At 31.9% G+C, this 144,179-nt stretch overlaps 1 protein-coding gene across 1 annotated transcript; it reads left to right on the plus strand.

Annotated features, from left to right (window-relative positions):
* Nucleotides 1–19,282: 19,282 nt before the first annotated feature.
* TECRL (trans-2,3-enoyl-CoA reductase like) lies at nucleotides 19,283–114,165 on the plus strand. Its single transcript, XM_004268353.2, has 12 exons — nucleotides 19,283–19,625; nucleotides 45,643–45,694; nucleotides 66,952–66,996; nucleotides 71,589–71,692; nucleotides 79,203–79,318; nucleotides 83,599–83,704; nucleotides 84,989–85,061; nucleotides 90,858–90,901; nucleotides 101,329–101,386; nucleotides 109,473–109,558; nucleotides 110,109–110,154; nucleotides 111,033–114,165. Exons 1-12 carry the CDS (start codon nucleotides 19,392–19,394, stop codon nucleotides 111,158–111,160), a joined length of 1,092 nt encoding a protein of 363 aa, XP_004268401.1. The 5' UTR covers nucleotides 19,283–19,391; the 3' UTR covers nucleotides 111,161–114,165.
* The last annotated feature ends 30,014 nt before the right edge of the window (nucleotides 114,166–144,179 follow it).

Below are 144,179 nucleotides of genomic sequence, written 5' to 3' on the forward strand. Positions count from 1 at the left end.
ACAAGAAAAGAAAACTATAGGCCAATATTTCTGATGAATATAGATGGAAAAGTCCTCAATCTGGTCTGAGATTCTGGCACCTCTAAAGTCTTTGTGTTTTTCCAAATCCCTACCTCTGTTCTTAGTGGCCCCCAGGAGATTAGAATATGTCAAGTCCAGTCAGTGACCCAAAGGTGGGGAAATTTCCACATTCCCATTCCCATTTCCAGAGGACTTCTAATAGCCTGCCCTGTCAGCTCCCAGATAGGGGCTGATTGGAAGCCTTTCAGGCAGCAGCTGTGAAAGCTGGGATGTTCTATAGGCAGTCTAGCTCTTCTCAGGCAGAAACTGGGAACTGGTTATTTTGCCTACTAGCTCTTTGCTGAGCCAGAGGGAATAACCACTGGGGTGGTTGTGCATCCATATAAAACTGCCCTTTGTCTTTGTGTTCTTGAGGACATGAAATTGCAGAACTCCATCAGCTCCTAGAACTAGGTGATTTAGGAGCCAGTCTCTTGAGTGGCAGCCTTAGAAATTGGGGCACAAGATGGTGGACACTTTCTTCTAGGGAGAAACTGGAGACTGTTTTATTGTTGGAGCAAGCTGGGAGGAGAAGACAGGGCAAGTAAAGCCCTTTCAAGCTCCCAGAGGATCCCAGTCAGCTCCCAGATGCAAGCTGATTAGAAGTTTGACCCTCAGCTGGGAAAGTATGCAGTGAAACCCCATTCAGGGAAAAACTGGGAACCTTGAGTTTTCACCTGCTCCTTCTGAGCTGGTCAGGGTTGGGTTGGGGGTGAAACAAAGCTGCCTCTTTGTTTCACATGGTCCGGGAGACTTGTAAATGCTGAGACTCATCAGCTCTCAGAGGTGGGTAATTTGGGAGCCAGTTTCTCAAATAGCAGCCTTAAAAGTTGGAGTGCTAAATGTGCATCTCTGGGAGAAGCTGAGAGTTGAGGGTTCCATCCTGAATAGAAAACTCTGTACCAGGGGCTGTGTTGTATGGTGTGGGTGTTTCTCAGATTTTCCTACTCTTTTCAGTGTGGGTATTTTCTCAGTCACTGAATGTATAGGAGTCACTCAATTAATTTTCGTATTTCTCTCAGAGGGAATTGACCCCTGTGTAGTAGTTTATTCAGTGTGTCTGTAAGAGGAGAGAAAATCAGAAGTCTCTTATTTCATCATTCTTGCTGACATCTTCTCATCATTTCTTTTTAAAAATGAGTTACAAGTCCTAACCAGCAGAATAAGAAAAAAAGACAATGTAAAGATTCAAAATATTGTTATTTGCAGACAATTCAGAGAAAGAATATAAATCATACAAAGTTATTAAAGGTAATAAAATATTAGTTTCTCCAAATTGTAATCACAGTCAAAATCTACACAATTTTCCAAGGAATGTGTTAACATATACCTAAAATTAATATAAAAGAGAAAGAATCCAAACATATACAAGATATACCTGCTGAACAACCAAATGGGAGGATTTGTCCTAGTTCATATTATGACTCCTTATAGTAATAAAAATACTATAATAATGGTACAGGAATGGGCAATTTCACCAGTTGCACCAAATAGAGACCCTGGAATCAGATTTATACGGAAACTTCATATAGAGAGAGATCTGGTGTTGCAAATTAGCAAGGCAATAGTGGCCCATTAAATCAATGGTGCTGTGTCCATTTGTTATTCATGTGGGAAAAAATATGAACCCTTCATTATAACATAAATTTTCAATTCTAATGAATTATGTAGTTATATTTGGAAGGAAAATTTTGAAAACCTTTAGAAGAAAATATAGAGGAAAAGCTTTACCATTTTAGTAAATAGAAAGTTTTCTTAAAGATCCAAAAGCAGTTAGGCAAAGAAAAAACCAACAAATTATACTACCTTGAAATTAAGAATTTGTGTTTATTAAATACACTACAGAGAGGGAGAAATGACAATTCAAAAATTTGTATATTAACAATATACATAAGCAATAAAATTTAAATACAGAACTGTAAAAAGCCTATACAAATTATTTGAATGAGCAAACAATTCAATATATAAATAAATATATAAACAAAAATCTTGAGTTGACTGTATTGAACAAGGAAAGGCATATCATCCAAAAATCTATGATGACATGCTTGACCATATGAGTAATCTACAAAATGGAAATTAAAATTGCAGTCAAAAAACATTTTACACATATTGTGTTGGAAAAAATGAGGCTGGTGATAATATCAAGTGCAGAAAAGCTTGTAGGGCAATGGAAATTTTATGCACTCTACTGAAAGTTTATGCAACAACTTTGGAAAACAATTTTTATTTCCCAATACAATTGAACATGTATGCACATGTACTTCTGGGTGTACAGCACAGCTAATGTGTGTACCAAAGTCATGTTCTTACATTTTTGCTGCAGAATTGTTTGCAAAATAAAAAATTGCAAACAAAAACCCTGACAAACATATAATAAAAAATTATGTACAATCATAATTAAATAAATTTTACTATATGCCAAAACATGGAATGATATGATCTGACCATGTCATGTCTAATGATTGGTGACTATATTCTTCTATTGGAATCCCCTCTCACTGCATGCATGAATATATCTAAGTTTCAAAGAGTATATTTGGGAGAAAATGCAAATCACAGAAGAATGAGCACTGCTTATATAGATATCAAAAATTGGTTCTCAAAACCCCAAACAATACTATGTTTTTTTAGGAATAAATAAGCCAAAATTAAGGAAAGGGTTAACTGAAAGAGAAAGCAAGACGATTTTGTGGAGGGGCATAAAAAGAACTTTAAATATTATTTTTTAATTCTATGCCATGATACTTCAGTTTTGTTTTTTTAATAGACTTTAAAGTTATATTATGTGGAGCATTTTATACTCACAATACATTTCAGAAATAAAATGACTGAAACTCAAATGTACAATCACATGTTTATGTATATTTTCTTTTATATAGACACAATACCCACTACACCTATATAAACATGCACAAACACAAAGATTGGAGCCTATTAGGGTTAAGGTTTTAATATATGTCTCCATCATACAAGGAAACCTCCATTTTGCTTATAAATATTTTCGTTTATCTTCATATTTTCTCCTGAACAAACTTTTGGGTTGAAATACTTTGTATCAGACAGTCATTTAAATTTTCCTCAGAAGACTTGGAGTCAAGCCCAGATGTGCCCTTTTTATAACTTTGTCAAATTGCTTAACCACCAGTTAAGGTTTTGCTGTACCCAGTTCTATTTAATGAAAATTTAAAAACCTTTAAAAGCACACACACAAAAAAAACCCTATCACACATGATTGTTTTGAGGAGCAGCTAAGATTATTAGAAAGTGTATGAGTGGCATTACACAAAATGTGATAATTTATTTGCTGTTTGTTTTCCAAAATCAACCTGTATGCTTTTCTGAAGTACAAATTGAAGTAGTATTAATGTAATTTGAATCAAGAATATAGTTGGTTCTTCTCTGTTCTTCTATAATAAAAGCAAACATTATCTCATAGCAAATGACTTATTTGCTAAACTAATGATGACACAATTCAAATAACTCAGTGTGCCAGGAGCTATTCCACACAATGGAGTTTTCAACATCCAACATGACCTGCCACAAACAGTATAAGATTATGACTAATGATAGTGCCAGAGAACTATTAAAAATGTCAATTTATTTGTTTCATGTTGGCATTGGATCTTCAATTAAAGTATGTAATTATTAAGTAGAAAATCAAACAAAATTATTTTTCCATTTTTCAAAAATATGCATTCAGTGAAACGAATGTACAATCAAATATGATGATTCAACTGTATTTTAAAATGAGCTTAGTTTTTTCTTAATCAGATTTGAACTAGAAGAGTAAGATCCTATAACTTTGAAGTGTCTTTCCTGAAACCTCTTCAGACATAGAATTTACAAATTTATTACAAACAGTATAAATGTATATTAATTGCTTTAGTAATCTAAAGAGCATATCTTAAAAATTAGCCAGACTTTATAACAAGTTGAAATGAAAAGTGGTATAGAGTGAATATGTGAGTCTGAGCAGCATGCATGTGTGATAAATATGTTGTTTTACTGATGTAAAACTTTAACACTTTATGTAATGTAACACTAGTATGAACCATAAATCCATTACAGGCTGAGCACATAAGGGAAAGTAACATTTAAGAGAAAACCCCAAATCTGAATCTACTGAAGCAGCCATCAGTACACATTAGTTTTTACCCTAAAAATATATTGTCGCTCTGCAAAAGGTAAGCAGTCATTTTTTTAGTGCTGTGGGAAAAGTTTCATATCCCCATGTGTTCCTTATTATGCCAGGTAGTGTATTTATTTTCCATTCTCTATTGATTCTAAATTTTCATGTCAATATTCTATTCAATATTATTCTTTATCAGAGTAACTGGATTAATAGATCATTTAGTTTTGCCAAACTAGTAAGCATTGATGTGGAGAATATGAAATACTGAATGACACAGGTTGATTTTTATGAGAAAAATGTATATTTAGAAATTTGACAAAGAATACTTTGTATAATTATGATGTGGATTAGGGGGAAATGAGAGGCTGTGAGATAGCACATTAAATAAAATATGCATAACTTTGTTTAAAGAACAATTTCATGATTACTAAAAACATTTTTTAAAGAATTGTGACGTATAAGTACTTTTAAAAAATTTAAACTGTTGCTGAACACATTAGCTAGCCAGTGTTTGTGTCTGTTCTCAAAACTGGGATGGTCTACATCCACTCTTTTTCTCACTTACTACATGGAAAATTCAAGATATCTATTTAGATTGGCAACTAAGAAATATTACTTATTCTATAGTATACTTGCATAATGTAGTCTACCTGAAGAAACAAGAAAAGAAATCCTAGAAATTCTTTTAAGAAAAGCTTCTGGTCTAAACATTTTTCTAAATGCAGAGGAAATACATGTATATTTACATATACATACATTATTGTGTATCTTGTACATTTTGGTTTTGATAGCTACAAAACTACTAAATCTTAAGACTACTTTCAGCTACAATGATCTGCAGTACATTTAGACTGTCTGCTTTGCTTCATGTTTAACTTATTCAAGATACATTTAATAAATATTTTTCTTATACCTACTATATGCCTGACAATTATTCTTGGTGTTGAATATACAATGGTAAACAAACAGATTACTTCTTACTCTGTGGAGCTTATATTCTAGTGGAAATAGGAGGAGAATATTTAAGATACATTCTTAATGTGTCAAATGCTGATATGTGCTCAGAAGAAATGATGGAGGATAAGGACCCAGACTTGTGGCCAATAGAGACAGAATGGTTAAGAACATTCTCTTTAAAATGATGATATTTAAGCAGAGACCTGGAAAAAAATTTTAAGTGGTCTTGCAAATTATCTGAGTAATTGGACTCCAAGGAGAGTGAAAACAAGTTGCAAATCTCAGGGGAGAGATGCTTGATGTTTTCCAGAAACAGCTGAACCAGAGTGATGGAGCAGAGTGAGCAAAGAGAACAGTGGGAAAAGACAAGAGATTGGGGCTCCAGCAGTACAAGACTCTGCAGTGTACATTATCTTTGCGTTTACTTTTTAGGGAGATGATAAGATAGATTTGGTTTACTCAGGGCTTGGCTTTTGAGAAACAAGATTAGAAGAAGGAATAGGAGTTTGGAGGCTATTGCCATATTCAAAATGAGAGATGATGATGTCTTGAGCGATATGATGTCTTCACAGCATTTTCTGTGAAGGTTGTGAAAATGCTCAGATTCCAGCTATTTTTAAACAATAAACTCAACAGCATTTGCTGTTGGACTGGCTATGGGTTGTGAGAAAGGAGAGAGAGAAGGTTGATACATGAATGCTGGTCAGAAAAACTAGAATTGCCATTTACTGAAATGTAAATGACTGCAGGGAGAATGTTTGTTGGAGAAAATCAGGATTTTCAAATTTTGTTTTGTTTTTAGACATGCCATACTTGAGATGTCTCTTAGATTATTTATCCACATGAGATATAAGTAAGTAATTGGACATGGGAGTGTGGTGTTTATGGTACAGACCAGAGCTGGAGCTGTGATTTTTTTCCCCATGCATAGGCTGCATTTAAAAGTATATGACTTCCTGAGAATCCATTGCTCACTATTCCACTTTCTTCATGCCTTTGCTCAAATACCACCTACCCAACTTTTCTTAGCACTGATTTATTTTTCTCCTTAATATTTACCACCTTCTACTACACTATATAATTTGCTGTATATTACAGGTCTCTCTACCCAACAGAATGTGCACTCCAGGAGGCAGGCTGTTTGTTTATTTTGTTCATTGATATATCTCTACCTGTTGAAGCAGGCCATCAAAACGATGTGACCACCAATTGACCCGTGAGCTGGACCTGGGCAATTGGAGGCTCCCCACCCCCTCTTTGTCCTTTGAATATGCTTTCAGCTTGCCTTCCCTGCTCCCAGAAGCTGCTCCAAGCATGCAGCCTTGAAATAGAAATGTGAAGCTATCCGTACTGGTATGTGACTGTGACTGAACCCAATTAGGCTCTAAATAAACTTTTAAGGTTCTGGTGGGCAGGTGAAGAAATCTACTTGTCTTTTGGCTGCCCAAGACAAACCTCATAAGTAAATTCCCTTGCTTTTTAAAAGTTACCCCTGCCAATCTGGAGTGGCTACCTTTTTCTTAGGTTTCTCCCTACCCTCTGTGTAAGGGGACCAGTTTCAGACAATACCCAGAAAGAGACGAGGAGTTTTTGAAGTAACACTATCACACAGCATAGTGTCTGGAACGTAGCAGGTGCTAAATGAATATTTGTTGATTAAAGAAAAAGCCATAAAACAGAATAGTATTATTTAGAGAGTGATTGTTATGTGGAGAAAGCAAGAGTTTTGGGACTAACATAAGGGAAGAGCAGCAGCATTTAGGGGTTCAGGAGGAATTCTAGAAAGAAATCCTTGGGAGACTATGCAAGTGATAAAGAAAGAATGAGGGGAGATGGAGTCTCAGAGGTCAAAGGCTGAAAATGTTTTAGAGATTGTGACTTAGTCGGTTAAACACTGCAGACTGGTTTGAAAACTGAAGACAGAATTGAAAATTTGATTTGTAAGAAGAGGAAAGGAAATGGGACAAGGATTTCAGATAAAATTTGTAAGGGTTTCTATATAGAAAGGAACATAGAAATAAAGGGGAACTAGATGGAAGAAGACATGGGGTAAAGAGAAGTTGTTTATTTTTTAATATCAGTGATATTATGACATTTATAAGCTAATATTAATGATACTGTAAGAAGAATTAAAACTGGTGATACAGAAAACAAAGGACTAATTGCTGGAACAATGTTCTTAACCAGCAAAAGGAAATGGGAATTTGTGTACAATTGGAGGCTCTGTCCTTAGGCGGGAGAAGGTCAGTCTTGCAATATGAGTGCAAAGAAGTAGGAATATATGGGCACAGAGGCAGGTTTATTGACAGATGTGGAACTTGTCTTACTACTGCTTATATTTTCTTATTGGTATGTGAAGAAAATTCAACAGCTGAGAGAGAGAAGGGTGGGGTAAAAGTGCTAGAAGAATAAGAAAAATGAGAAAGTTCCAGACACTCAGATATGTCCAGTTAAATACAGATGGGTCAGGAGTGGGTGGCAAAATGTACGGATTAGCCCTTTCCAAACAAAGTCTCTTACTATACATATTGGGCAGAAGAGAAATGATTTTATAACACATAATCTTCTGTTAACTTTTATTATTAAGAACTCATTTTATACATAGTTTTATATATATGAACATTATCACATTTACATATATACACATATGCACTTTCCTTTTTCATTAGCATTTAACCTTCAAAAATTTTAGTTTAATTTTCAGTAATGTATTCAGTTTAACTGCTTTTAAGGTCGACAGGCATAATAATAAGATTTATTAACAAGAAAGTTAATAGACATAATACTGGTTTGTTACATAAACTTGAATAGATGTAAAATAATGTTAACAGACACATACTTGTTTATAGAAAGATTTTAAATTGTGTTATATCAATCAGAAGTGAAATAATAAGCACATTAATATTCATCACTTAGCTGATGACCTATGTGATATTTAGAACCAACTTTAGAGTGTTTATAAAATCATCCTGCAGATTTACTATTTACAGACAGAAGAAAAGAGTCAAGAGAAATAACTAAATTAGAAGAAAAACAATTTATGGCATTTTTCACAGTTCCTGGTATAAGGTATTGGTGCAATGTAAATTTCATAGTAATTTTATGGTAATCACTCATTTCTATACTTTATTCTAAAGTGCCCATTATGTGCAGACTCCACTAAAATATAAATGATGTAATGTCATAACAGTGAAACTCATTGCTCTGAAGACAAGCCAGGAAACAAAGCTACTAATACACTTACTAGGAGGTTAAAAATTGCAAGATGCCATGGATACCTGGAGGAAAACTCCAGATCCCTACTATTTTTTTCCATTTAATCTCATTGCAAATGAGAAATACATTTTAAATTAAAAGCTGGTAGCCTTATATATTTATTCTTCATCTCTTTTGAGTCATATAGTTTGAGCCTTTTTCATTTATACCAGAAGTACTTCTTATTTTTAAGTAGTTACAAGGTTAAAGAGTAACAATAATAATATAAAGAACTCCTTAACGAAGATTTACCATTTTTTGACTTGTATAAATACATTTTATTTTCCTAAAACTATTTGAGATTTAGTTCCAAACATCAAGGCGCTTTCTTCCTAAATAATTCAGCATTTATTTCCCAAGTACACTTTCTTACATAATTATGTTAAAAATTATTCAACTTAGAACATTAACTATTTTTACAAAGATATTATTTAATATACAGTTCAATGTGTCTTCATTTATCTCAGATTCATCCTTTATAGCATTACACTAATTTCTACCTTATCCTGCATCCAATTGAGAAGTAAATACTAATTATTTTTCATGTTTCTTTAGTTTTTCTTCATCTGAAACAGCTATTTAGTAATTATTTTACATTGTAATTTTGAGGAATTTAGTTCAGATGTCTTATTTATTTTTATCTGATATTTCTTTATGATTAAAGTGAACAATTATTTATGGAAAGAGTACTACAGAATTAATATAGCCTTCTCAGTATATCATATCAGGAGATACAAGATATCAGTTTATGGTATTTTGTTGATGTTAATATAGATCACTTATGGTGATGGCTCCCAGATTTCTTGAATGAAACATTACCACTTTCCCTCTTTAATCTGTGATTATTTGATAGACACGTTGAAACTATGTAAATATCATGTTTTATTGTCCATTGAAGATTCTTGCCAGAAAAATTTTAATATGATGATAGCAAAATGGTGTTTTTGTGGTTCTCTTATTCCTTATTACTTGATATTCTACTGTAAAGAATTGTCATTCTTCACTATTTATGTAATTGCATAGACCAATAAGAAAGGAGATATAATAAAAATCCTGAATTTTATATCTTTCTGATATATGGTATTTCTTAATTCATCTATAGTCAGTACATTCTACCAGGAGACAGAAATGGCAGAGTTTGACTCTTCTGTTTTCTTTTCTTTTCTTTTTTTTTTTTTTTTTACTGAGGTACAGTTGCTTTACAATATTGTGTTAGTTTCACTGTACAGCAAAGAATCAGCTATACATATGCATATATCCCCTCTTTTATGGTTTTCCTTCCTATTTAGGTCACCACAGAGCATTGAGTAGAGTTCTCTGTGCTATAGTTAGTTCTCGTTAGTTATCTATTTTATACATAGTAGTGTATATATGTCAATCCCAATCTCCCAATCCATCCCACCTCCTCCTTCCCCCCTTGATATCCATACATTGTTCTCTACAGAGTATGACTATTCTTGACTGGATGTTTCTTTGCTAATATAATCAAAGGAATATTCTGGTCCCACATACAATCTAACCCAATATTGATATTCACTGTACTTATTAACATAAAACTATATCTTACCCATTATTTTATACCATCTTAAGCATAATTTTTATATTGCCATTCATTTGTACATTCATTAAATTTTTTTGAGCACCTTCTATACTACACACTAGGTATTGTGCTGTATCCTTTCAAAAACAGGTTAAGATAAATACTGATATTTAAAGAAAATACAATTCCTTTAGAGAAACTGCATAATATACCAAATCAAAAGACAAAATAACATGGCTCTGAGTATGCTGCAGTTTAATTTCATTATGTAGTAAACAGAAGGATCCTGTGATGGCCTATTTTAGTCCTTAAGAAAATTGTGCAACTCTAGGTATCACTATGGCCCAAGTAAATTCCAGAATGGCTAGGATGTAGGAATGGCAGGAAAACTGACTCATGCGTCAAGTTGAGAGTGAATTGAAGTCAGAGAAGCATAAGCCTATATATATGTCAAGGGACATTATGTTTGTTATTTCGTTAAGAGCAAGCTCCCCAAAGAGCAGCACCAATTGTTCTAAGATATCACACACAAACACACACACACACACACATGCATTTGTAAGCACAGATATACTCACACATAGATGATATTGTGTGTTTGCCATTGCAAAATGTGTGTTGATCATTTTGCAGCCACATTTATATTTTGATAGTGTATACATGTAGCTTATTGAATGACTTTAACTATGCAATGACAAATAATAGATCCCTACATACGTATTTAGCTCTGTATGTGTATGTATGTGGTCATAAAATGTGATGCTGGAAAGTGATTAAGAACTTGGACTGGTTTGTGACTATGCCACTTTTTTTTTTTTTCCTTTGCAGTACGCGGGCCTCTCACTGTTGTGGCCTCTCCCGTTGCCAACGGGGCACAGGCTCAGCGGCCATGGCTCACGGGCCCAGCCGCTCTGAGGCATGTAGCATCCTCCCGGACCGGGGCATGAACCCGTGTCCCCTGCATCGGCAGGCGGACTCTCAACCACTGCGCCACCAGGGAAGCCCTATGCCACTTTTTGACTATTCACTTTGGTGAAGTTACTTAAATTCTCCGTGACTCTTTCTGCATCTATAATAAAAACTATATAATACAGTTGCTATGTGGATAAGCACTGAGTATATTGCCTGAACCATAATATGCCTCACATGGTCACTGACTATTATTCTGTGAATACCAAATACTTCACTACAAGCATAACTTCTGCTGTTTTCTAAATAGATTATGCAAATCTTGTGGCATAAAATGTATAAAAATGAAAACAACATTACAACTCCAGAGAATCACCAGACAAGATAATGTTTCAAATAGTGCTAGTCAACCTCTCTCCCTCAACTTGAAAATGCATCTCAAACATCTCAGGTCATGCTACTTAAATTATTTGAAATGTGCATGAAAAACCTAAATAAAAATAATATTACTGACTTTTAAATTATGAGGATGAAGAGTTAATACCCTCACTCTGTTTGTACTGTCTCATTCTTATCTTTCTGATTTTTTAAGTTTTCTTGAATATCTATGAAACCAAAAAATGTGCTGGCCTCAATCCCCCAAGCCCAATGAAGAAAGAAGCTGTACATAATACAGCTGAGTTCTTATTTCTCAAATGGAAAACTTTTTGTTTGACCATGATTTCCTCACAACTTACCAAAGTAGAGATAAAACTGCCTAGAAAGTGTATGTGTTTGTTTCTAAATATATATAGACCCTGAGTATTTGGATTTTTTTTTTTCAAGTTTTTCTTTCAACATTGAGAAAGAAACTCTATAGTCCATACAGTTCATGGCAACAAATCCCTTACAGAGGAGGAATAGGCATGGCCTCAGCTCCCAAAATAAAGGACAGCACTTGCCAACACACATCAGAGAACAACTGCAATCGCATGGCAGACTCTGGGAAGGGCAAGCCTGAATGTCTGGAAACTCTCCAGGGATGAATCAGAGAACACAGGAGAGGGCATAGCCAACTGCCTTAATGAAAACATTGTGTGCAATCAAGGATAAATGAAGAAGGCAGAGCTGAGTTAAAGACTGAGATTAAATGGTTTGTGGTGAGTTTGTAATTTATGTAAATGGCCCAAAGAAAACATTTTGGTAAATACTGAACTCAAAATTAAAAAAATAAATAGAGACAAGTTAAATAGAAATACATGGTCTGCTTGAAACTGAATACGAAGTAAGTTCCTCCTCCTTTTTACTTTTACTTTTCTACAGATATTTTAATTTTACAAGAAACTTGAACCTTGTACACACAAGATGAGACTATGCTTTCCTCAATTTAAAACAATGATTAAATCTCCGTTCAATTGATTCACTTTTCAGGAAACCATTTAGTTCACCATAGTCTTAGTGAAATACAGAGACTTCCATTCCAGTCTAATTTATTAATTACTAATAATGTATAGGATTTCACGGTTCATTTTCACAAACATTATTTTAACGGTACAATAACTTTGTGAGGGCAAGACTACTATGCAGATCTTATTTCTATTTGTATTTTTTATTACAGCTGATTTTAAACAGGAAACAAACTTTTAAATATTACTTGGATATTATAGTTCGAAGTATCATTAGATATCATTCTGAGCGTGCGTTCATTTTATGAATGATACAACCAGTATTAAGAGAGATTTCCCAGTTTATCCAGTATCACACAGCAGACATTGGCAGAGTTAGACCAAGAATCTACAGCTCTGAATTTAACTCCAGAGTTCTTTCCCCTACGTTTCAGTCTTTTTAGATAGAACAACTATTATTTATCTATAATCTGAATTAATTTATTCACCATTATTTCTTATTGATGACTGTTTTAGATCAACTATCCTAATGTTGGTCAAAAATGTAAAACTGAAACTTTGTCATGGTAAGAACACCTGTTTCTCTCTTAATCCTTTCCTTTATTACAAGTAATTTATTTCATATAACCAAAATAAATACTCAATTATTATATAAAATGTTTCAATGATTATCTATTAGTTCAAATGTTAACATCAGTGGTTTTAACCACTTAGAAGTTTCAGGACTTTAAGAAGCTTGTGTAATAAATCAGGATATAAAATATTCTTTTGGGAAAACTCATATCCTCTGGAGACTCAGAAAATAATTTATTTTCATATTAGTGAAATCCTTTCTATCTGCCTTTAGCCTGCCTATTCAGAGCCCATTTCATAGTTCATTGGTGTCATTAAAATTGAGAAAATTAGAGAAAAAAATAAGACTATATAAACTTTATAGAGGAAGAGGTTGATAAATATACTTGCAGATATTTTAAGGAGTCAATTGAACTAGGTTAGAAATCTGTCCACCCATCAGTGTGGTAATTATGAGTAAATTTCACTTTCCAGTGACTGTAACCATTTAGATTTAGAAAAGTAGAGAAGAGGAATAATCTGAATGCTTGAGTAGGGTGATGGGAAAGAAAAGCATAGATCTGATTTTGGGAGGTATAAATCTGATTTTGCAAACCAACACTGAAAATGTATGTTGTATGTGTATATTGAACACCCTCCATTTTTCAGAAACTTCTCTATTTACTTTATATGCATTGTCTGACTATATATCATAAGAGTCTTGCAAAATGCATAATGTTATCAAAATGTGACTGCTAATGGAAAGCTTGACATCACATAGCTATTTAAATATTACAAGGAACTTCTTGAACCCATACTATTTCTACTAAATATGTTATTTGCTAGACACATATTACTTGCTTATATATTTGCCTAGGTCCAAGTACAGTATGATTTGATGTTTATTTTAATATTCTGCTCCCACCTTAACTTCCTAAAATCGAATTCTTTGTACCTTATATATAAAATTTTCTTATGAACATTGACCAAAAAATATCCATGACAAGTGGTTGGTCTTTGGCTTCCTATTTCTTTCTTTTTCACCCAACTAACTCCAGGTTTAGTGTCTTTGAGGATTTACTCAGGAGACAGTACAGATTAAAGACATAGGTCTTATCATGAAGTTCTTTCTATTATCAAAGGAGTCCAGTGACTACCTTATTGTGATGTCATTGATTAGTATCTCAACTTAAAGAGGAAAATTTATTCACATGATGATTTATTCATTCAACAAACAATGTTGAGGACTTAGTATATGCCAGGAATTATACTATGCCTTGAAGGTAGAGTGATGGACAAAATTAGATCTGATCTTTGCCTCATGAATTTTATGCTGTGGTGGTTAAATATCACAAATATGTTTGGATAATTACAATCTCCATTACTTGACTAAAGTATCAACAAAAAATGTAAATACAGAGAAATGAACTACTCTCTAGAAAAATGGCTGAGAACAATTTATCCAATGATGGGCATAATGTCCTTTCTTTTTACATCTTTGTCATTGATTCATAGCAAAAGTGTATCAATTCTGTAAATTCCCAATATTATAATTTTATAAGAATATTCATTGTTAACATGGAGATGTTCAAATTTAAGAGACTATGAATTAGAAAATACACAATGCAATTTTGGAAATACATGGCATATCTATCATAAAAACTGAACTAAGAAACAGAAGACCCTCAATATTGAAGAAGAACAAAGTCGGAGGGCCAACATTACCAGACATTAAGACTTATTATGAAGTTACCATAATAAGGATGATGTGGTGTTGGCAAAAGAGTAGACAGATAGATCAGTGGAACAGAATAGACAGCCTAGAAATAGACCCACACAAGTATAATCAAGCAATTATAGGCAGGTCAATGGAGAAAGGATAGTCTTTCCAACAAATGGTACTGGGACAGCTCGAAACCCACATGCAAAAAGAAAATGAATCTATTCACAGACCTTTTATCTTTCACATACATTAACTCAAAATGGATCATAGACATAAATGTAAAATGCAAAACAATACAATTTATAGAAAACAACACACCAAAAGCCCAGTCCATGAATGAGAAAAAGTGGTAAGTTGGATTCATTAAAATTTAAAACCCTTGCTCTGCAAAAGATACTCTTAAGAGAATTAGAAAACAAGACAAACAGGTAGAAGGGATGTGGAAAACACATATATGATAAAGGACTTATATCCAAAATACAAAAGAACTCTCAAAAATCAACAGCAGGGGAAAAAAAAGCAATTACAATATGGACAAGAGATCTGGACAGACACCTCACCAAAGATGTACAGATGGCAAATAAGCATAAGAAAAGATGCTCTACATCATTTTTCATTAGAGAATTGCATATTTAAACAATGAGATACCACAACACACTTATTAGAATGGCCAAATTCCAGCAACAGTGATAATACCAAACATTGTGGAGGATGTGGCGCAACAGGAACTCTCATTCACTGCTGGTAGGAATGCAAAATGGTACAACCATTTTGGAAGGCAGTCTGACAGTTTCATACAAAGCTAAACATAGGCCTACCATTCAATTAAGCAATCACACTCTCAGTTCTTTACCCAAATAAATTGAAATTATACTCATACATAAACCTGAACACAAATGTTCATGGCAACAACGAAGATGTCCTTCAATAGATGAATGAATAAGTAAACTGTGGTACATTCATATAATGGGGTATTATTCAGTGATTTTTAAAAAAGCTCTAATTTTAAATGCATATTGTTAAGTGAAAGAAGCCAGTCTGAAAACATTACATACTGTATGATTCCAACTAATGATATTCTGGAAAAGGCAAAACTACAAAGACAGTAAAAATATCAGTGTTTGCCATGAATTCAGAAGGAGTGCAGAGAGGGATGAAAAGGTAGAGCACAGGACATTCTCAGGTCAGTGAAACTATTCTGTATGATGCTATCATGGTGGATACATGAATTTATCCATTTGTCAAAAGTCATAGAACTTTAGTTTAGTTTAGTCCTAAAACACCAAGACTAAACTCTAAAATGAAGTATGGACTTTAATTCATAAATATCTATCAATATTGTTTCATCAATTGTAACAAATGTTTTCACATTAATGCAAGATATTAATAATAGGATGTATAGTGTATTGGGAAGGAAGAGAATAAATATATGGAAACTCCGCACTTTTAATTGCCCAATTTTTGTTTGAACTAAAACTGCTCTAAAAATGTCTATTAATTATTTTAAATGATCTCATAAGAAGTACCACTTCAAATGGAAAATAAATTGAAATGATATGCTTTCTGTCAAAAAAATGAAAAATATGAGGATAAAGAAAAATGATATTGTAAGCCCCCCTCTTCACATTTTACTGTAAGTAAATGCAATTGGAATAAAGATTCCTGTTTTATGCTACATTGTTTTATAATAATTTTCTATTATAAATATATTTAAACTACAATCTAGTTTAAAGTGGTATGCCAGGTCTAGTATTAAACAAATAGTAATTCATGGTATTAATTTCATTATGATGTATTTAGCAATAATCTTAAAAGAACACCTTAGCATATATAAAACATTTTATTTTTAAAGCTACTTCAAAATACAAAATGAAACAATAAATAGCATAATATCTGAAATGTTTTTTATTCTCTTCCAAAATTTTTAACTTAGGTGACCAGCAGACAAAAATCTACAATTTTCTCCTTTTAAATAATGCCATTTTTTTTGCATGTGTCAGTATATGTTTACTTCATATTTTTTACTTTAGAATAATTTTACAAAAACATTGAAAAGAAAGTTTTTTGTGTAGTTTTTACTCAGTTTCCCCTATCTTAACATCTTGCATAACCTTGGTCAAAACTCAGAAATTAATATTGGTATAATACTATTAAACTTCAGATGTTATTCTTATTTTACTGGATTTTCTATTCATTTATTTTCTCTTCCAGAAAACAATCAGGATACCACATTGCATTTTTATTCATGTCTTTACATAGTCTCTTTTGATCTGCCACAGTATCTCAATTTTTCCTCATTTTTTATATTCTTGACAGTTTGAGAGAATATTAGGTATTTTTGTAGAACATCCCTCAATTTGTGTTTGTCTGATATTTTCTCATGGTTAGACTGAGGTAATAAACTTTTGGAAGAATACCCCAGAGGTGAAGTGCCCTCACCTCATGATATCAGTTGGTACATGATATCAGCATGACTCTTCATGGTGATATTAGACTTGGCCTCTAGGTTAAAATGCTGTTTGCCTGCCAGGTTTTTCCACCATAAAGCTTCTATTTTCCACTTCCATTCATTGTGTTACTTAAATGAAACCCACATTCAAGGGGAGATTTTTATATATAATTTGCAATTCTTGTATATGAAAATTTCACCCCTTGTCCCAATTTATCTATTATTTATTCAATCACTTATTTATAACAGTATGGACTCACAGATATTTACACTGTTCTTTGAGTTAGAATATATTATCATCAGTATTTATGTTCTTACTTGAATTATTCCAGTGTTGGCAATGGGAGCTCTTGCAGTTTGGCACCTGTGTCCTTCAACTATTCTCTTCTTTTTTTTTTTAAATAGAAACTATCTCTGAAGATTATATTATATGGGTTGCACAGTTATGTTACCTTGCTATAATGTGCTAGTAGTTTACCTCAGCATGCAATTAATTTACATCATTCTGCCTACACCGTTAAGATACATTTATTGATCGATTATTTATTAGTTGATTATTTGTTTAATACATATGTATTAGGCACCTGCTGTGTGCCAGACACTGTTCTGAGCACTGTGGATAGATTAGAGGATGAGATCAGAGATATTAAAAAACGCTGATGGGGCTTCCCTGGTGGCTCAGTGGTGAGAGTCCGCCTGCCGATGCAGGGGACACGGGTTCGTGCTCCGGTCCGGGAAGATCCCACATGCTGCGGAGCGGCTGGGCCCGTGAGCCATGGCCACTGAGCCTGCGCGTCCGGAGCCTGTGCTCCGCAATGGGAGAGACCACAACAGTGAGAAGTCCGCGTACCGCAAAAAAAAAAAAAAATGCTGATGATGCAGAGCCTTGTAGACGTTTACAGAGAAATTTGGCTTTTTCATTACATAAAATAGGAATCCCCAAACAGTGCGTTAAGCAGATAATTGCATTACCTGTTTTAATATAAGGACTGATCACTAGCTGCTGCCTTATAAAGAGACTATAAATTGAACAATATTGACAAAGGGAGATCAGTTTGGAAAAGCAATACAGGTGAGATTGATGCTTTGAAGTTAGCTATGGAGATGGTGACAAGATTGTGTTCTGGATTTCTGATGGATTAGATCTTAGGTGTGGGAGAAAGGGAAATGTTAAGGGTAATCCCAAGTTTAAAGTCCTGAACAACTGGGGTGATAAAATTGACAGTGTGTGTGTGTGTGTGTGTGTGTGTGCACGTGCATGCAAATATATATACACATACATCCCTGTCTTCTATTTTTAATAATAAATATTGAGTGTGCTGGTGGTCTAGAGTAGGAAAATGATAACTGAACAATGTGTAAGTGAATCTCCAGCACATAATGTGTAGTCCAAATTTTTAAAACTACATTATTTTATTTAATTATAAAAGTAAAGATTAGTTTAATGTAGATATTTAGATTTCCCCATCTACTGTTGTAGCCATTTCCCTTTTCATGTTTTCATTGAAAATAACATCCCAGAATATTTTCCTGTAATATTCCTTTGAATCAGTGACACTGCAGTTTGGATTTTTGTCAGTTGTTCCTTCATCAGATTTACAGGTCTCAGAGTACCAGGAATCTTTCACAAACCCTTCTTTCTAATTTGTTTATCACTTTTCAGTGTTCATTCTGAGATTATGTGAATTTGTCATAACCTAGTTTTGTGATAAATGTGATGTTTAGTACTGATTTTGTATATAAACTTAATGATCTCCTTATGATGTAATGTGCATAAAAATGTTAAAATAAGGTTTACTTCCTTTTCCTTAAATTATAAAGTTCCTCTCTATATATTCCAATCTCATAGATGATTTGCCATTTTTCTACTCCCTGTATGGAATGAAGAACTTGTCTGCTTTCTATCAGATGTATATGTGTGCATTCAAAACATGGCACAAATCTTTAACCTAGGCAGCATTTACCAAAAAATGTTGTTATGTAATAATGTACTAGGTATTTTAAAATCTAACTATAAGATAGCAATAAGCTAATTTTAAATACATCTACATGTGAATGTGTGAATAATAACATATGTGTTTAAAGATTAGTGTATCCAGAATTCAGAGATAAAACTCTTGTCTATTCTTATCTTACTTTGGAATTTCAGATACTACTGGCCATATTAAGAAGCAGAGATAAAAGGAGAAAGCTAGAAATAATTCCAATGCTGGTCAAGTAATCTACATTGCAGCAATTCACAATAGTGTGTTATATATAGAAAGAGATCAGTCATTGTTTTCAAGCCTGCTAAATAAAACTGAACTCTTGGAATTGCATGCCACTTGACCTTTCCAGGTTTCACCAGCAGTATTTAACTTGTTTGAAGGGAACACACTTGCAAGTGTCTCCTGTTGACAAGACAGATTCTCCTGGTAGTTCACACAATGTTCAAAAGGCACAAGTTCCTTGCTTCAGAACGCAAGAGAGAATTAACTTCCCCAGGAGCTACACGGTCCATACTGAAGAATGACCTGAGAAATTTTCACTCTTTGTCGCAATTTATACTCTCAGCAGGCCCTCTAAGATCAACTCCAGCAGTTAAACATTCAAAAACTACTCACTTTGAGATTGAAATACTTGATGCTCAAACCAGAAAGCAGATATGTATTGTGGACAAGGTGAGTTTCATTTATTTATTTAAAATTCTCTTTTTTGCCCCAAAGATTACTGATCACTTGCTTAATGCTGATAAGGCAATACCAAAATGTATCTCTGGATTTTAATATTAATTTTAAGATGAGTGGGATGGATACTTTATAATATACTTTAAAGTATACTTTATATACTTTGTTTCAGTAGAAAATATTCATTGAATTTTCATACTCAATTTAAATGGTAGCTAATAATTATTAGGTTTTGGTTTTCCTCCTAACATTGGCCATTGGCAGCAGGTAAAATTTTAGTGCTCACCTTCTCAGCCTACATGACAAAATGTCTTTCTAATCATGCACTTCCTTGCATACTCAAATTTTCAGTCTTAATAGTGTTTGTAGAAAACAGCAAGCAAAAGGCCCCAAAGTTATTAAAAGTAATATTTAGCATATGTGATAAAATCTAGTCATTTGAAAATTATTTATAATTGATTTAACTGTCTTGAAATATAACCATTTCACTTTTTATGAAAAGTTAACTCATTTCAAAACTACAATGTTTAAGTTCCTAAAAAAATTCTTGCTTAATATGCTGTTCCTCTATATTCATATCACATATCAATGTTTCACTAAGGAAAGATAAGATATATACTTCCTAGGTTACAAAATTAAAAAAACAAATATATGTGTGTATTGTAGATATACATGTGTATGTACAATATTCCAGTCATTTTCAGTTTTCCTAAAGTTTGAAAAAACATTAGTATTTCAATTTATTATGAGAAAGATTGACATTTTTAATAAGACATATCTTTATTTTGCTTTACAGACAGGTTGAATAAGTTTTTTTCTGTTGTTCTAAAATTAAAGTTCAATCACTGATTCCATTTATCTATGCTCTAGCTGTGTTTCTAGATAAGAGGAAAAGAGAAGAAATTGTTTACTTGCTTTTAATTGCCAAGAAGATAATAATACTTTCTTATTTAGTAATTATAACACTATGACCAGCCTATTACTCGTGTAATATTAACTTTTATTTACATATGGAAATGAAAAATACAGACCTTTTACAAGTTCATGTAGGTCATATGTGGCAAATATGAAATTCAAAACCATTTCTTTGCAACTCGAAATCATATTCTTTTCTATAGTACCACTGGGGCCATGTATAAATGATAAATATGAATTATGTATAATAGACCTTTAAATTATAAACTTCAGGCATGTTACCATTTAAGTATCTCAGTAAAATGTATTTTTATATCATACAGGAATAAGACTTTTTTTTAATTGAAGTATAGCTGATTTACAATGTTTTGTTAGTTTCAGGTGTACAGCAATGTGAATCAGTTATACATATACATATATCCACTCTTTTTTATTTAGATTATTTTCCCATATAGGCCATTACAGAGTATTGAATAGAGTTCCCTGTGCTACAAAGCAGGTTCTTATTAGTTATCTATTTTATAAATAGTAGTGTGTATATGTCAATCCCAATCTCCCAATTTATCCCCCCCCCATCCCCTGGTAACCATAAGTTTTTTTTCTACATCCATAGAATTTTAAAAATAAAATTATCATCCAGAGGTTGTTGATGTTTGCAGTTTCTCACTACTGAAAATTTAAAACTTAGAAGGAAAATACAATGAAATGAAGGGGAATAAAACAATAAGTGGAATAGATATTATACTGGTCAAGGATTTCCAAAGACCAAAATTCTAAAATGAGGCTGGTTGTGTCTTTTCTGATATGTGTCTAAATGTTGACACAAAATCTCTTTAAAGTAATGAGAAAATGTTGGGCTACTAATTATTTTCCTAGTACATTTAACATTTCTGTTTTTGAGATTTTATTTGAAGCTAAGACATGGAGCTTTACATTTTTAGGTATTAATTAAACTGCACAAAATTTAAGCATGCAGAAAGCCATCATTCTTTCGAGGTAAGGATTTGGTTACACTTGAACTGTAAGAGTCCTGGTAATTGCATCTCCAGTGGCAAACCTTTAGGGAAACTCAGTAGACTAGCTAGAGATTAATTTTGGATTCCTCACAGACTTTATTGCACAATCAACACCATCTGATGTGCAACTTACTGCATCCAAATCTCTGACTTGTCAGCAGCACAAATTTTGTTTTGTCTTGTTTTAGCTTTGTAATTTAAAACTGTCTCATAAATAATGTCTCATAATAGTGTCTCATAATAATGGCAAGACATTTAAAAGAAAAAATAATCTGGATTAGTTTACTTTTTTTTTTGCTTAATGATTGTAAACATGAGAAACATTTTGTTTGTTGTCCAATATATTGTTTTTTTCTTGGACAAATTAACAGCTATATTAAGAGTAAGGTCATGTTAATTGCCTCTCATTAGACTTGGTTCTACCCAGTATACAAAAGAAGTGTTGCTTATAAATTAGTCCCTGTCTTTCAGTAACTATAATGTTATAAAGTAGTCAAGGTTGAAGGTCATATATTTTGGAACTAAGTATACCTGGACTGAATCCCTGCTACATCAGTCATATTTATCAAAGGCTTGGGAAAGTCACTGAATTGCTGATTCCCAGGACTCTTATTTAGAACATAGGTTAATAAAATCTATTTTGTAAGCCTATAGTGAAGAGTAAGATATGTAACACATTTAGCATAGTGTCTTGAACGTAATAGGGAAACTAATTTTTTTAATTTAATAATCACTTGGAAAGAGAAAATTAATCTGCATACAAATCCAAGAAAAAATAAGTGATGAAACTCGTGATACTGGCACAGTCTGTAAATTTGACTTCTTGACAATTGCCTATTGACATGATCTGGTATAATGCTTATGTTAGATATGAATTTTCAAATATGAGTAGGATGTATGTATTTTAGTAATATATGCTGATCTCAGAAATTTTGTTTGCATCTAGATATTATAACTTTAACTTCAGAATGGACAAAGTATTTACTCAAGATATTCATAAGACAAAAACATTAAATGAATTCCTTGGATTAAAGAAAACATATTGAATCATGTTCTTTTACTTACACACACACACAAACACACACCCCAAAGAACCACAAATCCTTCTACTGCCTTCATTATCTTCTCCAGCTTCTATCCCATTTCTCTCCTTACTTTCATTGTGTTCATGTTGTCTGTACACATTTTCCTCTTCTCATTCTATACTGAACCCACTGTATTCAGGCATTTGCCTCTATCACTTCTCAGAATATGAACTTGCTGAGGTCACCAGTGAGGCAGTAATAAATACCTTGCTAAATCCAAAGGTCGGTTCTCATGCTTCACTTACTTAGTATATGGTCAACATCTGCCACTGCTAAGCACATCCTTCTCCTGAAAACATGTTTGCTCTTTGAGTTCCAGAATAACACACACATTTTTTAAAAACCCACATCATTGGCTTCTCCCTTTTCTCCTGCTGCTTCTTCATTATCCGACTTATTAGGTGTGGACTGTCAACAACTCAGTCATCAGGACTTTTCCACATCTTTAGTCATTTACTTTATGGAGTCCTATAGCTTTAAATATCATCTGCATATTGATGACTCATAAACATAAAACTACAGCTTATTCTTTTCCCCTGAAATACAAATCCATTTATCTATGTATGTATCTATCTGTGTATTTATCTATGTATCTGTGTATTCATCCATCTATCTATCCATCTACTTGGATGTTTACTAGGCATTTCAAACTTGGTGTATCTAAAACTGAGCGCTTGGTCTTCCCAAAAAAATTTTCCACAGAGTTTTCCAAATCAACAAGTAGCAACTACATCTTTCAAATAGCTCAAACCAAACACTTAGAGGCATCATGACTCATCTCTTAATCTCACAGCCCACATACAATCCATCTTCTTTGATACTTTCAAATATATCCAGACTGACAAATTTTCACCACCTCTAATGCCCGCACTTCTAAATCTTTCCTCTGCTCTGTCCTTAGCACATTCAATATATTCTCTACATAGCAACCAGAACTAGCCTGTTAAAATCATGTCAGCTAATATCATTCCCTACTCAGAACTAGTCAGTGTCTTCCTTTAGGTCTTTACTTACCTCTCACTTTTTCCTTGGGGACCTTTACCTGTGTAAAATTGCAAAATCTGCCAGTATCCTCTATTATTCTTCCCTGTTCTACTTCTTTGCTAACACTTATCACTATTTAACATACTGCTTATTTTCCTTTTTTTTCATTTTGGTTATTATTTGGTCTACCCCTATTATTCCAGTTTCACAAAATCAGGGCTTTGGGTATTTTCACTCCTGTATCTCCAACATTTAAAACAGTGCTTGGCCCAAAGAAAGGGTTTAACCAATATTTACTGAATAAATCGATGCCTGTTCAAGGGATATATGGATTTGATAATGCACTCATGTTTAGCAGCGACAGTTTTTGGATGGAGGAGTATGATATTTGAAAGTACTTTTTACTATTTTCTAAATCTAATTATCAATCAAATAAATGTAAATATATTCACAGAAAAGGACATTTAATTAAATCATTCCACTGAATGCCCAAATTCCTCTCGGCTTGCTCCCAACAAAAATGTATAGAATTCAACTTTGTACTGTGTATAATTTACTAACAAATAGTCATGTTCTGATTACAAAGGCTAACAAGCCCTTCATAAAGAAGGAAATGCAGATGGGAATATTTAACTGATGTAGTTATTTCCCATGAATAATTAAAATAATATAACTATAAAGAATGATGAAAATGGAGAGCATTTTTTTAAAAAATATTGTTAAGTATCACCTTAATTATTTTTTGGAACATCAAAAATGTATATGAAAAATACATTTTAAAAATTTAACAGTGTAAAATGGAATAATTTCCAGTTGCTAACTATTCCTGTCTCACTTCTATTTTTTAAAATGTCAGAAGCTTATCTAGTGACAAGTGGATGATTCAAGAGCAAGGAAAGAACTCTAAAATGTTAGGGTTGATAAACATTTCCAATATCATCACATTCTTTTTTCTTTAATCTTTTCTTCAAGGAACTTGACCTCAAGAGCCCTCTATCACCTATATACGCTAAGTAAAAATTCTCAAAAGTTTTTTAAAGGCTTCTTATGAATAAAATAAAGTACTCAAAAATTCTCCTATCCTTTTAATGATAAAAATACCAATGTTCACCAGAAAACTGTAGAGAGAATAATAGGGTAGTAAGATTTCATAAAAACTGTACTTTTAATACTTCGGTTAGAAAATTTGAGAATTCTTAATGTCTGAGTTTGCCACTTTTAATACTTCACCTTGTACATGCGATTTAGCATATTTATGCCTTAATTTGCTCATCTGTAAAATGAGAATAGCACCTGCCTTAAAATGGCCTAATGGCAGTTTTCAGAATTTCATGTGTAAGCAAGTAACAATATCTTCTTTCTCTTCCATTACTCCTTTCTCCTTCTCTTCTGTTTTTTATTCCTCTTTTCCTCCTCTGTTTTGTTGCTCTCTTCTTCCCATGCCTGTCCCCATTTTTCTCCTCTCCACCCCCATCCCCTTCATCCTATTTCTTATGATGCAGAATGATATAATTGAAAATTTATGACCTTTGGATTTACATAGACTACAATTTTAATATAACTCTGGCCTGTTTTTTCTTTTTCCTTGGATATGGTCTAATACCTCTGCCCCTTATTATCTTTTTCTACAAAAGGATTTAGATATTATTATTCTTCCCCTTTGTAGATGAAGAAAAGGTGGCACAGAGACTCGAAAAGAAGAACTTAGTGTGTGTTAGAACCAAGCTTTGAACCTGGCTAATACACATTCTGTGCCTTGCTCTTAACTATTATACAGTATAATGTGAAAGATTAATGACCTCCATTAGCCAAGATTCTCATGTTCTATTTAATTTCATGATTAGGGCATCTGACTTCCAATACAATGTGTTTCAGGACAGAGGTAGGAAGGATCTTAAGCATTCTATTTTATATATATAAATATAAAATAGCATTATTTAATATTCAAACCTAGAAATTAAAAATATTTTAAATTCCTTTTAATAATAAAGATAAAATATGCTCAAATTTTTGCATCATTAATAATTAAGAAATTAAAATAAATAGTTCCTCCCAAAAGAGGTAAGTAATGTAATCATTTTATATGAACCCAGAGGATCCCCAATGTCAACCTCTCTTTTATATATACTTGAGAATTCCGTAATACAGCATGTCGTTCTAACTTCAAAAAAATCAGTGTTTAATATTATCTGCTCTGACTTATATTTCTCTCAGAAAATGTAGACCTATTATATATATTTGGTCACAATATATAGTCCAAATATATAATGTGATGAGAGACAATGTAGTAAAAATGTGTATGCTCTGAAGTCAGACATATTTGTGTCTGCACTTGAGCTTTGCAAATCATTAATGTCTTATCACCTTAACATATTACTTAACTACTCTGAGTCTTGGTTTTCCAAGTAGGGTAAATTACAAATCAAAGTAGGGTAAATATCTATTTTCCAGGAGTATCTAAGGATTTTATATTTGTATGCAAAATGTAACACCTTGTCTGCCACATGGTTATTTTTCTGCTAATGAACATTGTATTTTAGATAGTGGCAATATATTTTAAAATATTATTATTCCATTAAAGTGGGAAAATAACTGAATTGATACTTTTCTATTATGACTATAAAAATTTAGGCATTTAAAAATGATAGCTATTATTATCCCTTTCTGAAATGATTAGGAAGCATTAGAATTAGAAAACATAGTCACAGGGACCCATCTTTGTAGTATCAGTTTCTAGAATTCTGTATCCTACTCTCATACTCCAAATAATATGCATTGGTTACTTATACTATGTTATACCATGAAAGATACCAATGGATATACAAACATTGCATGTCAATTTAATAGTAGAGAAAAAAATAAATATACTCTAGAAAACTATTCATGAGGGGAATTTACAAAACTAATATATAGTATTACATATAATCAACTAAATTATGTCTATATTTTTCCACTTTGCAATTATATCACCATCTAAGAAAACTGTTTTTATTTACAGTTAAGCTAAGAAGATGTACTTGCATTTTACTTTCTGCTGTAAAAGCTGTGTAAAGCTATGTTATTTGCATGGCTACATGATATGAGCTCAAAGGTTTTGAGGCAATCATTGTTTGAAGTAATATTACCCTTAAAATGATTTCAATTGACTATTATCAAGTACCTACAAGAACGTCTTGCAGGGGCATAATCCTAGAACAGTACCTGCCTTCCATTTCTCTCCTCCCCTCCTTCCTACTTTCGTTTTTCCCTGTTTTTCTTCATATACATTGAAGAATACCAGCCTTCTAGTTGTTAGGCCCTTTAATAGACACTAGGAACATCAGCATAGAAACCAATCCAAACCACACAAAATCTGTTCCCTCCTCTTCCAATGTTCACCATATTGTAATGGATAATTACATGTAAATAGTCCAACACAAGATGATATAACCTAAGCTAAAGTAGAGGTAAGAACAAAGTGCTGAGCACAGATGGATGATTTTTTTTCTTCTATTGAAGAAAGCGGCTTTAGAAATCTCTTCCTGTTATAAGGAGTCCCAGCACACTGAACGATCATCCTGGGGATGGCTCTAACAGTAAAGGGCAATCTCCTAAAGTAGAAATTATCTCCTCTAAATGCCTTACATCCTCGGCCTTTCAGGCTTTAACTGAAAGCATATTGCTATAAGCACACCTCTGGAGAATTTAGGAAGGAAGGCAAAGATGAACTCCCTACCTAAGAACTTCAAATGTGTACACTTTTCAGGCTCTATACCATTAGTATACTATATTTTATTAGTGAATTTTTAAACTGACAGTCATTAAATAATTTTCAATCCCTGTTGATCCACTGGGATTCAACTAAGTAAACTGAGCCCACCAGTCTGTCACCACATAAAGCCTATGAAGCCTATGAATGTCACACACATTTATTTTCCTATGAGAGGTTAGTTCTCTTTTAGACAGATTTATTTTGAACTGCCTACTACATCTAGCTAACATATATTTCAGAATTGATCTTACTCTTAAACCAAGGAATGCTGTACTTCTGCCTTCTTATAAACTCATCATTCTAACATCATATTGTAAAAAGACTGAATTATTACCTCTCCTTTTTTTCTTATTGTAGTTTGTTTTCTCATTACACATTTTTACTGCCTCCCAAATAACCATGTAATATTACTTCATGTTGGGTGTCTCTGAATTGTAATTATTGGTTATTTGATTTTTTTTAAAAAAATCAAAATGTGAGGTAGTTAGTAATATCCTTTTAGAAGACATGTGATGAATTACTGCCTAACTGAGCCCTTTACTTGTCAATACTGATCTGTGTGCCATTAAATATATATTTATTATCTGCTTCTCAAAACTTTATTTAATAAAATCCTGTAATAGTCTGAATTTAATTTAATCGCAACTTTAACATAGAATCCTGAGGCAATCATTCAGATATAGGCTACTACTTTTTTATAGATAGAAAAGTTTCAAAAAGCTCTCACTCTAAAATCCCTGAGAAACTACTTCTATCTAAAGAGCTATTTTATGTAGAATTCTTTTAACTCTTGACATGATAAGAACACAAACAGCAAGAATAGCCACAAACCCTGAGGTGTTGATTGCTAAAATAAAACTGGCTTTATTTCAAACTGGGAAGAAAGAAATCAAATAGGTTTTTTGTAATTATAAATAAATAGATCCATAAATTTACTTGTTTGCTTTTACTTTTCACTTGGCATTTCTGGCATCATATAGACATAATGTCTTCCTAGGCCTTTGTTGATAATAGAATTCAATAACTTAATGCTCCATGTCAGTTTAAGTACGTAAGTACAATTTGGCTAAAATACCTAATTTTCTAGTTAACTGATATTGAGGCTGTTCTGTATTATAATAGAAAAAAAATCTGGACTCAAAGGTTAGCTTTACTTCTGTATAGAAACACACCCATTTCCTCTTTGCCTGATTATGGCTCTTCTATTTACACATACTACTTATCACTAAAATGATGCATAATGTGTATGTGATGGGATGTGCAATTTTTCCATATCTGCTTATTGCCTCAAAGTTATTCATTTGGGAGGTTGAAGAGGCCAACAATCAGCAAGTGTTTGCAACATGATCAAAGTGTCCTCATCAATAGAGAATTCACCTATGAATATAATTCTTTTTTTTTTTTTGAATATAATTCTTTAATGAACTGATGGAGAAAGTCTCACCTGAGCCAGTTTATCAAGCTGCTGACTTTCTAGAATCTCTCCCTGTTTTTACTACATGCAATCAATCAGTAAATCACTTCATTCTATACACAATATATCTCCTTACTGAACTGTACCCATCCAAGTTTAAATTACCATCATCTCTAACATATGGACTGATCTACACTCTACATGATTCTTCACTGAACACCCACAGTATATGTAGCAAAACAGAGTAACTATACTATATATACTAAAAATATACTATTTCTATCAGATGTAGTTATAGCCCACAGAGTTTCCACAATATTGCCAGGTGAAATAGAATTTGGCATTTGTTATTGCAGGTGAAATAGTTTTGTTATTGCATTATCACTTTGTCACCTAGAGTCTGTTCAATTTATAGAAGCCAGAAAACATATGTCCAGAGGTAGAATTCCTTACCTGTAACATACTTTTTATTCTTATGTTGTGGTGTATTTAATGAAAACATTTTACATTTAAAACTGTCAATTGGAACTACGAATTCTGTGCTTGCCTTTTCTACATTTAAGTCTGTGAGATGAGTGTACTCTAGAAGCCTATGCCCTGCATAACTACTGAAGACTAATTTTTCTAGTTTCAAAAGAAACTGATAAAAGTGTCAAAAAAATGTTAACTGTACAACAATGAGGAGAACAATAATGTTATCGTGCCTAATAGCTACCACTTCTGGACCATGAGGAACAGAGACTAAACTGCCTGACATATGCAGTGGGGAAGGAATTTTGATTATTATTTGCTATCATGATTTTATGGACACTATATATAAGATCACACTGGTGATAGAGGTAACTTTGTAATTCATGTAACAAAATAGTTGATCTTATATTTATTTAATAGCTGATGAGCTGACTATATTTTATTTCTGTCATGTGCCTAGGAAACTAATGTCTTTCTTGGTCAATGATGGAAAGCCTATGTCTTATGTAAAGCAGGGAAAATGAATTATATTTCATATTCTGTCTCCCCAACCTGAAAAAAACTAAATTTTCTGGCCTCCCTCTCTTCTCTCCTCCCTCCCTCTCTTCTCTCTCTCTCTCTCTCTCTAGCATGTATAAAATAATGTTTGAAATATATATGTAACATTATATCTATATACCTATATCTATCTATCATGAGAGTGAAATAACATGCATTGTGTATTCTTGCTTAAGACACACAGAGAAACGATGGAAATAGTGCCTGGTTTTATGGCCTTCTAGAATATTCTAGATAATAAAATTTTAATCATTTTGGACACTGACTTTAGAAGCATTAAAAGCATTTTTGGTTTCTCAACATCCATGGGTAGGAAGTGGGCTCTTGGAGAGCAGATACCTTGTCTTTTAGTTCATAGGTCTCTGAGTTGCATAAGTACATGATACCTCACATCATTCAGACATCTTGGACATTGAGATTGATACCATAATTGAAAAGAATTTTTCATTGCTTCTGTGAGGACATGGTGTTGTATTTTGAGTAAATGATAGGGGTGAGTAAAGGATACTCATGAGTAAAGGATAGGGGACCAACTATTTGATCAGAATGTAAATATTAAACTCTGGTAAATATTGGTGCTGTTTATTAAGATTTTTTCTTGTTTTCACACAGAAACATGGTAGAATTAAACTTGCCTACCTCTTCAAAGTAACGGATTTTGTTCTATGAAATGAGAGTGAAAGACATGTATTTATTTCCTGAGGGAAGCTTTAAAAACCTAATCTAATTTCACTACCATTTTCCCCCCTAACTTTTGCCTTGGAAACAAGCAATTTCCATATGTTGTCTGCTATGTCAATATAGATCCTAGACTAAGGAAAATGCAGAGTAGTTGCATCAGTCAACCTGTGATATACATGTAATGCATGTGAAAACATAGCATATGTTGTTTCAAACCAATGAGTTTTGCAACACAACCTAAACTATTCTGACAGGTGCATTCAATGAAACTTGAATTAAAGATGAGAGTCATGATTCTGTCATTTCAATATTAGTGATCCTTTCATCATTAGAAATATATAACAAAGAGAAAGAGAGAGAGGAAAAACAGTTATACATATATATATGTATATATATATACATATATATATGTGTAATGTTTCCTTTTCTATTTAAAACTGTAGGATTACAGTAAGGCAGGATTACTCAAACTAAAAAGCTTCTTCATGGTAAAGAAAACCATCAATAAAATGTAAAGACAACCTATGAAATGGGAGAAAATTTGCAAACCATATATCCAACAAGGGATTATTATCCAAAATATATAAGGAACTCATATACCTCAATAGCAAAAGAATAAATAACCCAACTTTAAAATAAACAAAGGATCTAAATAGACTTTTTTCCCAAAGACATACAGGTGGCCAACAGGTACATGAAAAGATTTTCAAAATCACTAGTCATCAGGAAAATGAAAATCAAAACCACAATATCACCTCAAACCTGTTACAATGGCTATCATCAAAACAACAAGAGATAATATGTGTTGGCCAGGATGTGAAGAAAAGGGAACCTTTGTGCACTAGTTGGTGGGAATGCAAATTGGCACAGACACTATGGAAAACAGTATGGATATTCCTCAAGAAATGGAAAATAGAACTACCATATAATCCAATAATCGAACTTTTGTGTATATATCCAATGGAAGTGAAATCATTATCTCAGAGATATCTGTACTTCCATGATTATAGCAGTATTATTTACAGAAGCCAAGTATTAGTTACAAAGCAGTATTATTTACAAAGTATTATTTCCAGTATTATGGAAACAACCTAAGTGTCCATCTACAGATGAATGGATAAAGAAAATATGTAAATATATTGTGTGTATATATATATATATATTCATTGTATATATATTCAATGAAATAATATTCAGCCTTTAAAAAGAAGGAGATTCTGTTATTTGCAACAGTATGAATGAAACTAAAGGGCATTATGCTAAAAGAAATGTCAGACAGAGAAAAATAAATACTGCATGGTATCACTTATATGTGGATTTTGTTTTTAAGTTAAACTCATAGAATCAGAGAGTAGAAAAGTGACTGCTGTTGGCTGGGGGTTGGAGGAAATAAAGAGAGTTTGTTAAAAGGGTATGAAATTTCAGTTATAAGATGAATAAGGCCAGAGGATCTATTGTATAACATGATGACTATAGCTGACACCACTGTATTGTATAATTGAAATTTGCTGAGAGTACAACTTAAATGTTCTCATCAAAACCAAAAAAGTAAATATGTATGGTGATGGATGTGTTAATTAACTCACTGGGGTAATGTATACGTATATCAAGTCATCGTGTTGTACATTTTAAGTATCTTATCATTTAATTTTTAATTTTACCTCAATAAACCGGAAACAAATTTTAAATAAAATATTTTAATAAACACATACAGAAAACTGTAAAACAGGTTAATAAAATATCTTATTATACAAAGAAGATAATTCAATAAATTGACTATATTAGATACTCCACCTATTCACTGGATATTAATTTCTTCAGTGAATGTTTAATGAGTATTTAGTGTATTTCTAGTAGGAGATATTGAATAAAATAGGCAGCAGAAGGGGGATGATTCTAAATATAGGAGGTTGGATCAATAGAACTCTGAAATTTCTCAGATAATGAAGTTGAAAATTCATCATTTATAAAAAAGATTCTAGTTTGAAAAACTCTTTGAATATTAGTGTCATTAATAGAATAGAAACAGTTCTTGGCTTAACCCACATAGCATTCAGTTCTGGATGTTTAAATTTGTGATCACTGTCAGATATCCATGTAAATGTATTAAATATCTAGTTGTATATATAAGTTTGCAGCTATGAAAACAAGTTAGTGCTGGAGATATACACCTGAGGGTATGAAAATACATGGCATTCAAAGTCATGAGAATGCATTAGATCAGCTTTACAGATAAAGCATGTCTTATTTTTACCCAGGATGTAATGTAAAATGATGTAATGAAGGTATTGAAGCTTCATGGCTCACTTAATCATCAAACATTTTTTAGATTTTCAGGCATATTAAATAATAAATGTTTCATTGTTCTAAGATGAAATATAGTCAGAATTTGTTTAATTGTTGATGAATTTGTCCATGAACATGCAATACACAGTGAAATTTGAAAAGTAATGCAATCACTTTCAGTGGCTGGCACTCTGTAGTAGCATTTATGAAGGCAGTGAGCCAGTGATGCAGAAATAATTGTAGCATCTATCTCTGTGGTTTGATGTCAAACAATTAATAATATAAACTTTCTAAAGTTGGTTTTCCTCCCTAATTATTTTTTTCTTGAAACTCATTTCACATTCTCCACATTTTAAAAACTGTAACATAAATCTTGAAGTAGCTAAAAAGAAGTTTATGACCATCACTTCAAAATTTGAAGTGATCTCTGATGTTTTGGAAGTCATTTAAAATCTATCAAGGTTATAAGATATGGAGTCCTTCCACACAATAGGTTTAATCTAGTTATCTAAAAAAAGTCCCACAAATTTTTGAACAAGTAAAATTTATTTTATAAAACAAGTAAGAGTGACTTTCAGTCTAGATTAAGCAATGACTCCAAATAATCAATGATGGACAATAACAAAGGTTTAATTCTCACTCGTGGCATGCCAGTGTGGATGAGCTGTGGCTGTGCTCTGAGCTCTCTGTTCTGTAACCAGGTTGATGAAGCAGCTCTTGTCATTGTCATTATCATGTCAGTTTCCAAGTAGAGTGAACAGAGAGGAGGCATCTTAGTTTCGACTACTATAAAAAGTGACATAGACGGGGTGGCTTTTAAACAACAGAAGTTTACTTCTCAGTTCTGGAGGCTCGAAGTCCAAGATCAGGGTGCCAGCATGGTCAGGTTCTGGTTAGGATCCCCTTTTGGGTTGCAGATTGCCATTCTCTTATTTTATTTAGAAGACTAAACACTCTCTGGAGTTTCTTTCATAAGGGCACTAACTCCATCATGAAAGCTCCACCCTCATGACATAATTACCTCCCAAGGACCCCCAGCTCCTAATAACATAACATTGTGGGTTAGGATTTCAGCATTTGGATTTGGGGACACACAAACATTCAGTCCATGGCAGTTGGTGAGCTACACTCTGGCTTGTAAAGCTTCTGCTTGGACATTAAACATTTGTTTTTCTCTCATATTTCACTGGTCAATCTGTGTCAGGGCTGAGTTCAACATGGTAGAGATACCAATTATTCCCTCTAGAAGGCCTGCCCTCGGAAGGACAACAAGTATTTTGAGCAATTATAAATCTACCAGAGTATGCAGACTCTTTGCAATGAAGTTATTTATTCCAAAATTCATATTCCAAACTTCATTCACTTTAATCATATATGGAGCCCCAATTTCTCATTGAAATTCTACTCACAGATTTACTTAGTTGAAACAATACTGGATGCCTGGTTTATAAGCAAAAAAGAGAAGTGACACTGTAGCAAGAGAATGAAGGGAAAAGTTAAGAAATGAGAGCCAGCTTCCAGAACATGTACTTGTCATGGTAGAATTCAGTAGCTCCCAGATGGTCACGTGAAAGCTCATAATGCCTTTTAGGACCTAAGGCTTGAAATTGACATTGCCTCATCTGTCCACATTCCATTGTACAAAGCAAGCCAAAGAGCCAAGTCCAACACAACCAGCATCACTTTCTAGAGAAGTGGAAATGATGAATAGAACAAATATTTGCTAAAATAACTAATATGCCACAGATATTCAGTTTCTAAGAACCATTAAAATTATCCTTCTTTTGGTAGGGCAATAAATATATTTTAGGAAGAAAATTATTTAAAGTGGATGGATTTAAATATTTGATGCATAAAGAGGTAGGTAAAATCCTACATTTCTAGAAAACTGGCCACCCATAATAACTCTTTTCCCAAGAGATACTATGAATCTTAAACTGTGGATTTCCTTGAATCACCAGGGGGAAAAAAACCTCACGTTTTAAGATCTTATGCAGTATAAGATTTTGGTTATATTTTTTGTTACTGTTTTTTGTTTTGTGTTGTTTTGGTTTTTGCTGAAATTCAGTTTAACTGCATTGTGCATCTTTCAAAAGCAAATACTAGGTATCTTGAATATTAAGGTTAAATATTTATGGAGTCATGAATAGTTTCAGATTTATTATAAAACTAAACATATGACATATTTCACAGTGGTACCATGTTAGTTTCATTTTTGCATATAGAATTTGACATTTGAGTGTATTTTTTAAAGTTAATTGACATATCTCTTTAACATCGTCAGTAGAAAAAAGCCAAAAATTAATTACACAACAGAGTTAACATCGCAGGTGATTTACAAACCTGTACAATTTTAAAAAGTAAACATCACCCTTCTGAATTTGTTTGTAATCTGTACAATGAAATGGTTGAGCGATAAATTTCTTTTCCTTGTCCTCCTTACATGATTAATGTTTTTAATAGTTCTTTACCACTTGAGAGAAAATACTCAAGAACTTAGCAACTTAAAATAAAGGCCATTTATTTATCTCATTATTCTGTTATTTGGTTTAGCTTATAGTTGTTCAGCAGATCTGCTGATGTCTGCTGGGCTCAAGCCCGCTGCCAGGTAGCAGGGTGATTGATCTGGGAGTGAGCTCTAGGAAAGGGTGCAACAGGGCCATGTGTCTGTCATCACTGGAGAAGCTAACTCGGGCTTCTTTATGTGAGGATGTTGGCAGAAAGAATAGAAATACATGACCTGTCGTGTCTTAGATTCATGACTTGCACAGCCTCACTTTCAACACATGCTTTTGGTTAAATCAAATAATAAGGCTAGCTTAAATATAATGTCCAGGGAAATAAACTCTAGTTCTTGATGGGAGGATCTGCAAAATATTGTGGCCAATTTTACAATCACCACAATAGTATAGAATAACATATACTTTTATTACTAATAAATATTATATACATATGTACATATATACAAAACAGATTATAGATACTACTAATACTGAGCCCATTATTATTATCACTTTCATTGCTATTTTCACTATATTTGAGCCTTTATTCAAAATATATTTCATGCCACTTATAATTGAAGTATTCATAAATATCACCTTTTCCATTTACAACTAAAAGCAAAGCAACTTTGGTAAATGTTCTTGTCATTGTCACTGCAAATCAATAAATAGAAACCAATTATGTTTTAAGCAATAATTTTTCAATGGACTATAAATGCTTACTTCTTCCAAGACTTTTTATTCTGATTATCATTAGGCAATTATATCACTTAAATATGGCCCTGAAACATTTTACAAACTGCAATTAAGAAAATTCAAACTGGACACTGAGTCCACCATCTCCCCAGATTGCCGGAATTCTGATTAAAAACAACTTTCCTTTCTACCAAAAAAAAAAAAAAAAAAAAAAAAAAAAAATAGAAAATTCAAACTAGATTTAAAATATATCACATGGACTTTTTATTTCCCCTTTATCTGCATTTATATTTTGATGAACAGTATTATTGATGTAGAATTTTTTTACTTATGGAAAAATCATCTTTTTCAAAGAAATGAATATAAATTAATTTGGATTATGCATAGATACATTAAGTCTTTTCCCTATGATTATGAAGGTGAATGATTAATTAATAGGTAGTAGAATATCATTCATTTGTTAACTATTTTCTTCATATAGTTAATTTTCATGTAATAATATGTGTGACTATTTGGAAAGGAATATGATTGTCATTTGATCACTACAGGGTTTTTTTGTTTTGTTTTTTTCTTTTTAACATAACAAAAGACACCTTTATTACGCTCATCACTTAGGAAGTTCCAAGGGTTTTAGGAGCCAGAAACAAAAGGAAGACAAAATATATATTTCTTAATATAAATCACAATTTCACACAAACCAAAAGAGTTTATAAGAACACATGAAATAACCCCCACTGCTACACACATACATTTTATACCTTCTTAGTGGCAATTTGACTGACACAAAGATCTACCTACTTCATGACATATAAAAATAAGAAGCAAAGCTAGATATAGACTACACCTCATGACCAATGTTTGAGCCTCCTATATTACTTAGAAATTACCCAGATATCCAAAATTATACTTACCATTCATACTAGATTTTAAAGTTAACTAAGGGCCTTGGGAATTATATTTAAGCTGACATATTACAGAACTTAATTATTGTTGCTATCAAAAAGTTTGTCAGAATTGTACTTCGGTTTAAATAAACATATATTTTTTTCTTACTAGTTATTTATTTTGTACATAGTACTGTATCTATGTCAATCCCAATCTCCCAATTCATCACACCACCTCCACCACCCCCACCGCTTTCCGACCTTGGTGTCCATACGTTTGTTCTCTACATCTGTGTTCTATTTCTGCCCTGAAAATTGGTTCATCTGTACCATTTTTCTAGGTTCCACATATATGTGTTAATATACAATATTTGTTTTTCTCTTTCTGACATACGTCACTCTGTATGAGTCTCTAGATCCATCCACGTCTCTACAAATGACCCAATTTCATTCCTTTTTATGGCTGAGTAATATTCCATTGTATATATGTACCACTTCTTCTTTATCCATTTGTCTGTCGATGGGCATTTAAGTTGTTTCCATGTCCTGGCTAATGTAAATGATGCTTCAATGACCATTGTGGTACATGACTGTTTTTGAATTATGGTTTTCGCAGGGTATATGCCCAGTAGTGGGATTGCTGGGTCATATGGTAATTCTATTTATAGTTTTTTAAGGAACCTCCATGCTGTTCTGCATAGTAGCTGTATCAATTTACATTCCCACCAACAGTACAAGAGGGTTCCCTTTTCTCCACACCCTCTCTAGCATTTGTTTATTGTAGATTTTCTGATGATGCTCATTCTAACTGGTTTGAGATGATACCTAATTGTAGTTTTGAATTGCATTTCTCTAATAATTAGTGATGTTGAGCAGATTTTCATGAGCTTCTTGGCCATCTGTATGTCTTTTTTGGAGAAATGTCTATTTACATCTTCTGCCTATTTTTTGATTGGTTTTTTTTTTTTTTTTAATATTGAGCTGCATGAGCTATTTATATATTTTGGAGATTAATCCTTTGTTTATTGATTTGTTTGCAAATATTTTCTCCCATTCTGAGGGTTGTCTTTTCGTCTTGTTTGTAGTTTCCTTTGTTCATAAGAGCTTTTAAGTTTTATTAGATCCCATTTGTTTATTTTTGTTTTTATTTCCATTACTCTAGGAGGTGGATCAAAAAAGCTCTTGCTGTGATTTATGTCAGAGTGCTCTTCCTATGTTTTCCTCTAAGAGTTGTATAGTGTCCAGTCTTACATTTAGGTCTTTAATCCATTTTGAGTTTATTTTTGCGTACGGTGTTAGGTAGTGTTCTAATTTCATTCTTTTACATGTAGCTGTCCAGTTTTCCCAGCACTATTTATTGAAGAGACTGTCTTTTCTCCATTGTATATCTTTGCCTCCTTTGTCATAGATTAGTTGACCATAGGTGCATAGGTTTATCTCTGAGCTTTCTATCCTGTTCCATTGATCTATATTTCTGTTTCTGTGCCAGTACCATATTGTCTTGATTACTGTAGCACTGTAGTATAGTTTGAAGTCAGGGAGTCTGATTCCTCCAGCTCCGTTTTTTTTCCCTCAAGACTGCTTTGGCTATTGGAGGTCTTTTGTGTCTCCATACAAATTTTAAGATATTTGTTCTAGTTATGTAAAGAATGCCACTGGTAATTTGACAGGGATTGCATTGAATCTGTAGATTGCTTTGGGTAGTATAGTCATTTTCAAAATATTGATTCTTCCAATCCAAGAAAATGGTGTATCTCTCCATCTGTGTGTGTCATCTTTGATTTCTTTCATCAGTGTCTTATACTTTTCTGAGTACAAGTCTTTTCCCTCCTTAGGTAGGTTTATTCCTGGGTATTTTATTCTTTTTGTTGCAATGGTTAATGAGAGTGTTTCCTTAATTTCTCTTTCAGATTTTTCATCATTAGTGTATAGGAATGCAAGAGATTTCTGTGCATTAATTTTGTATCCTGCAACTTTACCAAATTCATTGATTAGCTCTAGTAGTTTTCTGGTGACATTTAGAATTTTCTATGTATAGTATCATGTCATCCAGAAACAAGAAAGGACACTACATAATGATCAAGGGATCAATCCAAGAAGAAGATATAACAATTATAAATATATATGCACCCATCATAGGAGCACCTCAATACATAAGGCAACTACCAACAGCTATAAAAGAGGAAATCAACAGTAACACAGTAATAGTGACGGACTTTAACACCTCACTTACACCAATGGACAGATCATCCAGACAGAAAATTAATAAGGAAACACAAGCTTTAAATGACTAAATAGACCAGATAGATTTAATTGATATTTATAGGACATTTCATCCAAAAACAGCAGATTACACTTTCTTGTCAAGTGCACACGAAACATTCTCCAGGATAGATTACATCCTGGGTCACAAATCAAACCTTGGTAAATGTAAGAAAACTGAAATCATATCAAGCATCTTTTCTGACCACAACGCTATGAAATTAGAAACCAATTACAGGGGAAAAAATGTAAAAAACACAAAAACGCGGAGACTAAGTACATTGCTAAATAACCAAGAGATCACTGAAGAAATCAAAGAGGAAATCAAAAAATACCTAGAGACAAATTACAATGAAAACACAATGATCCAAAATCTATGGGATGCAGCAAAAGCAGTTCTAAGAGGGAAGTTTATAGCTATATATGCCTACATCAAGAAACAAGAAAAATCTCACATAAACAATCTAACCTTACACCTAAAGGAACTAGAGAAAGAAGAACAAACAAAACCCAAAGTTATAGAAGGAAAGAATTCATAAAGATCACAGCTGAAATAAATGAAATAGAAACAAAGAAAACAGTAGGCAAGATCAATAAAACTAAAAGCTGGTTCTTTGAGAAGATAAACAAAATTGGTAATCCTTTAGCCAGACTCATCAAGAAAAAGAGGGAGAGGACTCCAATCAATAAAATTAGAAATGAAAAAGGAGACATTACAACAGACACCACAGAAATACAAAGCATCATAAGAGACTACTACAAACAACTCTATGCCAATAAAATGGACAACCTGGAAGAAATGGACAAATTCTTAGAAAGGTATAACCTTCCAAGACTGAACCAGGAAGAAACAGAAAATATGAACAGACCAATCACAAGTAACGAAATTGAAGCTGTGATTAAAAATCTTCCAACAAACAAAAGTCCAGGACCAGATGACTTCACAGGCAAATTCTATCAAACCTTTTGAGAAGGGCTAACACCCATCCCTCTCAAACTCTTCCAAAAAATTGCAGAGGGAGGAACCCTCCCGAATTCATTCTATGAGGCCACATCACCCTGATACCAAAATCAGACAAAGATACTACAAAAAAAGAAAATTACAGACCAATATCACTGATGAATATAGATGCAAAAATCCTCAACAAAATACTAGCAAACAGAATCCAACAACCATGAAAAGGATCATACACGATCACCATGATCAAGTGGGATTTATCCGAGGGATGCAAGGATTCTTCAGTGTACACAACTCAATCAATGTGATACACCATATTAAGAAATTGAAGAATAAAAACCATATGATCATCTCAATAGATGCAGAAAAAGTTTTTGGCAAAATTCAACACCAATTTATGATAAAAACTCTCCAGAAAGTGAGCATAGAGGGAACCTACGTCAACATAATAAAGGCTATATATGACAAACCCACAGCAAACATCATTCTCAGTGGTGAAAAACTGAAAGCATTTCCTGTAAGATCAGGAACAATACAAGGATGTCCACTCTTGCCACTCTAATTTAACATAATTTTGGAAGTCCTAGTCACGGCAAGCAGAGAAGAAAAAGAAATAAAAGGAATACAATTGGAAAAGAAAAAGTAAAACTTATCATAGTGTTTTTAACAGATTGTTTTCTTAATGATTACTTATTAGTTTGCCCATAGGTAACACTATTTTATTTGAAATAGTCCTTCAGTATTTATACAGAAACCACTTCATTTAAATAGGATTTGAGCTTCCTTATTTCAGTAATATCATGTTTTAATATCATGTATTAAGTCTAAACTTCCCTGAATGCAAGGATTATTTTCTTGACATCACAAACCTGCAATAGGAAAGCATAATCAAAGTCATCTAAGAAGTAATCATACATTTCACCAGGCTTTATTTTATTCTTAAATATATGCTTTTAATTCTGTGGTCTTCATGATCCTCTCTAGTCCTAAAATATCCTCGCCTAGTTTATAAATCATACATCCTAAAAAATATTCCAGAAAGACCATTCACCATGGAAAATTGTGTGTTCTATAAAACCAGAATTATTTTCTACTTTAATAAAACATATTTCTTTTTTTTCTTTATTTTGATAGGGTATCAAACTCTAGTTGCAATGTTAAATTTTCTTTCATATTTTCCATATGTTAGAATTTCAAGTTATAAGACAGAAAACAAGTGTATAGAAATAACCATTTATTTAATACATATTATATAAAGACTACCATTTTCATATTGAATAGAAATGAAGTGGCTTTGCAATAAATACTATAAATAAATATTCTAGTCACTAAAGGACATTTAATTTTATTGAAGGATTATAAAAATTAAATATTAGTTTTAGAGTGGCTACTGAGATTTTATTTATGTCTGCAATGTTGAAATAATATAACTATACAAAAATTACATATAATAAAATCAGATATTCAGTCATATTTTTCACCATATTTTCCCTCTACTCATATTTATAATATTTATATGATATATATGTATATGTAATAAGAAATTAAATAATATCTAGGCTATACTCCTAAATAAAATTTATATTTACACATAATTTACTGGGGAGTAAAGTATTTATTTAAAAGCTTATTATTCAAGGTAGTGGGAAGCAGCTGCATAGCACAGGGAGATCAGATCTGTGCTTTGTGACAACCTAGAGGGGTGGGATAGGAAGGGTGGGAGGCAGATGCAAGAGGGAGGGGATATGGGGATATATGTATACATATAGCTGATTCACTTTGTTATACAGAAGAAACTAACACAACATTGTAAAGCAACTATACTCCAATAAAGATGTTTTAAAAATTAAATAAATAAAATAAAATCAATATCATCAGGGTAATGTTATATTAAAACAATGTGCAAATAGATTTTTTCCAGTTATGAAACTTTAGGATAATAATAAAGTATCTTTTGTTTTTTATTTTAAAAAAAAGCATATTATTTCAGAAGAATATATTTTTGAAAATTTCTATGGTAAAAATTATAAAGAATTTATTAATGTTTATTTTCTTTTTGAATTAAAAATGAATTGACTAAATGTGTTATTGCAACATATAAAGAACCATTTGTTATGATACTAAAAATTGAAAAATATGTGTATATACGTACATATATTATTTTGACATAACAAAAACTCATTTTAAATAATCCAGTGTAGTATATAAAGAAATAAAATTGATAGGCTAAAAAACAATTATCTAATTTCTTAAATAGTAAAAGAAATCCAGTTAAATTTAAAATGTTTAAACCTTATTAAAACTGATATTTCTGCATATCTATAGTATCATGTCAATTTCATTCATAGCAAAAATTCTTGATATTCTATAAAATATCAAACATGTTCTGAATTTATAAGATGTTTTCATATAGATTGCTTATTTGTATCTTAGTTACAATCTGAAGGTTATTCACTAGTAAAATAATATATTTTTACTCAGAAAACTTCCTGTCCATTCTGAGTAATGTATATGCAACTATATATTCTATGTGTCTTTTTGTTTTATGTATACTATATAGTCTCTCTGTGTCTTTAGTAAACACATTTTTTTACAAAGTTCATTAACAATTTTTGGTTTGCACCTTGCAATTACTCTGTCAAACAAATTTCAAGTTGTTATTTTTCCTTACTATTTAGTGTTCATTTCTCTAAGCAGGATAAACAGTATTCTGGAGATATCTGTTCATTTTAAGGAGTTCCTGAGAAAGTGGCTAAAATATAGTTTTAAAAATTAGTAATAGTGCAAAAAAAAAATGTTTTTTGTGAAATACTGCAGTATCTTCACAGGGGGCAAATTCAAGCAAATCCTAAATTTCACTTGAATGTGAAAAGCTTTATCTAAGTCCATCAACTTAAGTGTTGAATAAAGTAATGATGACCCAAAATTCAACTACGATCAGTTGAAATTCAGAGGTAAATTTCTGTTTCAAACATCATTTACCTTGTGTACTTAACATTTTAAGATTAATTTCCTCTAATTAGAAGGAAACATTAATGAAGAGAATTTCAGGATTTCAGATGACGGAATACTTATTTCTTCCATCTGCACAATTAATGGTGATATATAAAAGTGAATACATTATTGTAATGATAGTTTGTCCTTTTTAAGAGGTAAAACTGGCTAAAAAGTAGAAGTTATTACGAATAAACTTCTTGATGAAGCTACAGAGTCATCAATTTAGTAATCAGAAAGTCCTGTATGCTCTGTTAATTATCATCTTTTCCTCTATTTGTGTTCTGAGTACAGCTAAAGTACTGAAAGAGTTGATCAAGCATAGTCTTGTGGCTAATTGAGCAATGCTGTCTGAATCATTTAATGGTTAATTATATTCTTTTCTGCTGTATTTGACTAAAATTGCTCCAGAAAGGTCAGTTCTCAAAGATTTATGCAAAATCAACATTTTAACAAGTGAAAGTCCAATGTAATTTAAAAAAATAAAAAAAAATAAATTTAAAACTTTGTGAGAAAGCTTTTAATAACAACCCACTTCCCACATGTAGGTATTTTCAGGAGAACATAATCTTAGTCTTGAAAGTTTGTAAATTCAGGAAAAAATATGCATATATAAATTAGAATATTGTCATTTAATGTATGCTGATTTGGGAAAAAAAATACAGCTTTTCCATAGTAATCTACTTGTGAAACACTTCATATCAGATCAAGGAGCTTCTGTTTTCATGTGACTTTGCATTCACAGCTTTACTTTTGACTTCAACAAAAGTGACTTAACACTTCCTTATATGCTATGTGGTGTGCTACATGTTGAGACACAAACTGCAATACACAAGATCATTGTTTTTAAGAACCTGATAGATTGTTGGAACTGCCAGCGCGTAAGCACAAGATTATGTGCCCTCATAAAGCAGAAGCTAAGCATATAGCAAATCCTAACAGAGGGGTTGTTAATTATGAAAATTATTATTTTTTTAAAATTAGATGGCCCTTGAAAAGACTGATGGACCGGTATTTGTTACTGTAGAGATAGCACATGGATTTTAGGCATCCCTGTCAGAGGACACAACATATAATAGTGCTTCGTGATTAAGTAACAGTGAGATAAAGCAATGAACATTGTTAAAAAAAATCATCTCTTTTTAAAAATATAATTCAAATATCAAATGCAATAATCAAAATTAAAATGAAATATGACATGTTCACACAAATAAATATATATTACCCTCTCTAAAAACTTTTTCAAATATTTCCTAACATATTCCAGAAAAGGACAATGCTATGAACAATTTAAAATTTCATAGTAACAGAATCATTTAGGGTTCTTTTGTTATTTAAAGCATAACATAACTGGAAATTAATATCATTTTTCATTGCCCAAATCTTAGACCTTTCTTGTTAGTAAACTATATAAATAGAAAAAATAAGAAAAAAATTCTGAATGGTATATCACACACTTGGTTATGGGAGGGAGTGGAATATCGTAAAAGAAATGTATTCGTCATCATGCTTTAGATATATAACACAATATTAAATATAATATAATAATGTTAATAAGAACTGCCTGGAGTATTATTATGTGGCATCCCTTTATGCACTTTTTTTTCATTTTGTCCTCCAAAATAGCCATAAGAAGATTTTTAGTGTAGCAAAAAATAAAATAATGTATGCAATATTCTATACATGTTTAGAGAAAGGAAATAAATTTGACTTGCATGATCATGAAAATGTCTTTGATGTAGACTTTGAAGGATTGTTGGGTTTTTCATAAACCAGTGAAGAATCAGAGGCAGAGGGGAATTTCAGTTGGCAAGTTTGATATGAACAAAATCAGAAAGTCAAAAAGTACTGTGATGGCTTGAGGTGTTTGGATAAAACTCTTATCATGAATTTTCCTATTTAGATGAAGAAATATTTTTCCCTTATGCACTTTTCTAACATTAGAAAGAGGTAATTTTAGTAGATTAGGATCAAATAACAATAATATACTTAAAGATTCCAAAAAAAAAGGTATCTAACATAGATTCCTGATGGACCTATTATATTTTTGGATGGAAGTTTTAAAAACATAACTAACTACAGGGTTTAGATAGGATATATATTTTTTTCTTATAATATTTTGAAGTAAACATTTCCCTCTTTTGTCCATGTAAATCAATTTTATATCCCTGGCCTCCTCTGATAAACTCTTTTACTATATATTTTTTCTCTTTTTGTATTTACTCATACTTTTAATTGATAGTCTCATCAATTTGGAAACCAGAAATTTAATAATATGGGCAGAGAAAATTCAAAAGTATATTTTGAGATAAAAATTTGGATGAACTCACATGATTATACTATTATTATTATATACAAATATAAAACTTTGGAAAAAGCTATACCGATGAAAATTTTCAAGGTTGTCAAAGCAGTAGTGCCTAAAGAGCTAAACAAAACAAGCTGGCTATTTTGTACTTATTTTACGTTTTGAATATATTAAATTATGTTTTCTTCAACAAATATGTAGCAAACAAATGAACACTTTTTCCTTATAATTCTATTTTATTTTTCAGGTGACACAAAAATCTACTATTCATGACGTGAAACAAAAATTTCACAAAGCATGTAAGTTTTATACACAATTTTGAATTTATATTACAGTCTTTTTTTTCTCAAATTGCTTAAGATTTACCTGTAAGAATAAGTTCAATATTACGATGGAAAGAGTGTGTGGAAATCATATTTTTACATGGAACTTAGAAATATTCTATTCTATTCTAAACACTTCTTCATTGTGAACATTTTCATATCTAACTTTCTAATTCACATTTTAATCTTCAACACTCTTTCAGTTTTTTATTTGAACTTTTTTCATACTAACAAGAAACTTCCTATATGTGAAAGGCATTAATAAATATAAGATATTTCTTTACATTTAAGCAAATATAGAGCAAATTTTTACTTCAGTATTTATACTGGTCAAATATCTTCCACATAGAAATTCTTTAAACAATGCATTTAAATTGTTATTTAATTTTATTAATAGCTAGATTTAAGAGATCTCATTAAGAGATCTCCTGTTACAATTTATCGGGAAATAATTATATGAGATTTCTTTTATTTTTACAACTTTTCAATTAGTTTAGCTATAATTGTTAACATAGTGATAATGTCTACAATTATCAGGTAACAATTTTTAAGTAACTAAATTTTTAGAGCAGTTTTAGATTCACAGAAAAATTATGCAGAAAATACAGAGTTCCCATATACACCTGCCCCACAGGGGTACAGCATTCTCCACCACAAGCATACAAAGTCATACATTTGTACACCCCCCAAACTTACATTGACACATCATAATTACCCAAAGTCCACAGTTTACATTAGGATTCATTTTTGGTGTTGTACATTCTGTGGATTTTGCTAAGGAGCATTTTTAATACTTTTGGATTTAGTTGAACAACATTTCTTTTCTGAAAATAGTTAAAGCTCACAATTTAATACATCAAATTGTTTAACAATACTTGAGAGTAAAATTGGTACAACTGTTTTATTATTTTCTTTCAGGAAAAATGTAGACTATTTGCTGAATACATTTTGTGTATATGACATTATGCTAGGCATAATGAATAATCAAATGAAGATAGAAGACATCTTATTAGCCTTCAAAAAATTGCTCATGAAGAAGATTTTATATATATATATATATATATATATAAAGAATATAAAAATAAAACCCAAGTAGTCAATGTATATAAAATTTATAAATATTTGGGGAAAGCTCTATTTACAATTTTTAATAGGAACATAAAGCAGATACAGGATGAAATAGAATTATTTGAAATATGCTTAGCCAGTTTAAAATTCTTGAGGCAGGTGAGTTTTGATATTTTGCCGTAAGGACATGTAGGATTTGGATATGCAGAAGAGAACCAGAAATGCATTATAGTAGAGAAAAAAGAATAAAACAAGTGAAGTGCAGAGATCTGTTGTGGATTAATTCTCTAACTTTTAGCTTGGTAATTAAATTCTCTGTATATTTATGCCAATATTTTCTAAATTATTGAAAACTCAAAATTTCTACCTTAGTACATATGTGAAAGATGTTACCCTGGTTATTTCAAGTATTTCCAGTTTATTTACATTGTAAATGCATTTGTTTTGTTAAGCTAGCAATTGAATTTCCATCCTTTGAAAGACTTAGTAATTTTATCTAGTAAAGTTTCAGATTGTAGTAATAAGTGCGAAGACATTTAAAAAAGACTTTTTTGCTATAAAGCAGAAAGATACAACAAAATTATTTCATTTAAGTTAATAATGACAATGTAAGAATATATTATTTCTATCACTGTCTGGAAACAAGGAAGTTAGTCAAAAGCTAATGTATGTTTAGAAAGAATGTGCAGTCACCTTGATGTGTGATATTATGACTATTTTTAGGTTAGTTTGTATCTACATATAGACATAATTATACAGTGACTTAAAATTTTAGAACCAGTTCTACATTTATGTGGTCTAGAGCCTTTTCTAGTAATTAGGAAAGTGAGGTGTAATAGCTTGTGAAAAATCCTAGTAACATCCAGTTTCAGAACTGGACAGTTGAAAATATGATGATAATATGGTTAGTTTTAATACCTGTATCAAGACTTAAGGATTTCTTGACCCCTATTATTTTATTCACTTTTTGAAGCACAGTTCTAAACTTTATCAGCTTTAAATAAATTGTAACTTTTTCTACTTTTTCAAAATTACCTTTACTTTAAAAGTATACCCATCACTTAAAGAAAAATAATATTCAGAAGATCTTGTATTTATTATAGTGTATTTCAAAGACGTATTGGTCTTCAGGTTTTACAAAGTACAGAAACAGAAAAACATTTTTTTCTGTATCACATTACAGAGAAATATCTAGAAGTGAATTAAATTGGACATTATGCTTAATGCATTTGCCAAACGGTGAAAGGAAATAAAAAAATATTGCTAAATCTAACAATATGTGACTGTATATATAATGGTAAAAAAAATTATGTGTTGATTGCCTTAATATTTCATGTTTTTAGCATATTTTAAGATTGACCAATATTGAATACTTTATTCAAATTCATAAATTATTTTAACATAAAAATATATATTATATATGTAGTTTTATGTCTACAGTTGTTTTATAACTACAGTTTTGTAACAGTAAGGTTTTTACAGTTACTTCTTTACTTTTTGACACCAAATCATTTTTTATTAAGATGTTTTGGATGATGTTTATTTTTAGGCCCTGGAGTTATAATAGGAATTGTTAATCTTGTAAAGAAAAGAAAATAATATATATATATATATATAACTCTTATCAGAAGACTAGGTTTCCTGAGGGGAAAATTCTCTCTACATGTCGTTTATCTCTATCCTTTCTTTTCTTAGGTGTTCTGACTAAACTTGATTTCTTGTCTTCCTCCTATTTCTCTGACTTGTGTTAGTGTAACATTTTTCTTAGCTCTATTTTAGAACTTTCTTTACTGTGATTTTTCTTGTCCTATAAAATGACTATCTTATGCTCTTCTAAGGCTCATAATTTTTCAGTTCTGCTTTGTTATGAGTCATATTTTAGATTACCTCGGTGACACCATAACAATCAGACTGGTGAAGAGGTAGAAAGGGGAGGAAACTACAGTCATAATATTAGCTGTTAAGGCAAAAGGGAAAGAGCAATGGTTTTCATGAAAAAGAGATAAAATTATAAATTATATATATGCATACACATACAAATATGTACTTTGACCTATTTCTCCTCTTCTTATTTCATGTACCAAAATGGTAAAAAGCCCTCAGCTGCAAATCCTCCACTAGTCTTTCTTTATCTCCATTTATTTATTCATTAACACTTGTAATTATCATTCTTGTTTGTATCTTGAAGTCTCTCCTGGAGAGCTTCAGTGATTTTCATACTCATGTCTCTATACACCACACTCTAGTCATTCTCATCTTCTCACAAAGGTCTCACAGAAGAATTAAACCTTGCTTTGAAAACTGAGATGAAAAATAAAGAATTATACAAGTCCAGGTGACATTCTGCCTAAAACTATGTGGATCTTTTTTTAAGATTTCAGGAAACTTAAAAAAAACTTCCCGTGGGCTTCCCTGGTGGCGCAGTGGTTGAGAGTCCGCCTGTCAATGCAGGGGACACGGGTTCGTGCCCCGGTCCAGGAAGATCCCACATGCCACGGAGCAGCTGGGCTCGTGAGCCACGGCTGCTGAGCCTGCGCGTCTGGAGCCTGTGCTCCACAACGCGAGAGGCCACAACAGTGAGAGGCCCGCGTACCGCAAAAAAAAAAAAAAAAAAAAATTACTGGAGATATACATTTGCTTGAATGAGCAATACACATTCTCTGGATACATACCTAACTGTTTCCATAATAAAGCAATATTATGTTTGTTTATTCAGCAATATTTGTTGAATGTTGAAAAATATTTATTGAACATTTATCATGTACTATGCATTGATGTATTCATTATTGATGTAATACATTATTGCAAAATTTACCCTCCTAATTTACAGATTCAAAACAATACTTCAGAATGTCTTTTTTCCCTTTTCTCAATAACCCTGGATATTCACAGATATCAATTTTTAGTAATTAAGGATTGGAAAAACAATTTCATTTAGTATTAGATTCCATGTATTGGATCACTAGAGAAGTTTTTCATACTCTTGTTTGTGATTTATATGTATTTTTTCTGGATATTGCCCATTCAAGGTCTTTACCCACATTTTTGTTTATTCAGATGTTTTTATTGCCTTAATAATATATGTCTTTATTAATTGGTGTACAGGCCACAGTCACTGTTTTTTATTTTCTTCTGGAAAAAATAAATCTTATAAATCTAAATTTGCCAATTACATATTTCATATTTTCTGTTTTGTGTAGCTTAGAATTATTTTTTCATCCTCCAAACTTTAAAAATGTTACTGATGTTTTATTTTTACACTTGTAAGTTATGGTTTTGTTTTTTACATAAAATATTTTTGGTGTCTGGAATATATCCTGGTATAAGGAATGGATATAGGATTCTCACCATTTCAATTGTCTTTGTCATTTTTAAAATTTTAGCTTCTACTCACATATTATTAATAAATTTATAGAGCTGTTTTCTCTCATATAGATATTTTATATATTTTCTTTTTTAAATATCTAAATCTTAGAAATTTAAATCTTAGAGAATTACTTCTACTTTAAAAATGTTCCCATGGTCATTTATTTTGTATCATGATTTCTCTCTTCTTTCATTCATAATTCTCAGAAGATAACTTCTTGACATCCCTTTCATTTATTTTTAGGGTTCATAAATTTGAATTCTAAACATTTTCAGGGGCATAATGCTTTACAAAATTATAATCCCAATATTTATATAAATCAGTAATATTTAATTTTTAATAGTTACCAAATATCACCCTGAATAGCAGTCTTATCTTTTCACCATATAGTTTATTTTATTTTTTAAAATAAATTTATTTATTTAATTTATTTTTGGCTGCATTGGGTCTTCATTGCTGCACACAGGCTTTCTCTAGTTGTGGCGAGCAGGGGCCACTCTTTGCTGTGGTGCAGGGGCCTCTCATTGCGGTGGCCTCTCCTGTTGCGAAGCACAGGCTCTAGGAGCACAGGCTTCAGTAGCTGCAGCAAGCAGGCTCTAGCTTGTGGGCTCCAGAGCACTGGCTCAGCAGTTGTGGTGCATGGGCTCAGTTGCTCTGCGGCATGTGGGATCTTCCTGGAGCAGGGCTCGAACCAATGTCCCCTGCATTGGCAGGCGGATTCCCAACAACTGCGCCGCCAGGGAAGCCCTCACCATATATTTTAATGAGTACTAGTTCTCTCTTGAAATGAGTTAGAATAAACTGTCAAATAAAGCCACACTGAAACAGCTTTTATTCATAGTACCATCTAAATGATTATAGGGTAGCATTATGCGGTATTATATAAGTATTCTGTGCATTTTAATATAGAGAACTTAGGGTGTGTGTGTGTGTGTGTGTGTGTATGATTAGATGTTAGGGCAAGGTGTATCATCAATTGAACATATTGTTAAAATATTTACCTTTTCCACCATAGAGCTGGGAAAGTATAGAGATGTTCTAAAGTCTTTTCAGAAAATTATGAAATGCATTTGTATGAATTAAGCAATCTTTCCTGGCTAACTTATTTAGTATAGACAAAAGATTTTCAGAAACCCCAAATAATGTATATATAATACAAATATATTATGATTAACACGTTACTACTTGTTATATCTATATGTTCTTAACAAGAGAATATCTTAATTCCCTATTACAGTATCACTTGAGTCTAAAAGCCTATCTTGGTCATTTCTGGGCTGTACCTAAGTAATGTAGGAGAGTCAAAAGTAAAATGATTTAATCTAAAAAGAATATTTTAGATAGACATATCTATAGTATAATTTGAGGTTGACTGTATGTTCATCAAGTAAAATTCCTATATTTTGTCATAATCCACAGTACATCATTCATCTAGTTAACTTTTAAAATTTAAGTCATTAAATTTTCTTTCACATAAAACTTCACCTTCTGTAAGATTCATGTTATTCTAGTTTACTACCTTTCATTCCTCTTTATTTTGTACTTACCTACATAACCTTTCTCTATTTTCTTTGATGGCTCTAGAATCTGACTAAAATTTCACCTTCATTCGAAGTTCTGGCATTTCATTGAAAATTACACCTAAAATAATAACCATCCAGTATGCTAGTCCCAGAACTCCTTGATTTTCTGCTATTTTCACTTCCACTCTGCTTTAGCTACTTACCCCCTTATCAATACCATGAGATTTGTCATTAGTTAGAAGTTAATTTCAATATTTGAAACTCTGAACAAATCTCTTGACCATCTATTATTCTAAACATCTCTCTCTTTTGCTTCAGGACTTCCAGTTTCTGGAACTCAGGGAGATACACAGTCTCTAGAACACCACCTGTCTTTGGATTTATCATCTAGCTTAACATTGATTTTTTTTTTGTACTTTACCTAAATTGCTCTCTTTCTGGTTGATCCATATCAAATTCTTAGCTCCACTGTGCAATCCTCTCTCCATATCCTTTAAATAAATGAGATTTATTCCTTTACTCTCATTCTCCTTATATCTTCAGATGCTTCCTCTTTATTCTTTTATCAAGAGTATTTGATGAATCAACTGACAAAGGATTAATCTCCAAAATTTACAAGCAGCTCATGCAGCTCAATATCAAAAAAACAAACAACCCAATCCAAAAATGGGCAGAAGACCTAAATAGACATTTCTCCAAAGAAGATATACAGATTGCCAACAAACACATGAAAGAATGCTCAACATCACTAATCATTAGAGAAATGCAAATCAAAACTACAATGAGATATCATCTCACACCGGTCAGAATGGCCATCATCAAAAAATCTAGAAACAATAAATGCTGGAGAGGGTATGGAGAAAAGGGAACACTCTTGCACTGCTGGTGGGAATGTAAATTGATACAGCCACTATGGAGAACAGAATGGTGGTTCCTTAAAAAACTACAAATAGAACTACCATATGACCCAGCAATTCCACTACTGGGCATATACCCTGAGAAAACCATAATTCAAAAAGAGTCATGTACCAAAATGTTCATTGCAGCTCTATTTACAATAGCCAGGACATGGAAGCAACCTAAGTGTCCATCAACATGAATGGATAAAGAAGATGTGGCACATATATACAATGGAATATTACTCAGCCATAAAAAGAAACAAAATTGAGTTATTTGTAGTGAGGTGGATGGACCTAGAGTCTGTCATACAGAGTGAAGTAAGTCAAAAAGAGAAAAACAAATACCATATGCTAACACGTATATATTGAATCTAAGAGAAAAAACAAAAAAGGTCATGAAGAACCTGGGGCAAGACGGGAATAAAGACACAGACCTACTAGAGAATGGACTTGAGGATATGGGGAGGGGGAAGGGTAAGTTGTGACAAAGTGAGAGAGTGGCATGGACATATATACATTACCAAACGTAAAATAGATAGCTAGTGGGAAGCAGCTGCATAGCACAGGGAGATCAGCTTGGTGCTTTGTCCCACCCTAGAGGAGTAGGATAGGGAGGGTGGGGAAGAGGGAGATGCAAGAGGGAAGAGATATGGGAACATATGTATATGTATAACTGATTCACTTTGTTATAAAGCAGAAATTAACACACCATTGTAAAGCAATTATATTCCAATAAAGGTGTTTAAAAAAAAGAATATCCGTATAAAATAGATAACTAATAAGAACCTGCTATATAAAATAAATAAATAAATAAAAATTTTAAAATAATAAATAAAAAAGAATATCTCAACTTACAAACCACTTCTAGCAATACCATCACTCCTTCTTCTGTCCATCACTTAGCAGTCACTTCAAAATAGTTTTCTTTGTCAGCATGCCAAAGACCTGTCTAAGGTCACTGGCAGTTTCTGTTTTGCTGAGGCGATGGATCATTTTTGGTCATGTGTAACTTGAACTCTCAGTTGCATTTGACCTAATACACCATTCTTCTCTTTGATTGTCTTCGTTTGTTTGTTGATTTTAACTCTCTGCCCATTTGATTTTAAGACATTATATATGACTTTTGTCTTCTCTAACTTCTTGTTCCCAGACTCCTTTGAGGACCGCTCATCATTTTTTGGCCTCTTAAATATTCATTACTTCTCAGATTCTATTTTCAACAATTTCCCCTTTTAATTCTACATTTCTTTCTCTTATGTTATGTTCTCAACAATTCCCATGGCTTAGAAAATATCACTAATGAATAAAAGAAATCAAAACTGTCTCCTTCTTAGAACTTTCAACTGTATATTAAACAGCCAATCTGGCATCTCAATATCTTGTACATATTGCAGACACCTAAGAGCAATTCATTAGAATTTTGACACACACACCTGGGGGAATAGACTCAATCTGGAAACATTCAAGGTTTTTTCCAAGTCCTAACAATTGGTGAAAACTGAAAAGAAGTAATCTTTGGGACAATATATAATAAAATGTACTTCATATTAAATCATCTTGTGATATAAAAATGTCATTTAAAAAGTTCTAGGGTTTATTGACATGGAAGATTTTCACCTTATGAACTGTTTATTTGCCTTAGCTGAAAACTGTGTTTGGATTTCTCAGTAATTGTAGTAGTTTGATAATGAGAAGTCATATATATCCTAAGCATTTTGTTTATATTTGAAGCTATTGGGTTTGGGGAATGACAAATTAATGTAAACTTTCCTAATCCCAAAAAAGGTGAAATATCTCAATTATAAGAGCAACTATTTGTGTTTGTTTGTATATAGGTCTGGCTGTGCAGGCATGTGTACATAAAGCCATATTAAAATTCTTAGATTGTGTTCAGAAATTACAATGCGATTTTCTGAAAGGGGCCTCTGATTAATAAATAAGTGACTACTACTGAAAAAATTACCGATTTGATACCATTGGTATATTTGAAATCTGCAAATCACCGTAATTCTCATAACCACAGTTTAAGTCTTTGTAATTTTTAATCTGTAATTTTTAATCTAGATACCTGCATAGACTCCTGTTGGATACATTTTCTCATATATTGATCTACTCTAGTATCTTGTCCTTACTACCTAACTACCTCCAGCATCAGGTTCAAGCTTCTTATGGCACAGAAGATTCTCATAATGTCCTCATACTCTGCGTGTATGTGTGTATGTTCATCTTGGTGGTGGCAAAGAAAAATCTACTTAATGTATAATTTGAGGTGTGGGGTGAGGAATGTTTCCTTGGTTTTGTCCCTGTTGAAGAGCAACTGTGTTTTGACTGTGACATTATTCATACTCTATTATTTATTTGCTCTATTAGTTTCTGTAACTCTAGTGAGTTCATATATGATTGATAAATAGGAGAATTATATTAGCATAGTGTGAAATTTACAATCGTTCATACACATTTTTTATGAGCATGATCACTTTGCACCACTGAGAAACAGTAACTTACTGCAAAGTAAATAACATGAACACATGAAGAAGATGTAGGCAAATAGACACTGTATCACAGTATTTATTTCTTACCTGGCTCAATTTGCCCATGCACTCTGTCTTGGAAATGATTACAATCTATTTCCCCCTTATCTTTGTTAATTTCAGCAGTCACAAATCTTTCTTACACACATCACATCTTTCAATTAGTTGTTAAGAGTTTTTGATTATTTGCATGCATTATCTTGTTTAAGTCTCAAAACATCCCTAAGAGTTAGATAACTTTGTTATCCCTCCTCTATTTGTTTTCAAAAAATTTTGCTTAACATACAAGAAAAATAGGATTCAGAAAGGTAACTTGCTCAAGATAAATAAGACAACTAGTAGATTATAGTCTCAGGATTTAAACCCAGTCAATGTCCACAGACTTTGCAATTAACTAGTAACAAGACACTGATTCATTATACAGAGAAAAGAATTTATTATAAATAACTGATATTACATTTTATTAAAACTATGGTGCATATCTTCTGCCAATTATTCTTCAATAAGAGGCCATGTGTTTATTCAAATCTTATAAATTCACACATTCCTGTGTGCCAGGTAATCTTCTAATCTCCCTATATAGTGGTAATACAAATGACTATAGCTACCTATCCTCATGATGTTGTACAACAGTAAGGAGGAATGTATACTAAGCATCTTAAGAGCTACATAAAATCATTTCAGATAGAAAGATCAAAAAGCAAGGTAATGGGAAAAAGTAACTGGGAAGTAGTACTGGGGTCTGCTCATTCTGATAGTATAAGGGAAACCAGGGAAGTGATAGCATCAGAGGAAAACCATTCAAAAACTCAGATTCAGACACAGAGAATGGAATAGTTGAATACAACAAGGTTTAGCATTTTCTAAGTAGCGAAGTAGTTAAGATCATTGATTAGGTGTGATTACAATTATGGATACTAGAATTGAGCCTAGAGAAAAATTAAATGTGGGAGAAATAAAAAAACTTATCATAGTGAAAATAGTAAGATAATTTTTGGGAAGTCCTTGGAGAATCAAAAATTATCTGAGCTAGAAATACTAACTTAATTAAATAGGAAGGAACGGTAGTGATGATGAGGAAGTAGGATGTTGGAAATATGTGTTTTGGAGGCAATGCATTTATTGGTGAGCATGAGACTCTGGGAAAGAGTGAGAGAGTAGACAGAGAATATTTGGATGAGTAGATCAAGGCACTAAAGGACAGGGAATTTAAGTGATATTAAAATCACCTACAATGGTACAATGGTAAATGAATAGTGGTAGAGAGGTTGCTCTGAGTTAAGTCCTCAGTGACTTAGATGGAAATACCTGTGGATCATAGATGTCAACAAGAAGAAATAATGCTAAGTAGTAAAGTGTGTTGATAGGCATTACCTGAGGAGAATGGGGAAAAATGTTTTGGATTTAACAGCAAGGAGGATTCCTAATATACTTTTAGGCACACAATTGGGTTTGGCATAAAGAATAAATAACAGTTGAAGAAGATGCAGAAAAGTTTTATATTAAAGTAAGAAGATTGAGGGATTTTTTGAGTGGAAGTTGTTGATTTAAAAGTTGTTGCTGATGACAGACTATAAATTCCCTGAAGTACATTGGAGGAGTCTGAGAAAACATGGAGAGGTGGACAGTTAGGTCTGATTAGTTGTTGTACAAAGCCAAATTGGGAGAAGTATCACTCTGATATTGGATGCTCTGAGACACTTGAACAACTAAATGATATCTAAAGTAAATGGGAGTATAGGCATGATGATCAATCCTGGTGGTTCCTTAGAAGTATGGTGGGTAATTACGTGAACAAACTGGTTATAAACTTAAACCAGGGAAGACAAAGAAATAGTTCAGTTGTGCTCTGTATGCTCTTCTTCCTGTCCCACATTTTCTTGCTTTGTGCCCTGTATTTTACTGTGAAATTGGCTTGTTACTTTATGTCTCTTGCTTTCATACTCTTTATTTTATAATTCTGAATATTTGTTTATGCAGCTTTTAAATATTTTTAGAACCATGTCTGTTTTCCTACAGAAGCCTTGCTTTGTGGTTGCTGATTATACAGCATTATAACACTTTGTCTTTCTTACTTGAGAACTTTGTAATAGCAAACTCTCTAGCAGATGCATTTTCTTTTCAAGGTCAGCAAAATTTATACACATTGGTTGATGCTGGTTTGAGTGTTAAAACTTGTTGTTATTGGGTATAAGATAGGAAATTGTCCTCTTATTTTTCAGATACATAAACACTATCACACATATTTTTACTGGTTTCCTTGATTCCATTTTAGCATTTTCACTTAATTGCGTAGGCGGCATTTATGGTGTACAGGGAATAAAATGGTTCATTTATTTCTAGTGAAGTACTGTAAGGAAGGAATCATTTCTCACAAATAAAACAACTGATTCAACAATATTAAATCACCAGAAAGTATTTTAGTACATCAAGGAAGGGTTTTGTATGATACTTGGTGTTTATTTCCAATGAGAAAAGAAACAGAAATCACATGTTTGCCCATTTGTTCAGGCTTTTAGGCTTTTACTGTTTGGAAAGAGTATAAAAGTACTACTAAAGCAATGTAGCTAAAGTGATAATTCAATGTACACAGGACATTCTGTAATGCTACCGTGTTTCCTATTTAGCATTCCATGGCCTGGTCAATATTTCCTGTCCCTTAATTTTGTTTTGTACACATGAGAACTTCCCATTGGAGCAGGGCTTTTGCTGGACAGGAAAGGAGAAAGTTGTGTACATCTCTGGATGCCAGAATAAGGAAAATAGTTTGCCATTATTAAGAAAAAGTTTGGATTCCCAGATGTATAAAATTTTACTAATAAAACTGCTCAAAAAATTTTAAAAACCTTTTATCAAAATCTGAGATTAACTACTACTTTTTACATCCTTCTTAAATTTTATAAGGTATTCAGAATGCTTAAATCCAAAAAATACTTTCCACTTTGTACATTATTGCTGTCCAGTATTTTGTTTTTGTATATGAATGTAAATTATTACTTATTTATCATTATTAATTTATATATTCAAATTATATAGATATTCTGCTATCTTATATAAAACATCTACTTATGTGCTAGTTTCTTTGCTCAATATTGTTTAGTTTATCTCATCTCAGTCCTAGAATCAATTTCTTTTTCTCAAAGTTGATCCTTTGGATGTTCATCTACTAACAGACAACAAGGGTCTATTAATGGTAAGATTTGTCAGTCTAACTAATAATGTTACTATTTTATATTTCCTTTAAAAAATACTCCATTTGTAAGCTATTTGGACAATATCTCTTGTTGCCATCATTTTGAAATCTGTTCTCAGTCTAATTGCCCTTCATGAAATTTGAAAATATCAAAAAATGTGAGGTAATTAAAGACTGGATAAAATTGTATGTCTCCAGAGATTTACTTTTGCTTCTTCAGGCAGTAGGTCTGGACTTTGGAACTTACAGATCCCTTGAATCCAAACAAGTATTAAGATGATTCAAAATTCAGCTTCATTCTTTGTGAGAACTTGTGTTTCTGATTTGTCCTTATTTTGTGATACTGGTTGAAAAAGTGGGCTTTTACTAGGACTTTTCCTTCTTGATTGAGAATAAAATCTGCTTTTCTGTTTTCTCAGGCTTGTGAGTCTGTGGAAAGCCTTGCTCAGCTGTCTCTTTCAATATAAGCAGATATCCTGAGAGGAATGTGGCTTCAGTTGCTGGGCTCAGCTTTCTGGGATTCCCTTTCTCCCAGATATTAGCTTCATAATACTTCATTTTTGTTATTAACTCTATGGAGATTTTGATAAAATATTTTGCCATACTTTCTTAGTTGTCCTCAATAGGAAGAATTGGGTAGAACATATAGTTTACTATTGCAGTTAATGGAATTCTTTGCATATGCTTAAGGATGTCTAATGTATGGATTATCATTCAATTTTCTATTTCTTTTAATGATTTTTATATTCTCTTATTCCTTTTAATTTTCTACTTTTTGAGTAATTTCTTCTGGTTCATCTTCCAATTGACAAATTCTCTCTTCTGCCTTGTAGTATTGACTATACCATCATTCCATTACATTTTTATTACTATAAAATTAACTGTTTTCTATAAATTTTATTTGGTATTTTATCAAATAAAACTCTAAAAGTTTATAGTGCCATATTCTTTTCTCATGTTTTTGATTCCTTATTTTACATCTTTACTCATTTTTTAATAAATTTAGGTGATTAGGTTTATGAGACACTTTACATATCTGATGCTCTCTGGACTTAATCTTGGTCTTTGATCATTTATTGTATTATATGCTGCATTTCAAATGTTTATTTTAAAAAGTACTGATGATTGAGTATATTAATTTGGCTATTCATATCATAAACATACCTTGGAAGATTTATTTATTATCAGTGTGAATACACTGAATCATGATCATGGAAATATAGTTTCCAACCAAATGCAATCATTGACTATGGAAAGTCACAAAACTAATTATCCCTAAATGGAATCCATCAGCTTTGTTATCTGCTATTTTAATTTGTTATTTTTAGGGAAATAACATATTTTCTACAAAGTTACATTTACTTCAGTGCATGTATTGAAGATACACACACATATTGGAAGGTAAATGATTCAATGTATCTTTTTAATTTTCCACATATATTTCTCACCTTACCTTTCCTATTTTCTTTTAATTAGTTATATATTATGTGTTAATAAAGTCTTTGCCCATGAAATACTCCCATGCTTTTCCAGTATTCAGTCACTTCAGCCTTCTCTGAATTCCAATGTCTCTTAAAAATGACATTGTAAAATATGTTATGTGCATCATTCTGAGTCATCAGTTGTTCTTTTTAATTTATAAAATACTGAAGAATGGTAATCATGCCATATAGATTCTTATCGTGTATAAGTGGGCACTTAGTATGTATTAAATATAATTTATAACATTGCAGTGCATTTCAATTCCTGCATAAACAAGAAGACACAGATAGGGCTTCCCTGGTGGCACAGTGGTTGAGAGTCCACCTGCCGATGCAGGGGATGTGGGTTCGTGCCCTGGTCCGGGAAGATCCCACATGCCACGGAGCGGCTGGGCCCGTGAGCCATGGCTGCTGAGCCTGCACATTCAGAGCCTGTGCTCCGCATTGGGAGAGGGCACAACAGTGAGAGGCCCGCGTACCGCAAAAAAAAAAAAAAAAAAAGACACAGATAAATGATCATATATTTGGCAAACTTGCGATAAGTTTCCATCCAGAGAGACTCCACAGATTATGCAATACAAACAGTGATATGCCATTTAAACCATTTACAACTGACATGATTTTTTGTCATTTAAATTTGCTACTGAAATGTTTCAATTTCAAAGACATTAATATGCAAAACAGAAAAAAGATAAGAGGAAACAAGAATTTACTTCAAAATTTATAGCAGCATTATTTACAGTTGCCAAGATACGCAAGCAACCTAAGTGTCCATCAACAAATGAATGGATAAAGAAGATGTGATATAGATATATGCAATGGACTAATACTCATCCATAGAAACGAATGAAAATTTGCCATATGCAGCAACATGGATGGAATTGGAGGGTATTATGCTAAGTGAAATAAGCCAAACAGAGAAAGAAAAGTACTGTATGATATCACTTATCTGTGGAATCTAAAAACATACAACAAACTAGTGAATATAACTAAAAGGAAGTAGACTCACAGATATGGAGAACAAACTAGTGGTTACCAGTGGGGAGACAGAAAGGGAGAGGATCAACATAGCGGTAGAGGATTAAGAGGTACAAACTATTATATATAAAATAAGCTACAAGAATTTATTGTACAACACAGGGAATATAGCCAATATTTTATAATAACTATCAATAGAGTACAACCTTTAAAAATTGCAAATCACTATATTGTACATTTGTATATAATATTGTACATCAACTATATGTCAATAAGAAATAAATAAATAAAATAGAAGTCCCAGTTAAGGCTTAGAACAATCAAGGGATTGAGGAATAAGAGTGGCTACATATATTCATTTTCCTGTCCTTCACTAATTGTTTTCCTTTTACTACTCTTTGACATGCTATTTACTGATTTAAAAGAATCAGAAAAAAAATAAAACATGGTATATTAGAAAGTTTAGTAAATTGAGAATTGAGAGTCTTGGGTGCTAGACCAGACTTAACCATTAAATCATTGATTTAATTTAGGCAAATAATTTCATCATACTTGGCCTTATCTTTTTCATTGTTATGATTGATAGTAGATATATTTTGAAGAATTTTACAGTATGAATATTCTATGATGAAAAATTTTATGTCTGCTTATTATACATACAAGCATTATGCATGTTATGTAGTTTATGCTTATTATGCCAATTATTTTTCTTAATTTAATTTACCTTAAGCAAGGATTAAAAATATATATTATTAGGATGATTGACAAAACCTGATACAAAGTTTCAGGTATTCATTTTTTAATAATACAGAATTATTGATAAATGCTTTTTTGAGAAGTGATATGTATCTTAAAAGTTTTTCAGTCCACCTCCCCACAAAATAGAGGAATTTATGCTACATTATCTTTTAAATATTCACATTATACATATCTATGAGAGGAAGCCAGTGGTTAACCACTTTCAGTGAAATTCTTACCTTGCACAAATACTCTTTCTTCCAGTTAACCCTAAAGGTGTTTTTAATAGTCCTTGTCTTTATTCTGCTTAATAATTTTTCAGTATTTAAAAATTACTTTCAATTTCCCCTAAATCTTTTTCTTTAGATAAAATATATACAATGTTTCAGAATCACCTCATGAAAAGCAGCATTTCAAGACCAATCATCATGCTTGATGTTTTCAACAAATGGCCTCTTGCCTGTTATCTTTTCTTCAAAGTGCTGTGTATAGATGTATGTTCAAAACTCAGATCTGGTGTCATAGAATTTAAGCACAGGAGACTACTACCATCCCTCTTCTGGAAAATTAATTTCTTTATTTTACCTCGTGCTTATAGTTCCTTTAATTTATTTCTCATTACACTCTGGTTTTATTTGCTTGCCTTACAAGGTTATCTTGAAATGGGATGCCATTTGAAATGCACTTAGCAGCTACTGGTTCACAATTGTTTTTCAATTACACTTGCAGTTATTTTAGTTCATTTCAGGAAATCATTTTAGATTAAATCAAGTTGATTTCATAAGTTTTAGAGATTTTTTAAAAAAATGTTTCTTTCCTATAGGATTTTAATGGCCTTCTAATTATGTTTATTTTAGCATTTATAGTATTACTGTCATTTTCTGGGGTAAGAAAAAAGTCTACTGAAGGTGAAATGCAGTGTTCTATGCTCAGAAATTTACCATCAAAACCTCTTCATCAACTATTGATGATATCCTTCCTTTATTAATTTTCATATAGGAAATGTCATTAAGAGATTTTGCATTATATTAACTTTTAGTACATATTCACATTATGCCAGACTTTATTATTCCAGATAGAATTCTAAATGGTTCTTTTGTATTAATGTCTTGTTATTCAACTATTCATATAACTATTTTTTTCCATTTTTTATATTTTTAACCTTAAAATGAATCTGCATTGTTTTATATATATATATATACATAGTCCTTTTATATGTACTTGTATTTGAAAAAAGTTAATATATAACATATTTATATTACCTATAAACACATTAATTATATATAGTTCACTTTTCAAGTGGGTTATTGAAAATAACAATTAATACACTTTAAATTTATGATGCTACATTTTTGAGGCTTTATTACCTAAAGGTTTTGTTGACATGTCACATATTTATTTTTCTGAACATTTCAAATGTATTTCCTAATATCCTGTATATATCAATTATTTAGAAAATATCGGCCTTCTTTGCTTCTTCCTCTCTGGAACTGCCATCTCCCAGATTAACTCTGACTGCAACACTTGTATCTAATGGTAGGTCACAGTGAACAACCCAGACAAATTCACTTGTTTTCTCCTACATGCAGTTATGGAATTTTGAGGCACTGAGCTGAGCCGCATAGAAACTTGTGCAACATTGTTTTATCTTACTTCTGCTAAACTCTTGAACACAGCCAGCTCTGCATAGCATATTCTTAAGAACTGCATTCTATTTCTCTTTACTCTTCATCCCATCTCACCGCACCAGCCACAAAGAACCCAAGATGTAAACAACAAAAATAAATCACTGCTTTCTTTCCCCAAACGTCTCTGTGGTCCGCTATGAATATTCCACCATGTTAATTAAGTGGTTTCTTTAATTAATCCTTAACTGTTCTCAGAATTTCTCCCTCCTAGTAGGACTGGTGATCAAGAAAATGGTAGAGGTTAGGGGGCAAGTTTTACCTAGAGTCTTATGTAAGGGAGTCAAGTTCTAGGTCATGAAGGATACTAATTATTTCTGAAAAGTTCCTATAGTACTTTTTCTTCTAAATTTCTCCTCTTTCAGTATTAATATGACACATATGTTTCATTTAAGTATTCAATACCATGTGTAATCAAGAACTATCAAGAATAATTTTAATACCTTATAAACTATACCACACTAAATAATTTAATCTATGCATGCTTTAGTCTGTATGTTGTAACTACTAATTGGCTCTATATTTTCATATACACAAAGATAGAACACATGCAATCAGTGAGTCAAGAATAAAATATTTCTCTATTGCTGACTTTTGTCATTTCTCAAATTGAATACCTGGAAATATGAATGGTGCATTTCAGTTAAAATTTATACTGTTGATCAATATTCTATAAGAGGAATTCCAATCATAATAAATGATGGCAGTCAACATGTTCTTAGGTTAAAAGAAAGTAAGGACAGGCATCTGGCATATGTACTTGAGTGTATGTAGCTTATAACATATTTTAGATGATTTATATCCAATATAATTATATTATTGCCCTCTTCCTTTATGTTTCAAAATTTTAAAACAAATCTTTTTGAAGAAAGAAAATGTTCAAACCTTTAAATCTGTTTTATTTATCTTACAGGATTTAATTCAATCACTGATGCCAATTTTTATAAAAAAGCTCTATAATACAGAGCTTTAGGAAATGTATTTTATTTTATAATAAAATACAATATATATATATTAGATCCATATTATTCAGAATAAAGAATGAACATTAATCTTATAAAAACACAAATGTATCTCTACAATTTAAGTTATTGAAACAAAAGTTCAAGAAACAATACTGAACCTGTCTATCCAGAGTTTATCCTAATATATGACATCCAGTACCATGACAATCCATTTCTGCTTTATTCTATTCTACTCCTTTATATAATGCTGAGAATAACATTAATTCTATTTTTCAACTTACTAATGGGTCACAAGCAGTTTAGAAAACCCTATCTTATTAAAATAAATATATTTGAATTACATGCAGACATTACTTATTTAGGATGTTACTACACAGTGATATGAACACTTCCATTCATCAAGGATAGAACGCGAAGTCATGCCTAGAATATGACAGGAGTTACACAAGTCAAGTTCAATACCTTAAGTAATTTAAGATACTGGCAGATGCATTAGATCTACTACATAGTCATAATTCAGCTGTGAGCCAGTTGTCCAAGTTCAAATGTACTCAGCATTATAAATAATATTCTAGACCATTCATATATGCTAAAAAACCTTGTACAACATGGGTCCTTTATCCTTTATAAACTGTCTTTTTCTCTGCTGTTCTTCCAGCCTATTCCATCTCACCCCAACAATCACAGAGCATTTCAGAAAATGTATGTTTTGCTCTTTGAAAAGATGACTGAAACTAATCTATAGCTTTAATAGGCAGTTATGAATTCTCTTTCACTAGGACACAGTATTCAAAGATCACAACCATTAAGTGCCAGGTTTATTTCATAAGTAGATTTATAGTTTATCCTTGTTGAGAGAGTTGGAAGGACATGGTTTTCCCTGAAGGTGTTTAGAGCTTCTGACTCCTCTGACTGATCATTGTGGATTCAGCCAGTATTGATTCATCTAGTTCATAGACATATCTATTTGCCTAAAATGATAGAGTAAGTTTTGCATTGGCATTTCCACCATTAAAGGCATCATAAAGTGCTATTAAAAATGATGTTTTACATGAATATTGTTAAAATGGACAGAACTTGACAGCTTATGCACACTAATCATAAGTGCTCAATGACTATTTGTCAAATATAAATGGAATGTTATAAGTTTTGTCTTTTCTTCAATATCCATAATTGGAAACAATTAAAACTGTAGACATTTCTTTGCATTTGTTTCCATCATGCTTCTTTGGCAGCAGATTTTCAGTATGAATAATAAAGGTAGCTATTTATAAATGCTTTTCAACAGATGATGTTAACATGCATTTCAGAACAACAAATGGCTATATAAATAATAACAATTATTAGTAAATACAAAACAAAAATAAAGTCTCTTTACCTGCATATTTTCTAATCAAAAATAATCAAATGTCAGAGTTAAATGTCTGTGTCTTCCTCATTTGCCTTGCTACTACTAAATTTTGTTTAGATATAATCCTAAATAGCTTTTAACTTGTGATTACAAGTTTTAACTGATGAGTTTTTTGTCCATGAGAACTTGCATATATAGTTGTCTTTTTGCAGTAAATTTAGAAAGAATTGATCCCAATAGTCTAGTTATGCCATGTTATCATTAATTACTCTGACACTTTAGAAAGTAATGTTTTGAGAATGAAATAACAACTGTGGAATATTCTTTTGATGATTTCTTCTTTTATTTTTTATTAACTGAATGTGCTTAAAATTGTACTTCAAAGTTAAGAATTAAATTTTCAATAGAGACTTTAAAATAGTAACATAGAATTCATTTTAAGAGAAAATAATTATATTCTGGTAATTGTGAACCAACATTTTTTTTTATGGCAGTGTGTAATAAAGGTATTTTGATTTTCCTAACCAGATAGAATTTTTAGTAATCTATGTATTACTAATAGTAGTATAAGTAGAAGATACTAAAGTGACGATTCTGCTATAATTAATATGCCCATAATACTAAAAGTCGATGGTATATATTATTCTGATAGAGTGTCTTACTCCTGATAGAGAAAATAACTCACTTTCACATGCTAATGTTAAATAAATCTTAAATGAAGTCAGAGTTCTCCAGTTTTAAATGAAGATGTTTAAGATAATTTTTTGAAGAATAATTTTCAAAAAGCACACAAGTCATAGGTCATTTATTTTAGAACATGTCCACAAATTGAATGCAACTACTTAAAAGTCCTCAGATCAAAAAGCAGAAAAACACCACTCCTAAAGCTCCCATCATGCTTTCTTCCAGAACTATCCACAGTGCTTCTCAGCACCCTGCAAAGGATAACCACTATCTCTATTTCTGGCACTGAATGATAATTTTTATTCACTTCCTGAGATCTAATCTGTCTTCCAATGGAAACTATTGCTTTTAAAATGTGTTTAGGGCTTCCTGGTGGCACAGTGGTTAAGAATCCGCCTGCCAATGCAGGGGGGCACAGTTCAAGCCCTGGTGTGGGAAGATCCCACATGCCGCAGAGCCCGTGCGCTAAAACTACTGAGCCTGCTCTCTAGAGCCCGCAAGCCACAACTACTGAGCCCACGTACCACAACTACTGAAGCCTGCACGCCTAGAGCCTGTGCTCTGCAAGAGAAGCCAACGCAATTAGAAGCCCGCACACCTCAACGAAGAGTAGCCCGCTCTCACCACAGCTAGAGAAAGCCCCTAAGAAGTAATGAAGACCCAATGAAGCCATAAATAAATAAATAAATAAATGTATTTATTTAAAAAATAAATAAATAAAATGTGTTTATACCTGTGCTTACAATTAAATGTTATTTTTCATTGAATAGGTCCAAAGTGGTACCCTTCTCGAGTGGGCCTGCAGCTAGAACGTGGTAAGAACCAATTTCACGAATCTATTTATTTAATTTAGAGTCCCTTTGCTGTCACAATAGATAATATTTATTTATCACTTACTAAATGGCAGGTATTATAATAAATACTTTAAATATATTATCTCATTTGATCTTCCCGAAAAGGTAATGTTCCCCTTTTATGGGCAAGGAATTTTAGTCTTACAGAAATAAATTTCACACATTCACTGTCAGTGTGTATTAGAGACAGGATCTGAACTAACATCTGTATCAAAAGCTTTTACTGCTATATTCCTGCAATCTACTGCTTCCTGATATATACTCAGGGATACAGCTTAGCTCTGTTTCCTTTTTTTTTTCTATTTAAAAACAGAATAAGGGAGGTAAGGAGGAACAGAATGAATGAATTATAGGGAAAAGTATTGTATCCATTAATAACCCTCAAGTATTTCAAAATTTCAAACCCTATTCTCCATTCAGAAAATTTATAAATATACACACTAAAGTGAATCCTGTTTAGAATCATTGTTTTTGACATTGCATCAACTTGACCTTAAATTTGGACTTGTTAAATAAAAACTGTGGGTAGAATGTAAATTTGGGGGGGCTACTCAGTTCAGGTCCATGATAGTAAGTCTACAAGAGGCATCTATTAAGGAATTTCAATATCTAAATTTTTCCATTCAATTGTGGACTGAATTTTATTTTTCTGCAGTTTTTGCTTTTCCTAATATTCAGGGTATCATTTCTTAGATATCACATTCACTTAAGGACAAATGATGATTTTCTTGGATTTCTCTAAGATATTCTGTTTTCATTGTTATCTTAAATATTCCATCTTTCTATGAGACGTCTATGTTGAAAACATAGGAATCCACATCATTCTTAAAAGTCACATTTTCTTAAGGTCTCACATTTTTCCAAACTCAATTGTTCAAGACAAATTCCCATCTGGCTAGAGTTTAAAAGAGAATCATTGTCTTGTTTATTTTTGCCTCTGCAGGGCATAGTATGTGCCAGGCACATAAATACCTTTCAACATATGGATACTGAAATAACATAAAATGAAATAGTGGTTTTGTTTTCTGAACTTGACTCATATAAAGAAAACTGAGAATGCCACAGGCATCAATGTCAAGTGTAACTTCAATTTGAAGGACACTATATGGGACTGGGGGATTTCTGTTACTTCACCCTTTCTGGTGAATGTGACTCTTTACTTTCCCCTCACTTATATACCCGGTTGAGTGTTCCAGGGTGTGATCTGAATAAAGTATAACCCTCCAAGTGTTCTTTGATAGGAATATGATGGCATATTTTTAAAAACGAATCAATGCATTTAGTAATACAAGCAGGACATGGTGCCAAGAAGAGGTTATTTGCAGTAATGCAGAATTTTAAACCTGACTCTTCTACTTATCTTTAGAGTCTTCTTTTATAAAGTAGAGCTAATAAAGAACCTAACATGTTTTTTTGTGTGTTGGGGGGGGGGTGGGAAGGTTTGTAAGTATTAAATAGGATTATGTTTATAAAATGCTATAATGATTTGTACATGGTACATGCTTCATTGAACATAGTTGTAACTATTAATATTAAGGAAAAAGACTTAACACCAAAACAAAGCAAGGCATGAATATTTACATTATAGTTGCTGCCAGAATACATTTGCCAGAATGACTGCACTATAAGTAATGATGCCATGTGAATTTAGAGTCCTTTACAGTTTCCTGACACAAAAGACTGCTAAAACACAAATAAAAGAGTAAGCAATTGATTTTTATGTGAAAAATAGCAAAGGTTTATTTAGCTCAGTGTTTCTGCTGAGGTGGGCTGGACTTGGCTTTGCTTGGCTAATCTCACTCAAATAGCTACAGTCAACTGGCGGATTGTTGAAGACTGACCTTTTTAAGATGGCCACGACTACAGTCACTCCTCTCTGCTCTATGCTTCATCAGAATATTCTGGGCTTGTTATCATGGTGGCGTCAGAGGTGCAAATAAATGAGCACAAGCACTCAAGAATTCATGAGATTCAGGCTTAGAACTGGGATATGATCCCTTGTCCCACATTCTATTTGTCAAAGCAAGACACTAGGCTAGCCTATATTCAAGGGGTGGGAAAATAGACACCAACTCTTAATAGAAGGAACTAAAAGTTATATTGCAAATGGTGTTGTTATGGTAATGGTGAATAATTGCAGTCATTATTGCAATAAATCTGTCATACAAACTGGTAACTAAAATGTGCTCTCTCTTATTACTGCGATTAATATACTTCATAATGTCCTGGAAGTACAGTGTTGAATTTCTAATTCTTAGAACCATTAGATTTGTTCAACAGAAAGTTGAAGCATGGGTAGAGTTGGTCCTTCTCTTCCCATCCCTGACTCCAACCATCCATACCCATTATAAAACAGCCTTGACAAACCCGTAAGGTTAGAAGTATGCACCTTAGTGTCTGGCCCATTCTTGGGAGAAAATGCCCCCCAAAAATGTATTACTTGAGTTAATTCAGGCAGAAAATTCAGTGGTCTTAAATGGTCAAAGTATCATATAGATGGATGGGCTTCCATTAGGCATGGTCTCCTGGGCCCACATATTCCAGGGGGGTCAGGAGCAAGAGCAGGGTGCTGCGCATGCCCCCTGCACACAACACCACCTAAGAGGTGGGCAAAACACCTAAGCCACCCCTCTGGCCCTATCTCTGGACACACCCCTACCCTCACCCCATATAAGGAACAAGCACTCCCTCGCCTCAGGGAGCGGGCATGCAAGGAAATCTTTTGTTTGTTCTCTCTTCCCCCTGCTGTAGCAGGAGTCCCAATAAAACCTCACCTGAATTTCTTGTCTGGCCTCTGATAAATTTCTACTGATTAAGGAGGCCAGAACCCTAGTCTGTAAAACTAGTATCAATATATTGAAGCTCTGCATCCCTCTTTCTGACTCCTTCATGCAGATTTAAAGAATTTGTTATTAACTCAGGCCCACCTAGATGATCTCTTTTGAAGCCATATATCAAAACCTAATCAAGGAAGTGATAGCCTATTATATTCATGTTGTATTTATCAAAATTAATATATAACAATTTTATATTTTTATGTTACGTTAAAATACCTATAATTGTAAATCTATGTCTTGGATTTTGAAAATCATCTAATGATAGTCATAAATTAACATCTTACTCTTTCTTTCAATAATAGAGAATAAAATGAAACCTGTACATGACTGGAGATAATATAAATCACAAATAGATTAACATAAACTACAATATAAATAAAAACAACAACAGCAACACTAATAGCATTATACTTGTGAGATACATCCGTGTTGGTACATATGGCTCTAATCTACTCATTTTTCTTTCTGTACAGTATACTGTACAGAATAAATTTAAAAAATTTATTAAAAAAAGTAAAACAAAATATAGTTATCCATATCTCATTTATGAACACAAGATTTTTTACAATGTTTTGCTATTACAAACAGTGCTAAAAAGGACATCTTTGTACCTATTCTTCAGGATACACTTGCCAGACTTACCTAGTGTTTATTTTTAAGAACAGAACATTTCCCTTACACATCTTTTGACATGTTCTGTTTATTTTCCTCCTATTTAATGAGAAATTCCTTCTCAGTAATCTTTGCGGTATATATGTCTTCTTACTTCAAAAGCCTGGAGTGCTAGAAATCTCAGCCTTAGTTTCTATCTTTCCTTTTCAAACTGAATGCATAAATAATCTCTTCATGCCCCATGGCTTTAACTGTTAATGACTTTTAAATCATCTACAGAGCTACCCAACTGCCTACTTGACAGCTCCCACTTGCAGGTCTAATAGATATCACACACTAAATACACCCTAACCGAAATTTTCATTTTCACCCCAAATCCCACTCTTTCCTCAATCTTCTTCATGACAGTTAATGAGAGTACAATGCACGTAAGTGCTCAGGTCAAAAATATAAGCACTGCCTGTATCTCACTGAATCCTTTTCTCTCAAGTTGAACCTGCTCTAAGTTCAAAATATGTCTGGGATTGATGAAATTTTAACATTTCCACCAGTGCCATGTTAATCCAAACAAACCTCATACCCTGATTGACGAATTTTGACTTCCTCCTAAGTAATCTTGCTCCCTTTCTTCCCAGTTACCACACAGCACCCATAACCATCTTTTAAAAAGGTGAATCATGCCTATCCCCAGGTGCTTTGCAATGACTTTTAAAATCATTCTACTCCAAATAATTTATCTTATAATAAAATCATTTATAGAACGGATATGTGTATCTACTGACACACAAAATTATACTTTAAAAATACCTTGTATCATAGTTGATTATGATATCACCTAATATTACATTTTCTCAGAACATAATATGATAGTAGCTAGTGGTAGTCTGTACTTTGTTTAAATAGCATTGGGAAACCACTGTGTATTTGAAAATTTGCCAGATATATTTTATAAAATGGGTTTATTCACGTTATCTTACTTTAAAGATTTACTGTAAATTGCAATTTCTATGTAAAATTCATCCTTAGCTTTCACTGGTTTCGCATTAAAATTATTTACCATTATGCCTTGAAATTGTATTAAAATGATATTCCTTGTCATTTAAGGTGGGCCCTTTTTGAAGGACTACATAACCATTCAAAGTGTTGCATCTTCCTCCATTGTCACACTTTATTTTACAGACCTAGGTCAACAAGTCAGTTGGACTACAGTAAGTATCGATTTGAAATGCAATAAACATGTCCCACATTTTGACGTAATTTGTTGACATAGAGGACATTTTCTGTCAAATAAATTCATAGCGAAACAAAATATTGCACTAAAGGTATTTTAAATTTTCCATTCTTACTATGATCAGTGGCCAAATTTCCATTCAAGAATTGGAGAAATGAAAATACATGGTTGAAAGGAGGATAAATCCCTTTTTAAATGTCAATCTATCTTATGACCGATGGCTTTCTGCTTTCCCTATGCTTTGTCAGTTACATAGTGTTTCTTCAACTTTTCCTTCTAAGAGCCTCGGGATAATGAAGACCCATTTGTTTGGAAAGAGTGGAGAGAGAATATTCAATAAAAAATGTTCCAAGGCAGTGGGGAGAACATTTTAAAGACTGAGAGTGAAGTAGTAAGACTTCTTTGTGTTGTGAGGGGTGGGGCATTCTTTTGACTTTCTTGAAGGAGGTGTTTTCAAAGTGGTGGCAACTGAATCCAATAACATTAGAAGAATGAAGACCATATTAAAAAACAGGAGGACTAAGAAACATAAAATACTTGACACTACTTCACAAGTATTGACATATTCATGAGTAATGGAATAGATGGAATATCTTCAGTAGAAAGAAGCTATGAAGCTATGTGATATTTAGTGACAGGCAGTTAAGGAGTTAATCTGATAAATAATTTTGACTAGTGCAATCATTCTATTATTCAATTAAATTAAACCTATTTTTATATTGTTCAGATTTTAAAAGTTTTTTTCTGATTACCTTCTATTTAATATTTGCGATATGGTTACTTTTAATATTTTCTATTCAAAATGGCTTTCTTTTGCCAGCATAGTGCTTTGAGTTTTCCCTTTATAGTTAAACAATCAATTTTTAAAATTATTACAGACACATGATAATTTATACATTGTTATTTAATTCTCAAAAGGAGAAATTCCAGTTTACATTCATTAATCAAAATGTTGTCACATGCTTTACTTTTCCAGCAATTTCTCCTTTAACATACGTTATCTTCCTGTATTTAGATAATTCTTTTAGTGTGTTTGGTTAAATGGTTCCTTTAGTTTCCAAGATTTTCTGAGCCTCTGAGTACTAATTTGTTGCACTAAAAACTGAGTTTATAGTATTCTGAATCCTTGTGAAGTATATCATAATGTTTACAAAACAACCTACTAATACATGCATCAAATAAGCAAAGGGCTTAGTGTTTAAATGTGATATCTACAGACCTTTGCTAAAAGAGATTTTAGTCTAGCAGATTTTGATTTTCGAAGGTTAAAATATTCACAGAGTCTTTGTCCACATTTATAATGAAAAGGGAATTCTGTCAACAGAAATAATATCAGAGTGAGTGACAATAACTGTGAGTTCATAAGAAATTCCAGCTGCAGCATTTGGATAAGCACTGAGGAGAAAAAGTGCTAAGGTAGAATTCTATGATAATTGTACTAGAAAATTATAGCTTATTTGGGAAGAAAGTCATTTAGGTGACAAAGAGAACTCTGAAAATAGGCTGGATATTTTAAAATCAACCCTATGGTTCACACACTCTTTTGCTCCAAATGAGTCAGTCCTATTAAATGCTAAAAATATACACATTATATTGCAGTCACACCCACTTTATATCAACCAAATTATACAATAAAAGCAATATTTTTACCACACATAACGTTCTTGCACATTCATAAAATATTAAAATGTACTCCTATAATAAAAGCATTATCATAAGTATTCTTTTTTTTTTTTTTTTTTTTTTTTGCGGTACGCGGGCCTCTCACTGCTGTGGCCTCTCCCGTTGCGGAGAACAGGCTCCGGACGCGCAGGCTCAGCGGCCGTGGCTCACGGGCCTAGCCGCTCTGCGGCATGTGGGATCTTCCCGGACCGGGGCACGAACTCGTGTCCCTTGCATCGGCAGGCGGACTCTCAACCACTGCGCCACCAGGGAAGCCCTATCATAAGTATTCTCTTTGTAAGAAATAATCTCTTCAATTTAGCAAAGTCAAAATTAAGATTTTAATAATTTTCATGAAATAAGAGTTTGTTACAGAATATTGAGAAAACTCTTGCCTCATGGAACTTATTGGAAGACTTAGGAGAAAGGTTTATTATAATAATATAATAATCCCCATCACACAAATCCTATTAACTAAAGATCTTATTCAGTTTTCACTATTTTTATATTCATTCATGTGTGTATATAGTCCTATGCAACTTATCTCTTGCATAGATTCATGTATTCACCACCAAAATCAGATACAGAATTATTCATTCCCACAAAGGAACTCCCTCATATTACCCCTCTGTATTCACACACTCTTTTTCCTATCCTGGGGCAACCACCAATCTGTTTTTCAACTCTATATTTCTGTCATGTGGCAATTGCTATATAAACAGAATCAAATATTTTTTGATTGACGTTTATTTTTCTCTAAGCATAGTGCCCTTGGGATCCATACTGGCTGTTGCATGTATATCAATACTTAGCTTCTTTTTATTGGTGAGTGGTACTCAGTTGTATGTATGTAACAGGGTTTGTTTAATTATTCACCCATTGACAGACATTTGACTAGTTGTCAGTATTTTGCTGTTACAAATAAAGCTACTACCTATCCGAGTGTAGGTGTTGGTATGAACATAGTTTTTTATTTCTCTGGGACCACTGTTGAGTTTTAAGAGTAACATTTATATTCCACATACAAGTTCTTTGTCTGATACGTGGTTTGCAAATATTTTCTCTCAGTTTTAACTAGTCTTTTCACCCTCTTAACAGGACTTTTGTTGCTGTACAAAAAGTTTTCAATTTTAATGCAACCTAATTTAGTAATGTTTTCTTTTAAGGATCTTGCCTTCACTATCATATGTAAGAAACTTTTGCCAGGAGTTTTTCTTTTATGAGTTCTTCTAATGGTTTAATAGTTTAATATTTTACGTTTTAATCATAGTTTTTTATTATAAAGAATTATCTATTTTTTAATTGTTAAACTTAATGTTTATTTTTAATTTGCCTCATGTGTCCTATAATCTATTGTTGGCTATTTTTTTTTTCTTACTCCATATGGATTAATTGTCATACTATCTTTTCTATTAGCCTCTCTGGTATTTTGGTAGTTATATCTTATTTTTCACTAACTCTAGTGATTACCCAAGAGATTATAATGTGCATCTTTAAAATATTAAATACTAGTAAAAATTGTTTGTTTATTAATGTGAAAATACTTCACAGAGAGTTGAATACCTTTAAGGTATTTAGGCTCCTCCTGAATTTTCTATTACTGTGATATATTTTAATTATATACTTTAAAGTTAAAATCCACTACTATAATATCACGTGGCCAATCTTTATTTAAATTTATCCTTTTCACTGCAATTTCGTTTTTCCTTCTAATACTGAGCTTACATCTGGTATCATTTTCCTTCTTCCTTAAAAACTTTTAATGCTTTATTCTGGTTCTGTCTTTGATGAGTTCTCTCAATTATTGTTCATCTTAAAATGTATTTATTGAACTTATTTAACTTCTATTCTTTGAGAATATTTTTGCAGAAAAAAATACATGTTGGCAGTTATTTTTGTCCTTACTTCACAAAACTGCATTATTTTGACTTCTGACTCCCATTGTTTTTGTTGAAAAGTCTACTGTACTCCTTAAGTCTTTTCCCTGGCTTATTTAAAATTCTACTTTTGTTTGATTATCAGAAGTTTGATTATGGTGTACATAGCTATGATTGTGGTTTTATTTATCCTGCTTTGGGTTTATGTGTTATCTGAGTCTATGGTTTGATATATATTTAATTTGAAAAATTAGCATAATCTTGTCATCTTTTGATTCTCTGTTATTCTCTTTGTATTCTCCTTCTGGGATTTATATTACGTTTTCATACTTTTCAGAGTTTTCAAATATCTGCCTCAATTCTCAATCTTTTATTTTTCTTTGAACATTAAAAGATTGTTTTCTAAATCTAACTGATAATTCTGTTATGTGAATCTTTAGTTCTCCTGTTTTCAATGTCCTTCGTTATGGTCATAATATCTTCACTCCTTGTATACCTTCATATTTCTGACTTAGTGTGGGAAAATTTATGTGAATAAATTTAAAGATAACTTGAGGCCTAGGATGATGTTATTGTCTTTCAAAGATAATCTATCATTCTGCAGATGGACTAATGGCACTATTGTGTACAGGTCATCTCATTCCAATCCATGATTAAAATGATTTCAGACTGAGCTTCAGTATCTATGAAGACAGATCTATTTCTGCCTCATCTTCACTCCTAAGTTGTAACTCTTCTAGATCCCAGCCCAAATCCTGGAGATTTTATAGAGCCACCTCTGTCTTTGAAAGATACCAAGCAATAATTTTTGTACTTCCATTCTCAAGCACCCTCAAAAGTTTTGGTCTTTTTATCAGGCTGTTACCAAGCTTCATATCCCAGGTCAATCACTTCTCTGGAGCTCCATTTAAAACTTGACCTTCTAATTCTTCAGTGACTCAGTAGCTCTTTGGAGGCTGAAAAACATTTCGATCAATTTTTCTTGCTGATCTCATTAGGATGGTTTGTTTGAATAACATGGGAATAGAATTCTCCATTATATGTTATACATATAATAGTTTTTTTTTTTCTTTTAAGAAAACCCTTCTAGTATCATATTACCTTCAATAGTATTCACTGAGTAAAAAGTGATATTACTACTGGGAAATGTTTTTGTAATTTTACTTAGTAGCTCTCCTATCTTTGGAAAATTAAGGTTGGCACTACTTTATTTTTGTCAGCAATTTCCAACAACTGTGAAATGTGCAATTTATTTTGCTTTTGACTGTCAATTGCTATTTTAGAAAATAAGTAAAGCCAACACCACCCTAATAATGACAGGACTAAAAAAAAAATTAAGGGAGAATGAAATACATTAAGTGCAGTCTAAGTACAAGGGTCTTAATCAGTTCACAACAATTGCAGCTGAATGTTTCAATTTATATTCTCTAAACAGCTTATTGCCTTCTTCCTTTTCAATTTAGATATATACCAATTTGAATATTCCACAGAAGCTCCAAAAATCCCAATTACATAGCTTGCCTAGTAGAAATAATGGATTTTACATTTAAAGCAACACTTAAGTTTAAAACAGAGAACTTTCTATAAGGAGATGCATGAAAATAACTTGATGTCAGAAATAAATTGGAATTTAAAAGTAGTATATATCTTCAAAGTAAAAAGAAAGTGCATCTGCTTATTTTGAATATAGAATCTCTATTAAACTTTTAGATTATGGAATTCCCAGTCTTTGTAAATTCACCTGCTTTGCTTAGGCTGTATACCTGTAAATACATATGTTTGTATGTTTACTTTGGCTTTAGTCTTATTTTTACTCTTTTTTGGTAGAAGAAGAGCAATTCCTGTTTCAGAAGTCTGTTTTATTAATATTTCTCTGCATGGCTCTTGTTTTTCTTTACTCTAAATCTATTTTCTGATTACTTCCTAAATATAATCAAACATCTCTATTCCTTCTATCTGCACCCAAATAGACATTTTGCTTGAAAGATGCATTGTCTAAAAGTTATTTGTTATTATCCTCCAGTTCTTTCAGGTCCGGATGTATCCTTCATACTTCAGTACTCTTTTAACCCCCATGTTTCAGCATGAACAATATTTGTGATAAAATGCTGGGTCTTCTAGAACATATTATTGTAAGCTAGCAGGCTCCCCTGATTTTTTTTAGGAGATGATGGAGACAAGATTGTAGTTTAATTTTCTCTGATCCAAAAAAGTTTCATATTTGTGATAACATTTTTACTAACTTAATAAAGAGTGACATTTGGTCAGGTTAACTATTGTTTACAACATTTTTCATTTCTGACATATTACAATAGAACTTGCTCAAAATTGACTAGGTCAGAGGCATTGAAATAGATATTTTAAACTTTTTGTTGTAATAAAACAATCACTATCCTAATTGTTCTAGAGTATTATTAACTAGATTATATTATCAGATATTCAAAAGTGGTAAACAGGGCTTCCCTGGTGGTGCACTGGTTAAGAGTCCGCCTGCCGATGCAGGGGACACGGGTTCGTGCCCCGGTCCGGGGAGATCCCACATGCCGCGGAGCGGCTAGGCCCGTGAGCCATGGCCGCTGAGCCTGCGTGTCCGGAGCCTGTGCTCCGCAATGGGAGAAGCCACAACAGTGAGAGGCCCGCGTACCGAAAAAAAAAAAAAAAAGTGATAAACATTTTTATTCCATATCTGAATAATCAGGAATGTTGTATGCCATAAATTAATATAGTCTCTTCTCTCAGTAAAAATGTTGCTTTAATACTGAATTTATTGGACGTTGCACTGTTCTTATCCTCACATAGACGTCTTTCTTGCCTCATGAGATAATAAATATCATTTAGAAAAAGTATAACTGAAGAAACCTGCATGTATAAATAGCTATTTACACGTATGTATATATACATATATATGTAATTATATATGTATGTTCATATATCATATATTTTAACCATGTAGCTCTACAAAATTCTCACCAGAGATAAGAGCATAATTAATAATCAATGTGAACACCTGTATTTTTGAGCAACATATGTACAACTTCAAGTTTCCTACCTTAGAAAAATGATAAAAATTGGCAAAGACAAAGCAAAGTAGTAACGGCAGTCGAATTAATCATTGTCATGTTTGTATTCTTTCTCTTCTCTTTGAACACCCATAGAGGAAATTATTTTTGCTTTTTTGCCTGAAATTTTCAGAATGTGACTTTAACCTGGTTTTAGCATCAAAACAAAACCAAATAATTGACAGTCACCAGATTCAGAAAACTATTAGAAAACAAGTCAATTATCTTTCTGCAATCACAAGGTCTCATTTTCAATTATCTTTCCAATTTTTATGATTGTGTCTCTGTAGATTGGATATCTCTCTCCACATACATGGTTGCCACTTAGCTCCAGAATTCAGAAGTCAATCTTATAAAACTACTCACTCAGACTCATTAGAATTAATCTAAAATTTCCAAAAATGAGAAGTAAATTATTTCAATCTGAATAAGTGTCAAATCAATTGAGTTCAAAATGACATGGCCATAAAAAGATTAAAAGAAAGAAAGAGAAACTATTTCCCATTCCATTCAATGACAAAGACAGTTAACACAGAAGATTCATTTGTATGGGGCTGGAGAGACATGAGAAATGCATTTATGATTGTTTGATTAAATAAAAATTCCAGTGTACTATTTATGAAGAAATCATTATGTTCAATATTTTTAGTTAAATTAACCATTTATGATTGTCCTTTTCCTTAACACTTGGCTAATTCTTCCAAGGAAGACTTCTTGCTATTTGTGATAGCACTTAATTTAGTTCTTTTTCAAGAATAGATGCTCACCTGTCCATTTCACCAATTTACGTAGCAGGCTAAGTCTGTGGACATGCTTATTATGGTCCTAAGTAAATCTTAATCATATCTATAAAATGTACTGTTTAATCTAAATCACCTTCTTTTTTTAGGTATTTTTGGCTGAATACACAGGACCTCTGCTAATATATCTCCTCTTTTATTTGAGGATCCCATATATATATGACATGAAAGAGAGCTCTAGAAGATTACGTCACCCAGTAGTACAGTAAGTAATACATATACATGGAACATATAGATTAAGGAGGAGACAAACTAGTACAGACATTATGCTAATAAATATTTTTTGTAAACACAATTATAGTGGATTGAATTTTAGGGTAATATATTTTAGATAACAAGAAGTAATGTATGCATGCCAACTTTTAAGTTTATAAACAGGAACTATTACATAATATACTTAATACTTTAAGTATACCTTAAAGCAGAGGTAATTTCAGTTAATAATGATCACAATCAACAAGAGAAAAGCTTAATATTACAAAGTTGAGAGGCCATATATAGGACTCAAAATATTAATACTTCCCTAAAAACATGGGCAACATTGCGTAGGAAAGAAATAATGACTGAACTAATAAACTGGAAGAAAAAGGTTTTAAAAATTACAAAATTAAATTTTACTTTTAACCAGGACAGTTATCAAAGCAGAATATATAACTACAGTTCTTCACGTATTGTGGAAATAGTCTCCCTCTCTCTTTCTCTCTTCATATCAAATAACAAATTAAAGAGAAAGAATAATCATTCAAGATGCTACATTGACATGTAGAGTTAGAAATTTGTTAAAAAAAAAAAAGGAACCTGGGCAAATGACTAAACTCTAAGTGAATTAAAAAGCAAAATTCAGGTCATAAGGATGCTAGAAGACAGAGAATAATTTGACTCCTGGATTTCTCATCTCAGATTTGTCTTTCCTTCATTCTTAATTCTGTACTCCAGCCACAATTACCACCCTTGTCCTGACACCTACCATGCCCTTACACACCATCCCTCTTCCTCCATTGCCTCCCTCTTCTTTATTTTTTTCAAACTTCAAATAGAGCTCAATATTACTTAGTATTAGCCATTCCTATTCCTTCAATGAGAAATACGTTACTAAAATGTTTTTCCTTTATACAGTTTATTACTTTAAAATTATATATTTACATAGTCATTTGTGTCTTTCCCTCTATAGAGTTTAATTTCTATAACGGGTGTCTTTTGGTGCTCAGTCAATTTTGCTGCTTAACACATTACCTGATTTATAAAAAATACTCAATAGTAATGTTCTGTATGAATAAATACATGAACCAGTTACATGAAAATTTATTTTATATTAGGCACTTTTAGAGTATAAAAACAGAGGAACCTGATCTGGATGTGAGTTCTGAAATGGGCTTTTCTATGAAAGTTATGTTTGAACATTTTTCTTTGTTTTCTGAAGGGACGTGTCAGATTTTAACTAGTAAATCTGAGGAATCTTCATATGGAAATTATCTGTGGTACATAGTAGTTTGATGCTTTGTAGGAGCAGACAGAAAGCTAGGAGAGTAGAGGCACAGAGAAGCAAGGGGAGATTGGATCTCAGGGATCATAGTCAGGTCAGTATCTGGCAAGTTGCTCAGGGCCTTTTGGAATGTTAAAGTCTACCTTTCTTTTTCTTAAGTTAAGAGAATGCCCAATTCATTTAGAAAGTCTGGGATGGAGTGTTCATAGGTGAATGTAATTGCCCTCATTTTTTAGATCAAACATATAATGTGTGTACCAGATATATATCACAGCATGAAAAAAGAACACGTTTTTTTTTCCCCAGCAGCATTCTCAAAGGAATTGACCGACAGTTGGTTATTATTCTTAAACACAAACACAGCATATTTTATAACTTCTCAGTGATAAATGTATCTGTTCCACATTCTTCCTAAGGAGCAAATATGTGAAGTTTATATTAAATCATTCAGAGGAGATACACACAAACACACAAACTACTTTTGAAATTTGAGTGTCTAGTAGAGGTCAGGTCATCCCTCATATACCACACTCCATCTAAAAAAAACTCTAAAATCTTCTTTTTGTTGCCTTTCCTGAGCCCTTCTCAACTCCTGGAATCCTTCCACTGTGCCCTCTGCAATTCAAAGTCCACTGTTAGCAAATTTCTTATATTGTCAACCTTTTATCTGAGCATTGCCTTCATATTCTTCCTCAACAGAAACCTGGTACACTGCCTCCCTTGCAGCTCTATAAAGTGTCTTTTTTCACAGTCCTCATACCTTGAAACTTACTTGATGAAACATAAGGTATTTTCAAATATTACATTTGGGAAAAAGAGACCCAAGCCTATTTATGGATGTTCAATTAGTTTAGCACTGGAAAGAGAAAGAGTTGATGTTTGAAGGGAGGTCAACCATAATTAAATAGAATATTTTGGAATGAAATCAAACTTGGTAAGTGCAAAGTCCAATAATGTGCAAAGTGGTATATATCCAGATATTAAGTCATAGCTAGCTGCTATGCTAATATCTATGCCCTAATGGTGAAATATAAATTAAATATGTGAACTAATTTAATCATAGTTTAAATTAAAATTTCTCATTCAGTGCTCTGCTACATTGCTGGGCATAAGATAATTTTTCTGCTTTCTTACAAAATGGAAAATTCTACTACTCAAGTATTTATATAAATATTCTTCAAAAGAACCAAGAAGTTAAGAGAGATGCTGATTCTCTTACCAGTCCTTTGAACCCACATGCAACCTCCTATATCAGGATGTTTGTTTTTGCTTCTCTTACTGTCTAGAAAGCTCTGTCCCCAAATATCTACACTTTGTTTTCTCACTTCTTTCAGAATTTGTCTATTGTTCTTAGATATACACATCACACAGAACATGTCTCTCCCATAATAGGTGCACAATTATATTTTTATGAATTAATGAATAATGATCTATTCCCTAATGATTTAGCCAGGTTGGTTTGTTTTTGTTTGATTAATTATTTGTTTTCCCTAAAGTCATTCTTATTAATACCAGAAATCATTAATTCATTGTGTTTAATATAAACTTACAGTGTAGACTCAATGTTTGATTTTACATATTGTAAATGAAATGCTTATTTTTATGCTTAACCTTTATACATTTAAGTATATGATCTTTGATCCTTATTGATTTTCTTGAAAAACAATTATAGTTTTTGAAGTTTTACAGGTTTATTTATAATAAAATAGATGCATATTTTAATAGAAAATATTTTAAATATAAACAAGAAAACATGCTTCTATAAACCATATTTGACATTTACTTTTTAAATATTAGTTATATAAATGACAAGAAGAGGTGATATGTTAGAATAGCAACAAAAACAAAGCAACACAAAATACTGCAATATGTTAGGCAGTCAAAGACCAAACATAAAACAAACTAAACAAAACAAAAGCTGCATTGACTCCATAGGAAAGGAAATTCCAACTTTTTCAGTCTATGGTACTTGCTAAAGGACAATCAGACAATGAAAAAAGTATTTTGGATATTATAAAATGTCAAATGCATTGTAAGTATGTTTTGAATACTTTTAAAGTTGTAAATTTTCTGCTTCAGTCTTAAGGCATTTTGAAATGAGCATATTTACAATTATTATAATTATATATATATTCCTTGGGCAGATGTAAACATACAGTTAATGACTGTTGTTATGAAATATTTTGAGAGTCATCAGAAGTAAATTTATAGAAACTGTTGTTACAGTACTTTTATTATTAAATAAATTTAGAAATTTTCTAGAAAATAAAAATATCAAAAAAACTTGTGTTTTGGTTACCAGAAACAATATTTCCTGATAAATAGAAAGTTGTAGCATACAAATGAACCTATTTACAAAACAGAAATAAAGTCACAGATGAGAAAACAAACTTACGATTACCAAGGGGGAAAAGTGGGGGAAGGATAAATTGAAAGATTGGCATTGACATATACACACTACTATGTATAAAATAGATAACTAATAAGAACCTACTGTATAGCACAGGGAACTCTATTCAATACTCTGTAATGATCTATATGGGAAAGGAATCTAAAAAACAGTGAATATATGTATATGTATAACTGATTCACTTTGCTATACAGCAGAAACTAACACAACATTGTAAATCAACTATACTCCAGTAAAAATTAATTTTAAAAAAGATGTAACTTCAAAAATAAGAAAAAGGGACTTCCCTGGTGGTCCAATGGTTAAGACTTTGCCTTCCAATGTAAGGAATGTGGGTTCAATCCCTGGCCAGGGAGCTGAGATTCCCACATGCCTCGAGGCCAAAAAACCAAAACATAAAGCAGAAACAATATTGTAACAAAGTCAATAAAGACTTTAAAAATGGTCCACATAAAAAAATAATAAAAGAAAAAAAGAAAAAGAAAGTTGTAGTAAACTAAAAAAAAAAAAAAAATTAAAACATCTTATATATAAGGTGACCCAGATTTTTTGGAAGGGAATTTAATGTGTTTGTGTTTTATTTTCTTTCTAGCTTGGCCTGCTTCTGTCATTGTATACACTATATCCGATACCTTTTGGAAACCTTATTTGTTCACAAGGTTTCCGCAGGACATACACCTTTGAAAAATTTGATAAAGGTGGGAACTGATATGTTTTGTAATTTTAATTGTTATTGAGAAATTTTATGTATTGGATCATCTACATCATCATTAAATCATGTTTATTTCTCTCAAGCTTAGATTTTTCTATTCAGCTTTATCAGCATATCTTAAACATTCCGCTCCTGAAATGCCATTTCCTGAGCGATCTAGTTCATTGGAGCTGCCCTCAAACAATAACATTACATAAAATATTTGGCATGACCTTATGTTACAAGTTACATACTTTTAGGCACCTTTAATTTTGGAAATACTTAGCACTGAATTCAGATTAAGTGCCACTTGAAGAGGAAGAATCTCATATATAAACCCTCTTATAAATATACATTTGTGTGATTAAAATGATGATGCTACACCCTATAATTGTGATTGGTGTCAGTGTAATGACAATATCTTTGCTCTTCCCCAAAATGGTAAATACAAATGTTATTAACCATCAATTAACTATCAAGAAAACGGGAAATGTTCTGGAACATTGAAATGGAAATGTACATTAGATAACATGGTGTAATTCAGTTTTCCAACTCAAAGTAAAATTTATTTTAATTTTTTTCCAATTTAAAATTTAGTTTCAGAATGAATTATTTCTTTACTAAAATATTCCTGAGTTTTAGCAAATATCTGTTTTCTTAGAATTTCAACAAGCAGACATTCTATTGTTGTCATTATAATGAAACAGTAAACTCTAGAACTTTTACAAACCTCAAAAAATCATTTAGACTAGCTTCTCTTTTGAGAGAAGTTATTAAAATTCGTCATGTAAGATCAGCAACATAGCCTAGTACACCTAAAATGAGGCCATTTCCCTCTATAATCAATCAAGAAACATTATTACTAATGATTAAATAATTCATTCTTTTACTCATTTACTGTTGGAAAATAGCTGTTTATTATTTTTATTACTTCACTCCTATATACTACTTGATAGACAAAAGCTATTCTTGAAAAATCTTCATAAAATATATTGTTACATTTCTCTAAATCCTCATTTATATTAACAAGTGTTGAGCAAAGAAATGCATTTTCTTAGTGATATCAAATAGGTACTTTTAAAATGCTACTTTACTGAATGAAGAAGCATTCCATTTAACTAGCTTAGAAAATTTATAACATTTTTTATACCAAAATGCTGCAGTGTGGCATATAAATGTATGGGGTGACTTCAAATGATGTGATATATATATTATATATATATATATATATATATATATATATATATATATATATATATATTCCCTAACTTTTATTGTGTTTTATTTGTAGAGTTGTGCCTTTTATTGGGGATTCACTTCTTGGATTGCCTACTACATTAATCACCCACGGTATACACCACCATGTATGTAGAATTTATTCTTCTATACCCATACTAAATTCCCAACATCAAAACTCTGTTCTAAACTACATAGAGATAATGAACGACATGGCACATATAGAGGAATAAGAAAATAATGTCAATTTTAAATTGCTTTCATAATACTCCATTAAATTTTTATGTAGGCTTAAAAGATCAAATTTGACTGACATATTTTGATTTATTTTCTTTCCATAGAAACTCTAGCAAAAAATGTAAGTTGATTATAAACCTTGAAAATGACAGACAGTAAAATGAAAGAGTAAAGATGAAAAAGAAACATGCCATATAATCACATAATCATGTACAACCATCAGGATTTTTAAAATAAATAATTAAATTATTATTTTAAATATAACTTCAAAAGAAAAAAATAGAGGCTTTTTTTTCCTGTGACATATTGTTCTCTATTTATAACTTTATTAAATGTCTTGTCCCTTGACTCAGATGAAGTAATTTAGTGAACTGCACACTGGAACCAAATCTAAATCCTCAGCTCCTTATCTTGGGGGAAACATACCTGTCCTGATCAAAGAATTACATTTCTTTTATCTTCTGTGGACCTTTCTCTTCTCAGCTTTTACTGTAGCTCACAAGGCACACACAGCAGAGCCCTATTGTTATGTGTTGACATTTCATATTTAACTGAGAGTTTTTTGTTTTTTGTTTTTTTGCGGTACGCGGGCCTCTCACTGTTGTGGCCTCTCCCGTTGCAGAGCACAGGCTCCGGACACGCAGGTCCAGAGGCCATGGCCCAAGGGCCTAGCTGCTCCGCAACATGTGGGATCTTCCCGGACTGGGGCACGAACCCGTGTCCCCTGCATTGGCAGGCGGACTCTCAACCACTGCGCCACCAGGGAAGCCCCTGAGAGTTATTTTTTGTGGTCTATTTCTAGTTTATAAAGTTTGAAAATAAATGGATATAAATGATGTATTCAAGCTTTATTTTAGATTTTATAAAATAACATAAATCTTAAAGACATTAAAATAAATTAATATCTTTTCTTGAAGCACTGACACAGAGAATTACATTATTCAGGGTTTTTGCCAAAATCAGCAAATCTAGTTCAGCAATCACAGTAAATGATTGCAATGTTCAGAACTTTAACTCTTCTAAATACTAACAAATTAACTATGAATATTGAAGGAGAAAATTCCCTGATCTCACAAAACTCTAGCTGATTTTTAAAAATATTTTAACAGAAGATGTACCTTCTAAGTTTAGAACATGAACAGAAAAATTTTTTAAAAGATATTTTTTATCCATAGTATGTTTAAAAAGAGGAGCCTCTGAAAAATGCTACATTCATATATCTGATACAAAATAATAGAGGTTAACTGTGTCATATATGCAAAATATTTATGGAACACTTATTGTTTGTCAAGAACTGTAAAATTGCTATTTCTTTTGTAATTAGAAACAATATTATTATGTAGGTGTTAATATTCCCCATTATATATTAGGAAAATAAGGCTCTGAAAGTTTAATTTTACTGTGCTTAAGACTCTTAAATGAATATGATGTAAGTAGGACTCAAATAATGTGAAAATATATAGAGCATTACAATACCTATTCCAAGTGGAGGGTGAATATCATATACATGCACTGCATGCTTTGCATGGCTCTGATATGCATGGATTTCAGTTTTTATGGTTTATTTAAATAATACCAGCCCCTAAAACCATGCTTCAAATTCAGTTACCACATACGCTAATTGTAATTTCACAATTGCAGCTAGCTCTTTAGTCCACATATCACTCTATAAATAATGGATGCACATCATGGTCAGTGACATCTGATGGTGGTTGATAACTGCACATCTCTTATTCAGTTCACTCACAACCAGCAAATAACTGGAACAATTGTGGAGTCTGGGAAGTCCAAGATCAAGGTGCTGGCAGATTGGGTTCCCTGGTGGGGACTCTCTTCCTGACTTGCAGATTGCTCCCTTCTCACTGTGTGCTCACGTGGTGGAGAGAGAGAAAGCAAGCTCTCTGGCATCTCTTCTATTAAGGACACTAATTCCCATCAAAAGGGCCCTAACCTCATGACCTCATCTAAACTTAATTACTTCCCAAAGGTCCATCTCTAAACACCATTATATTGAAGATTGTGGTTTCAACATCTAAATGTTGAGAGGCACCATTCAGTCTATAGCAATAGTGGTGAGGGGCCTAGGATAATTAGCCCACATTGCAGGCAAATAATGGGATCTAAGTTGTCATGTGATTATGACATTTGTTAGGTTTTATTTTTTCCTTAGAATTTCACTTTTCTGCATAAATGCTACAAAAAGTGCGATCCTTGCATTCATTATCTCTGCCTAAGATTTTTAAAGATTGTTCTTCCCCTTTTATAACTCTTTGATTAGAATTTATAGAGTAAAATTTTTGATTATATATTAGATTGTAAAAATCCAATGCTGTTCCTTCAAAGTAGAACTAGTACAAACTACACTATCTTTATTTTTTAATTAATTTTATTGAAGTATAGTTGATTTACAATGTTGTGTTAGTTTCTGCTGTGCAGCAAAGTGAATCAGTTATACATATACCTGTATCCACACTTTTTTAGACTCTATTCCCTTATAGGTCATTAGAGTATTGAGTAGAATTCTCTGTGCTATACAGTATGTTCTTATTAGTTATGTATTTTATATATAGTAGTGTATATATGTCAATCCCAATTTTCCAATTTATCCCTCCCCACATTCCCCCTAGGTAACCATAAGTATGTTTTCTACATCTGTGACTCTATTTCTGTTTTGTAAATAGGCTTATATGTGGAATCCAAAAAAAAGAAAAAAACGGTACAAACTACATTATCTTTAGATGAGATGAACTAAACCTGAAAACATAGATAAGTATAAAAAAATTTTAAATAAAAATTTTAAAACTAGATACTTAAAAACCTATTCCTAAATAACTATTGAATTTAAAAGTAAAAATACATTACAGAAAAGACAATGACAAAGTGACAAAAGAGTAACCAGTACATATCAGAGCTTTTTTAGCCAAGTAGTTATAATCTTATTAAATAATCATATTTAAGGAAAATGAAACAAACATACTAATTAAACAAGTTAAAAATTCCTTTATATTAAAACACTGTACTCAAATTATATGCTGCATTAAGTTCAGGTACTTAAGAGTTGTAGAATAGTTGAGCCAATTTTTAAATTATTTCCCTTGAAAATTTTCTTTAAAACCTGAATGCTTACAATGTAATCTTCCTTCATTTCATCCTCACAATTAGAAGAAACAGTGGTTGTATTTTTTATGCGTGTTTAATTTTTTCATCATATTTTTCTGTGCTTTCACTTTGTATATGTTCTTTTGACTTACATACTCAAGTGTTTAATTCAGGATATTTTGTCCTTACTACAGATATGATAATTAATTTTCCGTTATTTTTATGTTGTCATAATTTACATTGTGCTTTGCCCCTTACATCAATTGGGTTTTTTTTTCACCTCTTTCTGTATTCTCTACACTAACAGTTTCACATTTTTTATAGCCCTATTCTCAACAGATCTGACTGCACAAAATAAATAGCATTTGCACATTTACACACACAAAGTACTTAAATGAAAAACAACATATTGGTATGTATTTCCAACGCATATACCATTAGGGAGGTCACTTTACATACTTGAACAATATTTAAAATAAATAAGAAAAATATATTATCATAATTGGACTGCCCAATGGCAGGAATATTCCATTAACCATAAACTGGAATGAATATGTTCAGGAAGTTTAATACAAAAATATTTAGTATCAAAAACAGTCAAGGAAAAATGACCTATATTTTTGCCTATCTAAATGTGAAATATTATACAAATTATAAAAACATTATATAAGGTTTTAATGGTATCTAACATTTTTTCTAGAAAGTTTATTTCAAATTATATTATCTGTAACTTTTTTTGGAAATAAATATAAAAATACTTTAAAATTACACTCTTTGGCCCAGTACCTTTATACCACATCATTATTTTTTCTCATGAAAAAATTGAAACAAGGCATATCTTCACAGTCTTGATGAAATGTTCTGAACCCTCTCATCCCTGTGTTAATATCTATTCATTTTTTCAGATAAAAGTTCAGTCATGTACTCAAAGTTCTCCCTGATCTCCCTGATTACAACAAATCTTTCTTTTTAGCTCTTATATTAAATATTGCATAGATCCTTCTCAGTAACACATTAAAGTTGCATGCTTTCATTTGTTAGCGTGTGATGAGTATTTGTTTCCTTGTCAGAAAATAATTTCTATTAAGATAAGGGCTGCATTTGTGTTTATTTATAATTAATTTATCCACAGTCACACAGCCTGCCATATAAATTACTAAAAACTAGTGTTGAATTAGTGAAGTTTAGTCTAGTAGTAGATACAAATTTTTAAAAATTATGCTCTATAGGGATGAATACCAACTAATTATTATGATTTAGCTAGAGAAAAATATTTAATTATATGGCAAAATGTGTATAACATAATATTAAGGGACTAAGTGATTATAAAATAATTCTATCAAATATGGTAAAAGTATATAACAAATATGTATATTTCCAAAGGGAAAAATCTGAATATTAACTGGTTTTCCATGGATGAATTTTATTTTCCCTTTACACTTTTATGTCTTTCAAAAATGTCTCCATTAATATATTTTATTTTATAATAATATATATGTACTTTATTAAAAAAATTCCAATACATGTACATGTTTTACATATATCCATGCATAAATACTTATATAAAATTTAACTATATTACCCTCTTAAGTTTCTAGCCCATGGAAATAGAACTTAAATAAAAGATTTATATGGAAAGATGTTTGAAACAGTACTATTATTTATAAAATTAAAGTAATTCTAATTATGCAGCAATTGGATAATATTTAATGTTTTAAGACTAGCCACATTATACATTGTGATGTAGTTTCTATCATACCTTTGACCACGAATATTTAATAATATCGTAAAAGTCTTTAAATATATTCTTATGTAAAAAACCCGATTCAAAATGAGTATTTACATTAATTTTTATTTGTAGATGTGTTTATATAAATAAATGCAATTTACATAAAACTAGAAGAAATGCAACTGTTAATACAGATAATGAGCTTATTAGATAATTTTATTTTCCATTATTTTTGTATATTCCAAATTCTCCTCTATAAACAAGGTGAATTTAGAACTCTGTTTCAAATTCCATTTTGTTCATTACTCTTTATATGATTTGGCAAGTTATATAAAGTATAATTTTTTACTGTAAGGTGAGAACAATAATATTTGCTTCATGTGTTTGTTTTTATGGTGAAAATATATAAAACACTTAAAATATTGCCTGTTGCAAAACATCAATGCAAAAATAAAAATTACTATTATTAGCATTTTTCTTTTTATTGTTGAACATTTAAAAAGAAGAGATATTATTGAGTGCAATTACACACTAGGTCATACTAATATGCTTTTAAAATGACAAACAAGGTATATTAAATCTGTTTTCAAATAGTTTAATAATAAAAATTATAAATAGACTCCATTTATATTCTAAATATCATTAGGTCACTAGAAGATAAGTATACATAGAAAGCAAAATATTGTCATCTCTTTAGATTGCAAAAGTATCATTCCAAAAGGTCAGATAGTACATATCACATATCACATAGTACTGTTTATTAGAGGGTAGGATATCCAATAAACCTTTCCTGAATTATATCTATAGTTTGCCAATCCAAAAAATGAGTGTTTACATAACATCTTCTTCTGCTTTCTAGCATTTGGAAACAGGCAAGTCACAGTATCTGCTATCAATTTTCTGGTATGTATTATTTATATAATTTGCTATTCATGCTCTAGTTGTGACATTATTAAGCATTCAAATAGATTGCATTTAAGGATTTGTCATGTAGAAAATATGATTTATTTTTATATTATATGCATAATGGCATTAAATTAAATAAATCAAATAACTTCCCATAATCAAGTCATTAGCTCTCTAAATCTTTTCATCAAAATGTTCTACTCATCTATAAAGGATGATTAGAATTATTTGAAATATAGTAAAATTTGGGGGAAAAATTAAACTCAGTAATTCTTCCAATTGTCTGCACATTTACCAACTTACAAACTGCTAAAAGCAGAAAGTTTTACAAGTCTACCTGATGATTATGCAGAAAACTCTGGCGTAATTATTAAGTAATTCTGAATGAAAACAAAGTCTACTTTTGTGAATGAAACAGGGCTCTATACTAATTGTCCTCAGTCCAGTTCTTTAGATCATTCTATTTAACTTCACATATGCATTGTCTGAATCTGATACAAATCAATCTGACTACAAAATATTCTTTATTATTTCTGAAATGCATTATTTTATTAGATATATATTTAGCTCCACATGCCATATAACTCCATGATTTCATTCTTTAGTCGTGTTTTCCCTCATTCTTGCCCTTGATAGATTAACTTTCATTATTCCTGTCCCTGATACATTAATAAACACCCATGACTCACGTACATGACAAGATCCTTTGTGAAGTTTGTATTGAACAACTTATACCCCACCATTTCATACAAGGAACAGATTATACACTACACTTTGTAAAAAGCTCTCATATGAACCTCTATGTGTATGTGTGTGTAAATACACATAGATATATATGTATATAGAATTAATAATTTAGTTAATAACATCCACTACTGTGTTGGCTCTGAGAGGGGCAGGTTATGCTTTTATCTTTTTAGCACCTAGTATTGTACAAGTGTACTCACCACTTGCTTGAATAAATTACAAATTATTTTATTTAGAATTTTAAAGCAAATAGTTTGTAAATATATCACTGCCTTTTACTTTTCCATGTGTGCATATTGTTTATAGTCAGCAATCTTGCAATTCATTTATTTTGATGCCTTCATTGTTAACCTATGTTGAACCAAGTCTAATGTTCTCTGTGTATTAACTACTCAGTAAATGTGAGCAAATGGAAGAATAAATTGATGAGTGAACAAAATAATAACCACACACTTGCTATTTATTCAGATATGTATTTAGATTAATATCTGATTGTTTTATTTTTCCTCCTTAAGATATCTCCTACTTTTTTTTGCAACTCATTTACTGTCATTTATTTCATTGTAAATATTTACACAGCTCCCATTTTATATAATATTTTTGATTTCTTCCCTTTTCTCAAATGTGATATGGTTATAAATCCATGGCTCTGGTGTGAAAGAAAAATTTTAACTTTTTAAAACACTATATGTCATAATAGTTATAATATTTTTCTTAAAAAGTGAAAAGATACATAATTGGAAATAATCAAAATTCTAATAGTTTGCTATGTACATTTTCCCCTAAAGATTTTTTTAAAATATGCCCTTTTTATTAATATACTAGTTCTTCCTTCTCATACATGCCTTTATTAGTCAGTGCTATTTTATACATTATCCACTGGAAAACATTTATTAAATAATAACAAGAAGAATTAGGCAAATAGGAAAACTTTATCACAGTTGCTGTCTTATAGGAGCCAAGGCACCAAACTACACAAATACCAATTAATAGTAGCATAGACTATGTCCAATACAGACGTACTAGGTAAATGTAAGAACTTTAATTCCACATTTCAAAGCAACATAAGTTCCACTGTGACTCTGTTAAAATTGTAAATTGTGATGACAAATTTAAAAGGCCTTCTAGCATAACCCTCCCAGACTTCAGACAAGACTACAAAGCTACAGTAATCAAAACAGCATGGTACTGGCACAAAAACAGACATATAGATCAATGGAACAGAACAGAGAACCCAGAAATAAGCTCCCACACCTACAGTCAATTAATCTTTGACAAAGGAGGCAAGAATGTATAATAGAGAAAAGAAAGTCTCTTTGGCAACTGGTGTTGAGAAAGCTAGACAGTGTCATGTAAATCATTGTAGTTAGAACGCTCCCTCACACCACACACAAAAAATAAACTCAAAATGGCTTTAAGACTTAAATATAAAACATGACACCATAAGACTCCTAGAAGAGAACATAGGCAAAAGATTCTCTGACATAATTCGTAGCAAAGTTTTCTTAGGTCAGTCTCCAAAGGCAGTATAAATAAAAGCAAGAATGAACAAATAGGACCTAATCAAACTTATAGGTTTTTGCACAGTGAAGGAAACTATAAACAAATGAAAAGACAACCTATGTACTGGGAGAAAATATTTGCAAACAATGCAACAGACAAGGGCTTAATTTCCAAGATATACAAACAGCTCATACAACTCAATAACAACAACGACAACAAAATCAAAAAACAACCCAATCAAAAAATGGGCAGAAGACCTAAATAGACATTTCTCCAAAGAAGACATACGGATGGCCAAAAAACACATGAAAAGATGCTCAACATTGCTAATTATTAAAGAAACACAAATGAAAACTACAATTATGTATCACTTCACACCATTCAGAATGACAATCATTCAAAAGTCTACAAATAACAAATGTTGGAGAGGGTGTGGAGAAAAGGGAATCCTCCTACACTGTTGGTAGGAATGTAAATTAGTGCAGCCACTAGGGAAAACAGTATGGAGGTTCCTTAAAAAACTAAAAATAGAGGTACCATATGATCCAACAATGCCACTCCTGGGCATGTATCTGGAGAAAACTCTAATTCGAAAAGATACATGCACCCAATGTTCACAGTGGCACTATTTACAATAGCTAAGACATGGAAGCAACCTAAGTGTCTATTGACAGATGAATGGATAACAAAGATGTGGTATATAAAATGGAATATCACTCAGTCATTAAAAATAAAATAGTGCCATTTGCAGCAACATGGATGGACCTAGAGATTATCATACTAAGTGAAGTAAGTTAAACAGAGAAAGACAAATATCATATGATATCACTTTTATGTGGAATCTAAAATATGATACAAAACGGAAACAGACTCACAGACCTAGAAAACAAACTTATGGTTACAAAAGGGGAGAGTGGGGTGGGGGAAGGGATAAATTAGGAGCTTGGGATTGGCAGATGCAAGCTACTGTGTACAAAATAGATAAACTACAAGGCCCTAATGTATAGCATGGGGAAATATGTTCAATATCTTGTAATAAACTATAATGGAAAAGAATAAAAATAAGTAAATATAATTAAAAGGCCTGCTAATCCTGGAACTTCTTAATGTAGGCAAGACACATTGAACTTTTACTAATAAAATATGATAGTAAGATATACATTTTAGGAAATTGATTCTAATACAGAATATAACAACTAGTGAGTTTATTGAGCTTGTATATAATCACCTAAATTGAAGATTCCTACCATATTCTTATGAGCATAACACCCTATAGTTCAAGGTTAAATTTTTCATTCATAATAACTGAAAACATATGTGTGAGTTTCAGGTTTATCACAAATACATATGTGCAAACAGTTTAGAAAAAATAAGCAAACTGTTTTTAAGTCTAATCTATTTTAAATTATTTTATATTAAAATTACCAGTATATAGTAGAATCAATTATATAGAAGAAACAAAGGGGAAATTCGTGGGTCAATCTTGTATAATACAAAATTCAACCAGAAAATGTGTATCCTATTTGCAAGTGCTAATGTTTTTGCTAATAAAATGTTATGTTTGCAAAACTTCATGTTCTTCATTTATTGATCTATACACTCTTTCAACACAGAAGAAGAAAAGTATTATTCATTAAAGTTGGTTTACCTTCTGTAGTTATGTAGAGCCAGATTACCACTTGGTAAGAAGATAATGTTAGAACTGTGTTGAATATGATTACAGTTAATTCTTAATTATTAATGGATGGATCATCCCTTTTGCAGACTAACCATTAACAATTATAACTTTTTCTTCTACTCCCTCCATTTTCTTTCTACTAATATTCTGAGTTCCCTAATACACTAAACAAAATATGTCAAGCAAAACAAGACACTTCACAATGTGTACATAATATATTCCAAAATTAGGTAATGATTCTTTGTGGAAAATCTGATTTTGCTGAGTTTTGACATGTTTAAACTATGTCATGTTTAAACATGTTTAAACTATGTTCTAAGAAGTATTTTATCACCCCTCTTTTTGTATAAATTCTTTTTGACTTGCAACACAATTTACTTCCCTTGAATATATTCTGGTATCACAAAATCTACAAGGAAAAAATCAAATATGGAAAATCAATTATATGCAACTCTGTAAGCACTTTAGAATATCTCTCTACAAAACTTTTAGATGTAATTTTGATTTTTCTGCTGCAAATATTGTTGAGACACACTATAATCCAGGCTCTTCATATTTCTATGATTCCCCTAATTATCCTCTGAACCCAACTTCACCCACAAAACACCAAAATTACCATTGCAAAACAATATATATTTTACATAAATAATAATCTTGTTTCCTTTATCCATTCTTTCTTTCAACTTTATTTTTGCTCTCCAGAAGCAACTGATTGTCAATTCTTTGTACATTGAGCATTACATCAGAAAAGAATTTTTTTTCTTGCTTTTCTTACTCTCTTCAATAATGTACAAAATGGGAGGAATAGATAATAATGCATAAGACATGGTTTGAAAAGTGGTGACATTAATTTTTCTCCGTGGTTTTACCTCTGTGTCCTCATTCTCACAATTAGTTATTCACTCATTTAGGTTGAGTTTGTTTTCTCATTATTAAAATGCAAATACTCTTAGAGAAATAATAAATTAGGCTCTTATCAAGAAGTCACACCTGCTCTTGTAGCATTTAGCTGAAAAGGACATTGTACATAGTACAATGATTTTTGATTAGGGGAGAGGATTCTGGGAATGATATATCATAGCTTTTAATAAGGGTGGAGGAGAGTGGGTTCCTGCTGTGGAAACCACAGAAAGGCTAGTGAAGTGCTTGTGAGTATTTAGTATTTGTGGATGAGATGAATGAGGGGAAAAAAAGATGTACCACAGTTAAATATTTTCAGCAATTTGCTCAGATTTGGTCATTACAATTTTTTTCTGATCCTCTGCCAACTCTTGAGAGATACGAATAAAATGATTTACATTTACTCCTTACTGCAGACTTAAAATCTAGGACTCTGTTTTCTTATCATTTTCACTTCTTCTCAAAGCCCCTGAAATATCTGACATAAATAATAACATAAATAGGAATCAACATTTATACCTAAATTTGAGCTCACTTCTTCTTAAATAACTTATTTAGAAAACTAGTTTTAAGAAATTAATGATATAAAATTAATACATATTATATTTTGCTATTTCATTATAATTTGTTATAATTGTTGTTGTTTTTCAGCTAAAACTGACTTACTCCTAATAACAGTAGTGATTTAAAATAAAATCAGCAGTTACTATAACCATAAAAATTATCATCTTGATATATAATTATCAAAATATATAATTATAAATTATATATAAATATATAATATCAAAGCTAATGTAAAAGAATCCCCAAAATAATGACAAGTGTTTTAACAATAATTAACTACATAGTATATATTTATTTAAAAAAATAATATTTATTTAAAAAATTCTACTCTATTGTGCTATTCTTATACTATATTGTTATGCTATATGTGCACACTCTTTTGTTATACAATATTTCATGAAAGCTCTATGGATTAAAACAATTCAGATATCCCCAAAATTGTGGTAATGAGATGGATCAGAGAAATAAAATATTTTTAAACATTAAATCAATTCCAAAATCAGACTTCGGGTTACAATTTATGAGTGAAAATATCCTCTCCTATAGCAAAGTTTAGGCAATAAACTATTAGTCTCATGCAAAAAATAAATTACTAAAAGAACTAGTAAAATTTATCATTCATATCATACAATAATATAAATATGATGTCTGAAATTTTTTAAAAAATCTTTCAGTTTTTCATTTTCAAAAGTATATTGGTTAAAGCAAAGAAAATACGATGGAGCAAAGACAGTCATAAGTGGTGCTGAAATGACTAGACATTCACATGCCAAAAAAAAAAAAAATCTAGGCCTAGAACTTATACTCAACACAAAAATTGACTCAAAATGAATCACAGACCTAAATGTGAAACACAAAACTATAACATCCTTAGAAGATAACATAGGAGAAAACCTAGATGACTTTAGGTATAGCAATGACTTTTTAGATACAACACCAAAACACAATACATGAAAGCAATAAGTGGTAAGCTAATTTATTAAAATGTAACACTGCTATGCAAAGACAATGTCAAGAGAATGAGAAGACAAGCATAGACTGCGAAAATAATTTGCAAATGACACATCTGATGAAATACTGTTATCCAAAATATAAAAAAAAAAACTCTTAAAACTCAACAGTAAGACAAACAACTTGATTAAAAGATTGACCAAGACCTTAACCAATATTTCACAAAAGAAGATATACAGATGGCAAATAAGCATATGAAAAGATGCTCCACATCATCTGTCATCAGGGAAATGCAAATTAAGACAACATGATACCACTATACACCTATAGAATAGCCAAAATCCAAAACACTGATAACACCAAATGCTGGTGAGGATGTGGAACAATGAGAACTATCATTCACCGCTGATGAAAATGGCACTGCCATTTTAAAAAGACTGACATTTCTTACAAAACTAAACTTACTCTTACCATGTGATCCAGCAATCATGCTCCTTAGTATTACCCAGAGGAGTTGAAAACATATGTCTATACAAAGCCTTGCACAGGGATGTTTACAGCAGCTTTATTCATAATTGGAAAAATTTGGAAGCAGTAAAGATATCCTTCAGTAGGTGAATGGATAAATTGTGGTATATCCAGACAATGGGATAGTATTCAGTGTTTAAAAAAAAAAAAAGAGCTATCAATCCATGAAAAAAATATGGAGGAACCTTAAATGTATATTTAAACCAATCTAAAAAGCTTATATACTGTATGATTCCAACTCTATGATATTCTGGAATAGCCAAAGCTCTGGTGACAGTAAAAAAAAAAAGTCAGTGGTTTCCAGAAGTTGGGGGAGAAGGATGAACAGGAGGAGTACAGAGGATTTTTAGGGCAGTGACAATACTCTGTATGATACCATAATGATAGATAAATGTCACACATCTGTCCAAACATAGAATGTATAACACCAAGCAAACTGTAATGTAAACTGTGCACATCGGTTGATAATGATGTGTCAATGTAGGTTCATCAAATGTAACAAATGTACCAGTCTGATGGTGGGTGTTGATAATGAAGGAGGTTATGCATGTATTGGCAGGGAGTCTGTAAATCTCTGTAACTTCTCCTCAATTTTGCTGTGTACTTCACACTGCTCTAAAAAAATTGTCTTAATGAAAAAAAATCATAGGTTGGTATTCATATACTTTCTGTTAAACCAATAATTAATATATTGAATATATTTCTTCTGAAACACATGTATATTATCCTTTTTAAAAAATGGAATAAACAAATGGAATCACATATAAGTGGGTTTCATAATTAAAGAGTAGAGATTAGGAATTAGAATAAAGTTCTATAATTTTATGATCATAGTAATATAAATTATCATAAGTTATGACTTAATGAATGCTGAGACAGTATATTGGCTTATAGTATCAAACAGTATTTCAGTGTATGTGATATACCTTATCCCTTAAAGTAGAAACTAACTCTCCAAAAGGAAAAAAAAAGAGAAACTAACTTCCCAAGATCAGAGGAGTTGATATATTTTACAGGTGAAACTTTTTGTAATTATATATTTAGCCTAGATTTTCCTTATTTTTGAAATGTTTATTAAGGTAAAATAAATATAACAAAATTATAATTATTGTTATTATCATTATTATAGAGAAAAAATAGCCGAAACTCAAGCTTAAGAGTGTTAGAAATATTTTAGCAGATTCTGTTTCATATAAATTAGTAAAATGATTATCACATTGCTTAAATGATAAAGTTATAAGATATTAGAACTGCCAGTAATTAATAATAATGCATATAAAAATGTAGGGATAACATATGCAGAAAAAAGATAGATTATGGTCATCCTCTAAAAATATTATGAGATCACAGAATAAAGGTTACTTGTTTTTGCTGTGGAAACTAAAAGTATTTTAGTTTGATAATATGACAGCCTGACTACTTGATTGATGGCTACAAATTCTATATTAGGGCATTTGTCTGCTGTTGTTTGTTTTTCTAAGACACATCACTTTCACTATTTAAAGCAGAGAATGCTTAACATGATGAAACTTGTTAGGAAGAGCAAGATATACATCTCCCTTCAAGTTGGTCTCCCTGGAACTTTTGTTTTGGTCATTGGCCACTGGCATCTTTGCTACAATGCCAACATGCTATGACTGAGTCACAATACAACCATCTCCCCTTATCTGTGGGGGATACATTCCAAGGCTCTCACTGAATGTCTGAAACCTCATATAGTACTGAACCCTATATATATCATGTATTTTTTCTTAACATACATAACTATGGCTAAGTTTAATTTATAAATTAAGCACAGCAAGAGAATGTCAGAACAGATTAGAATGGCCTGAGATTTCATCATGCTGCTCAGGATGGAGGGCAATTTAAAACATACAAATTAATATCTGTAATTTTCCATTTAATATTTTTGGACCTCAATTGACTGTGGGTAACTGAAACCACAGAAAGTGAAACTGCAGATAAGGGGGAGGGGCTACTGTGCCTAGTATTAAACAATAAGAATCTTACTGCTGAAATTTTATATATTCTGATACAATCATGTCTTTCAACCTGAAAACAGTAGAACTTAATCAGGAATATTTTCAGAAAAATCTGTGGAGTACAATGTGATGCATGATATGTCACTTCTAATATATTAACCAAAGTGCTTTGTGGTTTATTAAAATTTAACATTCCCCACATTGTACATTGTTAAATGTTTAGGCGTACTGATTAAAAATAAAATTGTAATCTCAACGAACTGAGAGTACAAAGGGTGCTGAAAGAAGTAAAAAGGCTTTCATTACATTCTGAATCAAAACATTTTTTAAATGATGATTTTTTCCATGTAAAAACTGTGATTTTTTTCAATTCTGTTAGCTGGAAATTTCATATTTCTTATTTATTCACCTAATGATAACTCTGAAGAAGAGAGTGGACTATTGAATCATTTTTCAAATGAATGCTACTGTGAAGCAACAAGTAGTCAATAAAGTTTTTATAAAATCAAGCACAAATGAATATTTTAAAATTTACTTTAAGCCACCCATATGCATCCAGGTACAAGTCTATTTGAATTTTTATCATTTACCATTCTAATGTTCTTTCTCACTTAAAACATTTTACCTAGTGGTTTCTTTTACTTTTAATTGTGGTAAAAATAAAAATATCATAACATTTACTATCTTAACCATTTTTAGTGTACAGTTCAGTAGTGTTATGTATATTCATACTGTTGTGCCATAGCAATTTTAAAATCTAGCCCATCTTGTTCTTCACAACTAAAGCAATTTTGGTAATATCTGTGGGTTGCTTATATTTTGGATAGCATAACCCGCTATTAATAACGTAGTATTTATATATTGAATACATACTTTGCATTGAATCAGGTAAGGTGTATATGACAGACAAAGGAAACAGTCCTATCTTCAGAGGCTACATGTTGCAAATTCAAACAGTATTAGCCCAGGAGATATTGTTAACCCTGAAGCTTCTTAGAGGGTCATAGTTGTCTACTAAACAGGGACAACTAGTGGAGTGTACATGATTAAGGGGTCAGGTGACAGACAAGCAACAAGTGACTTTGTGGGGCAGTACTGCTTACAATACATTTTCTAAACTGAGCTGAAACCAACCAGGAACCATACTACTACCCTTGCAGTGGAAGGGTTGCTACTGTGTTAGTAAACCTGGAATATATAAACCTATGCCAAATATATCTTTCAGTGATACGGCTTGTCTCTTCATGCTGTGAAAATTTACCTATTGTATCAAATACAAAGCAGATAATCAACAGGACCAGATTAACAAGGCAATTTGAACATAACTATCAAAAGGGATCAAGAATACCTTCAAAATCTCTACCTCAATGTAACTCATTCCTTTGATTCTACATATGTCCACAGCAGCTTCTTTCATTGTTAAAATACAAAATTTCTTCTTCTTACAGTTAGAGTAATAGTATATTTTTGGATCTTTAGAATCAATATGTTACATGGATATTTGTATATCTAAAAATGTATTTTTAAAAAAGACAAGTATATCACACTGAAAAGGTTGAAATGTTTTGCAGATTTGTGAAGCTGGAAATCATTTCATCAATGTAGTGTTGGCTCATCCCAATCACACAGGTTAGTCACTTTTTTTAATCTCCTCTAGAGTGAATTATGCTAATTGTTATTTTTTAAAGCAATAGTTGGAAACATTTAAGATTAGTATTCCCCAATTATTGCTCTTTTATGCCTAAGTTTTCAAAATATTTGAACTATATTATATTCCCTAATTATGGTTTCTCTAAAGTGAAGTGTGCATGTACAAACACAAACACACACACACACACACACACACACACAATCTCTCTGTCTCTCTCATTTAAATATATGAAGAAACAAACATGATTAAGAAGTAAAGAAGTATGAAATCCTTTGATGAATATCCACATTTCTTAGGTTAACTTTCAATTCTTAATCTAATTTGCACAGTATGTTACAATCCCACTGTATTTCAAATGACTTCTTAAACTTTTTCTAATAAAAGTGAATTTTCTCTGACAAATTCAACGGCAGTGAAATAGCAATGTTTGGGAGAACATTTTGAATTTACTGGTTTGCCAAAAGATTTGAAAAAATTTACACTGTCTATATAATTTAAAGGTATTTTTGGTAAATCAATACTCTCATTCAGGTTAAATTATAGGTAGGGATTCGCAATGGCTTACTGTACATTGTACATAATTTAACTGTAATTTCCAATAGCAGTGGTCAACATTTGGATTTCATGTTTTTATCAATCTAGTTGCAAATATAAAGTTGTGTCTGTCTCTTCAAGTTTGTTTTAACTTGAATCTACCTGAATTTCTTAACATTTTCTTGTCTTGAACAGTTCTGGCAGGCTGGGGAAATATATGAAACACTTTCCAGAATATTTTTTTCTATAATACATAAAATTACAAAAGAAATTTATTATATTAGAATATTTGTGAACACATAAAAGCTGTAATATTATATATAACATAAATGTTTTGATTCCTACATTACATAACACTTTGATCAGTACCATATTGATAACCATAAATTATATATATGGAAATCTAAAACAACTGTAATATTATTTGAAAATATCTCTGCCTGAAAAAAATTAACAGAATAATGCAAATAGTATTGTGTTTTGTTGTCTGCATTTGTATTGAAGTAAATCTTGCATTTTATTTAGAGGTTAAATGCCATTTTTATCTAATCCAAATTCATAGATCTACTGATTTCTCTTTGGAAGTATGTGAAGCCCAGATGAAAAGCTTCTGATAGTCTGATTTTTTTAAGTATAGAAGCAGAACACAACACAATTTTACAAAAATGCTAACATTGCCAAAGTTATGAATATCACAACTTTTAGTCTTGACCCTGACTCTCTAACTGTGACTTTGCTCAAGTTTCTTCATCTATCTGGTATATGCAGTCATTACTTGAAAATGAAAATTTTAAATCATCACGTTTTCAAAGTCAAACTTTGGAAATGTTTATGTGAGAAAGACTTTTCTATGTGTGTGTGTATGCTTTTACTCCACCCTTTACCTTGCTTTGTATGTTGCTCTTGCCAACTCAGAAGCCAATCTAATCTTCCCTCCTTGATTAATTGGCTTGGTCTTTTGCCTCTAGACTCAAGATACTTTTTCTTTATCACTGAAGTCTATTAATTTTGTACAGAGTTTTGCAGGATGTGTCTTAGATTTGATAATTCCAGATCAATTTTCCCAGAGACATGATGTAATCTTCTAGTAGGCTGACTCATGTCTTTGTTTTAATTCTAGAAAGTTTTCTTGTATTATAGTTGAAAATTTGGTTTGTTACATTGTGGACTGTGTGGAGAGGGTGGGGTTACATTACACGCATGTTACATCTGCCTCTATTTTATATATCTATCACTTTCTGTTTTTAACTTTTTTTCACTGTTTTTGTTCATCTACTTAATATCCCCTATTCTACTGAACATTCTACCCTTAGGCAAACTGAAAATATGTACCATATTAGTAATGTGATTTTTTCCTACAATTTAATTCTTGAGAAGAATCAACTATTTTTTTGTTCCTGTTTTGTCCATACCTATTTTGAGTTCTGGGATTTCTTAACAGTTATATTCTTTGTTATCTGCAAATGCTTCTATGCATTAAATTTTTTCTCTGTTTTAATTTTTGGGGGAGTTATTTTTATCAGTTGGAAAAAGTTCTGGCTTTTGTTTTTATTCATATAAAAGCCTTATGTGAATACTGAACAACTTATATTCATTTTAAGAGTGTAGATTGTCCCTGAAGAGAAATAACAAGTGTTTTTACAGATGGGGTGATTGAAGTGAAGTCTATAAAGAATAAAGTGTGCTCTGGAGGGGATGGGGTGTTTCATTGTGTCTTTTGATCCTCTATACACTCCTTTGTTTTCTAAATTCCTTAATTCCCAGAAATACTACCTTCTTTCCCTTCCCCTCTAAGCCTTCAAAGTATTTTCTCCTTTCTTAGAAGCAGTGCCTTCTAATATGAAAACCTCTGGACTCACTACTCTCAAATCATTTCATTTCAGTTCTCTGTATCCAGTGTCCTGATAACCTCAGGTCTCAGACGTTTTCTCAGAGTAAACCCTCTTCTTCTGATCATGAATTCTTGATATCTGCATACACAGTGCACTCTTTTTCCTTACATAAAATCCTTATCCAACTCTCAGTTCCTGTGTCACCTCTAAATGAATCTCTGTTGCTCTTGGATTTTTATTTCCCCACTTACATATTAATTCAAGTTTGTAGTAATATCTGTACCTTAGATATGCTTTAGGCATGAATTATGGATTGGGGGACCATTTTATATTGACTGTTTAAGCAAGATGTCACAAAATGTGTTCCCCAGAAAACACTATTTGATATAGAACACATTTTTAAAATGCTTATTACAAAGTACTGAAAAAAAGGGAAGAATTGTGCCTAGTAGGAAACTGAGTTGTGATGTCTGAAGGATGGCCTCAGTCATTTCTCTAGGGTTATCTGAAACTAGGAGAACACTTCTGAGTTACCCTAAGTTGGAATGACTAGAGAAAAGGTAGGTTGGATTTGGGGCTCCCTGGAAATGGGGAAATTATCTAGGATAAGGCAGTTCTCTTTTGTCAAGGCCATCCTTTCAGAGGGTGTAATAGGTGAAAGCTTTCTGCTACCAGAAGAAATTTGAAAGAGACATATTTGTGGGAAATTACACAGCCTTCACTGCTGCACATGGCCTTGGTCTAACAACTGATTTGTACCATCTTCCTCCTCCACAAACTTCTAGATTCCCTTCACCCTCAACTGACACATTTAACAACTCAGGGATTATCTGTGGTATGACATGGACCCTTACTTGAGGGTCCTTATCAGGACATGGACATGGCCCCTGTCCATGGGTCAAGGGAATACCAGAGATGTCCAAATACTAGAGGCAAAATATACTCTTCTTACCCCACTGTATAACAGCAGGTTTACCTCCTTTTCATGATAGGATCAATTACTCTGCCAAGAGTAGTGATTCATTCCCCACAACACTGGGGTCTTCAGGTTTTAAGATCCTTGTTTCCAAGTGGAGAATTTTCTGTCATGGGACATGGGTTGATTCCTATTCAATTATAAACCTTATCTTATAGATTTAAAGGTGTACTTTGACCCTAAGTCAGCATTTCAACTGTGCCTTCAACAGATTAGCAAATTAATCCATCAGGTTGGCAACTTTTTTTTTTGTTGTTGGTACGCGGGCCTCTCGCTGTTGTGGCCTCTCCCATTGCGGAGCACAGGCTCCGGACGCGCAGGCTCAGCGGCCATGGCTCACGGGCCCAGCCACTCCGTGGCATGTGGGATCTTCCCGGACCAGGGCACGAACCCGTGTCCCCTGCATCGGCAGGCAGACTCCCAACCACTGCGCCACCAGGGAAGAGGTTGGCAACTTTTTGATGATGCTGTATTTGATATGAGAAATTGTTCCTTTGGTTATGGGCCCACTTCTGTACTTCCTTTTTGAAAAATGGATTTCTTAAAGTAACAGTGTATTGTGGATGGACCTAGAGTCTGTCATACAGAGTGAAGTAAGTCAGAAAGAGAAAAACAAATACCATATGCTAACACATATATATGGAATCTTAAAAAAAATGGTTATGAAGAACCTAGGGACAGGACAGGAATAAAAACTCAGACATAATGAATGGGCTTGAGGACACAGGGAGGGGGAAGTGTAAGCTGGGACGAAGTGAGAAAGTGGCATGGACATATATATACTACCAAATGTAAAATAGATAGCTAGTGGGAAGCAGCGCATAGCACAGGGAGATCAGCTTGGTGCTTTGTGACCACCTAGAGGGGTGGGATAGGGAGGGTGGGAGGGAGATGCAAGAGGGAGGGAATATGGGGATATATGTATATGTATAGCTGATTCACTTTGTTATAAAGCAGAAACTAACACACCATTGTAAAGCAATTATACTCCAATAAAGATGTTAAAACAAACAAACAAACAAATAGTGTATTGTGGAAGAGATGTGTTAATTGATCAAATACTGTGTAAATCCTCAGATAATAGGACTGACTCAGGACCTAAAGGAAGGAAAGGGAAATCCATTCACAGAGTATGTGCCATTTCCTGCAAATATGAATTGCTGCCTCTTTAAAAATAGAAGGTTTTCAACAAATCACCTTGCCATCAGGTTACTAGATCATATCTGTGCAGAATGGTGCCTTGTTACAGTCTAACTGGTGTTCTTTATTGGTGACAGTTTAGACACTTGGTAGCGGCAGTAGTTATATCTGCCCTGGTAAGTGGGAGCTCATGCTATTGAGGCCAAGTATAGCTTCCATCCCTGCCACCATACTCCATTCATGCACCCATACTAGCAATAAGTAATCCATTACAGAAACAGGCTGACAGTGACTGGCTAAGTCAAATTTTCTACCTGTTTGTCTCTTCCATCATTGATGCTCCCTTTGGGGCATTAACATGTGGTACACATATCTTCATATTTCATGGCCACTCATATTCATGGGCAGTCTTGCAATCCTTACTAGTTTGTCCATTTGACACTGCCTGTTATTTTATGTATAATGTAGATTGGATATATTTTGTTCAACTACAGAGACTCTGCCCACTGGGAGAATTTACCCCTCACTACTGTCTTTTAGGGTGTGACCCCTAAATGTGACTCTATTGTAGCCGCTGTGCATTTTGGCTTCCTCCCACATGCCAGCCAACTCATCCCTGAACTAAGCTCAAGGTCTTCCTCCTTTTCAGCTGGCCTGAAGGGATACCTAAGGTTTTCATGCATGTGAGTTAGGAGACATTTTGGCTCAACAGTGGTGTGTGACATGTCTGGATGCCTGGTAATGCAGCTTGTTTGTATCCTATTGCCTATTTTCAGTTTCATTCTGAATATATCACTTCTATCTTAAAATGAATTATTACTAGTCTTACCTAACCTTATGACTTGGTACATCTAACAGAACTCAGCTTATAGTGCTCAGTTAGGACCACATGGTCACTTGGTGTCCCTAGAGTAGAGTCTTAATTATACCAGGATTCAATAGCATTCCAGGACTATCTTGTCAAAGAGATATAATTCTGTGCTACAAAGCCATGGCCTGCTCTAGAATACCAAGGTTCAGGATTGTGATTATTCCATTGGGGCTAACCATAAGTTCCACATATTAAGTTTTTCCACCACTGATAAATTTAATATGTAGAGTCTACCTGATTATAAGTCCAAGTGCAGGAGTGCTTGCAGTAAAACTTGAACCTGCTGCAATTTTCTGCCTTGTGCCCTACTAAACTTTCACAGCTTTTTGTACTCCATGGTGTGCAGTTCAGAGGAGGTTTCCCTGGTGTATAATATACCTGCCAAACTAGAAGAGGCCTACAAGGCATTTTGCTTCCTTCTTAATGATATGGGTTCCAATTTGCCACACATTTTCTCTGTTTTGGAAAGGTTGCCCCACAATCATTTGGCCCCTAAATCTTTGTAGTGTTTATTAGCAACCCCCCTTCTGTGGACCACACATGTCTTAGTAAGGCCACCAGCATACTAAACACTTCTTACTCATTCAGTATGAATAGCATAATGTTATTGATCTAGTGATTTTCAGTGAGATGCCCAACCAACCTGGGTCTTCTTGAGCTATTTTTTAGCAAAGGGTGTGAGTATTAAACAGTTAAAGAAAAACAAAACAAAACAAAAAAAAAAAACAACTGAAACTCTATGCTATTGCCCATTTTAAAGAAAAGTAAATTCTGGCCTTCCTTTCTACTAGAGATGGAAAATACATTTGTCAATTCAGTGGCTATATCCATAGACCCAAGTTTGGGTTAATCTGCTTTAGTAAAGATATCATATCTGGTAATAAATTGCAATGGTGGATAATGTGTGATCAAGTTTGCAGTACTCCACTGTCACCCTCCTAAATACATCTGCCTTCTGCAGGACCTAAAGAAGTGAATTAAATGGAGATATAATGGAGAATATCATACAAACATACTTTAGATCTTAAATGTAGCATTAATCTCTCATTGGGATGCAGACTGTTTATATTTACAAAAGAATGAGTGCAATTTCAGAGGCTTCCACTTGGATTTCCCCACTAGCTCTTGCCCCAAAGGCCAGTAAATCAATGCACAATGGGATTATGCAAACTACAAAGTATGTATATTCCAATTATTCATTCAGTGTCTGGGGAAATAACCCCTATGAAGCAGTGGACTAACTGTGTTTAGCAGTCCTTAAAATGTAGGGATAGTCTACTCTCACTAGTATACAGTTCCCCAGACAGATGACCGTAGATAGTTTAGTGAAGTTATTTTAATGAATGATTGTGAGAATCCTTATATGTATACAGTTGTTTCCATGTTGCAGTCTTTCTCCCTGGGGTCCCAGACTGTTCTTCCATCAATGAGTTTAACTAGTTTAAGTCCAAAAACTGGGAAAGAAAACTAGGTTTTTCTGTGTCACAAGACACATTGGTTATTTAATCTGCAAACCACATCTGGAAGAAATGTGTGTTTGTGGATCCTGATCATTCCACTACCTCCAGGAATTGAACAGTCATAAACTGGCTTTAACCCAAATTACCTTGTGTGCACATTCTGCACCTGAAAGTCACTTACTATAACGTGGGTAGGTTCCTCAATTATCTTTCTTTTGATGAATATATGGAGGCTACACAAAGATGTTTACATAAATGTTACCAAGAGAATCTGTACTATTAAATGGCGTACATATTTATCCTTATCTTGAAATGAGCAATGCATGAAATCTGCACATTGCCTAATATATTTTTCACTGTGATAGTTCAACAATAGTTACAATTTTGAAAACAACATACTGACATTTCATTATGACTTTAGAATTACAACTAAAAGAGATTAGTTGATGTGTTATCTGATTAAATCTTGCTATGGAGAATAAACAGTAATTTTATAATTCATATTTACTTTTACAAAATGTCATAGCTCAAAGTTCAACTTGAAATCATTATAAATTTGTTATCCAAAATATTTCTCAAAAAAATTTGAAAGGCAAAAAGTAGCTAACAAAAATCAAGTGACAATATGCTAAGTATAATGAGAGTTGTAAATAACAATCCTGATTACTGAGCAGAAATAATTTATATGGTATTTCTGAATATTAACTATACTGATATTCACTGTAATCCTCCTATGAGCGATTTTCATACTTTTCTGATATAAATGACATAATTATGAACTTCTCTTTGGATTTTCAGTAATTTAATAGAAAGAGGTTTGAGGTATTTAATATTCTCAACCAAAAATATATTCTTTGACACTAAAAGGAGAATAGGAAGAGGCATGCAATTGTGAAAACACATTTATGAATCTCAGTATGCAATACTGCTGCTCTACTTTGATAAAGTAATATCTATATATTGTTTGATTTTAAAACTTAAACAATTGATTATTATGGTGGTATTCTGTAATTTTACAGCAACATAGCTGTAGACATGGTCAGAAAATGATAGGGATTCTATTTCAGTCAAAAGGTTATAACATTTGAAACTGGGTCTCTTCTGAGTAATTTGTGAAATAGGTTTCTGTAAATATATGATGACATTTCATGTGGTATATAGTTGTTCTAGGGAATTTAGAATTATACAATAAATATGTGATCAAATTTGCAATATGTAACATCATTGACATTTTACTCTACTTTTTAAAAGGAAATAATGCCTGTTTTCCAAGTCCAAATTATAACCCCTTTACGTGGATGTTTTTCCTGGTTTCATGTCCTAACTACACCTATGAGGTATGCTAGCTATGTATGCAAGTAACTGAACTTTATCTGATAATATACTAAATACATGTGTTTATGTACTTACATGTATTATAGATTAATATATATATATGATAATATGTGTATATGTTTTGTCTGTAGATATAGGTATAGCCAAAGATATAGATGATTATATAGATTTCAATTTAAGTTATAGGCATAGGAAACTGGAATAGTTCAACCACAATTTTCCCTGCAGAATATAGAATATATGTGCATATATTTATCTAGATTTAAAGAAAATTTTATAATCATCATATAAAATGTCTTGAGAAGCTTCAGGATTTTATTTTTTATCAAAAATTTTGGAATAATGTCTCATTTTCTTATGAATATGATACTGTTTTATGGGATTGTTTAATAACTTTATTATATTTAACAACAAAATTATTGTCTTTAGGAAATTTATTTCTACTTAGAATTTTCCTACTGTTTAGTTTTTAAATTACCTATTTAATTTCACAAGTGAACAAATTTCTAGACTGACTATCAATATTTGTTAATTTATGTTTTAATCTAACAGATTGGATCATGGATTAGTTTCACAGTCATGACGCAAACATTGCCAGGTGAGATCTGTGTTTACTGACATTTAATTGAAGTAGATACACCTTTAGGAGAAGTGATTTCTGAGAACAGATTGTATGGTACTAAAATTAGACATGTTTGTAAAGGGATTTTTTGCCTTTATTTTTAGTTTGGATTTTTTTAGCAGTATTAAAATATATTGGAACATTATTTACTATGCATCTCTATATAATTGTGGCTTAATCCAAGCTAGAAAATGTAGTCCAAATATATTTATTAAGCAACAAGCTTTTGTTAAAAAGGAGTGGTAATAATAATACACTTCATTTTAAACCCTCTCTTGTGCATGTGCACAGACTTGCATGTACTGTGTCTTCAAGTGTTCATATGCATCTGTGAAGGGAAAGCTGGGAGCATGAATGTGTAATCTTGAACGCTGGTCATTTTAACACACAAGGAAGTTAAATTGTAATGAACTCCATGTATTAAAGGGATATGTGTCATATCCTTTTCATCAATTCTTTGTTCCACTGTACAAAAATGTGGATTAAAATTAATGCTGCTTGTCATATGTGTGTATGTGTGTGTAGGAGTATTTTATACACATATGAAAAACTATTATTGAAAAATTCAAGGATATTTTTAAATTCCTTATTTGGGAGTATTTTGTGGCAGTGGGATGTAAAAAACATAGATTTATTTTGATCTCTATATACTTTTTATGTTTATTCAGCTATGCAATAAATATTGATTGAATGTATATGATGCTAGGCAATATACATGAGTAAAGAAAATTGATAGAGAACTATGCAACACGAGAAATATTTTAAGAAGTATATATGATTTTTTTTCTAATATAGCTTGCTATATCCATAATAAAAATAAGAAATAAAGAACAATTATTTCTTTTTTCTTCTAGTTGGGATTTTTACACTTCTGATGAGTATCCAGATGTCTTTGTGGGCACAAAAGAAACATAAGATGTATCTGAAGAAATTCAGTTCTTATATGCATAGGAAATCAGCAATGATTCCATTTATACTGTAAGAAAAAATAAGTGATCTTATCTCATATACAGAAAGCAGTATATAAACTCACTAAATCAAACTTGATAAAGGATAGTTGCCTATTATGCTCCAGAAACTCACAAACAACAGTATTTTTGCTTGAGTAAAAATACAAAATGGTAGACTCTAGCTGAATTTAGAGTAATAAACTTGAGGTAAATGAAAAGTAGAAATTATCGATATAACTAATGGTAAATAGCATCCAGTATGTTTGTAAGAGACTGATCCTTGAATGAAATGTTCTTACTGCATTAAATATTTCATAACTATTTGCTTAAGACCATTTAGAATATCTGAATTTTAAAAAGTAAATATTTTAAAAAGTTGTAACATTTAAATCACTTGAATCTTACATATTATTTTGATAGTAATTTAATTTTTTTCTTTATTGTTCAATATGTTATTGAGAAATATCAAATGTCTTATGTCAGTAGTTCAATTTCCTATATTAAAAGTTAAATATTTTTAATTAGCCATGAATCTTATTCATAACATATACATTGTATATCATTCTGAAATTATAACAATCAAAATATTTTCTAGACATTACTTATTAAATCATTTGAATATACTATATTGAAATATATATTTATATATACATCATATTTATATATGCATATATATAGAAATATATATATATATTTCAAATAGATTATATGTGATGATGAAGAGAGAGTGCATTGGAACTTTGAGATTTAGAGTGGAAAGATTTTTTGTTTTATTTTCATATTTTTAAATTCTTATGTCTTCTCAAAGTCAGTGTGGTATATGTATGAGTGTGTATGTAAATATGCATATATATTTTGACAAGGAGAGGGATGATATTACAAAAATTAAATACATATTAGGTAAATATTTTTTAAAATCTTAGTTTATTCATATTTAAATTGGGATTATTTACATTGGTTAATTTCTAGAGCCTTTCCAATTATTAGATATAAATGTATCTAGATAAACAGATGGATAGATAGATGATAGATGGATATACATATATCAATATATCCTCATTAAAGCGTTTAGATATATACATATATGACAAAATATCCTTGGTAAAGGTAGGTCTATATGCATTCTGTGGGTGTTTACTGTTAATATACGTGACCAACTTTCAAGATATAAAAGAAGCACCCATTTGAAAGCTTTATCATTCCCAAATGCACAGTATTAATATATCTCACGGGAAGACAACAACAAAGTTTAATTCACTAATATTCATTCAGCAAAATAGTATGGAATCATAGTTATTTGTTGATGTAATAGGCTATCCCAAATATGTTTCATTATACTATATTCCCGAAAAATGTGACTACTCTCATCTTATAAATAAGATGCAATTACATTATCAAATTCTAAAGTTCTTGTGTGTGTATTTTCAACAATTGTGATTTTTATGTCAATGTAAAGGTTATGATGATATTAGCAACTCATAAATTCCCTGCTTTCAATAGAGAAAGACAAATAGGTCTTATTTCTAATTTAAATGAGGTATGTCTATGCATGATATCATCATCAAAGTAATATGGGATTGGTCAAAAGAAGTCTTGTAGTATGGGAAAGGAACAAGTTAAATGCTATGATTGGCCATATCAACTGGGAAACAGTACTAAAATACTGCCATTTAACATTCAAATTTTCATACTCTATTTATTGATAGATTTGTTAAAGGAACTAAATGTCAACTGTAGACAAACAGTAGATGAGAGCAGAAAAGGGAATAAATAATGCAGGCCTTGTTTTTTAGATAGTTTACTTAGTTAAAAGACAAAATAATTCTTAAAGATAAAATGAATTGTTAGTAGCATTAATTGAAATTAATTAAAACATGTATGAAGACAATATTAAAGTTAGTCTTTGTTCTTTTATTCCTTGGGCTACATGGGATATAAAGGAATGGATATTACCTCAACCTGTATATGCCTGTTAAAAATTATCTGCCCTGGTTGTATTAAATGTCCTGGTTCACATGATCAGTCTTCTCTCAGGCCATTTCTCCATGATAATATATTAGAATGCATTTGCTCTCCATTTCCATCACTTTTGCAGAACATACCATTAATAATCAAAAGAAACAAAACTCTCAAAAGTTAAAAAACTGAAAATATACCATTACTGGTTGGTATATAAAAATATACTATGAATATTTCTTCTGGAAAATGCATAGATATATGAATTAATGTCCAATGATATCTTCATAGATTGAGTTATCCATTCATTTACTTTGTGTTTAGTAACTCTCTTCTACATATTTATATGTGAATCAGTTTAAGGGGTCTTCAGGAGGAAACTACTCAAAGTAGACTGGACCAAGTAGGGAGTGAGTTTTTCACATAAATCTGCCCCTCATCCAAGTAGAACTTACTATATCTTTACTAATAAAGGTCCCATTCCAAACAAATGCTGGAAATAATCTTAAGCAGGAGTGGAAAAATAAAATCACAGGACACAGATATTAGCTTCTGCCTCCAAATCATTTAATGTAACAATTAGGATGCCTGGCAAGCTACAGTTTTGCATCTTCAATTTAAATTAAATATTAGTTTAAATATTAGGATGGTAGCTAATAATGTATTTAAATTTTTTGAAAATAAGTATTCAAGATTTAATAAATTAACATTAGAATTTTCTGACAGATATTAGATTTGTGATTACATATAGTATTACAAAGAAGCATCATAGTTAAATTAATTTAGGCATTGATAGTTAATTTTTAAATAATTGTCTAGAATGATTTTTTTCTATCCAAAAATGAAAACTGCAAACAGTGCTTTTAAAATACCACATCTTCATCTTTTATACATTTCTTATAAAAAGTGCTAGAGAGGGAGAGAAATCAAAAGAAAAACAAAAGTACAAAAGTTGAATCAGCTGCTATACCACCCCGTATTATCACAGCCTCTTGCCTCACTTCCCCACCCCTTCATCATTTCTCCCTAAAGCTACTACTTTAAAGGTGTTTTTGGGTTTTTTTGCATGTGTTTTTTTTTTAAATTTCTGGCTAAATTTAAATAAAAATAGACTCAACACATTTTGTCTTTTAGCAAGAGTTTTGTGGAAAATTATTCTCTAACTCATACGCAGACACAGACACAGAAATTTTAAGCAATACCATTTCTTAAAAGAGACAATACAAATATGGTAGCATTAAATTTTTTTAAAATAAATGAAATATATTCTTATTTTTTAAATGTGCATGTTCAATTATATTTCTCTATGAAAAGATATTATGCCTAATACTGAGGGGTAATCAAATCATAAAATTCAACATTATAGCTGAATATCTTGTATATTGACCTTTAATCATCTTCCAGTAATTAAACATATTTTCAAGATATTTTAAGCTCAATTTTGAGTAACTATCATTCAATGCATGTTAAATTTTAGCAGTTGCTGTACTTCATTTATAACATTTGTGCTCATAAAATAAAATGACCTGTGAATCAATAATGAGGGTTACTTATATTTTTATTTTAATAAAAAAGAAAACTGTTGTAGTTGCTCCTGAATATTAGAGGTGATTACAGCAAATGTTACTTTATAAGTACAATTAAAGGCATTTATGCAGCTTTTGCATAATGATAATAATTAAAAACCATTTTAAAGGCTGCTTAAAAGTTAATTTTCACCCAGGTGCATATTGAAGCCTATAATTAGCTTTCCCTCAGAGGAGGTTTGATCATGGAAATGTACAAAAGCATTTTTGGAGGCAGAAGTTCCCTGCTAAAATGGAATTTTGGCTTTTAGCTGTAGTTCTATAATGGTGCTTAAAAAATGTAAGAAAAATATGCTCAGAAATATTTTTTAAAATGAATATAATCATAACAGATTTGTTTCCTTGAGAATATAGAAGACGTATTTTCATGTTATTTGACTGAGTAATATGAGGGGCAGGATGAGTCAGATGGTGAGATTGTGAATTTTCTCTCTAATTGGGTGACCTTTCAACTGACACTTTTAGGGTATTTAGCCAGGTGAATGATTACTGGAAGAATGTTTTAGACAAATAAAACTGATTTATATAAGGCACTGGGACAGGAAAACCTTGGTGTGCTTGAGGACCAGCAAGTCACCCAGTGTAGTTGGAACATACTGAGTAAGAGAAAGAGTCATTTATCCTGGATTTGGAGAGGTATTGAAAGGACATGTCATGCATGGCTCTTAGACCAGTCTAGATCTATGTTACTTTGATATATTATTTTAGAATATTCAATTTTGTCATAGAATACAAGAAAACGAGGAGTTGGAGGAGACACATATGAAATTGCATCAAGATAATTTCCAAGAGGATAGTAGAGAATTTATATTTTATTCTAACTGAAAGAAAAATTTTATTCAGGGCAAATAAATATTATAATGTAATCTGATATGCTTTTTAAAATGTATTATTCCATCTCATCTGGACAAATTGGTATGGGTAAAGAGATGACATAGGAATGCATTTAGAAGAATCCAGTAATATCCAAGGGGAGAAACATTTAGTTGTCATGAATGCTCTGGGTTTTGCTTTTGCTATAGAGAGAAGAAAATTTATGGGATCCCCACCACCATCTATGGGACATTCTAGTTTACAGGGAAGGATTGGAGTGAGGGCAAGATGGGCCTAGATTTCAAGTATTATTTAAGAAGCCCCTTTATTGCCCTGAGTAGGCAGACCAAAAACCACTTCAGTGTCAATAACCCCTCCTTCAAAGGGTTAGTAAGAGCTTCCCATGCCCATTCACATACATACATTTGCCGAAAATGCCCCAGAACAACATTCCTAGTTAGAATATGTAGGATTTTATCAAAGCCTATGAGCCTGCACAAATGCATCTTTCTGAAAAGGCTGAAAGGACCCAAAACCTGATTTTTCCAGATACACAAACTGGTCTTGAGGAAGATACCACTCCATACAATTCTGATGAGTCCCCCACACAAACAATTTTGTATGTACTGACCAGTCTGAACAGTGTAACCATCAAGATAAACTGTCCTGATCTTATTAGCCATATGAGACTGCTACATAAAAAGCTGTACACACTGAGTACAGAAAGTGCTACAGCAGGTTCAGAGGTAGAATAAATTCATCAACCTTCATTAAATTTTAAATTCTGATTTTAGATCCAAAGAAATCTCCAATAATTTTCCCACCAAAATCAATCAGACTTATTACACCCTAAAATTATGATACACAGTTGACCTTTGAAAAAGGTAGATGTTACTCTGCATATAACTTATGGTCAGCTCTCCTTATCTGCAGTTCTTTCACATCCCTGGATTCAACCAAGTACAGACTGTGTAGTACTCTAGTATTTACTATTGAAAATATCCCTGTATAAGTGGACCCCATGCAGCCCAAACCCATGTTGTTCAAGGGTCAGCTGTATATTCAAATTTAGCACTGTGCATCAAACACTATTTTAGTATCAAGAATTTTATCTAGAAACAATTGAGACAGGCATGATAATGTATATATGTATGCATGATAATGTTCAGGCAGACATCAGGTGTGGACTGAATGGATAAAGGATCCAACAAATCAATTTATGTTATAGCTAAATAATGGAGTTATTTGTAGCCTTTAAAATACATATTCTAGGAATTTTAATTGGCATAATTAAATCCTCATATGAAAGATTAAATAAAATGTAAAAATAGGTAAACAATTATCCTGTAGGTATTTTACAAAACTAAAATAATAAAAAAATAAACCTACCAAAGAAGACAAAAGAAATTTATTTACATTAAATCATAATATAAAAGCAAGAATACCACATATGATATCAAAATATTCACAATGATTTTAGGCTAGGAGGATTAAAAAAACTTTTTTCCTGTCTGTTTTATGCTTTCCAGATAGTTTTCCATGAACAAGTATAATCGATTATAAATTTTTAAACAACTTTATTAAACACAACAGATTCCTTAAGAATTGGTTCCTGCATTTTTTTTCTAGTGTAATCTCCACACATATTTTCTCATATTCCCTACGTTTAAATAATAACTGATCAACATAAAATGTATTGAATTTTTCAAGTGATTTTATATGGCCAAATTTCTGTATATGTTCTTCATTTTATAATATGAACTCTCTTAAAGATCTTTTTTATTTTACTTTATATTAAAATTCACCTTTGTACATAAAATATATAGCAAAAAGTATACATTATTCTAAGTATAATCTGCATATAGTCAGATTATTTCAGAAACAGAATGTTCCAGCATCCCAGAAGCCCCCCTTCTTGCTACCTTGTAGTTACTAACCTCCCCAAAAGTAAAACTAGTATGACTTCTAATATAGATTAATTTTACAATTGCTGTAATTTATTCTTGTTTTTTTTTTCTTTTTTACTCAAAACATGCAAGATTAATATTGTTCATGTAGTTTTGCACACAGTTTTCTAATTTTGTGACATCCTCATCCCTTTCAATATCTTCATCAGAACCCTATGACACTGGTACCCTGATCCCAGCCTTTAGAACTGGCAGAAATATTTTTCCCCCTAAGGTATTCAGTCTATTATGGTATTTTGTTATAGCAGCCCAAAGTAAAGAAGACACTGAAATTCTTATTTCCCAGCCATAACAGGTAAAAACAGAGTTTCTTTTAGTTTTGAGGCTCCATTTCTTTGACGGTAGGTCATAATCACCTGCAGTCTAGATAAGATGCAAAAACAAACAAACAAAAAACAATGTGGAGTATTGTTTATATTAAGTAGAGAACTGTAACAACCTTTTTCTTCTTGGCATCTCTTTTCCAGCTCCAACATCTATATTCTTATTTCCCTAATTATTTATTCAATACACACCTATATTTACTACTGTTTCCATCATCTAATTAGCATATCTTTATTTAACAGAATTATTCAGAGTTTTCCAGTTTCACAAGAATAATTATTGTTTCCTCTTGGGGCTTTGCCATCTCCATCATCTCAAAACACAGAGTTGTACCCACCCACTTGCGTAAATCATCTTCTCATTCTTCCATTTCCCACAAAAATCTAACATAATCACAACTTTCTTTATTCGTAATTTATTTTTCAAACAGGTAAAAAATCATATATGCATAATTTATATATAATAAAGTAATCCTTTGTGAAATATATACCTCTATAATTTATATATATTTCACAAAGAAAAAACACATCTATATATTAACATGTATTATGATAAAATCAAAACAACGCAATAAGCTAACATTTATTGACAATCGGGAACTACATATTTTCATTTAATGTGCTCCAAATCTTCACAGTATTACTGAAGACATTGAATTTTGAGAGGGTATACATCAGTGGCTTACCAACAGGGTGTTTTTCTCCCACAGGAAATATTTTACAATATTTGGGACATTTTTGATTGCCATGACTGGGAGGTTACTACTGGCACCTAGAGAGTAGAAGCCAGAGGTCCTGCTAAGCATTCTACAATACACAAGATACACCTCCTCCAACACCCCCAACATATGTACAATAAAGTATTACCCAGTTAAAAATGGTAATAGTATTGACATTGAGAATCTCAGATATATAGGATAGGTAACTTGTCCACAATTATACTGTCTGTAATTAGTAGAGCTAAAATCAACTGTTTTATAGACTCTGTGTACATATATATATATTATAAGTCAACTAGAGAAAGAAGAACAAACAAAACCTAAAGTTAATAGAAGAAAAGAAATAAAGATCAGAGCAGAAATAAATGAAATAGAGATAAATAAAACAATCGCAAAGATCAATGAAACTAAAAGCTGATTCTTTGAAAAAACAAAATTGATAAACCTTTAACCAGATTCATCAAGAAAAAAATGGAGAGGACTCAAATTAATAAAATTAGAAATGAAAAAGGAGAAGTTACAATGACATTACAGAAATACAAAGGATCATAAGAGACTACTACCAACAACTCTATGCCAATAAAATGGACAACCACAAAGAAATGGACAAATTCTTAGAAAGGTATAATCTCCCAAGACTGAACCAGAAAGAAATAGAAAATATGAGCAGACCAATCATAAGTACTGAAGTTGAAACTGTGATTAAAACACTCCCAAGAAACAAAAGTCCAGGACCAGATGGCTTCACAGGCAAATTCTATTAAACCTTTAGAGAAGAGCTAACACCTATCCTTCTGAAACTGTTCCAACAAATTGCAGAGGAAGGAAAACTCCCAAACTCATTCCATGAGGCCACCATCACCCTGATACCAAAGCGAGACAAACATACCACAAAAAGAAAATTACAGGCCAATATCACTGATGAATAAAACTGCAAAATTCCTCAGCAAGGTACTAGCAATCCAAATCCAACAGTACATTAAGAGGATCATACACCATGATCAAGTGGGATTTAACCCAGGGATGCAAGGATTTTTCAATATCTGAGAATCAATCAGTGTGATACACCAGATCAACAAATTGAAGACTAAAAACCACATGATCATCTCAATAGCTACAGAAAAAACTTTTGACAAAATTCAACACCCATTTATGATAAAAACTCTCCAGAAAGTGGGCATAAAGGGACTTACCTCAACATAATAAAGGCCATATACAACAAACCTGCAGCTAACATACTCAACGGTAAAAAGCATTTCCTCTAAGATCAGGAACAAGACAAGGACGTCCACTCTTGCCACTTATATTCAACATAGTTTTGGAAGTCCTAGCTATGGCAATCAGAGAAGAAAAAGAAATAAAAGGAATCCAAATGGGAAAAGAAGAAGTTAAACTGTCACTGTTTGGGGATGACATACTACACATTGAAAATCCTAAAGAAGCTACCAGAAAACTACTAGAGCTCATCAATGAATTTGGTAAAGTTGCAGGTTGGAAAATTAATACACAGAAATTGGTTGCATTTCTATACACTAACAATGAAAGATCAGAAACAGAAATTCAAGACAATATATTAGTTCAAAATGTATCTCAAAACTTATTTCCTAAAAGTATGTCATAAATTGTTCTTCTCCTTATATTCTTTTGTGTTTATTAACTTTCACACTCTGTGGCATTTTTGAAACTACTCCTAGTTGATATACATTTTTTCAACAAAACGGATAGAGTGAGTTACATCAAATGGTAATTTGGACATATCTCTCTTATTTAAAGCCATTAAGTGGTTCTCCATTAATACTAAAATTAAGACCAAGCTGGTTGCTTTGTGGGTTTTTTGTTTCTTTCTTTTACTTTTTCCTGTTTTACTGAGCTATAATTGGCATGTAACATTGTGTAAGGTTAAGATATACAACATGGTGATTGGATACACATATATATTGCAAAATGATTACCACAGAAAGGTTAGTTAATACATATATCACCTCACATAAGCTTTTTTAAATTGGTTTTCTGTTTGTTTTTTGTGGTGAGGACATTTAAGATCTACTCTCTTAGCAATTTTTAAGTATAGAAGCAAGCTGGTTACATTGGTACACAGGTCTCTCCATAATCAGGCCATAACTATCTCAATTCCACTCAGCCAGAACAATCATTTATAGTTCCTCAATCATAATATTCTATTTTCAATATGTCTGCTTTCATTCATGCATTGTCCCTGCTTGTAATACACTTGATCTCATCCCAAGTTTTTCTAATACCCAAGATCCAGCTCAAGGTTTATGGTCTCTAGAAATTCTTTTCCAATCTTTTCTTCTCCAGTAAGTTTTATATTTTCCTTCTCTCTTCCCCTAATATCATGTGCATATCTATTTATTTGCTTTGTATTTAAAGTCATGGAGCTAAAGATAGGCAGACAAGGCTTCAGATTGTGTCCTCATATATATTAAATATGTGATATTTTATAAGGCAGATTTTTAAGTCTCAGTTAAAATGAGGACAAATAACAAACTAAATAACTTTGGCAAAGACATTGTAAATATAGTCCAAATAAGAACTAATAGAGAACATTAAGTCAGTTATATAAACAATTTTCTGGAAGCAAAATAGGATACTTTTTCTCATTCAATATCTGTCTAAATGTAGATAATCTGCCTCTGTATAACTTAGTTTCTTCCACAAGACACAGATATACTAATTTACTCAAATAAATTTATCTTATAACTATCTTGTAGGCCTTATCAGGGTATGGTTTTGATATAAAACTACTGTAAAATATTATATACTATAGGAATTATGATTTGAAAATTTAAATATAAATTCTAATTCACACCAAATTAGTGTTTAAATTAGTATTAAATACTAAAAATATATTTAGCATTTACTAAAGTTAGTCTTTAAATACTATAAAGATGATAATTTGGAAATTATAAACTAGTAAACTGGTCCTAACTGTTCTGAAATTAATTACAGGTTATATGAGAAAAAGAATGTAATTGTTATAGATTTTAAAATAGTCTTCTATTACTACTTAATAGTCATGAAAAACCACGTGTGTTTAGATTGTGTTTAGAATTCAAGGGGGAAAAAGATATCTGTATCCACAAATTTTTCATTTGGAAAATCTCTCCAAACTACTTAATTCATAAGCATCAGCAATAGGCACATCACGTGCATTTGGTGACTTTCTATGTTGGTACCACTGTGCAGTTTCACTTTGACTTTTCACTTCATGAGCGAAAAGTTATTTTACATACCTATAACCTATGCTATTCTCAGAGTACTTTCCAGTTTTTATAAATTATCCTGCTAAGCTAATTCTTAACCCAGTACCTGAAGTCATCCCACAACAGCAGCAGATCTTGATTACAGTCTACCTTCTCATTTCTGCACATTCCAAGCCCTTGTATCAACTGGAACATTTCCACATTATTCACCAGTGTATCCTCTGTTGGTCCAGAAAATCTGTTTATTGATTCATTTGTGCACCTTCAGCATTTGAATACATATAATCTCCCTAAATAAACTAACCTCATTACTACCCAACAAAGTTTCATCAAGAGAAAAAATGAAAGCAAATGACTCTTTTAGCTATTTTGCTATTTAATATATTTTATTTTAAATAGCTGTTTCTCCAACTGATTCTCCACACCTGTGATTAATTGGAGGAGAATAGGAACATATATACTTTTAAATGTTAAGGCCCTGATTATTATTACTTGTCACTATTTATTAAGCACTTACAACTTAATTAACATGTGGATTTAAGTTAAATTTAAATGTAAGTGAAAATAACATTCTGCCTTCGGGTAGTACTGGCTTCTGAGCCAACCGAACAGTATTGGGCCAAATTTTAATATTCAAAATGTCCCTTGGGGCTTCCCTGGTGGCGCAGTGGTTGAGAGTCCGCCTGCCGATGCAGGGGACATGGGTTCGTGCCCCAGTCCGGGAGGATCCCACGTGCCGTGGAGCGGCTGGGCGCATGGGCCATGGCCGCTGGGCCTGCGCGTCTGGAGCCTGTGCTCCACAACAGGAGAGGCCACAGCAGTGAGAGGCCCGCGTACGCAAAAAAAAAAAAAAATGTCCCTTGAAGGTGTTTGTCTAATCTGGCTTTTAACAGCCTTCATCTCCATTACAATTAACTCTGTGTGTGTGTGTGTGTGTGTGTGTGTGTGTGTGTGTGTGTGTGACAGAGAGAGAGAGAGAGAGAGAGAGAGAGAAAGAGAAAGAGAGCGTGTGTGTGTGTGTATGCACACACATGTGTGTTTATCCAGAAAGGGGAAAAATTTTATTTCATAAAGCTATGAAATCATCTTTAAAGATGAACTGAATTGACAGCTTCTCTATAAAACTTTCCATAACCTGACCCTTTCTTTTTCTCTTCTCTTCTGGCAGGTTCAGGTTGTTGTTTCTTTTGGGCACCCAAATATGCTTACTATACCCTGTTATACTCAAATATACTCTATTAGAGCAGGTTATCTATCATATCATATTACATGTACTTATTATCTTCCTGCATTGGTAGATAGTATACTCTCTGCTTTTCTTAAAGTCAAGAATCAAGCTTTAATCATCCGTGCATCTGCAGTGATGAGTAATTATTCAAGAATACTATAGAGGTTTCAATCTAGAGATGACACACTTATAAAAGCTCAATTTTAGGGTTCTTTCTTTCCCTTTCTTTTTCTCTCTCAGTTGGAAATGTTGAATCTAGAGTTCTTAATGTGAAATCAGTTTTTGTTCTACGACAGTATGATTCAGATGACATCTTTTCTGGCAACTGCTACATGGGGAAAAGCTCAGTTTTAAAAGACTGACAATTGGACTATCATTCAGTAAGTATTTAGACAAAATGGTCACTTTTGTCTACTTGAACTCAGTTCATGTAAGAACACCACGTCTGTACACGTGCGACAGGCTACTGGGAAATGCAAAGCAAAGCAAGCAGCTTTATGTTCTAAGGACTATAAAACATATAGCGTGTGAGAAAAAAAATTGTTTTAATTTTCTCATTCATAGAGTAGGTATAGTGAATGATCACACTGCTTCTACACTATTATTTATGAATAGTGCATTATAAAACATGATGACAAGACATTTACCCCTGAGAAGCACTGGGAATGTTATTTTTCAGAAATATTTTGAAAATGTAATTACAATTTTATTTCTCTTGTTGACATATACAATCTACAGACAATAACACATGCTATAATTTTATAGCATCAAAATAAATGAAAGTAGACAAAGGAGAACAGTCATTTAGGATTTTTTTTGATAGATTAAATAAACTACTGGGCTGGGGATATACTAGACAGATTACTAAAATTTGCCAAAATACTATTAAATGTTTGTGGTATTGAATAGAAAGTCTAGGCAGCATTAAATAAAAATTAAACTTCAATTAAATATTTACCTTCAAAAATCAGTGATGTGGAATGGTAAGGTTAAATAAATCTATGGATAGATGTTTCTAGTCTACCAGAGATTAAAATAACATATTTCATTTTGGGAGCTTTATTTGAATTGTGTATTTTTCTGAGTCTTTTTAAGTCTTCCATTTCATGGAAGTGTAGCTGATTATTTTTTTCCTCCCAAAGGATGATGGTGTAAATGTAAAGGTAGATTTCACACATGTCTTTATTGGCAAAATATGTTCATTAGAAACTATATAGTCTCAGATTGATTAGTTCTCTTTTTAGTCCACTGAATAACATGGTTTCTCTGAAGTACAGAAGACTATTTTAAAAATCAAGAGAACATTTTTAAGAGACAAATGGAAATGTCTTTGGTCATATGAATTATGAAATATATTTGAAAAGGCAGTACCATTTCACATAAATTTAATTCAAAAGTACGGTGAAAAACCTGAATATAAACATCCAAAAAGTTCAAGGAACTCCATGCAGGATGACCTCAAAGAGGCTCAAACCAAGACATGTTATAATCAAATTGTGGAAAGAAAAAGACAAAGAGAGAATCTTGAAAGCAACAAGAGAGAAGTGATTCGTCACATACAAAGGATCCTCAGTAGTTTTCTTACCAGAAACATTGAAAGCCAGAAGACAGTGGGTGATATAGTTAAGTGCTACAAGAAAAAACTTCCAAGCAAGAATCTCATATCTGGTAAAAATATCCTTCAAAAATGAGGAAGAAGTTAAGACATTCCCAGATAAACAAAGCTGAGGAAGTTTGTTATCGCTAGGCTTATTCTGAAACAAGTTCTAAAGGGATTTCTGCAGGTTGTAATAAAAGGATACCAGACAGTAACTAGAAAGCCATATGAAGAAATAAAAATTTCAGTAAAGGAAAATACATGGGCGATTATAAAAGCTAGCATTGTTGTAACAATGGTTTATGGCTCCATTTTTTGTTTTCTACATGATATGAGACTAATACCTTGCAAAGTTATTGGTCTAAAAGCTAGTATTATTGTAACTTTGGTTTATAACTCCTTGTTTTGTTTTCTAAATAATTTAAGAGACTAATGCATTAAAAATTATTACTTTATGATTTTGGACACACAATGTGCAAAGATGTAATTTTGTGACGTCAGTAAGTGAAAAGAGTAGGGACAGAGCTGTAAATGAGCAGAGTTTTTGTGTGTTATTGAAATTAAGCTGGTATAAATTCAAATTAGAGTGTTATAATGTTAGGATGATAAATGTAATCCCCATGGTAACTAAAAATATAGTTATAGAATATATACAAAAGGAAATTAGAAGGGAATTATAACGTTTCACTAGAAAAAAATCAGCTGAACATAAAAGAGACAGTAATGCAGGAAATGAGGGACAAAAAAGTTGGAAGGCATATAGAAAACAAATAGCGAAATGACAAAATTAAGTCCTTCCTTATCAGTAAGTAATTTAAATATATATTGATTAAACTTTCCAACAAAAGAATGATATTGGTAGGATGAATTTAAAAAAAATTACATGAGCCAACTATATGCTATCTACAAGAGTCTCACTTTAGACCCAAAGACATAAATAGGTAGAAAGGGAAATGCTGGAAAAAGATATTCATTGCTGGCATGGCTATACTAACATAAGACAAAATATACTTTAAATCAAAAATTTTACTAGAGACAAAAAAGACATCATCTATTAATAAAAGTTTCAATATATTGAGAAGACATAGAAATTATAAACACCTATGTCCCTAATAATAAACCATCAAATTATATGAAGCAAAAAGTTACAGAATTAAAGGGAGATATTGACATTTCTACAATAATAAATATTTCAATATCACATTTTAAATAATGAGTAGAGCAACCAGCAAGCAAATAGAGTGCTTGAACAACGCAACCAACTAGATCTAACAGACATATACGGGATACTCTACATGTTGAGCAGGAAGTTCCAAACTACCAATCACAAGGGAGGATTCCCACGGTGTGGAAGATGGCAAAAGTCATAATGCCAACCTCCAGAAGTAGGTGCTTGCAGACATAGGTCCATGGCGTATTTTACAGGTTTGGAATCTCCAAGAAAGACTCAACTCACAAGTCACTGGTGGAGCAATGTTTTACTTACAGAAAGGAAAAGAAATAAAACAATTCAGTGTTTGTAGTGTGTGCAGGTCTCCCACTAGCCAGCAGGCCCTCCCCATAGCTGATTCAGGGTGATGGACAGCATGTACCCCTCTTGTGATGCAGGTGAAGATACCATTCCCTTCCTGGAGGGACAGATATATTGGTGGTGAGACTGGCCAAAAGCCATATAGTGCACACTCTTAAGCAATACAAAGAAGTTCACTGTGTACCTAGAAAATGGGAAAGGTTTCCCCTAAGATGTAAGAAGAATCTGTTGCCAAGCAGCAAATAAGCACTCAGCTTTCATATAGTGGAATGTTCCAAATTTGGTGGGTTTTTTGTTTGTTTTGTTTTGTTTTGTTTTACATATAGGTAGGGATTACAATATGTACAACTAACCTTTACAATCTAGTTAGAGTTGTTTTATTATTTCAAATAAAATATATAACACTTACAAGTCATGTAAGTCCCTTTATTCCCCCCCTTTATGTTATTGGTGTCATATATATTTCACCTACATAAGTGAAAACCCCACCTATGTTCTAATTTTGTGTTAAACAGTAATATATATTTTAAATTATTTAAAAGAAGAACATTAGTCCTTTATATGTATCCAGTTATTCACCATTTCTCTTGTTTTCTTTTCAGTTTGGTGTGTAGAATGTCATAATTTTTTGAAAATATTTTTGTTTTTAAGTTGTTCTTTTTTTCTACCTCCCATGTTTCTGGTGATAAATCTACTGTAATTCATATTATTGTTACCATATGTAATATTTTATTTTTCTCTGCCTGATTTCAGGATTTTTAAAAATTTTCAGTAGCTTGTTTATAATGTCTTTGTATTCTTATATTTGTTCATTTCTTGTTTATTGAGCATTTGCCTTTTACCAGATTTGGGAATTGGTTGATGTCATACATTTTTCTTCTCTGGGAAGTCTCTGCTGAAGGCTACTATGACATGAATGTTAGATCATTTGACATTGTCTCATATGTCCTTGAGTCTTGATTCATTTTTTAAAAAATATCTTTATTCTCCATTCTTCAGATTGAGCAATGCTCATTGATCTATCTTTCCAACTACTCTCTCTTTCATCAGTTCTCTATTTTGCCATTTGACTAGTAAATTATTTGTTAAATTTGAAGTATTTGTTTTTCAAATCTAGTAAATTAGATTTTTTACTAGATTTTTTACTAGATTTTTTACTAGATTTACTAGATTTTTTCAAATCTAGTAAATAAGATTTTTCAAATCTTAAAATTCCATTTAGTTATTTTTTATAGTTTCCATTTCTCTGCTGAAAATTTAATGTCTTTTCATCATTTCAAGGCTGTATATGTTTTATTACTATCGCATCCAAAATCTTATTGAAATTAAAATAGTCAGAAAGGACAATGGTTATTATAATATGTATATTTTTATTTTGCCATCCATCAATTTTGCTAATTTATCCAAGATCCCCATGGATACCAAAATCTTCTGATGTTCAAGTCCCTTACAGTCAACCCTCCATATCCATGAGTTACACATCTGCAGATACAGAGGGCCCACTGTATAAAATTTGGGTCCCGTCAGTCTTCTAAATAGAGCTACATAGAAAATCCATGGTTTTGTAATTAATAATTTCACACACACATAAATATTTGTATTTGAGATTCTGTATGTTCAAATCTTACATTTATGAGTACTTTCTAATCCTATTTAATTTTGAGATAATTTTAACAGAAGAATATTTTTTTCATATTTCCAGTTTGGGGGTAAATTTCTAAAATCTCTAAAGATAACATACTAGATTTTCAAGTTTTTTCAACATTGCATGGAAAGTGAATGTTTAATTTACACAGAATTTGTGCTTCAGATTTGATTTTTATTTGGAGAAGAAAGGATGGGCCTGCCAAGAAGAAAGGTATTTGAGAACTTAAATAAAACTCACTTAAAACTCTTCTTAAATTGGAATGTAGCAGTCATTTTTGTCTTCCCCAAACATGCTTAGTTGCAGAAGAACGTTAATTGACACCTTCCAAGTTGACCTCTAGATGGGATTTTAAGTGTCCTCATTGTTATCAGCACATGGAATCTTTAAAGTAAACATATCTTTGATTTCTTATTTATAAAAATGGGAATTAAGATACTAAATTATTAGATTAAGTGAAACACTATATGCATTATGCACCTGCCACATAATAGGAACTCAATAATACTAGTTACTTCTCCATTCATCCCCACTTAAGTCTGACAATTGATAAATTTCCAGAGCCTTAGCCAAGTAAGTTTTAATCTCTTACCTTAATCTCCACATTCTGTTTCTAAATCATGTAATAAGCATCATCTTCATTCATGATTTATATTCATTTTATTTTGGTCTTAAGTCCTGCCAGAATGTACAGCCCACTTGTTGTTACAGAAAGTATTTATTGAACTCAGAGTACTTGGGACCTTCAGTTCACATATCCAAAGATTGATTATGTATTAAGTTAACCAAATGGAGTGTCTGGAAGCTACGCTACAATGCAGCACATAATAAATATCTCTATAGCCTCAAAATTTTGATGTTCATGTTCTTGCATTCCTCTGCCAAGAGAACTTAGTAAGCCACACAACTAAGTCCACTGGGTTGAATGAAAAGGTTTGCGTCTGCACGGGAAAGTTTTGAAAATAAATATTTTCATGTCAAAAATATTTGTACTTCAAGCTGGTTTTTTCTTATATGAAAAGAATCAAGGCAATTTAGCCAGGATTTGAAGGGTGTTGTGCTTTAGATTATAATACTTTCTACTTCTTATCTAATCATTAGATTCTCAATCACAGGTAACCCTTGAAACTAGAGAAAATCACTGAAATGGAAGGCAGAATTTTTATTTCAGTTAAGTAATATTGTCCTTTAATAAGACAATTGTTACATCTCTATTTTCTCATAAATAGAGACGTTTGAACTAAATCAGTTATTTTAAAAGATCAAGCATTTTTTCCTAACAAGATCTTATGATACTCTTGGTAATTTGAACAAAATTATGTAATTATAAAGAAAATTTTCATGGTTTTCTACTTAAAAACTCTTAAATCAGATATCTAAATATTATTGTAAATTAATTAACATATTTTCTGGGTTCCCTGAAAATGCACAAAGTAGAGGATTGCATCTCATAATAGAAAGCAAAAGCACCTAAAAATCTAACTCATTCATTTATTTTTTCAAAGGCTTCTTTATAATGGTAGCTCATCTCACAAAAATATCAATTTAATCTTCTCTGTTTCTCACGTTCTAGATCTGCCATTTTTCTTCAATAAATAAATCTGATTTTAAATGTAAATTTGTTTAGATGTTCAATTTATATACTCATTTATATGATTAATGTGTACACCTTCCACCTCACAAAATTAAACCATATTTCACAAAGTTCCTAAAAAGACTAATATTAAGACAAAAAATCTTATAATTTTTCCAGTAAAGGTAATCTAAAAGCACATTCTAACTGACCATAAATGACTACACAGAGAAATATGTTGTAGTTATTTTTATCTCTTACATTTATAATTATTTTCCCTGGGTGTTTTGTATTGTTTGTATTTCTTAATTGCTCATGTTTTGTTTGTTTGTTTGTTTTTGCGGTACGTGGGCCTCTCACTGTTGTGGCCTCTCCCGTTTCGGAGCACAAGCTCCGGACGCGCAGGCCCAGCGGCCTAGCTGCTCCGCGCCATGTGGGATCTTCCCGGACCGGGGCACGAACCCATGTCCCCTGCATCAGCAGGCGGACTCTCAACCACTGCACCACCAGGGAAGCCCGCTCATGTTTATTTTTAAATGATGTGATGAAGGCAACTTTCTCATTACCATCCTTGAACTTACTTTTAAAATATTGACAGTTGTAGCTGAATATCATGTTTCTAAATATAAGCAATTATTTGTATCATTTCACTGAAATAGGAGGGGTCAATTCTTCTGGTATGATCATACAAGCAAAAAGATAAAGCTTCCAGAACTAAAATATCTGTACATTTTTATACTGGATAAATAGTCAAGTGTTAAATATAGTTAAAAAATAAGAGAAGTTGTGTTATTCTTTTTCAGCAGACTCTCAGTTTAGAAGCATTCACATATTTATTTCAATTCAGAATATTCACGTGTCTGAATAGACCTCCACCGGGGTCTATTTCTCCTTTTGCTCTATGGCAGTGAAGAGTGGATCATCCCACCAATTATAATATTTAGCAAGTATTGTTCTTAGGTCAATCCAATAAGCCTGGAGGAACAGATGGGTTACCTGCCTCATTAGCATTAGACACTATGCCATAGTGTTTTCACTGTACATTACTGAGACAAGTACACAAGCCCAAATTCTGCTCAATTAAATTTACCTAGTAGCTGAAGTGAAAATATCTGAGTAGCTGATGGCTGAAATTGACCTTAGGTGTTTAATAGTTTGATTCCACTGAGAGGGTATCACCAATACTCATTATATCCTTTTTAATCCATTATCCTGATCAATGCAGTATTGTTTTCATGGTTCATTTGCTAGAATTTTATTGAAACTGAAATCACAGCAGTTTCAAGCTAAAAGAGATTTTACAAATGATAAAACTAAAGAATCAGGAAGGTTAAGTGTCTTCGTTTTAAGTCATTCTTCTGAAACTGGTTTCTATTTTATTTTTAACTTGAATGTTATGTAAGGATAATTAGAAATATGCCCTATTTGCTAGTTCTCTTCTAGCCTAACCCAGACCGATTTTTTAGATGAACATGCTCCAAATACATGATTTTGTGGTTTAAAAATTCATTGAAGGAGAAAGCCTAAACAACAAAATCAAGCAACCAATAAAAACTTGTCTGGGACTTTACAAATGGTATATAGTAGAAAACAGTTGGTGCCCTGGCACAGACCCAAGCGTGATTACATCAAAACCTTGAAAGAAGTTCTTATAGCTCTCCTATATCATAGGGCCACATGTCGTTATTAGAAGCACAGTGAAAAATTCTGGTTTACAATATATTTGTCACATAATGTTAGTTATTGATTGATTTCAGCAAAAGGCATTGATTCTGCTGTCATTTCTTTTAAGTCTTAGGCAATGCCTTTTTGTGTGTGATATGAAAATTGTCTTTAAGTGTTAATTTAAAGCCTTTAAATCCAGAAACAGAATTATTTTTAGAGTCTAAGTTTTCACAATAAAGTTAAAACATATGTTGTTATTATATGAAAAAAGTGGGGAAAAGTTATTTTTTTATCCTAATGTCATAGCAATCATCTTCCTGTTAATGATCATTTTGGTTCATAGTTCCATTTTTTAATCTACTAATATCTACAGACTTTTTTTCACCAGAAAAAAATCACATGCACAAGCATGCATACAATTTAAGGGAATTTAAGGACACCAAAATATGTCCATGTATCTCAGTTAAAAATACCTGCCTGAATTAAAATCAAAGATGAAAATATCATCAGTTACTTGAGAAAAAGGATGACATTCACTTTAAATGCCTAAAATTTAAGCTCAGTGTAAACTGAACAATCAACAGCTATAGTTGACTGACAGTTCTTTAACATTTCTAATAATGCCATTTCACATAAGGGAAAAAACAAATCTTCTTAACCAGTCACGGTTCAAAGTCAAAACATAGTGACATAAATATTCAATAGTATTTGAACTTTTGTGTACAATTAAGAATAGATTTTTTTAACTTGAAATGTAATTTTTCTCTCAGAGAAGCATGTCATATTACTCAAAATTCACATTAGTAATATTTACAGATGAATATTTTTATCATTTGAGTGACAAAAATGTGTGTGGATTTAATACAACTAATGATTTACTTTAAGAAGTTCAGTTATGGAGATTGGGATTGAGACCTATACACTAATATGTATAAAATAGATAACTAATAAGAAAAAAAATATATATATATATATAAAAGAGGAAAAAAAAGTTCAGTTATGGCATAAGAAAGAAACAGCTGGCTGTCAGAAATGTTTACTGTGACTTCAACAGACTACAGCAGCTACAGAATGTAGAGTCTTAATGAAGGAGAGGCTCTAAGCTGCCTGTGGATAGAATTACAAACGTTTCTGGAATGTCACAGTAATTTGTTTTCTTCTGAGGGTAACCAAATAAATCTGAGATTTCATTGCCTAAAAGAGGTAAAGTCCACAAGATGTGAATGTTAACAAGTTCTTCAGGCTCTTTGAACTAGTGTTTCATTTATTCTTTCTATTTTTCACTCTTTAGGTGTTATATTATTAGCAAGGAGCAAAGGGAATAAATCCTCACATTTGCTTTACAACCTGAAGTTCAGTATTGTGGGGCTTAATCAATTTAAATTTCATGTACCACTATTTCCCTTGACATTTTACCATGGGGGATCCCACATATTTACCAGGTTTCCATAACAAATATGAGAGGATATTTGGAGCACAAAATGAGCTGATACACAAGAGATTGTGAGAGTTCAAGTCTATGTAATTTGTCAACTGATATGTGGAATTAGACTTTAATTGGAAATGAGCTGTACATTTCAAAAGTGAAAGTGTCATATCTAAGATATTTAGAGTCAGAAGAAAAATGCATGTGTGATAGAAATTAGGGAGTAATGAATGGTTAAGCCAGGAACATGTAATAAAATATGGTTTGCACATAGCAGTGTTGTAAGTTAATTAAGTAGAATCCAAAGTAGAATAGATTCTCAGATTCTTCTCTTTTTAGTTGTTTCAACTTGATTCCATAGACCATGTTCAGCAAACTATGGTCTGTGGACCAAGTCTGGCCTGTTAACAGTTGTTTTGTAAATAAAGTTTTATTGGAACATAGGACAATCATTTTTTATGTACTGTCTATGGCTGACTTAACACTGCACCTGCAGAGTTGAGTAGTTGTAACAGAGAGTATAAGGCCTACAAACTCTAAAATATTATCTCATCCTTTGCAAAAACAGGTTGCCAACCCCACTCTAGATGTATGAAAATCCTTGTAGGTTAAATATACGTTGTTTGCTTTGCAAATTTTTTTATGTTCAAGATCTCTTATCCAATGATGTAGCCTCTAATATAAGCTAGAGAATTAAAAAAAGTTTATATGTCCCAAAGACATTTTTTTATATAATAGGTGATAAATTCATGATTGTATTAATCAGTGTTTAATTAGGACATAACTATTTGAAATGTTATAGGGCTAAAGAGTTTACTGTAGAAATTAGGACTTACACAAATGTGAGTGAAATTGTCTAAGTGAAATAAGAAAGATGGGAATTGGTAATAAGGTACAATCACTGTCAATAAAAGCCTGAGTCACAGAAACAGTTGGGCAGATTTGAGCTTTAAGGGAAATCCTGGAAGTCACGCATGTCTTGCTGTCAAAGTGAAACCACGAAGGGAAATCTGGTGGAGATACCTGTGGAATTTGCTATTTTTCAACTTCAGTGAAGGGTTTGAGAGCTGTCTTGGGTCCACAATTGGCTGCTGGGGCCAGTAGTCCGAAAGATCACCTGGATTCTGGAGTCCTCTAGGCATCTCTATGTCTAGCTCTGACCTGCTCCTAAGGTCTTTGTAAAGTAATGCTTCTTTATTTCCAACTTTTAATTCTTATTCATTTTCCTGTTTTGGTCAACTCTAACTTAGAAATATATATGAAAGAGGAATATGGAAAATATAGTTTCCAGTTTTAGCTAAGTTGTCAACTATTTATTATGCTCACAGATTCTGTGAGCCAGAAATTTGGACAGGACACAGTGGGGAAGACTTGTCTCTGCTCTACTTGGCATCTCTTATTGCAGTTTGAAGGCCAGGACATGGAATCATCTCAGAACATATTCATTTACAAGTCTGGTGGTTGGTGCTGGGAAAACTCAAAGAGCTAAGGGCCAGTAAGGCTGAAGCTCCTTGGGCATATTTATTTTATGTGGTGTCTACATGTGACCTCTTTAGCATAGAGGCTTCACAGTATTTGGACTTTTTTGCATGTCCACTCATGTCTCCCATGGCACCTATCATTAGAGAGTGAGAAGTCATGTGGAAGGTCTATGCTTTTTATGACCAAGCCTTAGACTTGAGAGCATCATTCTAATATCCTCTACTTAAATGAATAGTCCCAAGTTTCTGTTGAGATTCAAGGGAAGCAAATGAAGACCACACCTCCCTTTGTTGGGAGAAGAGTCAGTCATGCTGTTGGAAGAGCACATATTTCTTCAACCAGCTTTAGAAAATAAAATCTGCCACACTAAAATTTTGTCATTCTTTTTGTAACTTCCTACAAGCACATTTAAAAATACATTTTTAGTGTTTCCAAATTTTTTGATATTAGCACTCAAGAATATACATTTTCCTCATGGAAGAGCTCAAATTATTTTAAAATTTGATTATTGTTTCTTCTTTGAATCATGAGATATTTACAAATAGTATTCAGAACTGTAAATTTTTTATAGCATAGCTTACAGTATTTTACAATTTAATTGCTATACTTTAACTCATGCGTTATTTACAATGGCGTTTACAAGTTTCCAAATGTATAATTATGTTCTAAATATATCTTTCTTCATTATTAATGTCTATCCAAATTCTGCTATTATCAGAGCATGTTATTTAATGATATCAATGATTTAAGTTTACAAACTTTCTTAAATGGTCCAGTTTGCTCTTAAATTATATAAATATCCTTTGTATGTTAAAAAGAATGCATATTCTTCAGTTGTTCATTTTATTTTTTTAATACACATACGTACTAAATTATGCTGTTTAAACTTGGTCATGAAAGAATTACTTATTGGTACCTTCTATATCCTGAGCCTTGGGCTTTATACTTAGAAAATGTGAATGAAGAAAATTGACAAAACTTTTAATGAGTTGAATTCTGTAATGACAGGTAAGGAATGATCAACATACTAACTAAATAATTAAGAGATGATAAATTGCATGAGGGAAACATGAGGTAATGTGTACCATTAACGTTACCTAACATTTGCAACGCTATATAACCTGATTAACGTTGACCTCATTGAAAGGCAACTTCTGTACACAGATGTCTTAGATGTGAGGGAGGGAGCCAAACAGATACTCTTTCCAGTCAGAGGAGACAGTACAAATCCCCTTAGTTGGGAATATCCCTGGAAGTTTTGAGAAATAGCAAACATGACCTTGTGTCATGAATGAGGTAATGAAACCTGAGTGAGAGTAATAGCAGATGAAGTCAGAGAAGAGACATGGAACTAAACCATGTAGTAAGAGTTGGGCTTTAACTCATGTGAAATGGTGAGTTATGACATGCTCTGCTTTCTGTTTTAATGGGATTATCTGCTCTTTGAGAATATACTCAGTGGAAAGAGGCAATCATGAGGCAAGTGGAGAAATCCAGGTAGAAATGATGGTGACTAGAACTAGGGTCCTAGAAATGGAGATTGAGACAAGTAGCCAGGTTCTGAATATATTTTGAAGACAGATTTAATAGAACAGTCTAGTAGGTAGGAATGGGTATGAGAGAAAAAGAAAGAGGAGGACTCGACAGTGATTTTTTTTTTTTTTAGTTTGGCCAACTGGAAGGATGATACTGTAATTAACTAAGTAAGGAGGACTGCATATATAGAATGTTTTGGAAAATACCAGTGGCTCAGTATTTGGATATTATAAGCTTTGGATGAAATTAGACTTCCAAATGGAGATATTGAGTAGGAAAACTCTGGAATTTAGAAGAGTTTATGGCCAAAAGATATACAACTGTGAGCTGAAAATATATACACAGTATTTTATAGCAAGAGACCAAATGAGTGCACCCAAATAATATTTGTAAATAGAAGAGAGAAGAAAATATCTTGGTTCTGGCACACTCCAACGATTGTTTGTCAAAAACGTAAGGTGATTCAGCAAAGAAAATTATGAAGGGCTTGCTAAATTTTTTTAGAAAAGGAAGAGCACATGTGTTTCTTAAAAGCCAAGTTAAAAATATTGATATATCAATGAGGTGTGTTTGCCAATGTTAAATGCTGCTTATAGGTAAAGTAAAATTAATGAGATTTAAAGAAATATTCTGTTTTCTCTGCTTGGCAATCCTTATGTGACACATGGGTATACAAATATCTACTTCTTATAGTAAATTTCTTTCTTTTTCTACCAATTTATAAGATTTTTATTTTGAAAATATTTGAACATTTGTTAAAGTTGAAAGAATTTTACATTGAACACATGTATACTCATCCCCTAGATTTACTATATTTAGCTATACCCGTTTATTACATATATGGCCATTTGTTAAACTTCATATAAATGGAAACATGCAGTATTTACTCTATGTAAAAGGTTGATCTCAGTCAGCATAAGGTTTTGAGAGTCATTCAGTTTGCTGTGTGTTTTCCATGTCAGCACACTCTCCACCTCACACAGATGGATGACAAAGTTTACAGTTTTTGGCTATTAAAAATAAAGCTTCTATGAACATTGTAGTATGAAGCTATTGTGAAACGCATGTTGCATTTTCTTGGGTAACTACCTGAAAGTGGAATTTCTGGGTCATAGGGTGAGTTTTATAAGAAATATTTGAAATATTTAGTTTTATAAGAAATGGTTAAAATGTTTCTTAAAGATGTGGGTATTTTTACACACCCACAAACAAGCTATAACATTTCCAGAAGCAAATGGAAATTTACCAACATTTAGTAATGTTGCTGAGTGTAAAGTAGTATTCCATTGTGGTCTTACTTCACATTGCCTGATGTCTAATCATGTTGAGTAATTTTGCATGTGCTTGTAGGGCATTTGAATCATTGATAAAATATCTGTTAAAATACTGCTTATTATTTAACTAGATTCTTTCTTTTGATAACATTGACTTTAAGTACTCTAAGTATATGTTGTATATCAGTATTATATATATGCATAGTATAGTAGTATATATATATCATAGTACATATAACTATGTACTGTAAGTATTTATCATATATATTATCTATAAATAATTTTATTCCAGTATGTGGCTTGTATTTAAAACTTCTCAAATAGTGTAGGTTGATGAGCCAAAAGGTTTTAATTTTGATGAGGTCTAATTTATCATTTAAAACAAAAGAAACATTATTTCCTTCTGTAATTTTTCTAGATAAATTTTACGTATTCCCAAATCACTAGGACCTTATGTTTTCTTTAAAAGCTTTACAGTTAATTTATAGTTAAATTACCCTCAATTTTTTTGTTTGTTTGTATATGGTATAAGGTAGAGTCAATGTTTTGTTTTGTTTTGTTTTGTTTTATTCTTTGTGGGTATCCAATTATGCCAGCACAATTGCTGAAAAGGCATTTCTTTCTCTATAGGATTGATTTGGTGCCTTTTCTAAAAATCAGATGATCATAAAACTGAGGGGCTCTCTATTCCAGCCTACTGATCTATTTATCAATATTTATGCTAATACTACTCTGTCTTGATTAATATCATTTTATAATAGGACTTGAAGTGAGGTAGTTTAAGTTTTCTAAGTTTGTCTTAGTACTGTTCCTTGTATCATTACAAACAATGTTCCTCTTTATCTCAGGAAATACTTTTTGTGTTAAAGTTTATCTGATATTAATATTGCCATCTCATTCTTCTTATTCTTTTGGTTTGTATAATATTTTCCTTCCTATTTGTTTTGAAAACAACTATTTTTTATATTTAAAGGGCATTTAACATATGCAGCATTTAGTTGGAACTTGATTTTATGTCCTTTTCAACAGTTTTAAGAGTAAATGTAATTATTGATATGAAGAGATTTACAACTACCATTTTAAAATTTCCTTTCTTTATTCCCTCTGTTTTTTGTTTCTGTTCTTCCTTTTCTGCCTCTTTTGTGATTATTACTAATATTTTTTTTAGAATTTCTTTTTAGTTTGTTTTTAACTATACCTATTTGCTGCTTCTCTCTTCCTCTTTTTCCTTGGTCTTCCTTCCTCTTTCTCTCCTTCCTCTCCTTCTTCTCCTTCTTAATTGCCCTAGGGATTATAATATGCATCCTTAAATTTTCATAATGTATTTATAGTTAAATTTTTCTGCTTTATGTGAAATATGGGTACCTTACCACTCTACAGATACATTTTCCAGTCTCACCGCCCTTTATGCCACCTATGTTATATGTATTACATCCATATGTATATTATGTTATTAAATTTGCTTTGAAAGGATATATGAATGTTATTGGAACTAAGAGGGAAAAAACAAATATTTTCTATTTACCACAATACATGCTATTTCTGATGCTCTTCATTTATTCCAGAAGATTCGATTTTCCCTCAAGTATGATTTCCCTTCATCTGAAGAATGTCTTCAGCTTTTTTTGTAATGTACATCTGCTGGTGATGGATTCTCTTGATTTCCTTTCATTTGAAGATGTCTTTATTTCTCCTTAATTCTTGGTTGATATTTGTCTCAAAGCTTAGTTCTTTTTTTTTTTTTTTCTTTTTTCCCCTTCAGTAGGCTCATTGTTGTGTGCTTCATGCTTGTATCTTTCAGGGATCTACTAGAAATGTGGGCAGTGACTTCTTATTCTCTACTAATTCTCTACTAAATCTAGGCCAGAAGACTGTAAAATACCACAGTTTTATCTGCCCCATACAGTGCTGTGGCTGAGGCCTAACTTCAGGCTAGAAATCAAAGGGAAACAAATTCATCCTATGACAATCCTGTCTTCAAATATTTCTTTGTATATGTATAACAGTATTATTGAGTTATACTGCAATTCATAATCCATAATGTTCACCCTTTTAAAGTATATAATTCAGTGGTTTCTGGTGTATTGACACAGCTGTACAATCATAACCACCATCAAAGTTTAGAATATTTTCATTATTCCAAAAAGAACCCCAGTACCTATTAACTCTCATTCTTCATCCACCCTTCTTTAAAGTTTTGACAGCCTTCCAGAAATTGGCAGCTTTGGTTCACTCTCCAAAATCTTAAGGTTGTTCTAATTGTTTTTGTATTTAATCTAGACTTTCAGTTATTGTATGAGGGACAGCCAATCAGTTAGGCATTTATTCACCCATATCAGCAGCTGAATCAATTTTTGCTTTATAAATATTTAAGACAATCATGTAAAGAGCATACAAGTATACACCGTTCTTTCTTCCTGTTGAATTAATTTTCCCTTATCTGGTACTCTGTCCATTATTAATAATATTTTGTGTATAGAAGTAAATGTTAATGACATTAATAAAGCCATGTAAGACTTTTTGCATTTATATCTGCCTAGAATATCCATTTAAATGGATATTTCAGGACTCTTATTTTTAGGTGTATGTACTGGTGATAACCAGCACACGGCTGGATTTTATTTTCCAGTAAACAATTATTTTTACTTTTCTGCATTCTGTACTTAGTCCATTTGCAATTGTAGTGCTTATTAATATATTTGGGCTTCTTTCCATCATATTAATTATTTTGTTTTCAATTTTGTGCACTTTCTATTTGCCTATATTTTTCTCTTTATGAGTTATATTTTGAATTTGAAGTTTATCTTAATTTCTCTTTATTCAAATTTTTCATTTTCTTTGACATTTATACTCATCTGGTTTGAAATTTATGCTCTGCACTCTTCCTTTTGTAAGGTTTAAACTTGAAATTTGCCAAGAATTTTAAACAAATGTTAAACTTCCAAATTAGATAAATTTATTGTTATTTTATACATTGAGTCATTTAAATAAATATAGATGCATGCTATTTCATTCTTTCTTCATTCCTTCTTGCCTTTTAAATTATCTTTCAGGAGTTATCTTCCTTTACTCTGAAATGCATCCTTAAAAGCTGCTTCTGGAAATGTCTATTTGTGCTGTGTGCTCTCAGTTGGCATTAATTTTTCATTCAATCTTTTTTTTCAGCATCATAAGTGATATCTCATTCTCACATTTTTCTGATTACTAATTAGTTTCATCATGGTTTCACACTATTTTTAGCTTGTTGTAGACTTTAAGTCCATAATGTATTTGATTTCATTCTGTGGTCTTTATGTCACTTGATTATTTTCATACATTTTGGACACTGCTCCCTTGTCATTTTCGCACATTACAGTTATCTTCCAATATGTCATATGTTCATTAACTCTATTCACTGTGTCCTTCAGTAAACAGAAATACTTGTTTATGGTAACTAAATTCATTTTATTTGCCATGACAGTTATAAAGAATTATTTATGAAGCCCTTTTGCATATCTATATCATAGAAATATTCTCCTACATTTTCTTTTATTGATTTTCAGATTTAGGATCTATCATTAATTCATATGCATTTCACTTATATATGTGGTATTCTGAAAGGATTTAGTGGTTTTATTTGTTTGGGTTTCCTCCGTATTTTCAGCCATTCTTCCCAGCAACACATACTAATAAATCTTTCTTTTTCTTCTATTGAATGATAGTAAAAATTATACCACACAGTTATAGCCATTTTTTCTTGTTAGGTTATGCCAAGGATATTTCTACATTACTAATCTTTTCAAATAATTTGGTTTTATTAAACTTCTTATTCTCTACTCTATTGCACTTATTTCGGCCTTTTTCTTTAATATTTCTTTCTCCTTATTTTAGATTTCCTGAGATGTTCTTTTTACAATTTTCTGAGTTGACTCTTCAGCTCATTACTTTATAACCTCATTTGATTCCTGTTAAGTTTATATAAAGTTATTTTATCTAAGTCCTAATTTAGTTTTATCTCATGAATTTATTTTTAAATAAACTGTTGAAGCAATAACGTATCTAAAGAAAAATCCATGATGCATTAGTGTATATTCAATGAAGTTTTAGAGTGAAAATAACCATCCAACATATCAAGATGTAATATACTTGCATATCAGAAACCATGATCATGTCATTTCCTGCCTCCAAACTGTTCTTCAAGTTTCTATCACCATGTATTATATTTGCTTGTTTCTGAACTTTTTATAAAGAATGAATCATACAGAAATAGATTTTGTGTCTGACATCATTTGCTCATTTTTCTGAGAGATGTAACATACTATTTATTGTTGCAATAATTAGTCATTTTTCTTGGTATAAAATTTCAGTGTAAAAATGTATAAAATTTATCTGTTCTACTGTTAATGGCCACTTGAGGTATTTCTGTACTGTGGGTCACAAAGTCTGTCCTGCTTTCCTAACTAGGGTCAATCATTATCCAAAGTAATTATAGCAACTTATACTCCCATTTCACTGTATATAAGCACAATTACTCTGCATCCTTTCTAAATCCTGATTTTTTATTTAATTTTCTGTGTTATATATCATTTAATTTGTATGTGTCATACTGCATTTAATTTGTATTTCTCTTATACCTATCAATTTTTAGTATACTTATATAAATATGTATATATTTATTGGCCATTTTATATCTTATTTTGTAAAATGCATTTTTAAAATTTTCTTTCCATGATGGACTAGGGATGAGGGCATTCAGTTGTTTTCACTTTCATTTGTGCAAGTTCATTAAATATTCTGGTTTCAATATTTTTGTGAATGCATGATTTACAAATATAATTCCCTAATCAATGGCTTGCTTTTTTCATACTCTCATATTATATATGATGAACAAAAGTTAAAAATGTTGAGAAATCAAATTTATCAATCTTATATGGTTAGTGTTTTTTATAGTGGAAAGTAGCGTTTCTTCACTCAAATCATTAAGATATATTTCTATCTTATATTTTAAATATTGTATTGTTGTATCTGTTTCACTTAGAGCTGCAATCATCTGTAATTTTTTATACTGATATATGTAGAGATTAGGTTCCCTGATTTAGTCCATAAGGATATTCAATGGGCCTAGCACAATTTAATAAAAGCATCATTTTCCTACCATTCCCAAGCAGAAACTTTCTAGTAACGCAAATGATCAAATATATGTGTGTGCATGCACATGCATGTATGTGTGTCTATATGTTCCTGCTTCTGGACTCACTATTCTGTAACACTGGTCTATTAGTCAGTCTCTCCTTTTGCCAATAACGGACTGTCACTTAAGGGAATGGCTGGGAATGGATGGAAGAAATGGGTGTTAAGGATGTTATAGAAATAATTGAGAAGGAATGACACCTGTCTGAGTATCTTTCTTTGTTTCTTTCTTACTTTTGGAATTTTGTTGATGTTTTACATCTACAGCCCTTCCTTCCAACAAAAACAAAGTCAACCAGGATGGAGGCCTAAAATGGAAATCAACAGAAAATAAAACAAATAGTATTTCAAATGAATAAGAAAACTACTCTAAAGAAGGAAGAAAACAAAGATTGACTCAAAGTAACTTCTGAACACAGTACTGAGCAACTCAAAAAGCAATATCAAAAGTATTCTATAATTTATATAACCAAAGCTGAACTTTGAAAAGACCAATAAAACCAATAAGCCTCTACCAGTCTAGATGAGAAAAAAAGAGTGAGGACATAAATTACTAACATCAGAAATGAAGGGAACATCTCTACATGTCACATTAAAAGGATACATGGCCATTAAAAGGATAATAAAAGAATACTGTGAAGAACTCATTGCTCACAGATTTGTTAACCTGGATGAAATGGACCTATTCTTTGAAAGACACAATTTGCCAAAACTCACACAAGAAGAAATAAGTCATATTAATAGGGCTATATCTATTAAATAAATGGAATTAATAAGTAATAATCTTCTGAAACAGAAAACACAAGGCCCAGGTGGGTTTTGGAGATTTCTACCAAACATTTAAGCAAGAATTTATAACAATTCTCTACAATCTCCTTCAGAGGATAGAAGCAGACTCTGTTTACATTTATCATAATCACTGTTGCATTTTGATATAAATTCCTGATTGATTTTTATAAGCCATCTCAGTGTTAGGAGGAAGTTCTTAACTTGAAGTTCCAGTGTATTAGTGAAATCAATACTTAAAATTTTAATACCTAAGATTATAGACAGTTGTTAATCTATGTATAAATATTAGAAATTTATTAACATAAATTTACATAAGTGACATTATTTGTAAATATATGATTTTTTCTACAAATTTTAGTATGGAACACTGTCATCTGAGAAGTTTGCTAAACAATCATGTAATAGTAGCCTGATTCAATCCACCTTATCACAATATAATTGGGTGAGGATTCAATGTTCGTATTCTTAAGAACTTCAGCTGATGGTTCTAAATAATGCCAGAAATTGAGTTCCATTACACAAGTAGATTGCTTTGTTTTTGCTTTATTAGGAACTTCTTGGATATACACTGTCAAAAATATATTCAGGATTCCCAAACCTTTAATTTGTATTGTATATGTTTAGTTTCAAAGCCTATTTTGCCTCACCAAGTGAGTTATTTCCCAATGTAGTCATAATATTTATCTGGTTTATCAAGATGACTTTTAGCATTATTTTTAATATTAGCAATCAATATTTGTTGAGATCATAAATGCATTAGACATATACTGAAACCATTTCATGGTGATATTATATAAATTTTATGATTTCAAAAACATGCCTGTCTGCTATCTGTTTATCATTTATCATCTGTTTATTTATCTTGCCCTTTAAGCTTATGAGTTTGGGGGAAAATGGGTTCTAATAAGAGTCCCAAGCATACAGTACAGATATAGGTAGGAATTATCCTAATCACCTCCAAGATTAAACTGATAATAAAAAAGAATTACTGTAAGGTATGAATTTGTGTGTGTTTATAAAGGCTATCTTAGATTCCCAAGAATTGCTGGAAGTATTGTTTGATAACCTGTGATTTAAACATACACACACAATCTAATATGAATTGTCTTCTTATACCGCAGATTATCTGAATAAGTTTTTTGGGAATGTTTTAATTTATTTTGGTTGTATTTCCGCATACGTGTTAAATGATTAAAATGTTTTCATTTAAATAAAGAATATATTAAATCTGTAATTCAGATTGGTTTTAACTCACAACGCAACTGTGTTACATTTCAATGGAATGCTGTAGTTAATATATTTTTATGAATTAAGACACTTTTTATTAGTCAATTATTAACAGTAATTTTATAACTGAAATACATATTATGAATCATGATAATACTAATATGCTCATAGACTAATAGATTAAAAAATAATTTATATTATTAAGCACAGTTATTATATGAAAAGAATATAAGTGAGTTGTTTTTTTTTAAAGAACATTTCTGGTTTATTTGTCTCAGCATGGTTTGTGAGTTTCGTCCATATCCTTACCTGCCATTGTAG

Source organism: Orcinus orca, chromosome 4 (assembly GCF_937001465.1).
Source record: "Orcinus orca chromosome 4, mOrcOrc1.1, whole genome shotgun sequence".
Lineage (NCBI taxonomy): Eukaryota > Metazoa > Chordata > Mammalia > Artiodactyla > Delphinidae > Orcinus > Orcinus orca.

Coding starts and splice junctions, on each gene's coding strand:
- TECRL (XM_004268353.2), top strand. CDS start 19,392: ATGTTCAAAAGGCACAAGTTCCTTGCTTCAGAACGCAAGAGAGAATTA. Junction 79,319..83,598: donor TTACGTCACCCAGTAGTACA/GTAAGTAATACA, acceptor TTTTCTTTCTAG/CTTGGCCTGCTTCTGTCATT. Junction 85,062..90,857: donor CCCACGGTATACACCACCAT/GTATGTAGAATT, acceptor TCTGCTTTCTAG/CATTTGGAAACAGGCAAGTC.